The sequence below is a fragment of the Sphaeramia orbicularis genome, chromosome 7 (genome assembly GCF_902148855.1).
Source record: "Sphaeramia orbicularis chromosome 7, fSphaOr1.1, whole genome shotgun sequence".
Classification (NCBI taxonomy): Eukaryota; Metazoa; Chordata; class Actinopteri; order Kurtiformes; family Apogonidae; genus Sphaeramia; species Sphaeramia orbicularis.
In genome coordinates, this window is record NC_043963.1 from 6,543,572 (window position 1) to 6,650,943 (window position 107,372).

Here is a 107,372-nt window from a genome sequence, read left to right on the forward strand (position 1 = left end):
CCTTACAGACCCTGGAGACCACATTGGACCTTACAGACCCTGGAGACCACATTGGACCTGAGATTGTAGACTCACTGTCCTCACTAGAACTGTTACTGTCATGTAATGTGTGTAGAAATTACCAAAAATAGTCACTTGCCCAATAAAAGGTTAAGAAAACCAGGGCGATGATGCTAAAAACAACAGACGAAAAGACGGAACTGAGTGGAGAAAAGCTACAACAGGTGAAATAAATGACAACAGAAAGTGGACATCATGAAGCAGAAATGAAAAGAAGCTAAAAACCACAACGGCTAAATTCAGTCAGAACACGAGCAAAGGAAACGTTTAGACAGATTCTACGTCCGATCGACTGTACTAGATGTAGAGGAAACAGGGGCCATAAGTGAAGAAGATAAGAACAGGATATGCGTCTTTGACGTGTGGACGTACAGAAGAATACTTAAGATGTCAAACCAAGGTCGCATGACAAATGAAGAAGTCCTGAGAACCTCGAAAGAGAACCCAAGAGGGAAGAACCTACAAGAAATGACCATAAACTGTTGCATTAAATACCACCGCCTCTCAAATCCTGACGGACGCCGAACCCAGATGATGAGGATTTAAATAAATATATTTATATTTTTTTTAAATCACTTTAAACCACAGAGACCCAAACAGCCACTGGTGACACAAACCATCTACTGATCTGAACTGTGTAATAACTCCTGATCCAATAATCCACTAAAATAATTGGTGTAAAATGTAATTCTTCATCTTTTCATGGTCATCAGATATGTCCCATTTGGATGTTCAGAGGCTCTGTAGTTACCATGGAAACACCATCATCTTCTACAACCTTGGTCGACCAGTAAAACGCATGGAGTTGGATCAATGACAGTGGATGGACACACGTTTTTACACTCAGTTAGAAACATCTGTGCAGAAAAAGTAACTTTTTTTTTTATCCATTTTTCTCTCTTTTGACATAATTGAGGAGAAGAAGACAGAAGAAGAGGAGAAGAAGAAGGAGAAGAAGGAGGAGGAGAAGGAGGAGGAGAAGAAGAAGAAGAAGAAGGAGAAGAAGGAGGAAGAGAAGGAGGAGGAGAAGAAGAAGAAGAAGAAGGAGAAGAAGAAGGAGAAGAAGGAGGAGGAGAAGGAGGAGGAGAAGAAGGAGAAGAAGAAGGAGAAGGAGGAGGAGAAGAAGGAGAAGAAGAAGAAGAAGGAGAAGAAGGAGGAGGAGAAGAAGGAGAAAGAAGAAGGAGAAGAAGAGAAGAAGGAGAAGGAGGAGGAGGAGGAGGAGGAGGAGGAGGAGGAGGAGGAGGAGGAGGAGGAGAAGGAGGACAGAGATGGAGAAGAAGGAGGGAGGAGAAGGAGGAGAAGAAGGAGGAGAAGAAGGAGAAGAAGAAGGAGGACGAGAAGCACTTGTACAGGAAGTGAAGCCTGAACCTGGTTATATTAGTTCTATTAGGATGGAAAGTTCACCTGTAAACTGTTTAGTCATGAACATAAACCACTAGGACCTGTGACGTTAGTCACATAGGTCTGAACTGGGGCTGTTCTGGAAGAGTGGGGGGGTTAGAGGAGACTGAATGAGGTCTGCATGGATACACCAGCTGGAGCCTCAGCCGGAGCCTCAGCTGGGGCCGCAGTAGGCGTCGGAGCCCGAGGCGGGGCCGTAAGGGACCAGAGCTGGGGATGGAGCCTCAGCCTGGGTTGAAGCCGAACGTGGGGCTGTAGTCGGAGCCTCGGCCAGTGTAGGAGATGGAGCCGGGGCCGGGGCCGGGGCCGGGGCCGGGGCCGGGGCCGGGGCCGGGGCCGGGGCCGGGGCCGGGGCCAGGCCGGACCGTAGACGGCGTTGGAGCCCACACTGGGGCCGGAGCAGAGCCTCAGCCAGCCAATTGTTGCTGTGCAGCGCTCATGAACCCTCGGGAACAAGCACTGCACGTGCCAGTACTCTGGAGGCGTGGCTTCAGAGGGACGTGTGAAGAAAGGCGTTTGGACTTTTGAATGGAGTGTTTTAAATGTAGCTGCTCGAACCGTTTCTCTCAGATCTCGTACCCCACCTTTAACTCAAATTTCCTCACTGAAATTAAGTGAAATGCCATTAATCTGCTCCAGTCCCATCATCTTATCACAGCGTTCATTTTTATAAATACTCGCTATTTATTTTTCTTTCTTTCTTTCTTTTTTTTTTTTTTTAATTATTATTCAAATAGACAGAAGAAGAGAGAAATTACTTTAGCCAAAACCACCAGAAAATCTTACAACTGATTTCTGTGACAGTAAAAAATATTTAACGTAGCTAAAATAAAAGCCAGAGGACCTTAAGTCTGTCTGAGACAACATGACAGTTTTACATACTGAACCTTTAACTGTGTGTTTTTGCCAAACATTCCCACAGAAGGTACTTACACCTTTTAGCATACATGTAAATGGGAAATATCTCTTTAATGTGACCGACAGTGTTTTTTTTTCTTCTTTAAAACAGGAAACCCTGAGTGAGCGTTTGCTCTCAGATTTGACTAAAGCTGCTCACTTCCTATTCTAGTGATTTTACCACCATGAGGGTAAAAGGTTTACACTCACCATAGACTTACGTGTGTGTGTGTGTTACTCTCACTAACCGTACACCACCCAGTGTGTACAGTGCAGTATATTCCTACACATTTACAGGGTCCTCAGTATGTTTATAACTTACATCAGGGGGTGTCAAACTCATTTTAGTTCAGGGGCCACATTTGACATCAGGTGGGCCGGACCAGTAAAATAATAACAGAATACCCTGTAAATGACAAGTTTTTTTCTTTATTTTAGTGCAATAAAAAAAAAAAAAAACATTTACAAACTATCCTTTCACAAAAAAAGATGTGGTTAACCTGAAAAAAACTGAAATTTTGTAAGAAAAATAAGTGCAATTTTAACAATATTGTGCTTCAACTTATCATTTCTACATGTATAAATCACACAATGTTACACAAACATTTAGTAACAGGCAGAATATTGTGAAAATTGAGTAACTTTTAGAGTAAGTTTCTACAATACTATGTCTCAGTTTATTATTAAAAAAAACTTACAGATGACAGTGGATCTACAAATAGACCAAACATTCAGTAACAGGCAGAATATTGGTACAATTCTACGTAATGTTCTTTAGACATTTCAGATTATTCACATTTCATTGTTAAAAGATAGTTTCATAGTGTAATGTTATTTTTTTCACATTAAACCAAGAAGCAAATTTCTACTTGTCATTATTTATAGATAATTATGTTAGGATTTTTCTTGAGATCACACAGGTCTGTATCTTTCACAATTTTTGCACTTCACTAATTCATCCCACGGGCCACACTGGACCCTTTGGCGGGCCGGTTTTGGCCCACGGGCCGCATGTTTGACACCCCTGACTTAAATTGTCATTTAGTTGTTCAGTCATCAGACAAACTGTCATAAATGGGCAGTAAATATTAATTAGAACCAGTGGGGACATTAGAGTTTGGTTAATTTTGGAGTAAATTTCTGGTCAATGTTTCACTGTAACTCCATGTAATCAAATATAAAATGACTGTAGAAGTTAAACTATAGTTGACTATTATCTTTATTTATTTCATTTACCATTATGTTAATTTTGTATTCGTTATCTTCATTATTTGTTCATTTTTGCCCATTTCACTGTTTTTTTGTTTTTTTTTTAAAATTCAGTCCATTTTAATAATTATTTTCCTTATTTGATTTTTGTTGATTTTGGTTTATTTTATTAATTACTATGTTGATTTGCTCTTCATTATATTCATTATTTAGTTCATTTTCGTCCATTTTGCAGTTTTTTTATTCACTGTCCATTTTATATCAATTATTTTCCTATTTATCAATTATTATGTTGATTTGCTGTTCATTATATTCATTATTTTGTTCATTTTATTAATTTTGTCCATTTTATTGATTTGTAAGAGAATGTGTTGGTCATTATTGTCATTATTTTGTTCATTTTATAGATAATTTTGTTCATTTTGTTTATTGATTGTCTTATTTTAGATTAATGTTTTGATGATTTTTTTTTATTAATTAGTCCATTTTATTGATTATTTTGCAAATTCTCTCGTCATTATATTCATTACTTTTGTTCATTACATTGATTATTATGTTAATTTTCCGTTAATTATCTTTATTATTTTGTTCATTTTTGTCAATTTACCTAATTATTTTAGTCCTTTTGTCCATTTTATTGATTATTATGCTATTTTTCTGTTCATTATTTTCCTTATTTTGTTCATTTTGTAATTTTATTCATTTTTTTCCATTTATTTGATTAAGTTAATGTGCTGTAAATTAACTTCAGTATTTTTGTTCATTCCACTTTTTTTTGTTGATTAATTTACTCATTGTAGATTAAGTTTGATCTACTTTGTCCATTTTATTGAATATTTTTAAATTTACGTTGTGACTTTATGTGTCCTGTACTTTCTTCTAATTTAAAAACTTTAAATATGACTTTTTTTTTTTTTAACATTTTGATCTGCATTGTTTTTAAAGGATATTTTATACATTTTCATAGGGAAAAACCCAATCCTTATCTTCAATATATTGTTCCTTTTGTCCATTTTATTGATTTTTATGTTAATTTGCTGGTCATTATCTTCAATATATTGTTCACTTTGTCCATTTTATTGATTTTTATGTTAATTTGCTGGTCATTATCTTCAATATATTGTTCATTTTGTCCATTTTATTAATTTTTATGTTAATTTGCTGGTCATTATCTTCAATATATTGTTCATTTTGTCCATTTTATGGATTTTTACATAAATTTGCTGTTCATTTTCTTCAATATGTTGTTCATTTGGTCCATTTTATAGATTTTTCTGTTAATTTGCTGGTGATTAGCGTCAATATATCGTTCATTTTGTCCATTTTATTGATTTTTATGATCTTCATTGTTTTAACCTCTTACTTACTCATTATTTTGTGTATGAAATGCACAATGTAAATAAACATATCCTGAAAGTGTTATTAAAACTCTGAAATATGGAAAAATAAAACATGCAGGAACTTTGTTTTTGTGTAGAAACATCATCCACACAGCAGAGATTTGACACCTGAATATTGAAAATACTGGAATTATTATAGTTTTTATTTTTATTGTTATGTTCCCATTCTGATTAAAATGTAATATCTTCATAACATCTCGACAAATGTTAATTTATTTACTGAAGAAATCCTACAAATATTGACACGTCTGATTGAACCCATGAATAGTTTTATTTTTATTTTGATGAATTGACTGATTTAGTTGAGACTTTTCATAATGTTTTATGGGGAAAATGTTGATTCATAAAAGCTGGAAAAACCTCACGTGTGACGTGATTATAAAACCACTGCTTTTTAAATGGTTAAAGGATATTTTCTACATTTTCATAGGGAAAAACCCAAGGAAAAGGATTTTACCCAACGTCTGTTTCATTCTAGTTCATGTTTTGTGGTTTTCATTGTATTTGTTGGTGTTTTAGGTTGAAGGTTATAGATGTAGGTCACCGTTTAGAGTTAGCGTGCTTCAGTGAGAAGGGGTCTGGGTAAGGGGGGATCCCCTCGTTCAAGCATCTGCATCCAGGTTTCCTTCTGTTAAAATATCTTGAGCCTTGTGGTTTTGTTATGAGCGCCTGAACGCACCATTTGACCTGTTTCAAATCTACTCTTTCACCTCCTCATTATGTTAAAGTTAACCCATAAAAACCCACACAACCACCGTCGACCAGAAGCATTTACTGATCTAAACTGTTTAAGAACTGTTGATCCACTGATACTATTAATACAAGTAAATAATTGGTGTAAAATACAGTTTGTTGTCTTTTCATGGTCATCAGATATGACCCATTTGGACGTTCAGAGGCTCCGTAGTTACCATGGAAACATCAACATCTTCGACAGTATTGATTCACCAGTAAAACCCATGGAGTTGGATCAGTGATAGTGGATGGAGATACTTTTTTTTAAAGTTCTGTTAATGATATATTTGCTGAATAAGTCATTTTTTCTTTATTTTTGTCTGTTTTGATATTATTAACTTTGAATTTACTCTGAGTTTTCATAAACATTTGCATGATCTGTGAATTAAATATAGGAAAATACATGATTTACACTAAAAAAAAACCCTGCAAAAGATAGATAGATAGATAGATAGATAGATAGATAGATAGATAGATAGATAGATAGATAGATAGATAGATAGATAGATAGATAGATAGATAGATAGATAGATAGATAGATAGATAGATAGATAGATAGATAGACTGTAAAAAAAATCTGTAATTTAACCGAATTTTCACTGTTTATTTTACAGATTTTTCCTTTATTTTTAAGATACAGGAAAATATCAATGAAATGACAAAAACAGACTGTGATTTTACATGTCAAATGTAAAATAACATGAAAAAACTGTAACTGTGAATAACCATACAATTTCAGTTTTTTTTAAAAGAAATGTTTTCTTTTTTCACAGAAAAATACAGTTAAAATACATTTGTAAACGTATCGTAACTTCACAAACATTTCTTTTCTATTTATGAGATTAAACTGTTCATTTAAAGCTTAATACTGTAAAAAAAATAATAATACAATGAGATAAAATTACTGACAATTAACTGTTAAAGAAGTATTTGTTCTGTAAATTTAGCAAGACTTGTTTGTTAATTGACAAATATCTTGTGTAATTACAGGAGGTTTCACAACAAAAATGTTGAATAAATGTATTTTTGTGAATGTATAACATGTATAAGCACTGATAAACTGTCCAAATACATTTTTTTATCAGTGGATTGAACAACTGAGTCTCATTGAAAATTATTTAGATATTTATTTATAGGTAATTTGATTGTTTTAATACATGAAAATATTCTTTATTAAACATTAAAATATCTTAAAAAAAAAAAAAAATGCAAAATCTCATGTAAAGTTAGGGCAAAAAAACTGTATTTTAATTATGGAAAATTTCCGTATTTTTATGAGATGGTTATTTTCCTGTATTTTTTCGGCACCCCTGCTGCCGGAATAATACCGTTTTTTTCCCACTGTTTTTTTTTTTTTTACAGTGTAGACAGATAGATACTCTCTTCAATGACAGTGGATGGAGGTACTTTTTTGTATGTTCAGTTATTGATATCTTTGCTGAAAAAGTCACATTTTCTTCAGTTTTCTCTGTTTCTGATATTAAAACTCTCAACTTTACTCTGAGCTTTTATGAAAATCTATATGATCATAAATTAAATACGGGAAAATACATGTTTTTCATTGAAAAAACACAAAATACAGAGGATAATATTATAATAAATGATGATAAATCATTTAAGAAAGGTGAAATATAGAGAAGAATTTATTTAGGAGCTGACAAAAAATGGGTTAAAAAGGAATAAAAACACTCCGGAAAAAAACATGTTGACTAAGGTTGTCAAAGCTCATGTGTGAAAGGGTTAAAGTCATCTGTAAAATCAGATCTTCTGTATGTTTTGAGGACTTCAACAGGGTGGTCAGTGCTTCGTCTGTGCAGGTTTTCCTCAGGTTTGATAAATAACAGTGGATGGAGACACTTTTTTATGGTCAGTTCATTATATATTTTTCAGAAAAATGACTTTTTTTTCCCCCCAGTTTTCTCTGTTTTCATATAATAACCTTTGAATTTAGTCTGAGCTTTAATGAACATCTGCATGATCAGTTAATTAAATACAGGAGAATACATGATTTACACTGAAAAATGCAAAATAAAGAGGATAATATTGTTTTGAGATGATAATAAATGTTGATCACCATTTTTTTTTTATGAACAAATAAATACCCCAAATTTTTTATAATAATTTGTTGTTTATTATCTTCAATATATTGTTCTTTTTTTTTTTTTCATTTTATTGATCTTTATGTTAATTTGCTGTTCACTATCTTTAATATATTGTTTATTTTGTCCATTTTATTGATTTTTACACAAATTTGCTGTTCATTATAATAATAATAATAATAATGGATTGGATTTATATAGCGCCTTTCTAGACACCCAAAGCGCTTTACATTATTGACCCATTATTCATTCACTCTCACATTCTCCCTCTGGTGGTGGTAAACTACATCTGTAGCCACAGCTGCCCTGGGGCAGACTGACAGAAGCGTGGCTGCCATTTTGCGCCTATGGCCCCTCTGACCACCACCAAACATTCATACACCAGTGTGGGTGGCACTGGAGGCAAGGAGGGTGAAGTGTCTTGCCCAAGGACAATATGTCGATATGTCGATATGTCAATATGTTGTTCATTTTATCAGTTTTATAGATTTTTACATAAATTTGCTGTTCATTATCTTCAATATATTGTTCATTTTGTCCATTTTATTGATTTTTTTTGTCAATTTGCTGCTCATTATCTTCATTATGTTGTTCATCCTGCCCCCCTCTTTTTTTTTTTTTCTCCATATTTTGCTTATTTTGTTAATTCAATGCCATTTCTAGTCATTTTGATTTAATGTTGTGACATTGTTGTGAGGATGTTAATGCAATGCATGTTGTACAATTTTCACTTTATACATTTTATCTTTTACATTTAAAGAGGCACGTAATATATGGACTAATTTTTAATAAATATTAGTTGTTATATTACTTCATAATTTATTTTTTGACATGTCCTGTGTCCTGAAAAGAAGTCACATTTCTCTTTTTTGTGGTCTTAAGCCAAAAACATTTGGTAACCACAGTCATAAATAAACAAAAAGAACGATCAAACCACCAGGGAACTAGAAAAGAGAGTATCAGTTTGAGTCATCGGTTGTTATATTTCACCCTTTGGATTTGGATCTTGAGTGTGAACATGTTGTACAACTCACGTGTAGTTAGTTTTTTTTTTTTTTACTGAATGATGTAAGTTTTATTATTATTTTATTACTTGAGCATTTATTTTGTGTGTTTACATTATCTGACGTGGCAGTACTTGATTAAAAAATGTAAGAGAAAGTTCAGATAATAGAACCAAACTGTTCCCCATACGTTTTGGTAACAAAAGACTCTGCATCTATTATCAGTTTATCAAAAGAAAAATCAGATTTTATATTTTAGAAAACAGAATAGGGTTGATAATCTGAACGCACAAATCTTTTTAGGTCTGACGTGTCCAGACTCATGTACAAATTCTGTACATTCTCTGTACTTTAGATTTGATCAGCGCTGTGTCTCCACATGCATCTAACAACCTTTTTTTTTATAAATTTTTTAAAAAATTTTTCAGGCGTTGCTTAGTAAAAAGCTTCCTGTTCCTTGTTTCTATTAGCAGATGTTTTCACACTCTCATCTCATGTCAGGGCGAGAGTGTGAAAAAACTGTAAACATAGACATGGAGCTGTCAGGTTTCATGTGAACTGCAAACATGTTCACGTGAGAAAAATCAAATGTGTTTCGTAAAAGTGAAACACGCAGAGTCAACTACGGACAGAACATAGTACGAGTAAAGATCCAGAAAAAATATATGACGCTACATCTAATTATACTGACAGACAATTATATTTGTTTATATCTACACTTCACATTATCACACTTTACTCTATTATTATTTTCATTTTAATCAGTACCCTTATTTTCTTTTAATGTAATGATAATGGATTAGATTTCTATAGCTTTTCGAGGCACCCAGAGCGATTTACATTATTGATCCATTATTCGCTCTCTCTCACACTCACACTCTGGTGGTGGTAAACTACATATGTATCCACAGCTGTCAGAAGCAAACAGACTGACAGAAGCCAACGGTCCCTCCAACCACCACCGAATATTCATATGTAATCATACATCTAATCTAATCTAATCTAATCTAATCTAATCTAATTGTACAGTATTGTATTGTACAGATTCTCATCATATTTTATCGTTTCGCATCACATCGCATCATGTCATATCATATCATATCTTATTTTATCTTATTTTATTTTATCGTATCGTATCGTATCGTATCATATCATATCATATCATATTGTATTGTATCGTATTGTAGCATATCGTATGGTGCCGTATCATATCACATTGTATTGTATTGTATCGGATTGGGTTGAACCGTATTGTATCATACCATACAGTACCACATTGTACTGTATTGTACTGTACCATATCGTATCATATTGTATCATATTGTATCATATTGCATCATATCATACTGTAATGTATCATATGTATCATATTGTATCGTATCGTACCGTACCAAACCACACTGTACCATACCGTATTGTGTTGAATCACATCATATCGCATTGTAACGTATCGTTTAGTACCTTATTGCATCGTATTTTATTGTATCGGATCCATATTGTATTGTATCCCATCGTATTGTATTGCATTGTGTTGTGTTGTATCATAACCTAATGTATTGTATTGAATTGTATTGTATCGTACCATACCGTACGATATCGTACTGTATCGCATCGTATCGTATTGTATCGTATTGTATCATATCATAGTGTATTGTATCGCATGGTAAAAATGTATCCAAATACAATCTGGTGTTGTACTTGGGACCAGTCTACGTCTTGGGGTCACTTTTTGATTGTTGGCTTTGTCTAATTCTTGGACCAAAATGACTCAGGATTTTATTTCAACACTGAATAATATCATCATTTACCAATTTAATTGTTAACATCACTTTAACAAATCTTTCAAATGATTCTGTTTGATGTAAAACATTTCACTTACACTAGATTGCGCTCCAAATTGGAAACTAAACTGAAAAATGCACTCTGATGGAAAGACACTTAAGAATATACAATTAAAATGAACTCTCTTTTTTTTCTATAATAGTTTTACTTACTCTCTCCTAGTTTTACTTCGGAAAGATTTAAGAAAAAAGTAAATAAAATGCGTTCTTTGCCTTTTTGTTTTCACGATTTATATAATCTCACAGTGCAAACTTTTTTTTTAACATCTCTTTTATGTTTCTACAGGACTTTTTTTTTTGCACAATTCTGCAAACTGCAACCCTTTGAATAAGATACTGATAAGAAATACTGGAAATAATTACGTGTACTTATTTATGTTTTTCAGAATTTGTTTTTATCACTTCTGATTTCTTCATTGAAGTACTCATTTGTTTGTTATGATTAGCATTGATGCAGTGGAACAAACTCCTCATGTGGTGAAAGTGTCTCATCACAAAAATCATGTTTGTGATTTTATCCCAAAACCTGGTGTGATCACACATAACAAAGATGGGCTGAAGGTTTACACCATGACTAAGATCTCACATGCCTCTGTAGGACTTTTTGACACCCACATCAAATGTCATAAAATTAAAAAAAAAAAAAAAAAAAAAAAAAAAAGTTTCACAACATCAGAACCTCTGGGTTGAACTTTGCTGCCCCCTGCTGGTTCAGTGGAGCAGCTGAAAGCTGAACTCACATGACCTACATACACATGATTTATTCTCGTATACAGAGAAAATAATAGACAATGTCAATATTAGAGTGGTTTTTAGCTTAGCTGTATCCATTTTACCACTTATCAAAGGCCCAGAGCATCAGATTTAAAAGGATGTAACACCAGAATAGAAATTCATATGCACTGTTTGGTTTTTGTCAGTGTATAACCATATGAAAATAACAATCAGTGTTTTCTGTTTTTGTTTGTTTTATAATGAGGTTGCTATTTTTAAGTGTGTGGAGCTCAGAATGGACTTCATCTTCTTCTTTTTTATTATTTTAGAACAGATGATATGCAGTATTAAGGTGTATTACAATTGTCTACTATGTCTGAGACTGAACTGGAGTTTTTATCCTCCAGACTAAAAAAACACAACAGTAACAACAAACTCTGTGTCTAATGAGGGTCTTGTGTATTTTCGTCACCACCTCAGGGAGGGTGAGATTGGTTCAGCTAAAATCTGTTACTTCACCACTAGATATCACTAAATATCACACACTGAATGTTTATGTCTTCTGTTAACCTCTGGTTTAGGTTTTAAAAGTCTGGTTTCTGCTGACCTCTAGTGGTTCAACAACTTTCATCTGAAACAGACAGAAAAACCTGAGTGAGGAATGCAAAAACCTATAAATACTTCTCTTTTCAAACCATTAACTCTGTTCATTGTTTAATTCATTTTTAGATATTTTGTTAATTATTAAGTTCATTCTGCAGAATGTCTCAGTGATTTTAATAATCATTTTGTTCATATTGTTTATTATGTTATCCATGTTTAGTTCATTCTTTATTTATATTGTTAATTTTATTGATTTTGTTAGTTTGTCTTATTTTGTTCAAAATAAATTCTTAAGATCATCATTCTTCTACAACAGTCTTATTTATTTATTTATTTATTTATTTATTTATTTATTTATTTATTTACAGCAAAAGGAGAAGGAAATACCCAGTCATGTAAAATAGAACTGAGGAGACAAAATGTTCTTTCAATTCAATTCAATTCAATTCAATTCAATTCAATTCAATTCAATTCAATAGGATTTATATGGATAGCCCAATTTCACCAATTCAGATTCACCTCTAAGGCCTTCACAGTCTGTACAATATACAACACCTTCTGTCTTTAGACCTTTGGCTCGAGGAGGAGAAACTATACTATATAACTAAATCTAAGTGCATTTCTCCATATTAGTAAAGTCATGTCTTATACGAACACACTGTGTGGCTCATATTTACCATTTTTGTCTTCCTGCACTCATTAGACATCTACCTGCTGAGGTTTTTTTCCCCAACAGACAAAGGTTAACAAGTTAACACTTTTATATATATATATATATATGTGTGTTTGTGTGTGTGTGTGTGTGTGTGTGTGTGTGTGTGTGTGATAACTGACTGTTTAAAAACAAATATTGTCCAGTTAAGTTGTTTAAGTTCACTGTAGTATAAGTGTTATTCTGGAGTTATGTTTCCGTACAGACAGGAGACAAAAAAATTAAACACTGATTTACAGCTGCTCATATTCTTAAATGTAAGTACTTTTACTGTGTTTGTGTGAAATTGTACGATATTAAAACTGCTTTTCATTTCAGTTTTTGTGTCATTAATATTTAATACCTTTTATTGTAATATTATAATTTTGTTGACGAAAATAATTTAAACGTTCTGCTAGGCGACTCTTGTTTTTCTATGGAGGGTACTGGCAAAAAACCAAAACCAAAAAAAAATAAATAAACAAACAAAAAAAAACATTTTTCACAGAACTCTGGTTTACCGTGAACGTTTTGTGACCGATGAGAGTTCAGATCTCGCGGTAGTACAGCGGCCCTGCCCGTGCGCGTTGAAGTCATCTGGGGGCAGATCTCGCGGTGTTTCTGTTGGAAATGGAGTCAGAGGGGGCGGGGTGCAGGCAGGAGGGAGCTGAGATGTTTGGAGGCTTTTTTTTAATATAAAATTATTTATTTAAATAAAAATGGCCGCCGTGGAGAGCGGAGAGGAAAGACTGTAAGTGGATTTTTACATTTTATCCTCCGTCAAAGCGCCGCTGCTTCCGCCGCCTCAGCCCGCTGCGCACCTTTTTCTGTCGTGTGTTTTATTGAAGTAAAAGTGCGTTGATTTTCACCCCGGCCTGTCTCGGCGGAGCGGGGTTAGCGGGAATACGTCACCAACTTAGTGCTAAGTCCGTACTTTAGCTGCTGCTGTAGCCGAAGCGGGGACGGACGTTAGCGTTAGCTTAGCCCGCTCCCCGTGCGCCGCTGAGCCGCTCTGACTTCTACACAACTCCCGGTGAAGTCAGGCCGGCTGCTGGCGGCCGTGTATCCGCCTGTAGCGGCTCAACCCCGGTCACTGGCGCTGTGTCCACCCCCCTCCGTCATAGCCCTGACATCCAGGGAGCTAACAGGCTGCTAGCACGTTAGCCAAACACAGAGAGTGTTTTCACATAGAAGAGAGAAGTGACACACACAGACTCACACAGCTGCCTGGCTCAGCGGCACGCAGGTGTAGAGTCTGGAATCAAACCCAGACTCTGAATAAGGCGCCCACAGCCTCACAACTCAGCATCAGGAAGAAGATAAACATCTACAGAAGAGCAGCTGATGAATCCATCGATGTGTAGAACATTAATTAGTAAACAGATCAGTTTTAGATGAGTTTAATCAAACTAGTGTGAGCTGCTCCTGTCCTGTTTACTCGGGATGTTTTAACACACGTCTATAAGTGATGGAGGATAAAATCTCAAATATTTAAGATTAATCTTAATATCAGCCTATTATTTTTAGTCAGAATATTATTGTCTGTTATTGGGCTCTAATACTTCTGTGGAAATGACAGAATTGCTTAAATTCTATGGACAGTTCTGTGATGTGAGTCTTTTTGCTTTACTCTCAAGAAAACGCACAGAATAGTGATCATATCATGTTTTTCAACTCAAACATGCAAAGTAGGATAAGTATTAAAAATAGAAAAACAAAAAAATAATAGTAAAGTAGTGTTTTCCATATTGTATACCAGGGGTTGACACTCATTTGACTTCGGGCCACATACAGCCTGATTTGACCTGAAATGGGTTGGACTAGTAAAACAATAGCGTAATAACATATAAATAACAACAACTCCAAAGGTCTGGTTTTTGTCCAAAAAAAAGTAAAATTACAGTCTGAAAATGTTTACATTTACAAACTATACTTTTACAATGAATGTGACTAACCTGAAGAACAATGAACAACCTGAAATTTGTAAAGAAAAATTGTGCAATTTTAGCAATATCATTCTGTATTTTTAATTTTCACATGTGGATTACAATTTACAGATGTGTAATTTTGCACTTTGCAAATTCTTCCAGATTGAATTCTTCAGCAGGCCGGTTTTGGTCCACGGACACCCCTGTAGTTCTCTTTTTAGTGTCACTAAATCCAAACATCACAAAACACACTGAACCTTTACATCACAGCATTTTATTATTATAGAACTGCATAAGATATTGTATTGGCCTTTAAAAATCTGCAATTATTTGATATGTTCCAAAAGATGTAACATGATGAAAACATCACAAATACAATGGAAACAATGTAAAAGACATAAGATGAACATAACCTAAAAGATACAAGAAAAAATATTTAAAAGATGTAACAAAATGTAAAGAGTTATGAAAACAATGTGAAAGACGTAACAAAATTAAACAGTATAAAACATGTAATAAGATGAAAATTATACAAGACATAACAACCAAATTAAAAAAAAACAATATGAAGATGATGTAAAAGACTGAAAAGGAAAATATAAGAGATGCAACAACATGAAAACATTTTTAAATAAGTAAGAAATGAAAAATTAAACGACATAGCAAAATGAAAAAAATGTGTAAACGACGTAATGAGATAAAAACAAACATTAAAGTTTCAACAAGATAAAAAATAATTAAAATAGATAATAATAAATAATAGGGGATGTTAAAGATGTAACAAATGAAAATGAAATAGAAGAAAATGAAAAAGATGTGAAATAAAATCAAAGTAAAAAGATGAAAATAATGGAAATTATGTAACAAAGTGAAAACAAAAGTATAAGAAAAAAACAATGTGAAAGATACAATGAGATGAAAACATAAACGATGCAGTGATACAGAATAATCTAAGACATTGTAAAAGTGAAATTTTGTAATTAAAGATATAGCAAAATGAAACCAAATAAAAGGTCAAATCAATATAAAAGACAAGATGAAAACATACTTGTAGTCTTTAATTTTGTAATTTAATGCTTATTGTTTTTATTTTACCAGAGAATGAGAGGAAAATAAACTGTAAAAACAAAAGGCAAATACAATAAATATAAATATTGCAATATAAAATATGTTATAATAATGATATTGATTATTTAACCTTCTTGTATCCGGGTGAGCATATTATTCACACTTTGCATTTTATGTTATAAAAGGTAAGATAGTTTTTCACAATTTGTTTTAGGTCAGAATTCAAAAGTTGTTAATTTTTGCATGATTTTTAATAATTCTGACCCAGCCACTTAAAATCAGTACATTGCAATAAAAATGTTAAATTACTACACAAACATCCTTCACCCAAGTGACTAAAAAAAATCCACATTTTAGACACATTTTAACATTTAACATTAGACCTAGCACAAAAAATAATAATGCATATTAACCAATGTTAGTGTTTATCAGTGTCATATTTTCTATTATTCAATTTTTTTTGTCCTGTTTAGTTTTTTTCTTATGTTTTGTATTATGTTTGTGTCTGAAATAAACTAAACTAAACATATGACAGGATAAAGAAAAAAAAAGGATAATCCAATTTTTATATATAATTGTGTGGGAAAAAAAGGTCATCACACAATGATGTCAAGACTGATGCTATTATTACTCAACATTCATATAATATGCATAAATTATTAATGAGAAATCAAGTCTAAATATAAATATGAATTTTTAACTGAGGCACAAAAAATGGCTCAAACATTCTGTGTTTTATTTTTTTTTTTTTAATCCAAAAATAGGGTTTGTTTATATTACAAACATGGTATTTAAAGGGTTAAAAGAATATATAACAGTTATTGAATATATGGTATTTTTGTTGATGGCTCAAGTTGATGAAATAAAAACAAAACAAAAAAACAAAACAAAAACCCCCCCCAAAACTTACATCACACAATGATGTCAAGACTTATGCTATTATTACTCAACATTCATATAATATGCATAAATTATCAATAAGAAATCAAATCTAAATATAAATATGAATTATTAACCGAGGCACCAAAAATGGCTCAAACATTCTGTGCTTTTTTTTTTTTTTTTTTAATCCAAAAATATGGATTGTTTACATTACAAACATGGTATTTAAAGGGTAAAAAAAATAAAATAAAATCAGTTATTGAATATATGGTATTTTTGTTTATGGCTTAAGTTGATGAAATAAAAACAAAAAAAAAAACCCAAAAAACCCCAAACTTACAATCTGCTTAAAAAAAAAAAAAATTACATTACGTTGATGATTAGGAAAGGCCTCTGGGTGGGACACTGAAGGGTTAATTATATTGACGAGGACAGTATTGATCGTCAGTGAGCTTCAGTGAACTTAAGGAAACTTATGTCGTCTCAGATACTGCGTCATCTGTCGTGACACATCATTCTGTTGTTTATGTTAGATGATGACGATGATGATGATGATGTCCATGTCCATTGCTGTGCTTTATAGTGTCTTATATTAGCATATAGAGTGAATAGTAGTCGGGTGTATTGTGTGTTGTCTCCATATAAACTGTCTGACTGGGGGATGAGTAGATGCTGAACTAAAAGCTAATAAGGATGTAAACAAACCGACACAAAGGTAAATGATTTCTTGTCTCACCTGTCGGCCTTCGTCTGCCGGATCAGACTGTGACAGGGCAGAAAGTTGTTTTTAGTGATGAAACGAGCTGTAACTGGAGTAAATTATGTCATACATAGCCGTATGACTGCTGGAGCTGAAGTCAATTACAGATCTACTACTTCCTTTTCTGTGTCGTTTTTTTTTTTCTTTCTTTTTTTTTTTTTTTTTCTGTTGTGTTTTTCACTTTAACCCATAAAGACCCAAACACCCACCGGTGACCAAAATCATTTACTGATCTAAACTGTTTAATACCTGTTGATCCACTAATCCTATCAATCCATGTCAACAATTGGTGTAAAATACAGTTTGTCGTCTTTTAATGGTCATTAGATATGACCCATTTGGATGTTCAGAGGCTCCGTAGTTACCATGGAAACACTGTCATCTTCTACAACATTGATTGACCAGTAAAGCCCATGGAGTTGGATCAATGACAGTGGATGGACACACTGGGGTTATGTTCAGTTAATTATAGGCACTTTTTCTTCAATTTTCTCAGTTTTTGACATAACAGCCCTTAACTTTACTCTGAGCTTTAATGAAAATCTACACGATCGGTGAATTAAATATAGGAAATTACATGATTTACAGTGAAAAATGCAAAATACAGAGGATAATATTAGAATAAATGGTGATGAATCACTTAAGAAAGGTTAAATAGAATCACAGATTTATTTGGGAACTTCCAAAACAGTAGCTCTGGGTCTTTATGGGTTAATATCAGCTGAACCTCCAAAAGGAAAGGCAGATTTATTTGTGTAGCACAATTCATACCAGAGGTTGCGCTAGACATTTTTATTGTTTGTAATTTTGACGGACAGGGTCGTAAAAATTCCGTCATTACACATTATTATCTGTCACTTCAAATTAAAATTTTTAATGATAATGAGACATACTTAGTTGTATTAGATCTTGGCGTAAATTGACATGCGATCAAATGGCATTGAATAACACACGAAAGGTTGAAACTTCGTACGTATAGCATGCCAAATGCCATAAGAACTGGTGTAGTACTTGTTTATCCCTCCTATCAGTCCCTCGTTTTTCACTGCGTTTATCAGTGCCATCACATTTACTGAGTGGCTTTTTAAAATGACTAAGGCAGTGGTTCCCAACCTTTTTTGGCTCATGGCCCCAATTTAACATCACAAATTTCTGGCGACCCCAGACATTCAAAACAGAGACATTTTGCTAAAATTAATTTGTTTTTTATCTTGTAATAGTTTGCTCTACTATGTTGCAAATAAACGTTAATTTTTAACCGACATTTAGTCTATATAATGTATATTATTATGGATGGAGGCAGAAAAGCCAGGTGTAGATTACTGCACAAAGGGAGAATTTTATTTTCCTTGGTCAGGATATGTACAGTCAGTCCAGCTTGGATTTACAAGGCTGACAATTAATACTGAACAAACAATAACTCAATTATGAGTTCATATAACTATGAATTATGAAAGAGCTGCAGCATCTGAAACCGACCACAATGAACATTTGACAGATAAACAGAACCACAGTGTTTCAGTTTCAGACTCACAGTTTGTCATGTCTTTTATGGATATGTGTGGATTATGTGATTGTCTCTGTCAACTCACCATATATTTTTTTATTAGTAAGTTGTTTTTTTTTTGTTTTATTTTGTTTTTATCAATTACTAGAAATTTCAGATGACCCCGTTTGAATTTCAGGTGACCCCATGTGGGGTTCCGACCCCAAGGTTGAAAAATAGGACCAATAACTCTGTAGCTTACCGGCCAAATTAAAAGCTTTGGGAAATGTATCCAGATGCCATTTATTATCACCCCGTTCTGTGTATTTATTATATTACAGAAATAGCCCATGTTTTGGTCATATTCCAATCAGATCTGTAAAAAATTCAAATTCCAACTTGATATCATTGATACTGATTTATTTGATCAATCCACTTCCTACTTCTTATAATGGGAAAATGTTTCAAAGTTGCACCAAATCCAGAATCAGATCCAGATCAAAATAATTTCAATACCTTGTGTTGACATCATCATACAGAAGCTGTATACCAAGTTTGAAGTCAATCAGAACTGGAGTTTGGGAGAAAAAGACGATTGAAATGTTTTTCCCATAAGAGCCCATGTTAAATTTTCCATCAGTTCCCGGATCCAGAAGAAGATCCTGATCAGCATGTGGACATTATGTTTTGGTCATCTCCCCATCAGGGCTGGACTGTAGAAATTTCACCTTGATATCATTTATATTTACTGAGTTTTGGATCAATCCACTTCCTATCTCTTATAATGGGGAAATTTTTCAAAATTGCACCAAATCCAGAATCAGATCCGGATCCAAATAATTTCACTAACTTTTGTTGACATCATCATAAAGAAGCTGTATACCAAGTTTGAAGTCAATCGGAATTGTAGTTTTGGAGATGAAGACGATTGAAAGTTTTGTAACAGATGACGACGATGACAGACGCCGCATGACAACAATAGTTTAGGGCCTGTCAGCTGGTAAACTAAAAACACTGGACTAAAGAGACTCAACTGTCTTGACATTTTGCACTAGCAAAGTAGCATCTAATTTTGGCTAAAGTCAGCTAAACAACAAGACAGGACTTGACAATGACTGATTAATATGCACGCTCATCATCAGCTGGATGGGGGGGGGGGGGGGGGGGGGGATACTACAGGTGAACTAATGGTCAGTCATATGACAGAAGTACTGCTGTTGTATTCAGTGTAGTTGTGAACAGTGGCGCTGTAGGCTTATATATACATACATACATACATATATATATATATATATATATATATATATATATATATATATATATATATATATATATATATATGTATAGGGGGGATACTGTTATGGACTATTCGATGCTTTGTTAAAGAGACAGACAGACCAGTGATCCTGCAGCAGGTTCTGTTCACAGTGTTGTGTGAAAACGTTCTTTGGTAGATTACCCTCAGTATTTTAATTTTTCATATGGATGAAAGACTAAAACACATGAGAAAATATCAGTTTTTCAAATACTCGGCTACGTTTATACTAGGGGTATAAGAAAATATTGGTTTTGCAATGTATCGCAATATTTCATTTCACAATATTGTATCGATATTAAGAAGTACTGTATCGTTTGTGTACCGTATGTTTATTCAAATGCAGATATTGTGGGGGTCCATTTTAGTTTTTTTAGTTTATATTTTATTTATTATTATTTTAGACTCTTTTATTGAATCTCACTAGTTCCTTTATTGGGATTGCACAAAAATAATGTTATGATAATAGTTCTGAACTAATAGAATATGAACATTTGAACAGGATCTTAAACTGTAATGTCTGTAAAACATAATTTAAGTTTTAACACAGGAACATTTTCTGATATAGCATTAGGTCCTGTTTTGATCAAATAAAAATGTGTTTAGTATTTGTACATATTTCTGGTGTAATTCAATTCTTCCAGGAAATAATCTTTTAAAAACAAACAAAACCAATAAAAAATTGCCTTTTTAACAGTATCGTGATATATTGTATCGTGATACTACCATTGTGATTTGTATCGTAAGGCCAGATTCTTGCCAGTACACACCCCTAGTTCATACGTGGCATTGTGGTTAAATATCATGTGACTAGATCATGTAGTGTCTCCTTTACATGTATGAAACAGCACATGTACGTATGTTCTGCTGTTGTGCAGACGATGATACATGTGACAGAAGGACCAGTGAGTCTGATCATCTGAGGATGAGGAAGATCTGAGGGTGAGGAGGGTCTGAGGATGAGGAAGGTCTGAGGATGAGGAGGGTCTGAGTATGAGGAAGGTCTGAGTATGAGGAAGGTCTGAGTATGAGGAAGATCTGAGGATGAGGAGGGTCTGAGTATGAGGAAGGTCTGAGGATGAGGAGGGTCTGAGTATGAGGAAGGTCTGAGGATGAGGAGGGTCTGAGGATGAGGAGGGTCTGAGTATGAGGAAGGTCTGAGGATGAGGAGGGTCTGAGGATGAGGAGGGTCTGAGGATGAGGAGGGTCTGAGTATGAGGAAGGTCTGAGGATGAGGAGGGTCTGAGTATGAGGAAGGTCTGAGGATGAGGAGGGTCTGAGTATGAGGAAGGTCTGAGGATGAGGAGGGTCTGAGGATGAGGAGGGTCTGAGGATGAGGAGGGTCTGAGTATGAGGAAGGTCTGAGGATGAGGAGGGTCTGAGGATGAGGAAGATCTGAGGATGAGGAGGGTCTGATGAGGTCCATGACTGTATTTGAGACCTGTATTCTGGATAAATGCCTGATCCTTCCATATTCTGGTGTTTTCGGTCTTTGTTTCTTCTGTTCATCGTGGTGCATCTTAAAATCATCTTCAGTGTGAGCACAGAACATAATGTGACAGAACACATTTCTTATTCTTTCCTATTCATCTTCTTAAATATTTTACATATTGTTTTATTTTTACGTCTTCATCTTGTCTGACTTTATGTTAGAGGTAGACTCATATATCGGTCAGCTGACTTATTGGGCTGATGTATTGAAATTTTTCAATATCGGCCATCGGCCTTAATGTTTTTTGAAGGCCCATATTTGATCAGTAGTAAAAATGTTATGGATATTTGATCAGGCACGTGTGTGGGCAGCACTTGAAGTTCAATAAATGTTAAAAGTACTGGGTATTATTAATTTAATTTATATTGCTGCATAAAAATCGTAATTATCTGAGTGTTTCAATATTTTTATATATTTGTATATTTATTTTATGATCAATGTGCTTTAAAAAAAAAAAAAATCAGCCTTAAATATCGGCCTCAAGAATTGGCTGTTGATATTGGCCATCGGCTGACTAAATTTTTAAAAATCTGCATCGGCCTTAGTCACATTAGAAAAACCCTCATCAGTCGACCTCTACTTTACATGTTATGGTTTTTCATCTTGTTACTTATTTTACATGTTGTTACGTATTTTTATGTCTCCTTTCATCTTTTGTCTTCTATCCCTTGTTTAAGCTTTTATTTATTTATTTTTTTTACCTTATTTTACATATTGTTACATATTTTCACATGTTTTTCCACCTTTTACATATTTTGTCATCTTGTTTCATATTTAATTTTTATTTTTTTTAATTTTTTTTTACATCTTGTTTCATCTTTGTCGTTTTCATTTTGTTACTTCTTATTCATTTTTAAGTCTTGTTACATTCTCTTTTGCATTTCCTGTACTTACATACTTTATAAACTCTTCTAGAGAACACTCCTCTACTGTTCAAGAAACTTAATTTATGTATCATATTAACCTTGTTTTAGGGAATGTCAGGTTTAGAAAATTAACTTTTTGTCATTTAGTTAAATATTGGACATATTCCATGTGGGTTTCTTTAAGGTTTCCCTCCCCTCGTGGTCAGGAGGATGTTCAAACGGTGTGTTTACGGCATCGGGGCGGATGTGTTTGTGTTTCTGCAGATGTCAGCTGTTTCTGCTGCTGTTTACTTCACTTCCTGTTTACAACCTCCTGAACGTTGAGACTGTTTCATGTGATGACTCAAGTGTGAAGTTACTGCAGAAACAGGACCAACATCTGCAGTTACAGTTGAACATCACCACCGTCTGTTCAGTTTTGTGAAAATACAGTGAAACTATCACAGACTCAAGCCGCTGTTACATGGACAATATTTGACCCACCCAACAAAAACATATTAACCTTTTAGGCGCTGGTTTAAAAAAATATATATATTCAATTTTGACATGAAGATTTCAAAAAGCTGTATCTTGGAAGTGTTTAGAGATAAAGTCATACTGCAAATGAGACAAATATTGGGTATGACCCAAAGTTAATAATGGGAGTAAATGTACTCATCTAATTTGCATATAATGCAAATATAATAATATAAATAAATGCAAATATAAATAACACTGGTCAACAACAAATTTATTGTTTAAGTTTTTTGAGCTGATTTAGGATCATTTTGGTGTGCTGAATCCAAAAATCACATTAATTTTGCTCAATCAGGTCAACTTTCTGAACTATGCTGCATATTGGCTTTTTAACATTTTTGCTTACATTTATGGGCATTTTCACATATGATACAAAATTCTTTCATATTTCTTGCAATAAACGAGTTCTGAAGATTTTACTTTTGCCAATTTATGATGAATGGTTTTTTTAATATTACAGGTGAATGAAATGGCTTCAACTAGAAGATCTTGCAAAAATAAGCCTGATGTATTCTGCTGCATCTGCAGTGAATACACCATTGTACCTAACAGGAATCCTGTTAGAAAATGATTTTTTTTTTCTCTTAAAACCTATTTTGGGTGAGAACTATATAAAAAAATCAACTGATAAAGTCACAAAAATGTAATCAATTTTGTGAGAAGATCAAATTTTTCAAAATCAAATTAGCAAAAAAACCTGACCTGATTGAGAAAAACATGTCATTTTTGGATTTAGCGGTGCAAAATGGTCCTAATTCAGTTGAAAAAACCTAGACAACTTCCAAAAAACATTTTTTTGTAACCCGGTGTAATATAAGGCCATCAGGGCTCGACTTTGGAACGACCTGCCCGAGGAGATAAGGCTTGTGGAATCAGTGACGTCTGTTAAATCACTTCTTTAAACACGCTTGCGTTTATGTGATTCTGTCCCTTTTTTAATTTAAATTTGTTAAATTTGAATTTTATCCTGTTTGGTTGCTAATTTTTACTCTCATACAGGATGTTGTTTTATCTCACTCCTTCATTTTTACATTGATTTGACAGCATTTTTTGCATTTGCTGTCCATGTCTCTTTTATTGTGTTGCTTCGGTTTTAGTGTCTTTACTTATATCTTGTATCCTGCTGTTGTGCCCTTCTGCTTTGTCTGTCAAAGCACTTTGTAAACTTCGTTTTTAAAGGTGCTATATAAATAAAGCTATTATTATAATGACATCACAGGGTGGCGGCCATATTTGATTGCACAGATTTTAGTAAAATTTAACTTAGAACATATTTATATGGAAGTTTTCCTTGATGTTTTGGATTTTTTGTCATCTTATTATTAAAATAAATTAACTTAAACCTTAGTAGAAAGTAAAATGCAGTAAGTTTTACTATCTTTTTATCCAAGCAGCAGAATCCATGTATCATTCATTCTTTTCATATTCAATTGAGAATCCACAATCGGAAAACAAAAAAATGACTTGTTATTTCATTATTTATGTACAAATCAAAAATCCAAAAACTAGTTGTTTTTCATTCTTTCGATTGTACGCACAAATTAAAAATTGAAAATAATCAAATGGACCAAATGTGGGGTTTCATGTTGACATTTTTGACATCCGATTTAGTTTGACCTGGAAGTTCCTGACTTCTTCGTGTGTTACTGAAGTGTCTTCTACTTAGATTGTCTACCATGGACACACTGTATTAGACAAAACAACACCTGGAAGATCCTGACCATTTTTTCAGTTGTCATGTCGTCCTCCTTCACAGTCACGCATTTACTGCCTCTGAATAGCTTGAAATTCTCCATGATCGCAGATTGCATTAGACAGAATATTAGCAAACCCACGATTGTCCTGCTCAACACACCAAGAAGTCAGTAACTTCCGGGTCAAACCAAATTGGATACAGGGGTGTAAGAAAATATCGGTTCCGCAATATATCGCAATATTTCACTTCATGATACCGTATGGATATTAAAAACTACTGTATCAATATTTTACGATATTTATTCAAATGCAGGCATGGCGGAAATTCATTTTTGTTTTTGTTTTTCTTTTTTGTTTATCATGCTCTTTTATTTCTATATTCACATGGGTATTTTGCTCTGTTGTTCATATACTAAAAATGTAGTATTGTGATATTGCAGGTCATACATGTAGTTTTTTTTTTTTTTTTTAAATTGATGACCATTATTTCAAGCGTCCGAAAAACACTTCTGACTGTCTGAAAGAGGCAAGTGTTAGTTTTTTATATTGGAAATGCACAAAAATAATGTTCTGATGTTGGATGATTCAGGGACTGAACACTATGCTTTCTTTTCACTATAGAATACGAAGATTTAAGCAGGATCTTAAACTGTGATGTCTGCAAAACATTATTTATTTATTTATTTGTGTGATTTTTGTTCTGGTAAAGCCGCATGTTCAAACTTTATTTATGCAAATGCTGCACTATAGATTTTTCCAGGAAATGATCTTTTAAAAAAGGAACAAAACAAAAAATGTCTCCTTGTTAATAAGGGTGTAAGAAAAATATTGGTTCCGCAATACTGTATCAATATTAAAAAGTACTGTATCGATATTTTAAGGTATTTATTCAAATGCAGATATTGTGTAGATTCATTTTTGTTTTTTTGTTTTTATTTTTTGTTTATATTTTATTTATTATTATCTAACACTCTTTTATTAAATAATGTTAGTTCCTCTGTTGGGATTGAACTAAAATAATGTTTTGATGTTCGTTCTGAACTAATAGAATATGAACATTTGAACTGGATCTTAAACTGTAATGTCTGTAAAACATAATTTAAGTTTCAACACAGGAACATTTTGTGATATAGCATTAGATCCTGTTCTAATCAAATAAAAGTATGTTTAGTATTTGTGCATATTTCTGGTGTAATTCAATTCTTCCAGGAAATAATCATTTAAAAAAAAGAAACAAACAAAAAATTGCCTTTTTAACAGTATTATGATATATCGTATTGTGATCCTAGTATTGCGATTTGTATCATGTGGCCAAATTCTTGCCAATACACACCCCTAATCAGACATCAAGAATGTCAACACGAAACCCGACATTTGGTCCATTTGCTTATTTCCAATTTTTAATTTGTGCGTACAATCGAAAGAATGAAAATCAACTGTTTTTTTTTTTTTTTTGTACATAAATAATGAAATAACAAATCTTTTTTTTTTTCATTTTCCAATTGTGGATTTTCAATTGAACATGAAAATGACACAGATTCAGCAGGGTAGCCAAATCTGTTCTTATCTATCAAAACTAAATAAACTTTACACTCTAAACCACCCCAGGACCACACCTTTCAAACTGGATTTTCTTCTTCACTTTGAATAGAAACACGTCCTGAAATGGGGTTAGGATTGAAGGGGCACATGTCTGCCATCTATTGGTGGAAGGTGGTAACAAGATTTGGAACCCTATCTGGAACTATGGTCACAAATGTTTCGACTTTGGAGCTTAAAGGGTTAATCAGATTTACACGTAACTGTTAAAATGGACCTGAATATAATGATCTGATAAGATGAGTGTTTACATGAAACAAACCATTTAGTCAGATTGGTACTTGTTTGACATTTAATTTGTCAGACATTGAACTGTTTTAACCTTTAGCTTCGTGATAAGTGGTTCTGTCAAAATTATTACACCCAGAAGTCAACCCATAATTAGTTTTTAAAGGGTTGTACAATAATAATACTAATAGTAATAATGATGGCTAATTAATCTGCTGTTGTAATTTTTTCACTTTATTCTACATTTAATTGAATGCAATACACACATAAACGTATGAATATTAATCAGTAATTAGTAAGAACTAATTAATCAATAAATATGGACCTGAATCAGTCCACTTGTGAAAAATGAGATGTGATTTTTACTTCTGGTGTTCTAATTTTCCCTTTTAGCCAGTATTTTTTTCAGTTTAGAAGCCAAATATGATCCATCGGCCACTATTGCTGCCAACTTCTGCTGATACCAACAGCAAATAAAACATCTTATTGGTGGCATTTAATCAATTTGACTTTAATTACATAATTGTTTATCACAACTATTTGATCTGACTGCAGTTTTTTGGCAGAATGGTGATTATAATCTCCTTTTCACTGTATGAAAACAAGCTGGAAGAAACAGAAATCTAACGTTTGATCAGAATTTCACCTTTTTTCATCACTCCTACATCTCGAGGTGTTTTTTTTTTTATTTTTATTTTTTTATATCATTATCAGTCATGTCTTTGTATACTCAAGAATATAATTTGTGTAATAATTATTAGCCTAATAATTATTGATAACTGTTAGTAATAATTAATAATTTGTATACTTTTTGTACATACATAATTTTTGTGTGATTATTATTTCAGAAAGCCTCTGATATTTAATTCACATTTATTGATTAAGCACGTAGACCCTAAGGGGTACGTACTTTAATTTTACTTCAGTATTTTCATTTTCTGATGCTTTATATTTCTGCTTCACTACATCTCAGAGGCAAATACTGTATATTTTAGTGCTCTGCATTTATTTAACACAACTGGTTACTTGATACTTTTTACAAAAATATGATATGTGCATATGATATGATGGAGTAATTCACTCCTTTTTGACCAGTAGTACACGAGGCTTCCACAAACTATAACAAATACTCTAATATGTATTTATCAGTGATAGAGACAGAATTATATGTATCTTCTGTGATAATAGAACACTTTGTAAGGAGTCATTTTGCCTAATGAGTACTGTACTTTTGATCATTTAAAGGATACTTTGGTGATAAAACTTTGTACTTTTACTTTTTTATGTAACAGTAGGTGTCTCCATGAATGACATTTTGTTATTTTTCTTTGGAAAGTGTTAATGTAAAAAAAAAAAAAAAAAATTGAATTTTGCGTACACAAGATGGATTTGGCATTTTTTTGCCTAGGAGTAATTGCACATAGAGGAAATGGGAACACCTTCTTTGAATAAATTGCGATGAAATGGACATTTAACTCATGTGATTAATCAGCTGTTTGTGTCGTCTTCCCAGATATTTCCATAAAGTGTTAAAACGTGTCTTGCACAACAGGTTGTGTTGATGAAACTACATCACTCCTGTGTCTAAGCCACAAAAAGACATTGCAGCCAATTCAGATGAAAACAGCAATAGGAGCTCTGTGTCTTCGATGTTTATTCGATCCACGTGTAATGTAGCCTACAGCGCCACCCACTGGCAACACAACACAGCCTAAATTATTTTAAACCCGTTTATGGAAACGCACATACACTGATCAGCCATAACATTACGACCACTGACAAGTGGTATGATTGTTAATTATCTTCTATCTTACTACTACCTGTATATATCCTGTTTGTTGTACATATCTCTCATGTGTAGTATGGAGTTAGCTTTTGTATATTTTTTCTGTATATTTGGTTCATTTCAGGAGTTCTAGCATTACTTTAGTAGCACGTGTGTATTAATATTTTATTCTGAAGCCTTTGCACAGTTCACTTTTCTTAACACTGTGATATTTGTATTTTATTTTATTTTTCTTATACAGTCTCTTTTGCACCAAGTGTTTTCCTGCTAAATTGAACAGAGCTGCTAAACTGATTTTCATTGTTTCTGTGACAATGACAATAAAGATCTATTTCACAGGTGTCAAACATGCGGCCTGGGGCCCAAAACCGGCCCGCCAAAGGTTCCAATCCGGCCCGCGAGATGAATTTGCAAAGTGCAAGTTAGGGCATCAAACTCAAAAATAATATCATAACAACCTATAAATAATGACAACACCATTTTTTCTCTTTGATTTAGTGCAAAAAAAACATTAAATTATGAAAATGTATACATTAACAAACTATCCTTTTACAATAAAATGTGAATAACCTGAAGAAATGTGAACAACCTGAAATGTCTAAAGAGAATTAAGTGCAATTTTAACAATATTCTGCTTATTACTAAATGTTTTGTATCTTTGTAGATCTGATCTGTAATGCATATGTAGAAATGACAAGTTGAGGCAGAATATTGATAAAATTGGACTTATATTTCTTAACAAATTGCGTTTTTTTCAGGTTATTCACATCCTTTTTGTTTGGATAGTTTGTAAATGTAAATATTGGCATAACTGAATGTTATTTTTTGCACTAAAACAATTTGGAGTTGTCATTATTTATTGGCTATCATGCTGTTATTGTACTGGTCCGGCCCACTGCAGATTAAATTGGGCTGAATGTGGCCCCCGGGAGAAAATGAGTTTGACACCCCTGATCTATTCTATTCTATTCTATTCTATTCTATTCTATTCTATTCTATTCTATTCTATTCTATTCTATTCTATCTCATTCCAACAGGACCTGTTAGTGGGTGGATATATTAGGCAGCAAGTGAACATGTAGACCTTGAAGACGTGTTAGAAACAGTTAAATGTTTAAGGGTAGGGATCTGAACCAGGTTCTAATAGTTTTGGATTTTTCATTATAGTTTAGTTTTATTTAGTTTTTTCTCTAATTCAGTTAGTTTTAATTCATTTTTAGAGCAGGTTTGCTAGTTTTTATTAGTTTTAATTTTTTTCTAAATGCTTAGTTTTAGTTTAGTTTTAGTATTAACTTTAGTTTTGTCATATCTTTTCTCTTCTTCTCCATCGTATTTACATAAATCCCAGACAGGACTCTGCTGCTTTCTCCCAACTTTAGTCTCCATGTTTCCAGGTAGAGTGGGGATGAGAAGATGACTATAAAGGACAAGTGATGAGAAGTGACGGACCGTGAAGTACCGTATGGTGCATCTAACTAAAATTACTAGAGTGAAATAAATCGCTTTTATATCAATCCAACATTGACAAAAATGAAAACGAAGGGAATTTTATCCATAATTTTTCATCAGTTTTAGTTAGTTTTGTAAGCACACAATAGAATTTAACTTAGTTATCATTTTTTCTTTTAATTATAGTTTTTATTTATTTCAGTAACAAAAATGTTTTTTCAATTCTAGTTTTTTGTCATTTCGTTTTCGTTAACGATAATAACCTTGGATCTGAACAACCTTGACAAGGGATAAACTGTAATGAAATCACTGCATTAGATCATCTCCAGATCTTCTTGTTTATTCCCAATGTAAAGTGGGACATACTAGGGATGCCACACTACTCAGGAAAACTGTGAACTGTTCGGTCTGCCCTGTATGGGACAGTCTGCCCTCATGGACCACGGGTTCTCGGTTTTGCAATTGATTCTCTCTCTCTCTCTCTCTCTCTCTCTCTCTCTGTCTCTCTCTCTCTCTGTCTCTCTCTCTCTCTCTCTCTCTCTCTCTGTCTGTCTGTCTGTCTGTCTGCAGTGCAGGGAAGCCCCGCCCCTCAGTGACAGACAGCCGACAGAGGCCAGAGTGTCTGCCTGTAAACTCACACCCACCTGTATCCATGTACATTAGACCTGTAATCTGACCTGTAATTAAACACATTGTCTACACAGTAACTCACTTTTAAGGGCTTTATTTTTGGCTAAAACACACGCCATCAGTTCATCTCTAATATGTGCTGCTCAGTTCAGTCTGTGGGCAGATGTAAACAGAACTGAAGCTCACTTCACAATAAAACAAACCAGCTGTGGATCAACTACGGTGAAATTAGATGAACATCATTAAATGTCCTGCAAATTATTTTTAACCATGAATCTTCTTTTACTTTGTCCCTTCCTTGCCCACTACCCACCCATGTTTCGTTTCATTTTACCCATACCCGCGAAAATTATTACTATTATTATTATAATTTTTTTATTTATTTTTTTTTACCCGACCCGGTGCAGGACTCTGACACACATACAATACTGTGACACGCTATTACAAGGAATGCGTATGGCAGTAGGGGTGTTAGAAAATATCTGTTCTGCAATATATCGCGATATTTCATTTCACAATACTTTATCGATATTAAAAAAGTACTGTATCAATATTTTTAGGTATTTATTCAAAGGCACATATGGTGGAGGTTCATTTTTGTTTTTTGTTTTTCTTCATTGTTTCTATATTCTTTATTAATATTTAACACTGTTTTATTAAATAACACTGGGTTACAAAAAATGTTTTTACAAGTTGTCTAGGTTTTTTCAACTGAATTAGGACCGTTTTGCACCGCTAAATCCAAAAATGACATGTTTTTCTCAATCAGGTCAGGTTTTTTTGCTAATTTGATTTTGAAAAATTTGATCTTCTCACAAAATATAATAATTAATACCAAAATAAGATTGGTAAGCACACTTTATGAAACTTGTGACTTGATTCCTGTTAGGTACAATGGTGTATTCACCGCAGATGTAGCAGAATACGTCAGGCTTATTTTTGCAAGATCTTCTAGTCGAAGCCATTTCATTCACCTGTAATATTAAAAAAAACATTAATCATAAATTGGCAAAAGTAAAATCTTCAGAACTCGTTTATTGCAAGAAATATGAAAGAATTTTCTATCATATGATGTGAAAATGCCCATAAATGTAAGCAAAAATGTTAAAAAGCCAATATGTAGCATAGTTCAGAAAGGAGTCCCGATTGAGCAAAATTAATATGATTTTTGGATTCAGCACACCAAAATTATCCTAAATCAGCTCAAAAAACTTAAACAATAAATTTGTTGTTGACCAGTGTAATGGTTATTTGAATCATCCCAAAAGCACTTTTTACTGTCTGAGAGGCAGATGGTACTTCCGTTGTTGGGATTGCACAAAAATATGTTATGATGTTAGTTATGAACTAATAGAATATGAACAAACAAAAATAAACAAAAAAATGGCCTTTTTAACAATATCATGATATATCGTGATATATCGTATTGTGATCCTAGTATTGTGATTTGTATTGTATCGCCAGATTTTTGCCCCTATACGGCAGATAACCCTGGCATTTTTATACCACTGTTTTCCTTTACATCCCTATGCAGAACAGGAATTTATTTATTTATTTTTTAAAAAAGCTCCCTTTGGGCTGTAGGTGTGCATGTGCCTGTTTCATACGACTGTATGCAAGTAGTCAAGGAATAAGAAAGGGTTCTATTGTTCAGGACAGAATGTGTTATTTTATTCAGTTCAGTGATATAATTTGTTCCTACTGTGAAATTCAGGCAAAATAAAAATATAATTTGGGGAGAAAAAAAATAAAAAATTTTCTTTACGCACAAAACATATACCGAAACCGAACCAAAACCGTGGCCCAAGAACCGAGGTACGGACCAAACCGTGGGCTACCTGTACCATGGCAAAGCAAGGCAAGGCAGGTGTATTTCTGTAGCACATTTCATGTACAAGACGATTCAAAGTGCTTTACATAAAACATTAAAAGCCTTACAGCAGAAACAATGAAAAGTACAGGCACGAGAAAAACAAACAAAAAAAACAAAATCAATAAATAGATAAAACAAATAAACAGATAAAAACTTTAAGCTTAAAAGAATAAAACCTCTATTCAAATGCAGCTGAGAACAGGTGGGTCTTAAATTGGATTTAAATCAGCTGAGTGTTTCAGCTGATCTGAGGTTTTCTGGGAGTTTGTTCCAGACATGTGGAGCGTAGAAGCTGAACGCAGCTTCTCCATGTCTGGTTCTGACTCTGAGAACTGACAACAGACCGGATCCAGATGACCTGAGGGGTCTGGGGGGTTCGTACTGGGTCAGGAGGTCACTGATGTATTTTGGTCCTAAACCATTCAGAACTTTATAGACCAGCAACAGAACTGTAAAGTCTATCCTCTGACGGACAGGCAGCCAGTGGAAGGACCTCAGAGTTGGACTAATGTGGTCTTAGTGAGGACCAGAAAAGCGGACCACTCCCAGTTTGTACCGACCAAAAGTATCTAAAGAACAACTGGATCTAAACCAGTCAGCATCTATAGGAGCAGAGCATTACTACCATCTGTCTAATATTGTGTAGGTTTTACTTTTTCCACAAAAACAGCTCTGACCTGAGGCCTAAACACCACCAGACCTCTGAAGGTGTGTGCGGTATCTGGACCCAGACTTTAGCAGCAGATCCCTGTAGTCCTGGGAGCTGTGAAATGGGAGGGACTGGACTTGTTTATCCAGTACATTCCACTGATGCTCAATTGTCATGAGATTGGGTTGTCCTCCCTTAGTCCATTTTTGGTGGGTACTAACCACTGCAGACCAGGAACACCCAACAAGACCTGCAGTTGTGGAGATGCTCCGACCCAGTCATCACCGCTACAGTATGGACCAAAGTAGGGATGTAACGATATTAAAATTTCATATCACAGTTATTGTGACCAAAATTATCACAATTATCATTATTATCGTGATATTGTTGAAATTGTGCTCAAAATGTTCAAAAAGTACTTATACACACACTGAAATAATTTAACCAAGTTGTATTTTGAAAAAATAAAACAACAAAAAAAAAAACCAAATAAAATAATTGGCACAATGCACTTTCTCTTGGCAGAAACATTCAAGTATTAACCCTTAGTGGTCTGAGCCTATTTTGGCCATTTTTCAGTGCTTTTGATTTTGCCTTTATATACTATATAAACAAATGTTTACTATACCCATGTTTGGGATCTGTTTTTTCAGCACAACTTCATTTATATCATCAGTTTATTATTTTTTTCACTTTAACCTACTACATCAACATGAAAAGCCAGAAAACACACACACACACACAAAAAAAAATACGATTTGAAAAATGTATAGAATTTATTGCATAAATAACACAAAGATGCTAAACAAACCTTTTCAAAGACTGTAAAAGTGAATATTGGTTCTAAATATTAGGTATATAAAATCAAAATTGTAATAAATTAAAACTACACTCAAATATTTGACATAAAAACATATCTTTACATAGGCGTTTTCTCCGGAAAAGTGCGGTAATCAAACCCGGTTATCATGATAATTAGAATTTAAACGGTAATACTAACCGTTGGCAATTTCACCGCGGTTAATTGTTATACTGGTAATCGTTACATTCCTAGACCAAAGTCACTCAGATCCTTATGTTGATCATTTTGCTGCTTCCACCACATCAGCTTTGACAATTAAATGTTCAGCCTACTTTCTGCCTAATGTATCCAACCAGTGAAAGGTCCTATTGGAATTGGATAATCAGTATAATTGTCACTTCTCTTATCTGTGGTCACGATGTTATGGCGGATCAGTATATTTTGTGTTTTGGTTCACTTTTTGACTTTTGCTTCCACTTCGTTTGTCATTTTATGCAAACACAGCCATTTCTACTTTTACTGAAGGGAAGGATGTAAATCACAGAACAGCCATTTTCATTCTGACTAATCTCTGAATTATTTTCTTGAGTCACTGGTTAATGCTTTAATCATTCCAGTAAATCTCTGGCAGCAGTGACTTCATCCTATGTGTAATCTAATTCATCTTATTTGTCTTTACTGTAGAGATACACTGTTGCCTGTAAATAATTAAAAACACATCACCGTCCCCTGTTGTTGCTCTGGGTGACATGTTTCTTCTTAAGGAAACAGGGTAACACTAGTTTTTACACTTTTCCAGTCGAGGCGAGTTCTTGGGTCTCCAGAGACAGGACAAGCATTTCTAAACCTTGACCGCAGATCAACTCAATGTGCAGCTTTGACCTGTGAAGTCTTCACCGATGAATGTTTAACAGTGTGATGTTTGTGTTTTCTACAGGGGGGAGGGTCAAGAAGGCGAGGAGGGCGCCGTCAACCCCCAGCCCCCCGCCAGAGAGAAACACAGGTCCCACAGTAAGACCAAGAAGGCCCGTAAGGAGCGCCAACATGCCGAGCAGGAGGCATCTGCATCAACAACGACACAGGAAGCCGAGCCACCATCAGAGGCAGAGACCCAGGTGAGGTCAGAGGTCACCATCTAAGTCCTCCAGAGGGGCCTTTCTGACAGATATATACGGCCTACATCATCAAATCAGCTGAACCGACATTTGTATTTACTATTATCTATATCAGCTAAAATTTACTTAGGGGGTCAAATGAGTGGCCATTTTTGTCAAAAAAAAAAAAGTTGTCATAAATGCATAGAACTGTGTTGAAATAATGCTAATCCATTTGTGCACAGACTACTGATATTATTTGACAGTGGAAGCTCTATTTTCAGAAATATTGGATTTAGAATAGCACGTGTATGTGAAAACTTTTGCTGGTGGACGGACGTGACATTACCCATAATGCTCTGGTCAGTACCAGTACTTTATTAGTAAGAAACTTATAGACTTAATATTGCTAATTCTCCTCTTATTCATAAATGTTAGTATTGTGGATCTAAAACAATACCAGCTGACACAAAAACACAAACTGTGGCAGTGGACGGATGTGACATGGTTGTTACGGATCCCATCATACCGATGCTCTGCAGCCGTGTCACCGTTTACACTAATGATCCCAGTGCAAAAACTAGGATCAGAATTATTTATTGTGTAGTTTATCATCAGACTAAAGAGTAAATAACAATATAGAATTGTTATTTCTTTATAAAAATACTTATTATTAGAAAACTGTTGATTTAAAAAGTGACGTGTGACATTCTTCATGTATGTATTGGTGTAACATAAGCAGGATGGATCAGCACCATACTCCAGACTGAACCTGTAAAAATAAAACATGTGATATGTAGGAGAGAATCTGGTAAGAAAAACTGGGGAATCTAAAAGAATAGAATATTTGTTTTTCAGATAAATTCAGTTCAAATAGAACTTGGCCATTTGTGACATGAAAATATAGCATTAATTGTGATGAAATTGGACATTTTTGAGCTGAAAACATAGTTCATATGAGCATCAACATGTTGAACAGAACTGAAATCCTGTACATTTGCAGAACTTGTATTTACCAACACAAAGTTCCTTTGGGGATTCACTTAGATTGATTTCTTATGCACAAAGACATAAATAAGACCTCTAAGCAAATTTTAGCCGTTGAGCAACCTGTGCCAATAGCATCACCACCATTAATCCTACCCCTCTATGCATTAGTTATAAGTAATAGGTCAGCATATTAACACAATATTACATCTGTTTTTAAAGTGACCTATAGGATGACAGCATGAAGGACATCCCATTTCAGTTGAGGGAGGGAAAACCAAGATGTTGGCATCTGTTAACTAGAAAGTTCATGTGATTTTTGTGTTGACAATGAGAGGAGATATGGCAAACTCAGTCTCAAAAACTCTAACAATACAGCAGCAAGTCATATTTGAAGCAGATGGAAGAAATGGAACAAAAAACAAACAAAAGGCAACATGCTTCACTCCCTATGTCTAAGTCCTCCTCTTTATTGTTTATTGGTGGTTGCATTACTTTTGGTTGTTGGTGGTTGCATTCCATACATTGGATTTCACTGTCCTGCAAAAAGCACATTTCAGCCACTGTGAACTCACAAAATAGAAATACAAAAACAAAAAATTCACAATAAATGAAGAATCAAGTGAGCCCTCTCTATTCAATTACAAAACCAATGCGTGATCCTGAAATAAATATTACAAATGTGTTCATTTTTACTGTACTTTAATGTCACAGCATTGGCAACAAACTGAGTACTGCTGACATAGTACTGGTACTACTGATAACGGCAGTCATTAGTTTAGGTCAGATGTTAATTATTCTACACATAAGGTACTTTTCCACTGGCTTCATCTTATTCATTAGAGTTGCCTCAGTAATTCGTTCTGTCTGATGTGGAATATTTTAGAAAATCCATGTACCGTCAAAAGAAAGAACTTCAGCCAACATATAGAGGAGCGGGTTTTTACACTGGTCTGTCCCTGCAGGAATCAGAGCCTGTGGCGGGTCCTTCAGAGGTGGGCTCGGAGTCGGCGGGCGAGTCTGCAGGATCGCCCAAGCAAAGACGCTCTATCATCCGGGACCGAGGCCCACTGTACGACGACCCATCACTGCCCGAAGGCTGGACACGTAAACTCAAACAGAGGAAGTCTGGACGCTCTGCGGGAAAATTCGACGTCTACCTGATCAAGTAAGCTCTGCACCCTTCAAGGTTATATCCCATTTAACTAAGATTAATGGTAATATTTATTGCTAACATATTTTTACAATTAGGTGACATAATGTGGATATGTGTCAGCAAATTTTTAAGGATTCTGTGGTTTTGTTTTTTAGCTCGGAGGGAAAGGCGTTTCGCTCAAAGGTGGAACTTATCGCATACTTTCAAAAGGTTGGTGACACAACAACTGACCCCAATGACTTCGATTTCACTGTCACTGGACGTGGAAGCCCCTCACGTCGTGAGAAACGACCTCCGAAGAAACCGAAGGTGGTCAAACCATCGGGGCGAGGCCGAGGAAGGCCTAAAGGTACTCAGTCGCTGACAAGAAGTGAGACCCATAAACTGATCCTCAAAAGAAGTTGAAGTTACTTTGTGTCTGTAAATGAAATGTTTTAAGTTTACCATTTAATTTGTGTAGGCAGTGGGAAGGTGCGTCAGGCTACAGAGGGTGTGGCCATGAAGCGTGTGGTTGAGAAAACTCCGGGCAAACTGCTGGTCAAAATGCCCTTTAGCAAGGCAGAACCCTCCAGTGGCACCACCTCTGCTGCCTCAAAGGTATGATCACCCCTGGAGTAAAGATAAGCTTCTTAGCCAATGCACAGTATTCTTTTATGCAGCATTTTCCTAAGAAGTTTTTTAGCCAACATATCTAAGGGAACTATGCCAAGCAGTGAGCAGCATCACCAAACATGACAAAAACTTTGCCAGAGCAGTAATATTAGTCACTTTAAATCAATCCCTAATCCTGTAATATCAACAAATCAATTGGCTCCACTTAATGTGGAGGAGCGGCAGAATTACTCTGAGCACCTTGTCTGGAAGTCCTCCAACCACCACACCCAGTCTCAGAGTGTAAGCTGTTACTCCCCGGTCTAGGGGTTTACCAGGGCGAACATAATATTGCTCTGCTTTGTCCCCTCCCAGCTCCCAAGCACACACGTCAGTCAAAAAAAAAGTAAGGTTCACAAGATTTATTTTAATCGACTAAAGGAGGGTTAGGGGAGGATGCAGCTAAAACAACAAAATATCTTCTTCTGAGTTCAAACTAAATTATCTACTCAAAATAAATGCAAGAAATAAAATACAGAAAACTAACCTGAACTCCCTAACCAAAAAAAACAGGAGAAAAGGTGAAAATAAAAAAGCCGACCTCCCCTACCAAAAAAGGATCGAATTTACAAAAAGATTCTATTTACAACTATATACAGATACAAAAGTCACACTCAAACACACGACTGACGATCACACACAGGAACACACGGTTGGGAGCTGGCAGGAGGCAAGAGAGAGAGCGAACTGAAGATCCAGGGCCATTTTTAAAGGGGCTGGGCAATCATGCGCCACCAATCAGCTTCCTGCAACACAAACAGACAGAAAGGGCACAGCACACCTACAGGACGGGGGGAGAACACACACACACACTAAACAGAAAACATATATACATATACACAAAAATAGGCAAATTATGACTCAGGGTCATAACAAAGCCCAGCCACAGTGTGGAAGAAACCTATTTTGGTTGCTTGTATTAGCATCCTGTTTTTCTATCATTACTAAGAATTCACAACCATAGGCAAAGGCAGGGGCGTAGACTGACTGGTAAAATGAGAAATGGGCCTCATAATTCGCCACCAAAGTCTGGTAGAGCTACCATAACATGATAACCAGGTTAAGCTCCTGGTCTCCCAGTTGAAGTCAGACATATGTTTTAAGTAGTCCCTTGTCCGTAGACGTCTTTGTAGATCTACTAATACTAATGGCACCTATTGATGTGGTTGTCCCTCTGCAGGCAGCGTCTCCTGCCCTGGTGTCCACAAAGTCCCATCCCGGAAGAAAGAGGAAATCAGAGCAAGAACTTCCAGCCCCTCCACAGACTGCCCCCAAAAAACGGGGCAGGAAACCAGCTTCTGCCTCAGCAACATCGTCCGTTGCCACAGCATCCTCCTCATCTGCATCAGCTTCTGGTAGCTCATCTGCAGGGAGTTACGCTGCAGCTGCCATTTTAGCTGCCGAGGCCAAGCGGCGAGCAGCAAAGGAGTCTTCCACCAAACCTGTCATCCAGGAAACAGCCCTGCCAATAAAAAAACGCAAAACCAGAGAGACAGTGGAGGAGAAGGAAAGTGCTCAAACCCCAGAAGCTTCAACTGCTCAGACTGGAAGGAGGGCTACTTCAGAGGGGGAGGGGAGCACCGGTGAAAGATCTACAGAGTCTCACCCTCCACCCTCTGAGCAGAGCCAGTCGACTGGGTCTGAAGAAAGCCAGTCGTCACACGGACACAAAGCGCATAAAGGGAGGAAGCACAAGGAAAAATCTGGATCAGCAGCAGGAGATGAAGGTAGCAAGAAAGATGAAGGAGGTGAAGGTGCAGGTGATAAGGGAGGAGATGAAGGAGCTGGGAGGAGTAGCAGCAGCAGTAGCAGTAGCATTAGCCCGTCAAAAAGCCACAAAAGGAAGGACCGGCTGCCTCACAAGCACCATCACCATCACCATCACCACCACCACCACCACCATCACCATCGCCACCAACAGTCCTCTGCCTCCACATTAGATCAACCTCCTCCTCCTCCTCCTCCCCCTCCTCCTCCACCCCCTCCCCCTCCACCACCTCCTCCAGCCTCTGGACACTCAGCACCTCCTGAAGTCGACCCCCAGACTGTGCCCCAGCTCACCACTCAACAAGCTCCTTCCAAACCCCAGTCCAAATCTGTGCCTCAGTCCTCGCCTGAGCCTCGTCCTCCTCCACCGTCACCACGGCACCAACCCCAACCCCACCCCCAGCAGCAGCAGCTTCAACCTCCCAGTCAGCCCCAAGTCCAGCCTAGATATCCAGGATCGCAGTCACCTCCTACCAGGCACGTTCTACCCCAACAACCCCAGTCCCAACCCCAGAGCCAACCACAAAAAGCCCAGTCACAAACTGTAAACCCCCAGGCCCAGCATCGAACCCAGCTTCAGCCTCAGTCTCAATCGCATTCGCAAACCCCTTCAGTCCTTCACATTCATACTTCTCAGACAAGGCAACCACATCCACACACCCAGTCCTCAACAGTTCCCCAGCCTCAAACCCAGTCCAGGGTCTTGTCCCAATCCCAGTCACAGATTAAACAACAGCCACAGCCCCGGCAGTCAGTCCAGCCTCAACTCCAGACCCAGACCAGAGCCCCGAGTCAGCCTCAGCCTCAGCCTCAGCCTCTCACCCAGCCAAGAACCCCTTCCCAAACCCAGCCTCAGTCCCAGTCCAGGACCACAACCCATCCTCAAATGCAACCCAGAATCCACACCCAATCACAGCTTCAACCTCAGTCCAGAACCCCAACCCAATCACAACCTCAATCCAGAACCCCAACCCAGTCTCTGCCTCAACCACAGTCCAGGACCCCAACCCAGTCTCACCCTCAACCTCAGTCTAGAACCCAATCCCAGCCTCAACCCCAGACCAGGACCCCTATCCAGTCTATTCCTCAACCCCAGACCAGGACCCCTGTCCAGTCTATTCCTCAACCCCAGACCAGGACCCCTGTCCAGTCTGTTCCTCAACCCCAGTCAAGGACCCCTGCCCAGTTCCAGCCTCAGCCTCAATCCAGGACCCCATCCCAATCACAGCCTCAACCTCAGTCCCGGACCCCAACCCAATCTCCGCCTCAACCCCAGTCTAGGGCCCCATCCCAAATGCAGCCTCAACTTCAGCCTAGGCCCCCAACCCAATCTCTTCCTCAGCCTCAGTCTAGAACCCCAATCCACTCCCAGCCTCAGCACCAGACAAGGACCCCAGCTCAATCTCAGCCTCAACCTCAGTCTAGGACCCCTACCCAGTCCCAACCTCAAACTCAACCAAGGCCCCCACCCCAATCCTTTCCTCAGCCCCAGCCCAGGACCCTTGCCCAACCTCAACCTCAACCACAGCCTCAAGTCCAATCCAGAACCCTTCCCCAGTCTCAGCCTCCACCTCAACCCCGGCATCAAAGTCAGCCCCAGCCGCAAGCAAGGCACACATCACCACACCAATCCCAGTCTCAGTATAGACTTCAACACAGGCAGTCCCTCCCCCATCCTAGACCATCCCAGTCACAATCTCAGCCCCAAGCACAAGCGCACCTTCAACGAGCTCAACCACAGCCACGTCCCCACCCACAGCCCACTAGGGCCCATGTGCAGCCACTTTCGCAGCATCGACCATCCCTCAGTTTGAGCAGACCCAACCTGGTCCAGGTTCAGCAGAACCAGAGTGAACAACCCCAAGATCTGAGCACCACACGGCCTAGCCGAGGGAGCCTGCTGCCAAGTCGTGAAATCGGCATGGAGGGTGTCCGTGTGGAGGTGAGAAGGGACCCGGTGATGGTATCTGAGAGCAGAGAGGGTTCTAACAGCACCTCCAGGCCTCACGGCTCCATACAGATGGCCCCAGGTCCTCCAGGAGGAGCCGGGGCTGGGGTGGGTCTGGTCCCTGGCGCAGAGGGCCGGGCCAGGCTTCGGGCCGAGCCAGAGGCAGCAGGTGAAGGAAGGGAGCTCAGAGACATTGTTCCCCAGTCTGCTGTGCCCTGCCCGAGCCGAGAAGAAACTGTAGAGTCACGGACTGCCGTGAGTGAAAGAGTCAGCTGATTGGTTGGACGGTGAACAGGCCGACTGATCGGACTGAGTCTGGACCAGGAGGAAGTGACTGGGCTGTTCGTGAAGGTTTACTGTTTTTACACTGTTTTCAGGCAGATGGATAGCATTGCACAGAGCTGGTTGCAGCTTCTCATCCGTTTGAATCTGGATTCGTGAGACGCTGTAAGGGTTTGGATTCGAGAACTAACCTGGCGCCGAAGGACAGCTCGACACGTGAAGGAAAGTGTCTTTTTCTAGGAAAAACTAAACGAAAAGGAAAAACCGATAAAAAGTGTGTGTGTATATATAATCATAAGGCAGCTGTTGTGTCCCGCTAGTCTCCGTGGGGAGGGGGGGAGTAGTTTGGAACTAAAAACCAACGCTTAACAACACATTACTCTGAAATGTTGCTTCCGGAATATAACCTGTTTTTTTTTTAATTTCGTATTTTGATAGTTTATTGTTTTGTCTCTGTTATACAGCTTTAAACTCTGATATTATTGACTGACGGTCCCTTACTCATTGCTGTGCTGCTGACTGACAGTCCCTTATTTAAAGTCCTGCTCCTGACCGATGGCCTCTTACGACACATCCTCCTACTGACTGACCGTCCCATATCGACGGTCCTCACACTGACTGGTCCCACACCGAAAGCTTCAGAGGTGATGTGGGGTGGCGGTTTGCACGTAAAACTGGTTTCTTATGACTCCCATCATTCATTTTCTTTTTAATTTTTCCATCAAAACAACAATAAACGGGAGGCCAGTCATGTTTTCCATCCACTTCCAGACTGCCCCCTTCTTGTAGCCAATCCAATGTTTCGAAGTCATCGTTTGAAGTATCTGAACAACATGAGGGGCTCTTGATTTTCTTACCAAACGCCTCAAAAGCAGATGAGTCGACAGTTTGATAAGACAAACTGGAGCCCTCGTCGGTTGCTTTTCAAGTACTTCAAATACAGGGAGTTGTTCTTCCCGTTGTGAAGCAGCAGGTTAGAAATTCTTCCAAACTGCTCTTCATTAAATCTGTTTGTTTTGGTCTTTTTGTTTTCAAAGGAAGCACTTTGAATATCAAACCAAACCCACTTTTACAGTAGCTTTATTTTAGTTCCAGTCTTAATGAAAGAGTGGGAAATGAACTTCTTTTTATTGTGTCTTCATGTTGAATGTCTGGAACAGTTTGCACTCCTCTAGTTTGTACAATCGATCGCCTGCATGTCGCTCAGAGACCCTGCAGGCCTTCAATCGGAGCCGCACATACGCAGAGGAGGGGGTTTGAGCCCCCCAGAGCTCTGGTCCAGCTTCATGTGGGCTCAGTGAGCAGAAAAGTCATGAGTCCAGAACTCCAGATCTCAAACAGAAACTACATAGCACCCAACTGTGCTTCACTGTTGTGTAAAAAAGAAACAAGGTCCAGTCAGTTGGCCACAGAATCATTACTTACATACTGACGCTGCTTATAAAGTTACGTTTCATTTCAGTTATTTCATGTCTTAAGTGCCATTTTGATTTTCCAAGTGCTTTTAGTCCCAGTCCAGTGATTTGCTGGAGACTTTTCTGTCACTTTTATAAACAAAATAACTTGGAGTTGTGGTCGAATAGTCCGAAAAATTCCATCCTATGCCTTTTCCTGAACACCTTTTCTTGACTTCTCCAGGCCAAGAAAAGATATGAAGGAGAAGTCATTAGGAAGGAAAAGACAACTGTGGTGCTGGGAGAAACTGACTGCTTCCAAACTAGGTCACATCATTATGTGAAATATGGTGGATATAATTGACGTGGGTCTGCCGTGGTGAAATTAAAATGTTGAGAAAATGGAAAAAGCGTCTCAAATAGAAACGCTGAGAAATTTGACTTTATTACCAAGGTTCAGTGTTACAGGATTCACGACACTGATCATATATGTACAAAAATGTTGCCGTCCGTGCCATTGGTAATGATGATAATTAATTTGATTATTTTGTGACACTTAATATCTCATTTTAAGTAATTTTCGGAACCAGTCCGTTTTTTTTAACACATTATAACATAATTCTTTGGGTAAATCACACGTAAATCCTTTTTACTAATCAGATATTTAACTTTTTTATACTAAATAAAATAAGTTAAAAGACCTGTATTATATTTAATCAGTGAAAATTGTATAGTTATGACTTAATTACGACCATTTTCATCCAAATCTAGTTTGATGCTTTCCCATCAGGCAATGCTACCAAGGTTGGAAAATTAAGGGAAACAAAATGCTTTTTCCAATGAGACAACACTTTTATCCATTTGCATTTATTGACACGATTCCTAATTTGTATGACAAAAGATACTCAATTTATGCGAGATATGCATATGTGATTGGATGAACAGTGGAACAGAGCAATTTGCAACAACACCTGGAAGACTCTTGATCTTAACACCTAAGATCTGAATAACCTGGATCATGAATATAAAAGTTTATTAATTCAATATTTAACTAGTAAATCTGCAGCTGAACATCAAATTGAATTAAATTGAGCCCCTAGGTGATTCTTGGCGCAATTCTAGTTTTTTGAGATCAAAATTTCCCTCAGTTTCGTACGTATCTGTTTTCTTAAGTGCCGATATTAAAGTAAAAACCTCTGGCTTGTGTTCATGACTAGTTGGATGTTGCTTTAGTAAAGGATGCCTCAGTGCCTCATTTTAAAGTAAACAGTAAAAAAAAAACAACAAAAAAACTAAAGCTCCTTTCCTCAACATGTAGGTCAGTGGTTCTCAACTGGTCTGGATTCAGGACCCACTATCACCCTTCAATTTTAATTTATTTATTTATTTATTTTACCTTTGTTTAACGAGGAAGTCCCATTGAGATTAGGAATCTCTTTTACAAGGGAGACCTGGCTAAGGTAGCAGCCAGAGTCCAAAAAACAAAAACACATACATGATACACAATGAACAACACAATAACAACTATTCAACCATAATGGCAAGTCAATGACAAGACAAGACCCAAATTAATAACATAATTGTTAAACTTCTCAGATTTATTTAATGAAAAGATGGTGTATTTTGAACCTGAGATAATACAGAATATCACAGTATGAAAAGACAGAAGACAAATTTAATGATAAACCAGAATGACTGACAGGTGGTGATGCTAAATATAGAAACTTTACCTTTAACGCTAATGTAGGTTCATTTTAACCAAAACCAAAATTGTGCACTCTGTTAAAAATTAAAAGTGCATTCAGTCACCTATTCAATAATTAAACACACTAAGGTTTTTATTCAGTGTAGGTAAAACCATATCTGATGTAGCTGTTGTCATATCTGAGTTTCTCCATGATTTGTGTAGAAGCTTTTGGGTCTTCTTTTTTGCTGTAAATTGTTTAGTGTTAATTACAATTATAGAGCATTACCACCACCTACTGTTGGGGAGTGTGAATGGCCAACACTCAGCTCCATAAAAAATAAAACAGGATTGGTTTCTTAAAGGGCTCATATTTGTCTAAACCCACTTTTATTAGTCTGTGGTTCATTTATTTGTGTATTTGGACCCTAATAGTTCACACAGTTTGAATTTGAACCCTCCAGCTGCTGCAGAACTACCTTTATATTCATTTTGGCAACAAGCAAGTGGATTTCTGCAACCTGTTTCAATTCCTGCTTAATTTGTCACGTTTTATAACTAGTTACGTCACGACATTTGCACATATAAGGTCAAGATTTCGGACGAACTTTTCTCCGAGTACGACATAATTGTTTGTCAGCAGCAGCAGTTGTAGTCCAAACTGAAAATATGTCCAAACTTGGAGCTCATTCCCTAAAATGTTCAGTTGTTGGTTGAACAGGACAGAGCAGCACAGCCAATAACCTGGAGGGGGTGGGGCCTGAAGTGGCTCATGTGCATTTAAAGGGCCAATGCTCCAAACCACCTTTCTGGTGTCATTACTCAGAAATGGGGTTGAAGATGGACCTGTGGAGTTGAATGAGTGAAGAATTCAGACCCAAGCAGAGCATTTACAGTTTATGGAGACCATAGGGAAATGTTGGAAAATGTATAAACCATTTAAGAAAAAGCAAAGCATCACTCCTTTAATATTATTTGGGCGACACGGTGGTGCAGTGGTTAGCACTGGAGCCTCACAGTAAGAAGGTCCTGGGTTCGATTCCAGCACCAGTCAACGGGGGGTGGGACCTTTCTGTGTGGAGTTTGCATGTTCTCCCTGTGTTTGCATGGGTTCTCTCCAGGTACTCTGGCTCCTGCCACCATCCAAACACATGCACTGATAGGTTAATTGGTTAATCTAAATTGCCCATAGGTGTGAATGTGAGAGTGATTGTTTGTCTCTCAGCCCTGCGATGAACTGGCGACTTGTCCAGGGTGTACCCCGCCTTCGCCCCTATGTAGCTGGGATAGGCTCCAAGCGACCCCCGTGACCCTAGTGAGGATAAAGCGGGTTCAGAAAATGAATGAAGAATATTATTTGCTCAGACAAGGGCCCACGACCCACTGAAATCAGATTTGCAACCCACTTTTAGGTCGCGACCCACCAATTGAGAATCACTGATGTTGAGGTTTCACCCAGCTCTCATCATGGTTGCCTCTTCAGACCCGACTATTCGACCAAAACCTGGGATTTTCCTGAATGTAAAGCGTGAACTGTTAGGCCCCGTTCTCTAAACGACGCCATTGTGTCTTCTCAGACGCTTATTGGACTGAAACTTTTTCTTAGTACTGACAAGTCTGACAGTCAGATATGGACCAGGGATGTGTTGAAAGAACAATGTTTGATGTCTGTTTTATAATATAGGAAATTATTTAAGCTTCTTTACGCAAGTGAAGACAGATCATGACATGTTTTATTCCGAATTTGAAGAAAAACAGGATCTAATTTTAAAAAAGCCCACTGTGCCCTGATTGGTCAACCATAGACATTTGTACGTAGACGCTGGTGTTGGACTAAGACTCTGGATGTTATCTGAAGACCACCACCGCAGAGATATCACTAAATGGCTTGTGCATTGTCTGATTTATTTGTGAGAAATTTCACTGTGAAGAAAATCTTTTAGTCGTTTCTTTTAGATCAACAATGTTCATTCTACTCTTCATTTGACTTGCACCTTGTAAACATCAAGAAAATATACACATCTACCCCCTTTAGACTTGTAACCACCGTACAGATGACTGTTATTGTGTTGTAAATAATAATAATATAATGGTCTTGTTGTGCATCTAGTCTGGTCTTGGTCCTGCCTTGGTCTTGGTATCAGCCTGTCAGAGTCTTGGTCTTGTGTCGGTCTTGATACACTTTGGTCTCAGTCATGATGTGGTTTTGATTTAGGTGGTCTGGACACATCTGTCAGTCGATCATAAGGTCAGTGAGTTCGCCGCACAGGTCCTGTCAAAAGTAACCAGGGAGTTGTGGTTTGTCTGTGGCTCAGATCCTCATTAGATACTAATGAGGTGGACTTGAAAAAAGGGAAGACAGCCCCCTCTTTACAGACTAGTTTTGATTGAATCTGTATGGCAAATGCATTTACGTATCGCATCATTGGACTTAAGTAACCAATACAGCATCTACGTATGTACAGTATGTCTATGGAAACGACCTTATACGAGCTCACAGGTTGTCTGCACTGATGTATAACTGACAATGAATGTAAAATTAGTGCAAAACTTCAAGTACAGAATGGGTCTTCAAACATAAATCCTGTTAAAGTACCATTATAGACACCCACAGGACTTTTTTTTGTTTGTTTGTTTTTTTACCACAGTTTGAACAGATAATTATGTGTATGTGACATGTAGCACAAATCACATCATGTAAAACACTTCATGAAGAAGCATAGAACTAATTTCACTACAAGAAATAAATTGACATACAGCGTAAATATTACACACTTTACATTAAAACTAACAAAAACTGATCACAAACTGCATAAAAACACATTTATTTAGTAGTTTTCTACCTGAAGTCTCCATCTAGTGGTTGAGTTTGTGCACTGCATCCACATATTACACATTCTTTACCCAATTATAGCACAGATAGTCTGATCCATCAATCCATCCATCCATAAACCACTTAATTCTTGTGAGGGTTGAGGAAAAAATACAGGAAAATTGTGTTAATCATAAATTTAGGTTGAAATCAGATGTTTGGAAGTTATACAGTAATGATTCTCAAATGTATTTAGAGCAAAATAGATGTAAAAATACACCTATTTTAATGTTGGATGAAAATTAGTGATTTTTTTTTCCTTTTAAAAGTCAAATTTCACTGATTCCAGGTCCTTGGATACGAATATTTTCTGGTTTCTTTCCTTTCATAACATTAAATTTAATAGCTTTAAGTTGTGGAATGAACGAGGCATCTGGAAACATCAGGTTTTCACCATTTTCTCACATTTTACAGCCCAAACATTAATCATTTAAAAGTGCAGGGCTTGACACTGTTTGGCATCACTGAGCAAAAATTGCAAGAACAAGAAAAACAATAATTACCCTGTCCTCCAGTTGGGAATACTGTTTTTTTGTTTGTTTGTTTTTTGGGCCTTATGCAGCACTGATTATGTCTGCGCCTTGACTAAATATTTAAATTTAAGTTGTCGAATCATGAATGTAGATTTATTTCCATCCTGAAAACAGAATCAATAGAAGTGGGAGGATGTCTTGTTTCCTGTCAGGCCATTTGATTTACAGATTTCCTCCATAAACTATAAAGAAAAAAATTAATAGATTAATCAATAATGGCGATAACTGGTTGTTGGAGCTTTAAATGCATTTAAACTATAATGAGCCTGTTTTGAAAATGTAAGATATTAGATTTGAAATGCAGGAAGTAAAAAGGAAAAAGCAAATACTCAAAGTACAGATACTTGAAAACTCTCATTTAAAGTGGTTCTATGTAGTATTAATATTCCAAACTCTCACCAGTAGGGGTCAGTCTGGTACCAGAACACACTTAGAACCAAAACCACCAATAAATCAACCCTATGGATCCACAGACTGAATAAATTATAAAGCTCATTGTTTACTTACATCTGTATTATGGAATCATCAAATTTTCTTCAAAAACTAAAACTCATGGATGCTTATTTTAACAGTCGCTCAAATTAACACTGTCTTATAATGTTGACATGCTGCATTAGCTGATAGTTTACATTATAGCTCTGTTAGCTTAGCTCTGTTAGCTTAGCTCTGTTTTTAGACTGAAAACAGCCACAGTAAAAGCACTAATCACCTCTGTTTTCTGTTTGGTTTGTGTCATTAGTAGCTGAACTATAGATGTTTGGAATCCAACAAACAAGGCAAGGCAAATTTATTAGTATAACACAGTTCATACACAGGGCAATTCACAGTGCTTTACAAAAATGAAAAAGAGACAAGTTAAAAACACACAATTACAATTTAAACATAAAACATAAATAATAATCAATTAAAAAAAAGGTCAGAAATGTCACAGTTTAGTCTGAACTGTGGCTCAACCAACGACAACTTAGCAAAGATAACAACATCCCATAATAACTTTATACCTACGTAAGCCTCAGAATCAAACTCACCTGTGTAGAAGAAAACTGACATTTAACCATTAAACTCCATTCTTTACATTTACAGCTGGAGAAAACAACAGCTTCTATTTTCATCACTTCTTTTCTTTGACTCCAAAAGTTGTTTCTTTCTGGTTCTCATCCTCCACTTGGCCTTGTTAGTTTTCCTCATCATGTTAGACCTGCAGAGGGACTCACTACTCCCTCTAGTGGTCACATACAGTGGTGTGCAAAAATATTAGAACACTTGTCAAATCTTCAGAAACTGGTGGTTGATTTGTTCCCAGAGCCTGAATTTCACTTTTTTTGCCTTTGCAAAAGATAAAGACAAAGGTACTGAGAATATTTCACGTACAAATTGATCAGTCCAGTCCTGTTTTTTTTTTTTTTTTACATTTTACTCTAATATTTAGGGTGCCCCCCCCCCCCCCCCCCCCCCCCGGCAACAATCTAAGAAAACTCAAAGGCAGGGTAGGCAACCTGTGGCTCTGGGCCAAATGTGGCTCTTTAGCATCTGTCTATGGCTCTTTTGGTCAAAAAATATACAGAACATTTTGAAATGAACTGAATGAGTCATTACTTTTTAACATTGTTAAGGGCCTAAATCTATTCTAACTTTGTCCATTTGCAAAAATGCACAGGCTTTACATGGAATAAACGAATTTTTTGACAGCATAAAAACCAAAATGGATTATTTTCTTGCCAAATTCAATACAAGATGCTAAATTTGCATTTGTTCGTAGTTTGTAAGTAAGTCACTATACATGATATACATGAAAGTTGCGCTTTTTCTCCATTACACAACGTAAATATGTTTTGGAAATAGTGTCCATCATTAAAAAAATTGTAAAAATCTTGAATGTTTTCTTTCTTGTAGTTGTATCATTTCATAAATGCACCAGACATTGCATCATTGCAGTGGAAATACAAAGTTAAATAGCAAACTAATCACAAATACGCCACAGCAGAGCAGCCACCTCATGGTAAAATGTAGTTGGGTTTAAATATTTTTTTCATGGCTCCAGTCAGATTTCTTTCTTTTTTTTCCAAGACAAAATGGCTCTGTAGGTTGTAAAGGTTGCCGACTCCTGCTCTAAGGAAACTCTGGAATGAGCTCTGAGAGTGTGGAGTGACACTGGGAACTGGACTGATCAATTTGTAGGTGAAATATTCTCAGTACCTTTGCCTTTACCTTTTGCAGTGGCAAAAAAGGGAAATTCAGGCTCTGGGAACAAATCAACCACCAGTTTCTTAAGATTTCACAAGTGTTGTAATATTTTTGCACACCACTGTAAATCCACCGGCCCATCACTGGAAATAAATTCACTTCATATCTTTACAATCTAATACATCGGCACCTTTGTCAGAACTTCACAGCTCTTTATTCTAAACATCTAATAATCAGTTTAGTTCATTTTAAAAGTATTTTAAAGTAGTAAACTGACATATAGACCCTTTAAGTACAATAACATGAAATAATTGTACTTGATGATTTCCCACATTTGCACACAGAGGAAAATAAACCCTAAATAAACCCGACAAATCCAACTGTTCAACACTTTTAACAGTGAAACATCAGTGTCCGTCACCGTAATAAAACATGTCTGGTCTGTCTGTTTTCTCTGATATGATCTCTCCGACTGTTCCTGAATGTTGAGTCGTTCTGATTTTCTTTGTTCACGTCACTTTTTTTTTAAAACAAATCTGCAGCACTTTAGCTCTGATGTGGTCAAACTCCTGCCCTCAAACAGAAAATAAAAGCTGAATGTCTTCATCCTGACTGACTCTGTGCCTGCAGTGACCTGCCGGGTTGCTCCGTTCCACACCTGTGGAGGTGTTTGGCCGTTACCTGACGCTCCACCTGAACCTGCAACAGCGTCACCTCTGCGTATGTTTGGCTCCGCCCACCGCCCAGTCTGCTCTGTGCATGCTGCGGCAGAATCCTGGTCTGAAAATTCAAACGTCCCTCTGTGAACGGACTCCCACCACAGGACTCGACCCGGCACAAACTACAGTAACCAGCCACCATATTGCATGTTCCAGAGTTTAGTGCCTATAATATTGTGCGTCTTGCCAGAAGCCACCATGTCAGCCAAGCCATGTTGTGTTTCTAGACTTAGTAGTGATGTGTGTGGTGACTTCATAGTTGCTAATATTGAGGATGAATATTCTGCTTTTACTCTGGTTGGAATTCAGTGGAAACTCCAATACACTGTCGCTGTAGACAAAACTAGTTTTTACCTGTTTTCTTATTTTTTTCTTTCTAACTAAAAGCGTTTGTTGTCCCCTGATGTCGTCTGACTGTTTGACTGATTCACCTTCTAATGCACAGACCGGGCCTGACGATGAAGAGCAACATCACATCACCACATGAATATAAAACACAGAAATGATTAAATAAGGCAACAGAGTTCACTGGAGTCTGACAATGAAAGAAACAACACACGATAAGAAACAGATGGAACAGGATGGAAAAGGCAAAGGATTTATTTCACGTTTTGTCGTCTTATAATAATAATAATAATGATAATAATAATAATAATACATTTTTATTTTGAATATAAGGACAAATAGAATATAAAGGTGAACAAAAGTAGAGCTGCAACTGATTAATCGACTAGGTGTTTGAAGCCAATGCAAAAATTCCCAGTTCGATTAATCGACTCGAATTGATTGAAGGGAGATAGCCTATTGCAGTTTTCCTGAATTGAAGCTTCTTTGTGCGTCACAGTAAGCGTCCGTGTGAAACACAACAGTGGAACCAATGTTTAAGAGCAGAGAAATGAAGGAAACAAAACTTTGATTCAGGAGAATTGTGGTTGAGTGAGTTTTTTGGATCACTTTGAGTCGATTAATCGGTTGCAGCTCTAAACAAAAGGCAAAGAGAAGCAACAAATTTAAACAGAACACTCCAGAATATCGAAGGCAACCAAAAAAAAAAAAGGTCATACAACATACAGTTACCTCATTGTGGCTCGTCAATAACACTTTATGTCCGAAATGGAGTAGGAAGAAGTCGAGCTTATATTGTCATCCCCCAATTTTACATAGCTAACATATTCAGTCCGTAATAAAGAACCGATCAAACAAATGTTCAGAGAACGCAAACCTCCGCCAAGCACCCTGAACGGTGTGCATGTGTGGATCGACTGTTTCTGTTTAAATTCAACAGTTTCCAGGTTGTTCCATACAGCAGAAAAAGTTGAAGCTTGGTACCAGTCATGTGTCTGTCAAATTAGATTCAATTCCAATCAATATTTGTTGAGTTCTAATTTTAAATGTGTCATAAATGGGATTTTCAGTGTTAAATGTAAATGTCCACAGAGTCCACATTCCACAGTGGATGTGGACAATTTTGTGCCAGATACAAGATACTGTTATAAGCTACAAGTGGATCAAATTGGAGGCTAATCAGAGTCGTTTGAATTTTTTATGAATTTTCGACAATTGCTCAATGATGACAGATAGGAAAATTGCAGATTTTGTGACCTTGCTGTGACCTTGAACTTTGGCCTACTAGGCCCAAAATTTCGTGGGTTCATCCCAGGGCCTAGGCCTATCTGTGGGGAAGATTTGGTAAAGATGGTTGGAATAGTTTTCCCATAAAGTTGCTAACAAACAAACACACAAAGCAAAGTGATCACAATACGTCCTGGTGGAGGTAATAATACATTTTTATTTAGAATATAAGTACAAATAGAATATAAAGGTGAAGAAAACTCAAAGAGAAGCCACAAATTTAAACAGAACACTTTAGAATATCGAAGGCAACAGGCAACCAAAAAAATAATAAAGTCACACAACGTACAGTTACCTCATTGTGGCTCCTCAACAACATTTAAGACCGAAATGGAGTAGAAAGAAGATGAGCTTATATTGTCCTCCCCCAGTTTTACATAACTAACATATTCAGTCCATAAAAAAGAACAGATCAAATTATAACATACCATAGAAAACAGAACGGCACAAAACAATACAGGTGTATTTCCTTCTTTCAACACTTTCGTTACCGTCCTGGGTTAAACTGTTGTTCCATATTTGTATTTTTTTTTAAATTTTATTAGTTTATTATATCGTGGACAATCCCAGTTAATGAACTGTATCAATAACAGTAAAAAGGGGCAACTTTAGCCAACATGGCCAGTATCCCGCTGTTGTCCCCGGCCTGATGACAATAGGCTCCCTAGAAAAAACAATGTATTACAGCACATTAATTAAAAGAGAGAGTTAAGCCAGATAAGAGACAAGATAAAGCAATAAAGATAAAAGAGAACATTAGCATCAGAACAATCAGCACATACAATATAATCACATATGATACATCAGCACAGAATCACAGACAATCCTCATCCTTATATTTATTTAAAAATGGCATTTTATGTATTCCTTTAAACTGATTTATGTTTTTACTTTAATTCATCTGTTAGACTGTTCTATAATTTAACCCCTGCAACTGAAACACACATCCTTTTACAGTTCTGACACAATTCATCTTCCCTTTCATCTCTGAGAACAATGTGTGTATTTTATTTGGAAGTAATTTATGTCTTGCTTTAAATATTAGCTGAGCTGTTTTAAACTGAATCAAATCAGGAAATTTTAGAGTTTGTAATCTTAAAAAAAAGTTCATTTGTATGGTCTCTATATGCTGCATTATTTATCCATCTAATGACCTTTTTCTGCAAATATTTTTTTGTACATTGGTTTTATATGTTTCCCCACATCTCAGCAGCACAGTAACAGTAAAACTAATGCACAGTAAAACGTATATCACAGGTGTCAAACATGCGGCCCGGGGGCCAAATCTGGCCCGCCAAAGGGTCCAGTCCGGCCCTTGGGATGAATTTGTGAAATGCAAAAAATACACTAAAATATTAACAATCCTTTTAGTTCAAGTTCCACATTCAGAGCAATTCAATCTCAAGTGGGTGAAACCAGTAAAATACTATTACAATAACATATAAATAATGACAACTTCAAATGTTTCTCTTTGTAAATATAAATATGTTCATGTATTTACACTACAACAAAGTATAATTTTGCAAAAAATGTGAATAACCTGAAATGTCTTAAGGGCAATAAGTACAATTTTAACAATATTCTGTCTGCTATTATAATGTTTTGTGTATTTGTAGATCCACTGTGATCTGTAAGTTATAATGAACGTGTAAATGATAAACTGAGGCAGAATATTGTTAAAATTATACTTATTTTTTCATTTTGTTCATGTCATTCACATCTTTTGAAAGGACAGTTTGTAGATGTAAACCTTTTCATAATGGAAATTAACTTTTTTTGCTCTAAAACATATAGAAAAGTTTGGAGTTGGCATTATTTATATATTATTATGTTATTATTTCAGTATTATTTCAACCCACTTCAGATCAAATTTAGCTGAATGTGGCCCGTCAACTAAAATGAGTGTGACGCCCCTGACGTATATAGTTCTTTCTGATTGAGGATATGCCTTGGTTTTCCCAGGACAGTTAAGCTCCATGACAACTTCCCCCAAAACATATTTAATATGAGGTTTTGTTGGCTTCGTTTCATTTATAAAATTACATCCGTTCCTCACATTCAAGAAAAAGTTGGAACAGCACCAGTTTCCAGTTCGTAATGAGGTCAGTAATTATGGCGTGAGCAGGTTATTGTATCATGAGTTTGTCCAAAAGCAGCATCTGGGAAAGGTCCAGTCCTTCAGCAGCACAAATATGAGAAAGAATTATTAAAATATTTAGTACAATGTTCCTCTAAGACGGATATGAGTAGTTCTGACCCATGTGGTTCTATCAGGTCTACAGATGAATGATGGTTCTGGATGCGGTGTCATCTGAGGGACCAGATATCATGGTGTTCTCTAACAGACTCCATCCATCTGATCTGACCTGTAGAGGGTTAAACGTCCAAATCCATTCATATGTTTTTGCAGGATCGTCACCTCTAAACATTTCAACAATTCTGTCTCATATTTGATGTTAAACTGGTGGTTCTCGGCCCACTTTTGCTTCTCAACAACTGGACCTTTCCTGGATTCTGCTTTTACATCCAATCATGATCACATTTATCTGATCACATCATCATTATTAAACCTATTAATCTTAACCTGCCTCTGTTTTTAGCTCATTCTTCAATGTGTTTCAGCCTGAATATGAAAATAGATGTTTTCATAGATAAACAGAAGTGAAATCTGTTGTATTCATGTTAAAGTACATTTCAATACAACTCCATTGATTTTTTAAAAATTATTTATCTCTTATTCTTGGTTGTATATTTATTGCAGCCTAAATCACAAACCAAGTTATTCAAAACAACTGTAAAAGTCTATGAGACATTTCTTTTTATGTCATTTTCTATTTTACCCATTACATGAAGTGGCTGAATTTATCCAAAGTTTAGTATTTATAATTTTATCAGCTTTCTGTCCTGGTTATTCATTATCTAATTGCTTTAAGATAATTACATATAAAATATTCCAAATGGCCATAAAGTACAGTTCATTCGGATACAAACAAACTACATTTAAGAATTCACCTTAAAAGAGCCTGGTTTTAATGGGTTTTGAGCAGAATTTATATATATATATATATATATATATATATATATATATATATATATATATATATATATATGTAACGAAAGCTTGTCACCTTATCTTTTTTTTTTTTTTTTTTTAGATTTTCTTGGTGAAATAATAACTTTCTGTGAACATATTTTCCTTTGGTTCTGAAATCACAGCCGAAACAGAACAATTTTTAAATAATTTTATATATAAAAAAATAATACAGTGACAACATCTGGGTTTATTACTTATATTGGTAAATTTGCTATGTATTTTCATTTTTATTTTCACTAAAACTTTATTTAAGACAAATTAAAAACATTCACGTGACATCTATGACCTCTGACCCGGTTCAAATACGGCGCCCTGATTGGCTGAACCCGCGCACCTGCAGACATGGTGAAGGTCCCGCTGACGCAGACTCTGCTTCTGCTGTTGTTCCTGCCGGTCTCCGCCGGTACCGGACCGGACCCTGACCGCGGCAGAACCGAGCTGCGGCGCGTGCAGAGCCTCGCCGCTCAGCCCCGGTATGGAGACTGCTGGGCGCGTGCTCTGGAGCACCTGGACACGCGCTGCCGGGACATGACGTCAGAGAGCCAGAGCCGCATCGCGCTGAGGTTCACGCACTGTCACCTGAGCAGGTAGGTAACGCACGAGACTAAAGAGTTTATCTTAGTGATGGGAATTTGGAGCGCGTGCAGTGGCTCGCATCCCGGCCGATGGTACCACGAGACTGGTTCAGAGAGTGGTGATGAGAGATGAAATAAACAGCAGCGAAACATAACTGAGGTCCCCAGACTTTTTCTTTTTTGTTTTTTTTTTTGAGATAAACAATGCTTTTATTAATGTTGTTACTTTTAGCTAATGCTTTTACATATTTATAGTGTACACAATATACAAATAATAATAATAATACAAAATAAATATGACAAAAAACACTGTAGCAGATGAATTAAACCCTGCATTGGTTAATTTTTTTTTTTTTTTTTTTTTTTTTAATTGGCACAAAGCAAATTTACAGAACAAGAATGGGATAAACATTACAAAAGAGAAATATAGAAATACATTTGAGACATGGTGGAATGATTAAACACAACTATCTGAAACAAACAAACAAACAAACAAACAAAATAAATAAAATTTTTAGACATTTGAAATGTAATGAAAATATTGAAGCAGAAAGAAAAATAAATAACTAAATCAGACTGGACAACAGAGCACAAAGGACTAGACAAGATATAATTAAAACAGCAAGGACTTAGATAAACTAAAATAAAGTTTTCTGGCTTTTTTTGACATATTTTCAATATACTTAAGAGATTTGTAATACTTGATAAAATCATATAAAAACAAGTTAAAGGAGGGGTTTGGAGGTCCCCAGACTGTTTAAAAGTTATAAGATCTGTGCCGTTTGTTCCCAGTTGGTATCATTACACAAAACAATAGATTAGCAACAGTAGAAGCTTCATTCATATAAAACCAAGTTATGGTCTGAAAACAGCAAAGGTGAGACAAAACTCATTATTATCTCTTCGTAATGTGACTTATTTTTGCTCTTTGTCTTGTTCAGTGACTTTTAATGACAGAGGAATTCTGCTTGTATTGTTAGATCTGCTCAGTGTTAGCTTAGCGCTGCAAAGTTTGTCTCATTGGTGTGTTGTTTTATTAAAGGAGTGATATTTTGCTTTTTTAAACGGAATTATGCATTTTCAAACATTTCCCTGTGGTCTACATAAACTGTAAATGCTCTGTTTGGGTCAGAGTTCTTCATTAATTCAACTCCAGAGATCCATCTTCAATCCTATTTCTGAGTAATGACACTAGAAAGGTAGTTTTGAGCGCTGGCCCTTTAAATGCACATGAGCCACTTCAGGCCCCGCCCCCTCCAGGTTGTTGACCATTTTTTTCTGTCCCATTCAGCCACTTCTTTTCGTTAATACAACCAACAATTGAACGTTTTAGGTAATCGGCTCAAAGTTTGGACATATTTTCAGTTTTTACTACAACCGCTGCTGCTGACAAACAATTATGTTGTAGTCGGAGAAATGTTTGTCAGAAGTCTTGACCTTATATGTGCAAATGTTGTGATGTAACTATAAAATGTAACAAATTAAGAAAGAATTGAAGTGGAGGGACTTCAACAGATTTATTCTCAACCATGTTTTCAGAGACTTTTTCATATTGGGGAAAAATGTACTATTTTGTTTTAACAGATACCCCAAAAAGGAAAAAAAAATGCTTCTTTATAATTAATTTATTTCTCTTACTTGCAAAATTTTTCATTCACAAATGTAAGTTCTGTGACACAAAACCAAATATTATTTATTTTTTGAAAGATGTTGAACTTAATTTAATGCTTTTAGATCAATCTGGAAACAAAAAGACTACAAAAACCATCAATATTTGTTCTGATGCAGACATTATATTATAATAATTGTATAACCCTTCCCCCTGGAAAACTTATTTTTTTCTTGTTGTATACATTGTTTATATACTCTTCTTCATTGAATAAAGATTTAATAAAAAAATTTTTTTTAAGAAAATTAAAAAAAGAAAGAAGGAAATGAAATGGGTTGTAGAAATCCACTCGGTTTTTGCTGGCCTGAATGTAAAGATAGCTTTGCAGCACCTGGAGGGTTCAAATTCAATCTTTTTGAACTATTAGGGTCCAAATACAAAAATAAATGAACCACAGACTAATAAAAGTGGGTTTAGACAAATATGAGTCCTTTAAATTATTCATGACATACGCTGGGCTCACACTGTTAGCCCATTTAAGTGCTTGTTGTTTGTATGGTGTTCTGTTGTCAAGGCAGTTGGTTTTGTTGATTGCATAGCTGATGTATAGAATGTATATATAGGTACAAGAATCGTGTATGGTTACCATGACAACACAGATAGAACTATGGCTGACCCCTGGCCTTAAGGGGCCATTTTAAAATGGTTAAAATGCTTTAACCAAGTAACACACACACATAGGGCTGTGCAATTAATCAAAATTCAATTACGATTTCGATTATTACACGCAACGATTACAAAAATTATGTAATCGAGAAAAAACGATTATTAATTTTGAGTTGTTTAATTCACGCGCACTCAAGCTCCCATGAGCTGCTCTGCCCCGCCCCCCCCTAAGCTACAGCTGCCAGCTAGCCGGCAGGTCCACCCCAAAAGGAAAGTTGTACCTAGCGGTCTGGAAAAATAGCAGGAGAATCGCAGCAGAGGTGCTTGGTAAACAAAAAAGGCAAGTCAAATTCAATTGTATGGAATCACTTTGGGTTTGATGAAGAGCAAAAACCCATCACGTGCAAAAAGTGTTTCGTAGTTGTGTCCGCACCGACCGGTAACACAGCAAACCTGTTTAACCACCGCGACCTTTATCATAATCTTATGAAAAACTAAAACACAAAAACAACTTCGTCCACAATGCAATCTTCAGTCTCCGAATCTCTTTACGCTGCAACTCCCGTATTAACCTAACTGAAACCTCACGGCACGTCACTGAATTTACTGTTTCATACTACACTGAACATACTTGAATTTATAATTTGCACTTTACGTGAGTTTTTTTTTTTATTGTTCCAGTTCTATGGCAAGTCTAGAGCAGTTTAATTCCAGTGCACTATTTGTTTACAAAAGGAAACATACTTGAATTTACAGTATACTTATTTGCATTCAAAGATTTTTTTGTTTCGTACAAAAGTGAACATACTTTGTTTTAATGGTTAAAAGCTTTATTTATATTTAAAGATTATATCTTACATTGTTTTGCAGGAAAAAAATAAACAACTTTAAGGTTAACAAATAATCGTTTTTAATAATCGTGATTTCAATTATTGCTAAAATAATCGTGATTTTTTTTTTTTCTATAATCGAGCAGCCCTACAAACACATTCAGTGTAATCTCTCCAGTTTTAATATTTCCATGTTATCTTATTTCTTAAAGGACAGTACATTTATTGAAATGGAAAAATATACATCAAACCAATAATAACCAAACCAGCTTCTTCCCTCTGCTGTCAAACTCTTGAACTCTAAGTAACACCAACACCAAATACACTGCATTATCACTGCATCCACCTGCTGATTAGACTGTTAATCACTTGCACTATCTGCACAGAACCGTAACCGGTACGATTATAGTCTTATTCCACCCACTGGTTTTGTCCACACTGTATATTTTATATTTTGAACTTCATCTTACTTGTTTATTCTCTTACTTCTTTATTTATTTTATTTTGTTTTTTACTTTATGCTTCTTGCTTACTCCATGTCCTATGTACGCACCAAAGCACTGAAGCAATTTCCTAGTAATATGAACCCTGTTTACTTACACGGCAATAAACACGATTTTGATTCTGATTCTAATGGCCTTGTAAAAAGTTTGCATGTTGTGTACTTTTTGTCCAGTAGATGGCTTAGTAGAGCAAATGAAGCTTTGCCCATGGTGAACCAATTCAATGAAAAGCTTCCCTTAAGGTTCTTGAAAGTACGGAAGAGGATTAGGGCCACTGGAAAAAAGAAATTTAGATTAAGATCCAATATATATATTTTTATTATTATTATTCTGAGGAAAAAAGTCAGAATTCTGAGACAACAAGCAGAATTCTGAGATTAAAATCAGAATTTTGAGAAAAAGGTCAGAATTCAGACTTTTTTTCTCAGAATTCTGACCTTAATCTCAGAACAAAAAAAATGAAAACAGTCAGAATTTTGCCTTTTTTTTTTTTTTTTTTTTTTCAGAATTCTGACTTTTTTCGCAGAATAATAATTTAAAAAATATATTGGGCCTTAATTTTTATTTTTCCCAGTGGCCCTAATCCTCTTCTCTCTACAAGGTTAGTTGATGAAACCTTTAAAGAAACTCAGCCTTTATAGAGTCTAACAAGACAACATTTCAATTTTATGTTTGTTTATTCTGTTGTTTCTAGAATGAAGTTTTTATCATCATTATTTTACATGTTCTCTTGTTTATATCCCAAATAAGGCCTTCAGTTCAATATATTCCAAGATTAAATAAAAATAAATATTATGGTCCTGTAGGGTCCACATGACCTTATTCTTTAGAATCTTTATAGATCCTTTAGGGCCTGAGTTAGATTCTTCAGGTTGTGACCCAAAACAGATGTTATGCAAACAGGAAAAAAAGCATCTGACATGAAAATAGTTACCTGTCATGGGTATTTCAGCTCTGGCAGAGATTTCCCATCATGTCCTGAGGGGTCCGACGTCCGCAGGTGTACAGCCAGCATGGACGCTGTGGCGTTTAACACCTACACAGAGTTCTTCACCCACACTCACTCCATCTGTCACTTCCTGCAGTCTGAGGCCTGGCAGAGCCGAGCAGAGAACACCATGCACAGGTGAGTACTCCATGCACAGGTCGATACAGGTAAAAGTATGGACAGGTAATAGCATAGATGGGTAATGAGAGGTTCCACAGGTGTGTGTTTGTGTCTCAGGCTGACAGAGAGTTCAGCGGGTGTAGCAGAGCAGCTGCAGTCCACCAGGCAGATGGCAGAGGACCTGATAGAAGCCCAAAGTGCGGCCTTACAGGCACAACAGGAGATCCTGGACAACGGAGAGGAGCTGAGAGTCACCCTGAGAGACTCAACCCAGGGTAAACAAAACAGCACAGCCTGAGAGATGAAACTCTGGGTAATATAATAAAAAAAAACATACCACCTGAAAGGCTGTACCTGTGTAAAGGATTATTAGAGCCTGGGGATGGGAATCATTAAGAATTTAATGATTCTGATTTCATTATCGATTTTGCTTATCGATCCAATTCCTTATCGATTCTCACTGGGTGAGGGAATAAAAGAGTACAAACGGGCGTGTTTTCTTTAACTGTCTTCTATATTTCCATCTGCACAGGAAATATACCATAGACAGTATGTACAAATAATAACAGTTGATGCTGGGCCCGGTTCGGGGGCGGGTCGGCGTGCAGTGAAAGTGAAACTAAAGACACTTTACTAATTCCTCTATTGCCGCATGTTCACTATGTTGAACCAGTTCGACTCGGCTCGGCTTGTCTCCCGTTGTTGTGCACCTCATTTCCTTTCCCCTACCTTCGGAAACTTGTATTTGGGTACGACGTTTGTTGCCCACACTGGAACTGGGCCCGGCGTTCACTCTGCCGGTACATTCACAAGCGTCGCTAAGTAGCGTTTCAAATACGTTACATTCCTGTAAATGAATCACATGCTGTGGACGAATGTTTGAGCAGATTGGAGGGATTCCACCCTTTAGAAGACATGGAAGCTTTGACAGTGTTCCAGTGGACCTGGTGTGGTCTGTTTAGACCGTTTCTGCCTCAGTGCCATGTTGGCTACATTCTGACCAAAACAATGCAGCGTACGTGTGATGTCATCGCGCATGTAGGTGGAATCAATAAGCAGAATTGTTAAGCAGGCAAACGATTCCAAGGAATCGAGCTACTGGGATCCGGTTCTCAAAAAGATCCGGTTCTCGATTCCCATCCCTACTAGAGCCTGAGAGACATGACCCAGGGGAAATGAAAGCGATAATTTTTGAAGACTGTATTCATACAAGTTTTATTTTAAAGGTAGGGTAGGAGATCCTGGAAAAAATGGTTTGAGCAAGCTACATTTTGAAAATACACAATTTAAAAGTCCAAACCCCTTTCTTCAGGACCCCCCCCCCCCCAGAGTACCGGATTGTACTCACAGAGGGGTGAGGGACAAATGACAGTTGAGTTTGACAGACATATCACAATTTAATCATTTTGATGCACTGGTTAAAATGATTGGATGGTGGTTTTTCAGTCCTGTCCATTCCACAGGTGACTAATTTTTTTTTAATTTTTGTGTTAGAGCATTAAATAAGTTGGTGCAACCTGGGTGTGAAGGGGATTTTAAGCAATATAGTAAAAAAAAATGCCCTAGGAAAACATCTCCTACCCTACCTTTAATTCTGTAGATTCAGATTCTGTTCATCCGTTCCAGTTCTTTATCAGTTCCCTACATAGAATCTACTTGAAGTTCCTGATGTGACCCCTGTTATCTTTGTTTTATTTGAACATTTAACAGTTTCACCCTATCTCTCCATGCCTTTCTGTAGGCCTTAGGTCTATTTTCTTGGAGCTCAGCAGTGTCTCCAGGGAGCAGCAGGTGGCGCTGTCTGAGCTCTTCAACAGAGTGTCCTTCCTGCAGAGCTTCCTGATGGTGGAGGCTCACAGTATGAGCTCCTGTCTGTACAACGCAGCTGCACTCTGCGCCTCCTTCCTCCTCACCTCCACACAGCGCTCCTCTAGAGCCAGGTATCTGCTCCTCCTCCTCACCTTCATGAACATCCTTTTGGGTCGCTCAGGATAAACGCAATACATGGTAAAGCTGTTTTATCTGGACTAAAGGTGCCGTAACCTTTGACCTTTCCAATATGGCTGCAGCAGTGACTTTTTTTAACTTTTAACCTTTAACTCCTCCTCTCTGGTGGTGGCGCTGTAGCTGATTGGATGACTGTTCTGTCGGTCTGTCTGTGTGCAGGTTGATGCTGTTGGGTCTGGTCTGCTTAAACTTCTACTTAGAGAGGAAGATCTACCAGTTTGTGTTGAGCTCTGATCATCCTGAACACCAACACATGGTGAGGGTTTTTACCTGGAAACACCGTCTTTTTTCTTCAGCTTTATTGAAAATATATATTAGTATATATTTTATTATATATAGGTGTACAAAACAGGGAAATTTTGAACAAACATCAAGATGTCACAAGGAAAAAACATCCAAACAAATAGATTAAAATAATGCAAAGACTTAGAGACACAAAGGAGAACAGACAAATAATAATAATAAAAACTTAAAATATAAAGATCTAACAAATAAATAAATACATCAGAGTAGGTTCAGTCTGTTTTAAAGAATTCTTTATGAATTGTCAGTGTTTGTGCTTTTCTTGTTTAAGATAAATTCCATTGATTTAATATATTTTTCAAATTCAATCAGAAAGACTTTAAAATGTGGGCGTGTTTTGGCATATTTACCTGGAAACACCTTCATCACACATCGTCATCAGAACCAGCTGATGATGAATAAATCACCTGCCCTTTGAAGGATATTGTACAGGATAAAAACACACAATACTCACATTTAGTCACAGGTCATCCACATACCTGACCCCTAACACAGTAATGTAAACGGTCACTCCTGAACCACTTGCGTCATTCACAAAATTCAAATGGCATCAGAAAGCAGACATTCTGAGGTTTCCAACGCTGTATAAGGATTTATGGTAGAGGCATTGACTGTGGGGGAGAGGTGGAAGTGAGCAGAGCATAAAGTAGCAGACCGGAGCAGGGCAGACAATAACGGGTTAATGGGAGACACTTTTAGCTGCATTTTCAGTTCATTTCACATATTTATTTCCAACCTGCTACCACAGTATAACACTTAACAGATGACGACTTGACAGACTGCTAAACACATGGTTTTGAAAAGGGAATGGAAGAAGCATTGCTTTTAGAATTCCAACCTCTCATACCATGCAACCCATCTCACTACACCATTACAGAACAATACAGAACATTACAAAACAGTACAGTTATGAAAAAAGGTAAACGACACGCACATCCAAAAAATAGGAGGTGTGCAGGATCCCAAAAATTAACCATGAAAAAATAAAGGAAGGTCCGCACAACCTGTGAGCTACACATTCTCACAGGACAGGAACACAAAGACAGCTGTGTGTTAACGACCTAGTGTGTTTTGGCGTGTTTTTATGATTAAAAAACACATTTTGTTCTATAACACACTGTTTGTTTGTTTTTTAATACAAGTTTTTATTTGGTTTACAATGCAAGATTTACATATTTACCTCCGCCAAGGAGGTTATGTTTTTGCCAGGGTTTGTTTGTTTGTTTGTTTGTTTGTCTGTCCGTTAGTGTGCAACATAACTCAAAAAGTTATGGACAGATTTGGATGAAATTTTCAGGGTTTGTTGGAAATGGGATAAGGAAGAAATGATTAAATTTTGGTGGTGATCGGGGGTGGGGGGGCCCACGGGGGGGGCCACTGATCAGCCTTGGCGGAGGTCTGCGCTCTCCGAGTGCTTCTAGTTTATAAATTGATAGTTTTGTTTTTTATAAAACAATATAAAAAACAAACAAACAAACAAAGAGAACAATCGAGTAGCAATTGAACAATGGGCGTCAAGTATGTTCTTTTTAAGTATTTATAAAGTCTATCCACGGTCTCCAGCATTCCTTGAATTTGTCATGGTCCAGTCTTAGTGTAAAGGTGAGTTCTTCCATTTGAGCGATTTCTTTAACAAGGTCCAATATAACACACTGTTTTAAGCATTTACTGCATATAATAATGATAATTAATGGCCAGATATTAAAAATGAAGTTCTTCCTGAAAAAATATGCAAAAGAATTGGCAAAAAAGAGAGATTTTCTGACACTTTTATTGCAAAAACAACATAAAGAAATCAATAATGGTGGTCTTAAAAGGGTTATATTGAAGAAAACAACATTTGTCTTTGTTGTGTGTGTGTGTGTGTGTGTGTGTGTGTGTGTATGTGCAGGAGCTGGTCAGTGTGTATGTGAGTGTGTTGCGACAAGTCATGGTGTTTATAGGAGTGTGTGTTCTGCTACGAGCGTGTGTTCGGTACCAAGACCCGGTCCAGGAGGTTCTACAGCAGCTCAGAGAAACCCAGAACAGCCTGCAGGAGGCGCTGCAGCACGCAGGTGAGTTCTGCCTGATCCACATGGACCAGTACCTGACCCACGTGGACCGGTACCTGATTCAGATGGACCAGTGCCTGACTCAGATGGACCAGTGCCTGACTCAGATGGACCAGTACCTGATCCACATGGACCAGTACCTGATTCAGATAGACCAGTACCCATCTCACATCTCTGATTAGATCATCTGAACTGTAATATTTTAACATCTCTGGACACTATTTAATTCAGTTCATTTCTGCTGTATCCGTGGAAACACTCCTCATGATCTCATCCTGTGGCTGTGATGGTTTTATATATAAAAAATATATATCCATAAGTCTGTAGTTATTTAAAGATCATGCACAAATGGTTTCCAGAAAAATATGTTAAAATAGTTAATTTTTGAGGTTTTTCTGCATTTTGATGTGGATAAAAAAAAAGATAATACATCGATCAAACAATCTCGTCACTAATGTGGTAAAATGTAAAAATTGTGTACAAATAGAACAGATTTGTTGAAATGCAGCATCTAGTGGATGATGGAGGAACTGCAGCGTCTGATTGGTTCATTCTTTGTCTGTAGAGAATTTAGGAGAGACACAGAAGAACATGGAAGGACATCAGCGGAACATGAAGGTGAGCAGATACAGAAGATCTACTCAGCAGTCTGTCATTAAACCTTTTATTGTAAAATCTGCATTTCTTGTGTTTTTGAAGATGATGTTTCTGAGGTTCTGAGTTTCACGATTTTTGAGTCTTCCGATGAAGTTCTTGAGGAGGATTTAGAGGATTCTTATGAGGGTTTTGAGGATTCTTGAATCTCATGAAGAGGTTTTACAGCATTATGATGATGTTCTTTAGCATCCTGAGGTGGTTTTGGGGGGACTCAGGTGAGGTTTAGGAGTCTTGATGAGGTTTATGGGTCTTGTGCCAATGTTCTGGAAGATATGGACTGATTGGGCTCTGTAGGATACTGACAGTCATTGGGGAGATTTTAAAACCTGCTAAGATTGTGGGGGATTTTGATGAGGTTCCTCTTGTGGTTTTAGACCTTTCTGATGAGGTTCTTGAGCCTTCTAGTGAGGTTGTAGAAGATTCTACTGAGGTTTTGAAAAATGGTGAGGTTCTAAAGGAGGTTTTGGAGGATTCTTATGAGGGTTTTGAGAATTCTTGAATCTCATGAAGAGGTTTTACAGCTTCGTGATGCGGTTCTTTAGCCTCCTGAGGTGGTTTTGGGGGGATTCAGATGAGGTTTAGGAGTCTTTTAATGAGGTTTACAAGGTCTTCTGCTAAGGTTCTGGAAGATTTGAACCAGGCTCCTGACTGGGTTCTGTAGGATTCTGACAAAGTTATTGGGAAGGTTTTAAATCCTTCTAAGTTTGTGGAGGATTTAGATGAGGTTCCTCTTGAGGTTTTAGACCTTTCTGATAAGGTTCTTGAGCCTTCTGGTGAGGTTGTAGAAGATTATACCGAGGTTTAGAAGAATGATGAGGTTCAAGGAGGAGGTTTTGGAGGATTCAGATGAGATTCTTCATGAAGTTTTAGAGCCTTCCACTCATGTTTTAGAGGATTCAGATGAGACTCTGAAGGTCTTGAGGGCATTTCAGGGGGTTTTAATATGGTCCTTGTTCATGTTTGTATGTTTACCTGTTCAGGAGTCAAGGAGGAGGAGACGAGTGGAGGAGGATTCAACCATTGACTGTTCTGACGTGTTGGACCTCTCACACATCGGTTAGTACCTCTATGGAGAGATTATGAAGATACTTGTTTCTTTATTCATCAATCAAAAAGAATGGCTTTACAATTAAAAAGAGATTTGAGAGCAAAAGACAGTAAGTGGCAATAAAAAAAAAGATCATTTTGCTCATACATCAGTCCTCTTTGCTTGTGAGCTAAAAACTTTTGCTTGCGACTTCAAAGGTTTTGCTTGCGAATTAAAACTGAACTTAATGGGCGGGGCCTACGCTGCTGGATGAGAGAAGAGTTTCTATTGGTGGGTTTGACCTGGCTCCAGTGCCGGTGTTCTGTCGAGTTGAGCTGCTCCGTCGAAGTAAGCTACCAGTAGCTTATATCGACAGCGACGTCTATCGATTGACGCTACCCCGTCAAAACATGCTACCTTACATTTCGACACGCCTATTTGAAAATGAAATAATGCTTTGATTGTCGAAAAACACCATTATTTACTTATTCATCTGAATATGGGTAGAGGAAGCTCATTTCGACAGGCTTATAACTTCTATTAAATAAAGCTCCTACTATAGAAACACCATTATTTATGTTATTATCATCTCACTTTCTACATCTATCCTTCGTGCACATGTAATTGTTTACAGGAATTGTTAACATAGATTTAGTCAGTTAAATGATAGGCTACCATTATTGGCGTCCGTTGAACTAACTTAAACAATAATCTAAACGCCACTAACACCCACCTGACCCACATACTTAATGCTATATCATACAATGAGAACTTCCTTACGCTATTATCATCTCGTGTCAATATTCTACGTCTATCTTTCGTGCACATAATTGCTTCCATGCTTACTGCTCAAAAGGCACTATTAAAGAAATATACATACAAAATATGACTCACTTCTGCCTGGGGGAGCACAAATCGATGGGCATTTAAACTGTGAAAACGCTTAGGGGCATGCGCATGCTCAGTAGCACTAGGTAGCTGAACTCGACAGGTAGGGTGTTTCGACAGGATACCGGCTCTAGCTTCCGTGTTAAACTCACTTCTCCCTCGTGTTTGTCTTGCAGGTTGGAGCACCGACAGCCTCCTCAGCAGTACAGTGAACGCCTCATCAGCCGATACCACCCTGGTGCCCGACACTACCCACAATGCCACTGTGCAGAGTCCCAGTCCTCAGAAACCCCCCGCCAGTCCAGGTAGACGTCCTCGGCGATCGTCTTCCTCCCGCTGCGTCTCCTCCTCATCCTCGTCTCCGCTGGTCTACAGTATCCTGGTGGAGGACAAACAGGTATGAGTGGAAACCAGCTGATGTGTTCACGGGTTCACATGATGAGATCTGACACGGAATGAAATGATCTGTACCCAAACCTCTGAATACATTTTTACTGTATTTTCTATATTTTGATCAGTCTCTTAAAGTCAGTTATAAGTCATCGGACCAGGTTTAAAAAGCTGTTTAGGAAGTGGAGGCATTTTTTTACCCATTGTCCAACATGTCCAACATATGAAGACAATGTCCTACGTTTAGGTTTGAAAACAGTTCAGGCAAATTATACTTAAGTTTACATCCAAATGTTAGAAAAAAACATTGAAGAAAATTGTGTTGACCTGTGTTTTCTATTTGTTTTTTGTTTCTCTTTTTTCATTTTGTTGGTTTGTTCATTTCGCTGCTCAGTTTGTTTACTTTTCGTCATTATTGGCTTAATTTTTTTCATTTTTTTTCATTGTCTTCCTTGGTTTGGTGATTTTGTTGGTACTTTGGTAAATTTTTTCTTAATTTTGTTTGCGTCTGGTTAATTTTTCTTCATTTGGTTGCTACTTCGGTCCATTTTTCTTCATTTTGTCTCAACTTTGCTTCATTTTTGTTTCTTTGTTTATTCATCTTTCTTAATTTTGTTGCATCTTTGGTTAATTTTTCTTCATTTTGTTACTTCTGTTGTTTTTTTCTTCATTTTGTTGCTTAGTTTTTCATTTTTCTTCAATTTGTTGCCCCGGTCCATTTTTCTTCATTTTGTCTCATCTTTGGTTCATTATTGTTTCTTAGTTTATTCATCTCTCTTAATTTTGTTGTGTCTTTGGTAAATTTTTCTTCATTTTGTTGCTTAGTTTTTAAATTTTTCTTGAGTTTGTTGCCTCTTTGGTCCATTTTTCTTCATTTTGTCTCATCGTTGGTTCATTTTTGTTTCTTAGTTTATTCAGCTTTCTTAATTTTGTTCCATCTTTGGTTCATTTTTTTTTTCATTTTATTGCTTCTTTGGTTAATTTTTGTTCATTTTATTGCTTCTTTGGTTCATTTTTCTTCAATTTTTTTACTTATTTTATTCATCATCTTGCTTATTTTGTTCACTTTGTTGCTCATATTGTCAATTTTCTTGCCCATTTTATTGCTTGTGTTTATTCATTTAGTTTATTTTGCTGCTTAATCAATTCTGTTTGGTCGTTTTTACTTGTTTTCATTTTGTTGCTGTATTATTCTTTTTTTTTTTTTTTTTCATTTTGTTTGTTTTTTCCCTGAATTTTGTTGCATTGTTTTTTTGTTGTGCTATCTTTCACAACATCGAATCTTATCCTGTACATGTTTTTTTTATATTTTAACGTGTATATAACATCTGATATGAACAACATCAATAATTAGACCCTGTGACTGTCTTGAGATTGCAAGATTACAACCATCTTCTTCAGAGACCAGATGCTGACAGGTTTCGGACCAGTAGACATGACCTCTGACCTCTGCTTTCTCCTCCCTGCATCTTCATCATTGCCTTCATCATCAGCCTCGTTACAGCCTGAGGAGCCGACGATCAGAGACTCCACGAAAAACCAACTCTCACTGAAGGAAACAGAGCTTTTGACACCGAAACCCTTTTATTCATATTTTCTAAATGTCAATAAAGATTAATTTTACATTTTAAGAAACAGAAACTTGTCACATAAGAAACCAGTGTTCTGCTGCCTCCTGCTGGACACAGGCAGCATTCCAGCCTGAATCCAATATTTTCACAGGAGACAGGATTTTTAATGAAAAAAATACCATTGGAAACTACACAGAAGCCGATATTTGACTCTTTAATCTCACTCTTATTTTTGTTTGATTATATTGACACATCACTTTCAGTAAGAATCAGTTCAAGTCACTTAGAATAATCCAAATTTTAATCAATTAGATTTTTAGTCAGTGTCCATTGGCTGTTAAAATTTAGAATAGAACAGGTCTTTATTGTTATTGTTACAGGAACAATGAAAATCCATTTAGCAGCTCTGTCACTGTTTAGCAGCAAACATTGAAACTACAAAAAGACTGAAAAATATCACACAAAACACTGAGAAATATTGGCAATATACAAAACAACAGAGCTAAAATATTAGATATGCAAATACTACTAAAATATACAAAAGCTAACTCTGTACTACAGATTAGAAATATGTACAAATTCTATCCAGATAAGCAAGCATGACAACAGAAAATTAAATTATTCAGCTATTATTTATACAGATGGATTTTCTAACTAGACAAACAAGTAACATTAAGAGAAATATTTCTAGATCCACCTCCATTAATATGGTTTTGAGATAAAATTCACTGATACTTGTCATATACGTGTACAAATAACCCATTAAATTATGGAAATATTTACATTTACAAACTATCCAAACAAAAAAGATTTGAATCAACCTAGAAAAAAAAGGAAATTTCTTAAGAAAAATAAGTGCAATTTTAGATATTGTGCCTCAACTTATCATTTATACATGTATATTACATATCAGATCTACAAAGGCACAAAACATTTAGTAACAGGCAGAATATTGTTAAAAATGCACTTTATTTTCTTTAGACATTTCAGGTTGGTATTTGTTCAGGTTACTCACATTCTATTGTTCAAGGATAGTTTATGTCAGTATTTTAATAATTTAGTATAAAATAAGTTATTTTTTTGCTTTAAAACAAATAGAAAAATTTTGGAGTTGTCATTATTTATAGGCATAATGTAGTATTTTTTTCCACATTAAACCAATTAGTAAATTAGGAGTAATTATTTCTAGCTTATACCATTATTTTACTTTAGGTCCCATTGGTCAGTATGTGGAACCTGAACTAAAACTAGTTCAACACCTTTGATTGTTAATAACTTCCAGTGTAATTTTTGCACTTTGCTAAGTCACCTGTGGGCCGGATTGGACCCTTTGGCGGACTGATTTTGGCCCACTGGCCACATGTTTGACAACCATTTTCTAAAACATTTATAGAGAATCAGAATCAGTTTTATTCTTTGTCCCAAACAATACAGACCGACAGGCAGATCTGCACAAAAAAACAAACAAAAACCCCAATAATTAGGTCAGTTGTAATAAATTCACATATTTGCAGTGCCCTAAAAAACTAAAAACTGACTGATTGATTGACTGTTTTCATAGTAAAACCAGAGCATAGTGGAGCCCCCTGGTGGAGGAGAAAAGTTTAGAAAGTTTAATTTTACACTGTTGGTTTTAACTAAGAAAATCCAGGAGGAGGAGCTTGTGTCTGAGGAGGGGAAAAAGTGCTGGAATTTCTCTCAGCAGTTTTCCTTTTGCTTCAAATTTCAGCCTCAGAAAACCAAAAAAGCAGAGAAAATGAGAAACAGACCGCAGAGAGAGAGAGAGAGAGGGAGGGAGGAAGAGGAGGTGGGTGTGGGGGGGGTTGTGGGGGGGCTGGTCTGGGATCAGATGTCTGGACGGAGGAGGAGTTGTGCTGTTGGTCTGCAGCTCAGATCAGATTTTCACACAAAAGCCTGGAGCTGCCGAGCAGAGAGCGACCACCCCGCCGTCCGTCTGGAAGTCTGGACGTCTGTCTGGAGGTCTTCAGACAATCCCACCCTGGAGTAGAGGACGGAGGTGGAGGAGCAGCAGGACGGCGGCGAGCTGGAGGAGCGCTGAGTCTGCACTTTGTGGATTTAAGAAAGAGAAGGAGCTGGGACCCCGGTTCTGTGATCAGGGGTCAGTTTGAGCCGCCTGGAAACCTGAGACCAAACAGGTTTTTATTCTGAAACCTTTCCCAGCCGTTGGAATAGACATGGAGAGGAGACGCTTCAAAGTTTTCTTAAAGTGACACAAGGAGGAGGAGGAGAGGATGGGAGAGAGAGGGGGAGGATGAAGGAGGTCCGTCCTCACCTCCACATGGCTTCAACCGGAGACAAAAGCAGCAGATTCACATTCAGATACAAACGCGGCATCTGCTGGTTTTAACGTCTTTAATGTGAAGGATCTGAACTGAAAGAAACTAAGTCAACAAACTCAGCGAGTCGCCTCCTTTTCCAACGTTTCCTTCACTGTCATTTTTCACTTTCACTCTTGAGGGTTTTCTCACATTCCTCGGCTGTGGGAGAAAGTTTCCCACCAAAAAATCTGAATTTACGGGGTTGATGTACGAGCTGGATTTGTGACGAGACCAAAACACTGGAGCAGATTGTAATCTAGAGTGAAAAATGAAGCCTTCAGTGACCAAAGACTGAACCTTTTAGGAGGCAGGAAACGTCCAAAACCTGGGAGATAAACTGAAAAACTCAGAACCCGGAGAAGAAAATGTCAGAGTAACACATTTCTTTGTCAAAACCTTCACATTTTTTTCCACTCTGGGTGTTTTTATGAACTCTTCTAACATGACTGAAGGAGATTTGTAAACAGTCAGACAAACGTCAGCTCCTTGCTGACCTCTGACCCCTGTACAGGAAGCCCCGCCCCCTCCTGTTACCTACCCAGGTGTCCGTCATGCAGTTGAACCGGCCTCGTAGCGCCCTGCTGGGGTTCAGCCTTCCTCCTCCCCCTCCTCCTCCTCTTCCCCCTCCCTCCTTCTCCAGCCAGTTCAGCACCATGAGGTTCTCCTACCACCTGGTTACCACGGCAACGCCTCGCAGCAGCATCTGCCGGACAGGTGAGTGAAGATAACACATACACACATCTGTTATGAGGGAGTCTACGGGTCTTATCTTTATAGTATCTTTACATCTTTTACCGTTGTGACTGGAAATACATCTGTTCAGACTTGGTTCCAGATTGATCCGATCACAAGTGGATGTTCTAAACCCAGGTACAGACACATCCAGTCTGGGTCGAATACGTCCTCATACTGTCAGGAGCAGAAATCAAACATAGAGGTTTGTAAGTCAAATGAGCATATGCTTCATGTTCAGCAGTAACTTCCTCATTTTCTGTTTTTCACGAACACATAAAATCTCCAGAAGTCCCAGTGGTGAAAAACCTTGTACAAAAATGATCATACATATTTATTTCTCATTCTTTTTTCTTCACATACAACAAGAAAATACAGTAAATATGTGCTCAGCCTTAAAAAGACACGCAAAAAGCGTGTTGTAAAGGTTAAAGTCACTATTTGGTGTGACCTCTGACAAGAAGCATCACAAACAATTAGAAATACCTGACGTGTTGAATGAAACGTGGTATAAAACCTCAGAAAATTAAAGCCATAAATCTCATATTGTCTGAACAAAAGGGTTTAAGATGCTAATTACAAAAGGAGGTCACACTAAATACAACCACTTTGGTTTATAGAAGCTGTTTTTATCCTGAAATTTTAGTATTTCCTGCTGTTCATACTTCGCTTGTATCAGATTGGATCTAAATACAGACAAATGTATATGTGTGGACTAAGACTTTTACACAGAACTGTAGATCGCAAAGAATTAATATTAAATTTATGTAATAGTAGTTAGAAATTTCATCAAATTTCAGTATGTATTTAGAGCAACTGTAATAATCTGGACCTTAATGAACATTGATAAAAACTCCATTTGTTTTTAGGTCTGACATTAGCTAACATTAGCTAGCTTCGGACACCATTGTCAGCAAACTCATAAAAAATGTCCCTTAATTAGTTTTAGTTGTTTCCTTTACAGTATTTATTCAGCCTTGAATTATACACAACCTATTTTAAAGGAAACACGAATAAATTAACTCCTATCCCAAAAAATATGTTGAATTTTCCTTGTTTGCTAACATCTGCAGCACTAAAGGAGCTAACTTAGCTTAGCTTAGTGATAACATTTAAAGACAACATTGTACCACTTTGGTTTATAGAAGCTGTTTTTACCCTGAAACTGTAGTTTTTCCTGCTGTTCATACTTCACGTATATCAGATTGGATCTAAATACAGACAAATACTATGTGTGGAGATTAGAACTTTAATAAACCAACAAACAGAATGTTGGACTAAGACTTTTACACAGAACCATAGACCAGGTTTTCACAAAGAATTAATGTTAAATGTATGTAATAATAATTTAAAAATATCATCAAAGTAAGGATCACAGTGTGTATTTAGAGCTACTTTAATAATCTTACCTCAGTGAACATTCATTAAAAACTTCATTTGTTCTAAGGTCTGACATTAGCTAACATTAGCTAGCTTAGGACACTGTTGTCAGCAAACTCATAAAAAATGTCCCTTAATTAGTTTTAGTTGTGTTTCCTTTACAGTATTTATTCAGCCTTGAATTATACACAAACTAGTTTAAAGGAAACATGAATAAATTAATTCCTATCCCTAAATATATGTTGAATTTTCTTTGTTTGCTAACATCTGTGCGCTAAAGGAGCTAACTTAGCTTAGCTTAGTGATAACATTTAAAAACAACATTATACCACTTTGGTTTATAGAAGCAGTTTTTACCCTGAAACTGTGGTTTTCCCAGCTGTTCATACTTCACATATGTCATATTGGATCTAAATACAGACAAATACTATGTGTGGAGATTAGAACTTTAATAAACCAATAAACAGAATGTTGGACTAAGACTTTTACACAGAACTGTATGTTAACAAATATTACATTGGTTGATGTATGACTCTTATTGTTCTTTTTTGTATTGTTTTAGTGTTGGTTTTGTTTGTGTTTCCCAAAAAACTAATGGAACAACAGTGTTTACAGTGACTTTAGATTCCGTATCCCTCAAATTTGACATAATATTGCTGTTATTTTAGAGAATTTTATTTTCATGTTTGAATTTCTCCATACTTTATAATTCATTATCATGCCCAAAAATATATTTAAAATGCACATTTCACCGGTGAATCAATTATGGGCTTTATATTCATCTTTGGGGTTTATTTGCAGTCAGATCCATATATTTAATGGTGTTGTAGGTGCTTAAACAGCCGCACACAAGACACATCCTTGAAAATGGTCCAAATGACATCCAGGTTCTGCTGAAATCTGATGACTTTTATGTAAATGAGGCCTTGAAGGATCTTTCCTTGACTTTGAGAAACACCTGATATTTGAAGCGACTGTCGTGGCTACAGATTTGTGTTCCGGCACAGACAGATAAAACACATTTTCATTGTCATTGAGATATGAACCTGCAAGATAAACAGAAGACTAAAGTGAACTGCAGCGAGTACAGGAAGTAGTTTTACTCATTCGACCAATCAGGATGAAGTCAGATTGTATTTAAATTAGATTAGGTTGGATAGAACTTTATGGATCCTTTGGGCATAATCCTCAGGAAATTAATGTTCCAGTAGCAGCACAACACTAAATGTACGTATATAAGAAATTTAATAAGAAAATAGTAATAATAACAATAACTATAAAACAGTAATGAAAAAACAGGGAATTGCACATTAGAATAGAATAGAATATCTTTATTATTCATTGTAACGTACAACGAAATTAAAAGTGCCATCCAGTCTGTACATCATATTTAAAATTTACCATAAAAATACAAATAAAAACAACTAAATACAAGGCTCAGGTAAAATAATTGGGTATAAAAAAAAGCAACAAATAAAACCACAACTAAAAATAAAAAACCCTAAAACTTAAAAAAACACAACTAAAACAAAAAACAACTAAAACAAAAAAAAAACACCTAAAACTGAAAAAACACAACTAAAACAAAAAAACACAACTGAAACTAAAAAAAAATGCAACTAGAAGAAAGAAAACACAACTAAAACTGAAAAGGACTAACATAAAAGTATTACAAGAAATAATAAAGTAGCAATAATAATAAATAACAATAAATAAGTAATTCTGTTATAATATTATAATATGCACAATATATATTTGTCGTTTAATAATCACAGGATAAAAATGTTAGTTATAATAGGGATAGTAGTCGTAACAATGATATATAAGTAATATAAATATGTAAGTAATAGTAATAATAAGAATAAAAGTAATAAGAAGCAATAAAAAAAATAAATTGACAACAAACAAACATTGCACACTGGAATTATTCCAACTGGTCTCACAGTATTGGATCATGTCATTGCACGTTGCAGATTTTCCTCATTCTACTCCATCAGATCTGCTTTATTTGCCAAACACGTGAGCCCGTTTAAGGAATCTGTGTGGGTCTGGATGTAAACCCCGGCTGGCAGAGGCCAACACCCAACCGCGAGGTGGTAATTCTAGTTTTCTTTGACACTGGAAAGTTTTCCCCTGACCCAATAAATCGCTTTTCTCCCCCTCTTTGGAAAAAGCCAAACATGAAATTCACATTAGCGAAGCATCACGGCGGCCTCACCAGCCTGGAAGTCCGAGCGTTGAGCGTCTGCATGTGGTTGTTTCTGAAGGTCACAGAGACGGTTCATTACATTAAACTGAATCTAATTACATGTGCAGCTCCTCGCTCTGCGCTGTGAAGGCGGGTCAGACGGGTCACACTGTGTTTCCGGGTTTAGCATCAGTGACGGTGAAAAAAAAAGTGCGTGTCTTGTGATGCTGTTTGTGGAATAATCCAATGATGCAAACTGTAAGACAACAAAGTGCATGTGTGTGCTGTTTAAAGGGTCAGTACAAGGACAGTTTGGTTGAAAAGGTGGTTTGTGGTTTTGAAGGTTTGGATTTGGGCTTTTTTTTAGATGTTTCTATGCATAAATCCAGGCTCTAATACACCTCTACTGGTGTTATTGTCATCAGCTGCTCTGCACAAACAAACAGCACTAATGAATTCACCCTAAACTGCATCATCTGTGTGACCATAACCTGATTTATCTGAACTCATCTGAACTATAAATATGAATAATTGTGTTTAAATGTGTCATATGTTAGCTAGTGTAAGTGTGTATAGACATGTCTCACATATGATCTATATATGACTAGAAAAGCACTCAGAGAGCGCAGACCTCCGCCAAGGCAGATCAGCCCCCCCCCACACACACACACACTTTTTGAGTTATCTTGCTAACAAACAGACAAAAAAAAAAATCCCCCCGATCACTACCAAAATGTAATCATTTGTTCCTTGTGCCAGTATCAACATTTCCTGAAAATTTCATCAAAATCTGTCCATGACTTTTTGAGTTATCTTGCTAACAGACAAACAGACAGACAGACAAACCCAGATGAAAACATAACCTAACTAGAAGCACTCGGAGAGCGCAGACCTCCGCCAAGGCCAATCAGTGGGCCCCCATGGCCCCCCTACCCTCGATCACCACCAAAATTTAATCATTTGTTTCTTGTGCCAGTTTCGACATTTCCTGAAATTTTCATCCAAATCCGTCCATAACTTTTTGAGTTCTCTTGCACACAGACAAACAAACAGACAAACAAACCAACACCGACAAAAACATAACTTCCTTGGTGGAGTAATAATAATAATAAGAATAATAACAGCAGTTATTTATTTATTTATTTTATTTTTATTTGCACAAAATAAAAACAGCAATAGAAAAAAAACAACACCATTCAAACAAGTAACAAAATTGTGCAGGAGAGGTTAGAAGCCAAAAAGAAGGCTTATATGAATACCTGCCCCGAAAAGAACAATACACAAAAAAAGAATTAAAAAATACAATATAACTGAAATAATAAACTAAAGTAAAACAATAAAAATGTAATCCACATTACAAATCATCAAATACAAATCAAGTGATACACAGCCTTACATTTTTTCATGAATTAAAGTCCTTTTCAGATGCTTTTTAAACAATGATAAAGTAGATGTTGATTGAAGTTCAGGTCGTAGATTATTCCACAGATTTGGTCCACGATATTTCAGAGAATACTGACAGACTGAAGTTCGACAGTACAGAAGATAAAATTTGCTTGAAAATCGTGTCGGAAAGTTGTGAATGACAGAAGACAACATAAAGAAATTGTGAAAAACTTTAGGAAGAATATGAGTGAAGTGAACATATTTGTACATGAAGACACAGGTCTGGTAAATGTTCACATCAAAAACTGAGAGAAGATTGAATTTTTGGAAAAGAGGAGTTAAGAGTTACCTTTGAGTTATTTTGCAAACAGACAAACAAACAAACAAACAAACAGACGAACCCCGATGAAAACATAACCTCCATGGTGGCAGAGATAAATATGCAACAAGTGGTTCCAGGCACAACAAGCCCCGCCCCTCATACATATGGTAGCTTATTTTGGCATCGATCCAGCTGATGTCATCATGTCTATGCATGTGCTGATGTCATCATATCAATTGCCTCTATATATGTGCCAAGTTTGAAGTAAATTTAAACAAAATTGATGTTTTTATAAACGTGAAATTTCACCCATTTTAAGTAAATGGGAGAAAAAAAAAGATTTTAAAAATTCATAAAAATTTGAACTTTGACCTACTTTTCCCAAAATGTAATCTCATCTAGAGCTCCAACCCATTAATTGACTAGGTGCTTGAAGTCGATGCAAAAAGTCCCGATTCGATTAATCGACTCGAATTGATTGAAGGGAGATATTCTATTGCAGTTTTCCTGAATTGAAGCTTCTTTGTGCGTCACAATAAGCGTCCGTGTGAAACACAACAGTGGAACCAATGTTTACCAGCAGAGAAATGAAGGAAACAAAGCTTTGATTCAGGAGAATTGTGGTTGAATGATTTTTTTGGATCACTTTGAGTTGATTAATTGGTTGCAGCACTAATCACATCTATTCTGGGTCACTGGCAATCTATAAACCCAATTTTATCTTAGTTTTGCTGCTACAGACGTGGAAATTTTGCCCATTATAAGTAAATGGGGAAAAGAAAATTTTCAAAAAATGTATAAAAAGCTGAAACTTTGACCTATTTTTGTCATCTGAGCAGTAAAGAGACATTGTCGTGTGAAAGTGGGTAAAAGGAAATCAGTGAGTCTTGGCGTTAAACAGGGCAACATGTCTGCACTTTGGGAAACAGAGGAGAACATTATTTTTTAGCAAAATAGCTCTAAAGTCTAAAAATCTGTGTGAAAAAATCACTTTTTACAGTGGAGATGATTCATTCTGCAGCCTCCAGAGTGATGGCATTTTCCTGCTGATTATGGGGGGTTTTTGCATTCGAGTTCATTTAACCTTTTATGTTATCAGTGACCTGTGATCTCCAGCTGTATTTAGGTTTTACTGTTCGTACATTAACAGACATATTGTCTCTGGACTGGGGAAGCCTGATTTTCCTGATCTCACGAGTTGATGAATTGAATGAGTTGAAACAAAGTCTAAATTTGAGCCAATATCTATATTTAAAAGACAGTTTGGACAAAACCAGTGATTATTTTCTATTTGTTTGTTTTATTTTTGTTATTTATCCCATTTTGTGTCCCAATGATCAATCTTAGAATGTGCGTAATTCTAACACAAACTATAGTTAGATACATAAGTATTTGGACGGTGACATATATGGAGGGACTACATTTGTAATGGTTGTAATTATTAACTGATTCATGCAATATTTTTATTGAAGTCCTTGAATAAAAGCTGATCATCCACATACGATCACGTCTTCATTGTGTCAAATCCATTTTACTGGTGTACAGAAAATCCAACGTGATATCATGACACATGTAACTATACACACCACTTTTAATTGGCTTATCTGTACACATTATAAGCTTTCTGCGTGTATGTTCAGACCGTGTCAAATACCACACACTGAGGGTTAGTTGTGTAAACCGGAGATCTTGGCCTAACTTGATACTCAATCAAATGGCGTTGAATAGCACGCAAAAGGTCAAAAATGTGTATGTATAGCACGCCAAATGTCACAAGAACTGGCATGACATATAACGCGATTTCATGATATCAGTCTCAGAAAACCGCAAAATTTATGTCACTGTCCAAATACTCATGTACTGACACTGATATTTTCTTGCCTTTATTGTCTGATATTATCAATATCTCTTTGGATCTGTAGAATATATTGATAAAAAGTAAAATAAATTATTCTTGAAGTGGTTTTGTGTATTGTTAATATTCCAAACTCTCACCAGTAGGGGTCAGTCTGGTACCAGAACACACTTAAGTTCCAAACCACCGACAAATCAACCTTATGTATCCACAGACTGAAACAGTCACTGAATAAAGTATAAAGCTCGTTGTTTACACACAACCGCATTATGGAATCATCAAGTTTCCTTCAAAAACTAAAACTCATAGATGTTTATTTTAACAGTTAATAAAATAACACTGTTTCTTATAATCTACACAACAGCTGATAGTTTACATTATAGCTCTGTTAGCTTAGCTCTGTTAGCTTAGCTCTGTTTTTAGACTGAAAACAGCCACAGCAAAACCACTAATCACCTGTTTTCTGTTTGGTTTGTGTTGTCAGTAGCTGCACTAAAGATCTGTTTGAATCCAACAAATAAGGTCAGAACTGTCACAGTTTAGTCTGAACCGATGATCAACAAACAGCAACTTAACAAAGATAAGAACATCCCATAATAACTTTACACCCTCATAAGCCTCATAATCAAACTCACTCGTGTAGAAGAAACACTGACATTTAACCATTAAACTCCATTCTTTACATTTACAGCTGAGTCCAGTGGCGAAAACAACAGCTTCTATTTTTATCACTTCTTTTCTTTGACTGAAAGTTGTTTCTTTCTGGTTCTCATCATCACCTTGTCCTCTGCATTAGTTTTCCTCACCGTAGGAGACCGGTATTATGACTCATTACTCCCTCTAGTGGTCACATAAATCCCTCGACCCGTCACTAGAAGTAGATTGAGTTCATATCTGTACAGTCTAATAAAAAAACAGAAAAAAAATCTACTTTTATCACTTCTTTTCTTTGAATGTGAAAGCTGTTTCTTATGGCTCTCATCCTTAATTAGGCCTTGGTTTCTTGGGTTTCCTCACCGAAGACCAGCAGAGTGACTCACCCATCCAATGGCTTGTAACCCCATTTTAACATCACAAATTAATGCTAAAATTAATTAGTTTTTGATCATGTAATAGTTTGCTATACTATGTTGCAAATAAACGTTCATATTAGATAATATTTAGACTGTATAATAATCCTACTATAATGGATGTTCTGTGTCCGACGCGTGTCCTGATGTTGCAACACGGGAGGGCGTACGGGTGCAATGCCGCTGTTGCACCACAGGAGGGCGCTATCCTACAATGGCACCACGGGTACAATGCCGCTAATGTATGTAATGCATCTTTTTGGTGTCTGCTTCTTAGTTTCTTTTGGAGATGTTTTAGCGGGGCCAGGCGGGAAAAGAAATCTATTCATTCTTTGTTCGGTCCAGTTGTCTGATTGCGACTGTGTCCGGGCAGGTTGAAGCGTAGTAACGTACGTGGTCACATGATCGGGTCAATCAACATTATGCCCTCTCAGATATTATATCCTGCATTTTATTCGAACTGGATTTTTTTTTATTAGGAAAAGTTTGTGGCGCTTTAGTTATAATGAAATATATCTTGAATCATTAAAAAATGTTTTATTTGTAATTTTAAAAAAAAATCAATTACTAGAAATTTCAGGCGACCCCACGTTTGACCCCAAGGTTGAAAAACATTGGACTACTCCCTCTAGTGGTCATTTATGTTATATTCATAGTGAAGAATTTACTTTTCATGCATTAACATTAATCATAGCTTCAAAGCTGCAAACATGTTTTTTCTAACAGCAGTAAATTCTTCAAATTCTTTCAACTCTGAAAAGTTCAACCTTATATGGTCGTTTTATGGGCGAGGCTAATGCTAACGACTAAAGGGTACAGATGTTCACCTCCTCATGAACTGTGAGTATTTATATAAGTCAGAGATATTTAGGAGAATAATCTGACAGTATTTCACAGTAGAGGCCTGATGACTTTCTAATTCTAATTAATCTGACATTTAGGAATAAATCTATATTTACAGATTCATATTATCATAAATTAAACAGTTAATGGCTCTATTAACACTCTGCCACTCATCCTGTATTCTAGTGGGATAATGTAACCTGCAGATGAAACACCGAGGCTGGTTCAGAGTCTGAAGACGGTGACTCAGTCAGTGTTTCCCCCCACGCTGCTTCTCGAAATAAAGTGAGGCGTTAGTCATTCACCGCCCGCTGCAGGATGAATCCGGAACAGGGTTTATGGAGCCACAGCAGATGTTTGGAACAAATAAACACCTTCGCATTAACCTTTTAACCTCATGTTCTTTTATTCATCTGATATCAAAATGAAGCCCCGCCCGCTCACTTGGATGGTCCTTCAGCCAATCAGATGCAAGGGTTTAACTTTCAGCTTTCCCACTGTTTATTATCTCAAAATATTAATCTGTATTCAACTCAAACATGATTATGCGTTAAAAAAATAAGTTCACTTCTATGAAGAAACGTGGTCGTAAACAGACTATTGTAAAGGTGCAGTAGATAAGGGTTAATTAATAATGTTGTTGGCATGAATAATTTTTTAAAGAAAATGTAAGAATAGTTAACATATTTTAATTAATTCATATATTATACATTATCTACATACAAACATGCAATATCTGGTTAATAACACTTCATTATGCAGTTGTAGCAGATATAATCATTAGTTCATGTATCCATAGTGACTAATGTGATTATAAATATATTATTATTCATTAATATCACATTATTATGCAGAGGCTACAGATATAATTATCAACTCATTCATTTATCATGCATATGCTGTTTAGAAATATATAAGAACAATACTATACAGTCATAATAAATATAATCATTTCATATATTTTCCAGGACAGTCTACTTGTAAACACGTAATAACTGGTTAGTAACACATTATTAAGGAGCTGTAGCAGATATTATAATTAATGCACCCATTTATCATTAATAATCAGTTAATTAGCATGTAGTAACTTATGAATAGTGTTATTATGCAGAGGTAGTAAATATAACCACTATTACTGCATGAATGTATCTATAATCTTTGAATAAAAATGTAAGATTGATTAGTGACAATGACACACAGCTGTAGTAGAAACAGTCATTAATAATAACTGATTACTAATAGCATGTTATGCAGCTGCAGCAGTTTTTGATGGCTTAACCCTTTGATCGCCAACATCACAATATTGCGAGAAGCAGCATAAGTGAATGAAACAAACAGCTTTTTAAAATCTTTATCAAGATTGAATATTAACCCATAAAGACCCAATGTTACTTTTCCGGCAGTTCCCAAATGAATTTTTCTCTCCATTTAACCTTTCTTAACCAATTGATCACAATTTTTTGTAATATTATCATCTGTAGTTTGTGCTTCTTCAACAAAAATCTAAAATTTTCCCATATTTAATTCACTGTTTGTTGTAGATTTTCATAAAAGCTCAGATTAAAGTTAATTGTCCTAATATCAGAAACGGAGAAAAACTAAGAAAATGTGACTGTTTTTAACAAAGTTCATCAGTAACTGAACGTAAACCCAGTGTGTCCATCCACTCTCATTAATCCAACTCCATGGGTTTTACTGGTGAATCAATGTTGAAGAAGATAACAGTGTTTCCATGGTAACTATGGAGCCTCTGAACATCCAAATGGGTCATATCTGATGACCATGAAAAGACGACAAACTGCAAGTTTGTTATTAAACATTTTATACTGGTAGATGATTTTGGTTGCCAGTGGTTGTTTGAGTCTTTATGGGTTTAAAAAAACAAAAATCCTGCACCATAAAAGGTTAATCATGAATAATTGTCTATAAATGTGTCATATGTTAGCTATTACCTAGTGTAAGTGTGTACGGGCATGTATCATGTATGATCTCTATATAAATATGCAATAACTGGTTGAAGCTTTAAGCAAATAACCAGCAGAGTGACTCACTACTCCCTCTAGTGGTCACATAAATCCCCTGGCCTGTCGCTGTACATCAATAGTCGCTTTTCCATTGACCCTTAAATTGTGCAAATATAACTTGCGTATAAAAATTTACCTAATGGAAAAAAACATGATCACTTCGCCTAAGCTCTTATTTTTCGGTTAAAAGTTTTGCACTGGCAAGAGGTGGTTTTTCAAGTGTAGCGCAAATAGTATATCAAAACTGCAATGGAAAGACCTTTTTTCGCAACAAGAGTCACGTGAGTAAAAAAAAAAAACTGATGTTGACGGACGTTACATCAAGTGAAGAAGAAGAGTTTTAAAAGAAATGTGGCGGTATGTGTGGACGCACCAGGGAACCCAATCATTTTTTAATTTAGTACGTGATAGAGGGGTAATATGTAATAATAATGAATATATCTGTAAATTAACACCATATTTACATTTGTAGACATGTTTATGGAATGACTTCTCGTGTCATCTTGCGATGATAAATAAACAAATCATTGCATTTGTGATTTATTGGAGAAAACGACTTTACGCACTTCTGTTTTTTCGACATTTAGTAAATATCGTCAAGTTTTGCGCAGATGTCCAATGGAAAAGCGACTATTGGCATCTTTGACAGAACTTTGCAGCTCTGATGTTGCTTTCAGGTCATTGCTTTAATATTTCAAAGTAGAAATACTGCATATAGGCCCTTGTAGGTTATTTTTGTATAATTAAAAATCTGTAGTTTCTGCTGTTTCTGCATCTGTTCACGCTGTAAATATTTATATATATGTGAATATGATAGTAAAGTAAACAGGCACAACATGATTAAAATGCAGAAAAGTCCTGCATTGCTTTCAGATACCGTTGCATGTATGAGTAATGTCCTGGTGGTTTTTCCCTCTGGCTCTTTCATGTTTTTATTTGGGGTCGAATCCCCTGCATCAGCCCTGAATCCTACGCCTGTGACCGAGCTGCGTAAACCCAGTGTGTGCGTATTAGTTTTCAGTTTAATATCGAGTTGTGGTGCGACAGACAGAAGCAGTAAAACCACAGACAACGTGGCAGAGGGAAACACAGGGTCAGATTTTCTGTTAAAGTTGGACGGAACGAGGAGAGAGAAAATAAAAGAACGACGACTGAGTTTGGTTTTATTGTTCAGCGACTGATGGAAGTGTAGATTGTGTTTATTTAGTTGTAGAGGTTTTTATTCTGGAAGTCTGAACCTTTACAGTTCATATTAATAGATTTTTCTTTTTTTCTTCGTCGTGGTGTATTTCCCATAAATGCTTCCACTGTGGCTTCTGAGTGGAATGACAAAGGAGGAAGGGACAGCTCAGCCCAAATGTTCGACGTTAGTCCTTGTTTCTTCATATCTCTACAGGGCAACAAAGTTAGCGTGACCGCAGAGACACAACAGTAAAAGGAAAACAACCCAGGGATGTGTGTTCTAGTACCCACTCCAAGGTCAATCGCAGTCTGAGGTTGTTTTTCTGCACAGTTTTATCAAACCACAAACTATGACCCAGGATCAGTCCAGTTCATCCAATCAGATCTAAGGGTTTAACTTTGACTGATGCCACTGTTTATTACCTCAAAACATCAGTAATCTACTCAAACATAATTATTACTTGAACCCTTTCATGCATGAATTAAGAGAACCTTAGTCAAGATTTTTTTTCTTGAGTGTTTTTATTCCTCCTTAGGCATGAAAAAACAATGCGATCAAGTTTTTTTTTTTTCATGGAGTTTCAAAAATGTCCACGCATTTCATTTTTGAAGTAAAGAAACATGTTTACAACCCAATATCAGAAAGTGATGTAAAAACAATGAAATAAAAACCTTTTTAATGCTGCTAATCTGATGTTTTCTCACATTTTAACATTTTCTAATGCTAGTTATTACTCACTTCATGGAGATAATATGCAAAAAAAAAAAAAAACTTGTGTCCAACAAATGACAATTGATTTACACTCAAACATGTTACTGCAGATGAGGTTTATCAAAAACAGCAAAGTTACAGTAATGGCATGAATGTCAGTGTATTATGAGATGATGCATAAATGTCCACTGTGTCGGCTGATATGAAACTAAAACTACAAAACCCATGAATATACAAGAGAACAGCTATAGAATAACTGTCCACTGTAGTGACCACCATGCATGAAAGCATTAAAAAAAAGTTCCATAACTTTAGCCTTTAGGGGTCTGAGCCTATTTTGGCTGTTTTTGAGTAGTTTTGATTTTGCCTTAATATAGAGCAGGGCTGTCAAGATCATTTTAGTTCAGGGGCCACATTCAGCTAAATTTGATCTGCAGTGGGCTGAACCAGTAAAATAATAACATAATAATATATAAATAATGTCAACTTCAAACTTTTCTTTATATTTTACAGTGGAAAAAGTAAAATTAAACAATGAAAATGTTTACATCTACAAACTGTCCTTTCAAACAAAGTGAATTACTTGAAAAAACACTGAAAGAATAAGTGTAATTTTAACAATATTCTGTCTCAGTTTATCATTTCCACATGTTCATTATAACTTGCAGATCACAGTGGATCTACAAACACACACATTTAGTATCAGGCAGAATATTATTAAAATTGCACCTATTTTTCTTTTTCTTTTTCAGGTTCTTCACATTTGTTCAGATTATTCACATTTTTTGTGAAATTATACTTTGTTTTAGTGTAAATACATGAAAATATTTACATTTACAAAGAGAAAAATGTGGAGTTGTGAGTATTTATAGATTATTATGATAGAATTTTACTGGTCTGACCCACTGGAGAATGAATTGGTCTTAATGTGGAACCATAACTAAAATGATTGTTAATTTCTTAAGATCTATTTTTGCATTTCACAAATTCATCCCAAGGGCCAGACTGGACCCTTTGGTGGGCCAGATTTGGCCCCCGGGCTACATGTTTGACACCTGTGATATAGAGGGTATGCACATACGTCACTTCCCCCCCGGGCCACGTCCCTCTAAGTCAGACTGAGTGGCAGAAACCAACCTGCTCAACATGACGGAGTATAGCAGTAAACACAGCCAGGCTGGGAAAATGTGAAATATGAAATTAAATGAAGGACAACTGGACTGGACATGGATCTGTACGAGCTACCAAAGAACAAGTGGTCCATGAACACTGGCATGTGGACAAGAAATGGAGTATCCTGACCTGATCCAGGGGGGAGGGGATCATCACTACTTTTACCTGAAATAAATATATATGGTTTCATCACCACTGACAACCAGGGTCCAAAACTAGGGCCCAGAACCAGCTGATCCAAAGTGCATTTACAGTAGAGCGTGGACTGACCCCAGTGAATATATGCATGATCTACTGGGACTGAGGAGATTTACTGAGTCTAGTTCAGATCCAGTACCGTATACAACACAGATACTACTGCTGTGGACCAGCAGGGCACCACTTTATTCTTGTAATATTATGGCTTTATTGTTGGAATATGACGACTTTAATCTCATAAGCGAACATAAACATTATTCTTCAAATCAGGCTCGTTTCAGGTCACTGAATAAAAGTCCTGCGGAATTTCATTTGAGTGTATTCAGTAAATACATTCAATGATGTCCAGGCTTTTTATCTAAACTGTGGTCAGATGGACAGGCAGACAGGTGGACAGACAGGTAGATGGACAGATTATTGTAATGCACTTTTATGAGCGACACAGATACACTGTACGAAAATGTTTGTCAATTTTTTTTTATCACAGACAGGTGGACAGAGATAGACAAACAAGTGGACAGACAGATAGACAGACAGGTGGACAGAGACAGGTGGACAGACAGATATACGGAGAAACAGACAGACAGATAGATGGACAGACAGACAGACAGGTGGACAGGATGTCTTTGTCAGTGAATCTAAATACAGTGTGTTACTGATGTGTGACTTATAGAAGTGATGTAATGTTACTGTGTGTGTATGTAGAGTGTAAATGTAGTGTGTGTTGTGTGTATGTATGTAGTGTGTATTGTGTGCAAATGTAGTGTGTGTTGTGTGTATATTTGTAGTGTGTATTGTGTGTAAATGTAGTGTGTGGTGTTGTGGATCTGTGTCAGTGTAGACAAACTGTGACCCCCCACCCCCACCCCTCCCTGCCGTTTCCCAGCATGCACCGCTGCAGCCGGTCGGTACAGATATGAGCAGATATGAATGAAGAGCTGGACGTTAAAAATAGACGCCACATTCAGCTGCTGAGTGTGAAACCATACGACACACTTTCTACTCACTTTGTTCTGCAGTCACTTTGAAATGGACAGATTTGATTTATTTTCTGAATCAAACATACTTTTACATAAAACCGACTCATATTCAACTGTTTTTGCTCATAATTAAAATATTTCTATTATTTCCACTGTTTTCTTCTTTGTTTTCTTCTTTATTTAATCATTACAGTTATCTATTATTATTATTATTATTTATTTATTTTTAAGTAGTCCAGAAAAACGCCCTGTTTTCGAAACAGTGACATATAAGACTACTGTTTAGTTCACCCAAAAATCTGTTAGTAGTATTTGTTCTCTGTTATAAAGTTATCATGACTTGATCAGGAGCAGTTTGTAGGTTTTACTGGACACACAAACAGCTGCATGAATGAAAATGTGTTCAACATGAGGATAATGTTAGCCTTTCATAACGTTAGCCTTTCATAATGTTAGCCTACTCACGGTTTAACTATTGGGACAAAATCTCTCCTCTAAATGTGCATTTGTCCAATAGTTTAAAACAGTGACTCGTTCTGAAACCACCTTCAAACTTACCTCAGAATTCTGTATTCCATGAAAGTAGGTTCTCTCCATATGTGTCACTCACTTGAAATGCGTTCAATCCTTCTTTATTGTTCATATTTCCAATAATCGTGCATCTTTCAACGAGACGTGCAGTGACCTGTCAATCAACTGGGGTGGAACTGGCACCTGAGGAGGCCAATCAGGTTCCAGAGGTGGACAGTAGTCCTCATGCCAAAAGTTAACCAATCTAATCAGTGAAGGTACTGAGCACTAGCCAGTTAGAGGCAGAGCAGGGCGGGTCATGGCTTCACCATCTGAGGGGAAAAAATGGACAATTTAGTTCAGATACGACTGAACGGTGCACATTAGAGGGATTTAGAAGAGGGTATACACAATGATGACTGAAAAATAAGTAGGTATACACCATATACCCTGGACTAAACCACTGCCTTACTTCCTTGTGTTTCTCATACTTAGACCCGAGGTGTCAAACATGCGGCCCAGGGGTCAAATCCGGCTCACCAAAGGGTCCAGTCTGGCCCCTGGGATGAATTTATGAAATGCAAAAATTACACTGAAGATATGAATCATTTTAGTTCTGGTTCCACATACAGACCGGTTTAATCTCAAGTGGTCGGATCGGTAAAATACTTAGGAAAAAAAATCCCACATTAAACTTTAAGGAAATATTGATGTTTTTATCTGAAATCCTCATAAACAGGACATCTTACAGCTGTAGACATGATGTGTCCCAATATTTATGTCCATATAGTTTATAAACATCAGTATTCAACAAAACAAAACAGTGAGGGGCTATGACGTAACTTACCTGATAGTATTAGACGTGATCTTATGAAATAGCAATGAAAATTCACTACAGCAGAGGTGTCAAACATGCGGCTCGGGGGCCAAATCGGGCCCACCAAAGGGTCCAGTCCGGCCCCTGGGATGAATTTATGAATGCAAAAATTACACTGAAGATATGAATCGTTTTAGTTCAGGTTCCACATACAGACCAGTTTAATGTCCAGTGGGTCAGATCAGTAAAATACTATCATATTAACCTGTAAATACTCACAACTCCAGATTTTTGTCTTTGTAAATGTAAACATTTTCATGTAATTTTACTGTATTTACACTAAAACAAACGATCATTTCACAAAAAAAGCAAATAATCTGAACAAATATGAACATTTTGAAATGTCTGAAGTGTAATTTTACAAATATTCTGCCTGTTATTAAATGTTTTGTGTATTTGTAGATCCACTGTGATCTGTAACATGTGTAAATGATAAACTGAGACATAATATTGTTAAAATTGCACTTAGATTTCTTAATAAATTTCAGTTTGTTCATGTTTTTCACATTGTTTTAAAGCACAGGTATCAAACATGCGGCCCGGGGGCTAAACCGGCCCACCAAAGGTTCCAATCTGGCCTGTGAGATGAATTTACAAAGTGCAAAATGCAAAAAATTACCCTGAAGATATTAACAGTCAAGGGCATCAAACTCAAAAATAACAGCATAATAACCAAGAAATAATGACTCCAAATGTTCTTCTTGGTTTAATGTGAAAAAAATCATATGGCATTATGCCTCTAAATAATGACACCAATTTTTTCTCTTTGATTTATTGTAAAGAACATTAAATTCTGATATCCTTTAACACGAAAATGTCAATAACCTGAACAAATATGAACAACCTGGAATATCTAAAGAAAAATAAATGTAATTTTAACAATATTCTGCCTGTTTTGTGTCTTGGTAGATCTGATCTGTAATGCACATGTAGAAATCGTAAGTTGAGGCAGAATATTGATCAAATTGTACTTATTTTTCTTCAGAAATTTCAGTTTTTTTCCAGTTATTCACATCTCACATTCACTTTTTTGTTTTGGATAGAAATAGTTTCATCATTTAATGTTATTTTTTGCACTGAAAAATTTGGAGTTATCATTATTTATAGGTTATTATGCCATTATTTTACTGCTCCAGCCCACTGGAGATCAAATTGGGCTGAATGTGGAACCTGAAAGAAAACGAGTTTGACACCCCTGTTTTAAAGGATAGTTGGTAGATGTAAACATTTTCATCGCATAATTTGACTTTTTTCGCCCTAAAACATTGAGGAAAATTTGGAGTTGACATTATCTCTATATTATTATGTTCTTATTTCACTTCAGGTCAAATTTGGCTGAATGTGGAACTGAACTAAAATGAGTGTGACAGCCCCCTAGACCAGGGCTGTCAAACTCATTTTAGTTCAGGGGCCATATTCAGCTAAATTTGATCTGAAGTGGGCCAGATCAGAAAAATAACATAATAACGTATAAATAATGACAACTCCAAATTTTTGTCTCTGTTTTAGTGTAAAAAAAAACCAAAAAAAACCCAAAAAAACATTAAATTATGAAAATACTTACTTTTATAAACTATCCACAAAAAAAAAAAACTGAAAAAACTTAAATATAAATTTAAAAAATGTAAGAAAATTTAGTGCAGTTTTAACAATATTATTCCTCAACTTATCATTTCTCCATGTGCATTATGGATCAGATCTACAAAGACACTAAACACTGAGGAACAGGCAGAAAAATTGTTAAAATTGTGCTTAATTTTCTTTAGACATTTCAGGTTGTTTATATTTGTTTAGGTTATTCACATTTTATTGTTACAGGATGTTTTGTAAATGTAAATATTTTCATAATTTAATGATCTGTTTTACACTAAAACAAAGGGGAAAAAAATTAAGTTGTTAATTCTAGATTTTTTTTTTTTTTTTTTTTTTTTTTTTGCTTAATTCAAGATTTTTTTACTTAATTGAAGTTTTTTTTTTTTTGCTTAATTCAAGATTTTTTTTGGCTTAATTCAAGATTTTTTGCTAAATTTGAGATTTTTTTTTTGGCTTAATTCAAGATTTTTTTATACTTAAATGAAGACTTTTCTTTTTTTTTTTGGCTTGATTCAAGATTTTTTCCTTAATTCAAGCTAATTGTTTTTTTTGTTTTTTTTTTAATTTTTGTTTTTTTATTGCTTAATTCAGTTCAAAAGTGTGGAATTTTTGCACTTTGTAAATTCATCCCAGGGGAACCCTTGGCATTTGGCCCCCGGGCTGCATGTTTGACACCCCTGCCCTAGACTGTTTATTTCATCTGTTATTTCCAGTCTAGTTCTGTTGTTTTTACTGTTTCTTCTTTGTTTTTATGACATCTTTAATGTTTCTCTTGTTTTATTCCTGCTTTTCTTCTATTTCTCTTCACATTAAACTTGTCTTCCTTGTGTTTCTCATTCTCAGACACATATTTCTTTACTTATTCATAGATTTTTTTTTTTTTTTTTTACTCTTGCTTCTACATTCATTTAAGTGATTTCATTGATGTGTTTTTTTTAGTCTGTCACTGATTTTCATCCTCTTTCTCTTTTTTTCCATCCTTATTTTGGATATTTCTGGTATTTCTTCTTTCATTTCTGTTGCAGTTTTTGCGTCAGGACAGTGTTTTGTCAGTAAAAAGAATAAAAAAAAAACTAAAGCAGCAAAGTTCGAATAAACCAGATCTGAGTCTCTGCCAAAACCTTTGGCTTTGTCCACATTTCTGATCCTCTGACTCTTATTTATAGTCTTTCTATTTATTTACTGTTGTGATTTGTTTGAGTTTTCCTGGTGTTTCTGTTCTTTCTTTTCGTCGCTGATGTTTATACCGTTTCTCTATTACTTTACACTTGTATTTTAAGTCATTTTAATAATTCTACAGCTTTTTCGACTCTTTCTTTTGTCATTTCACCTTGTTTTCCTGGTGTTTCTGCTCCTCAGACTCTCACTTCTTGTCTTATTTGTAGTTTTTCTGTCTACTTTGGCTTTTCTTATTGTTGTTTGGTCTATGTCTATATCTGGTTTTTATTAAGTCTGTGATGCTTTTACTGTTTTGGTTCTTTTATTTCAGATTTTTCTACTATTTAAGCTTTTATTTAACCTTGTTTTCCCTCATGTTTTCTGTCCTTAGACTCTTATTTTGTCTCGTATTTATTAATTTTCTGTCTATTTTTGCTTTTTCTAATGTTGTTTGTGCTGATTTTGGGGGTTTTTCTCTTCTTTTTATGATTCTTGTGCTCTCTCTGTTGGTTTATTCCATCTTTTTACAGTATATTGTCATTTCACCTTGTTTTCCTTGTTTTCTCGATCTTTCGACTCTTATTTCGTCTCCTATTTCTCATTTTTCTATCTATTTTTGCTTTTTCCAATTTTATTTGTGCGGATTTTGGGATTTTTTGCTTTGCTCTTTATTATATCTAAGATGCTCGTACTCTTTCTGTTGTTTTATTCTATCTTTATCTTGTCATTTCACCTTGTTTTCCTTGTTCTCCTGATGTTTAAGCTCTTATTTCATTCATCTCTTATTTCTAGTTTTTTCATCTACTTTGGCTTTTTTACTGTTTTTCTCACTGTTTTTCTTCTGTTTTCTACTGTTAATATTCTCTTTTCACCTTTGTCTTTTTTTTACTGTTTTTCTCACTGTTTTTCTTCTGTTTTCTACTGTTAATATTCTCTTTTCACCTTTGTCTTTTTTTTTACTGTTTTTCTCACTGTTTTTCTTCTGTTTTCTACTGTTAATATTCTCTTTTCACCTTTGTCTTTTTTTTTACTGTTTTTCTCACTGTTTTTCTTCTGTTTTCTACTGTTAATATTCTCTTTTCACCTTTGTCTTTTTTTTTACTGTTTTTCTCACTGTTTTTCTTCTGTTTTCTACTGTTAATATTCTCTTTTCACCTTTGTCTTTTTTTTTTTTTACTGTCGTTTCCACTGTTTTTCCTTTCATTTCTTCTATTTATTTTCTCATTTCACTGTTTTTTTTCTTGTGATTCTTACTCTTATTTCTTTTTTATCTACTCTAGCTTTTTTACTGTTTCCACTGTTTTTCTTGTTTTCTACTATTTATATTCTCATTTCACCTTTGTGTGTTTCTGATTCTTAGGCTCTCATTTTTTTCTCTTATTTCTTATTTTTTAACCTCTTATGTTATTTGTGCTGTTATTGGCGTTTTTCTTCTTTTTTTTTTTTTTTTGTAGATTTAGGATGTTTGTACTATTTCTTTTTCTATTATTATTTTCTCATTTCACCCTGTTTTTTGTGTTTCTTATCCTTAGACTCTTATTTCCGTTTTTATTTCTCGTTTTTCTATCTACTTTGGCTGGTTTACTGTCATTTCCTCTGTTTTACCTTTCATTTCTTCTATTTATTTTCTCATTTCACCCTGTTTTTTTTTTCTTTTTGTGATTCTTAGACTCATTTCTTTTTTTATCTACTCTAACTTTTTTACTGTTGTTTCCACTGTTTTCCTTCTGTTTTCTACTGTTTATATTCTCATTTCATCTTTGTGTGTTTCTGAATCTTAGACTCTTGTTTTTTTCTCTTATTTCTTACTTTTTAATCTCCTTTTATGTTATTTGTGCTGTTATTGGCGTTTTTCTTTTTTTTATTTTTTTCGTAGATTTATGATGTTTGTACTATTTCTTTTTCTATCATTATTTTCTCATTTCACCCTGTTTTTTTTTGTGTGTTCCTTATCCTTAGACTCTTATTTCTGTTTTTATTTCTAGTTTTTCTATCTACTTTGGCTGGTTTACTGTCATTTCCTGTTTTACCTTTCATTTCTTCTATTTTTTTCTCATTTCACCCTGTTTTTTGTGTTCCCTATCCTTAGACTCTTATTTCCATTCTTATTTCTAGTTTTTCTGCATCTACTCTAGCTTTTTTTATTTTCATTTCCACTGTTTTTCCTTTCATTTCTTCTATTTATTTTCTCATTTCACCCTGTTTTTTTCTTTCTTTGATTCTTAGACCTTTATTTCTTCTCTTTTTCTATCTACTCTATCTGTTTTACTGTTGTTGTTTTTTTTACTGTTTTCCGTCTGTTTTCTACTATTTATATTCTCATTTCACCTTTGTGTATTTCTGATTCTTAGGCTCTTTTTTTTTTATTTTTTTTATCATATTTCTTATTTTTTAATCTCCTTGTATGTTATTTGTGCTGTTATTGGCGTTTTTCTTCTTTTTTTTCTTTTTTTAGTAAGTCTGATGTTTGTGCTATTTCTTCTTCTATTATTATCTTCTTATTTAACCCTGTTTTTTGTGTTCCTTATCCTTTATAGTTTTTCTACCTACCTTGGCTGGTTTTCTGTCATGTCCATTGTTTTCCTTTCACTTCTTCTATTTATCTTCTCATTTCACCCTGTTTTTTTTTCTTTTTATGATTCTTAGACTCATTTCTTCTCTTTTTCTATATACTCTAGCTTTTTACTGTCATTTCCACTGTTTTTCCTTTCATTTCTTCTTTTTATTTTCTCACTTCACCCTGTTTTTTTTTCTTTTTGTGATTCTTAGACTCTTATTTCTTCTTTTTCTATCTACTCTAGCTTTTTTCTTTTTTTACTGCTGTTTCCACTGTTTTCTTTTTCTACTATTTGTCTTTTCATTTCACCGTTTTTTTCTTCTTCTCTTTCTTTTCGACTTACGCAAAGGATTTCTCATGTTTAAACTTCTATTTTCGCTCATATTTTGAGTTCTTTTACTTACTTTTTCTTCTTTTTTCTACTTTTACTGTTGGTGTTTGTCATCTTTCTGACATTTCCTGTATCTGTTTATTTCTGTTGTCGTTTTTCTATAGTAATGAATCCGATTTTGCCTTTGCGTTCATGCTTCTGTTTCTTCTTCTGTTCGTCTTTCCTGTTGTTCCTTCATCGTCCTTGGTTTCTCCTCTTTTTAGATCCTGCTGTTTGTTTTCGGTCTCAGTCAAATAACAGTGGATTTTTGGACTATATAAAGCTGACAGTGGTTTCCAGTGTCCGTCAGCTGCTCGGTCTCTGTCCCCGGGGGGTTGGACGGGGGGAGTCTGTTTCTCTTTAGGTCACTGGGTCGCTTGCTCATTTCTCTGGGGGAGGGGCATTCTGTAAATGCCGGGAGGCTGGAGGTCAAAGGTCAGGATGTTGGTATTATCTCCACCCCTGTCAGACGATAACACAGTGTTTGTGTTTCCTTTACTCTGATGTGTTGAATGGGTTGGGTGCGTTTGTTTTGTCCTTCACAGACGGGTGGAGCTGATGTGTGTTCAGTGAATCGTATCATTTATAGTTGTCACCGTCCACATCCACAGTAACAGAGGTGCGTTAGTTTTATACACATCCACAGTAACAGAGGTGTGTTAGTTTTATTCACATCCACAGTAACAGAGGTGTGTTAGTTTTATTCACATCCACAGTAACAGAGGTGTGTTAGTTTTATCCACATCCACAGTAACAGAGGTGTGTTAGTTTTATTCACATCCACAGTAACAGAGGTGTGTTAGTTTTATTCACATCCACAGTAACAGAGGTGTGTTAGTTTTATCCACATCCACAGTGACAGAGGTGTGTTAGTTTTATTCACATCCACAGTAACAGAGGTGTGTTAGTTTTATCCACATCCACAGTAACAGAGGTGTGTTAGTTTTATTCACATCCACAGTAACAGAGGTGTGTTAGTTTTATTCACATCCACAGTAACAGAGGTGCGTTAGTTTTATCCACATCCACAGTAACAGAGGTGCGTTAGTTTTATCCACAGTAACAGAGGTGCGTTAGTTTTATCCACAGTAACAGAGGTGCATTAGTTTTATCCACATCTACAGTAAAAGAGGTGCGTTAGTTTTATCCACATCCACAGTAACAGAGGTGCGTTAGTTTTATCCACATCCACAGTAACAGAGGTGCGTTAGTTTTATCCACATCCACAGTAACAGAGGTGCGTTAGTTTTATCCACATCCACAGTAACAGAGGTGCGTTAGTTTTATCCACATCCACAGTAACAGAGGTACGTTCGTTTTATCCACAGTAACAGAGGTGCATTCGTTTTATCCACATCCACAGTGACAGAGGTGCGTTAGTTTTATTCACATCCACAGTAATAGAGGTGCGTTAGTTTTATTCACATCCACATTAACAGAGGTGCGTTAGTTTTATCCACATCCACAGTGACAGAGGTGCGTTAGTTTTATTCACATCCACAGTGACAGAGGTGCGTTAGTTTTATTCACATCCACAGTAATAGAGGTGCGTTAGTTTTTATTCACATCCACATTAACAGAGGTGCGTTAGTTTTATCCACATCCACAGTGACAGAGGTGCGTTAGTTTTATTCACATCCACAGTGACAGAGGTGCGTTAGTTTTATTCACATCCACAGTAATAGAGGTGCGTTAGTTTTATCCACATCCACAGTAACAGAGGTGCGTTAGTTTTATCCACATCCACAGTAACAGAGGTGCGTTAGTTTTATCCACATCCACAGTAACAGAGGTGCGTTAGTTTTATTCACATCCACATTAACAGAGGTGCGTTAGTTTTATCCACATCCACAGTAATAGAGGTGTGTTTTATTCACAGCCACAGTAACAGAGGTGCGTTAAATTTTTTTCCTGCTCTTTCCACTGTTTTCTTCTTTTTAATTTTTCTCTGGTGTTGATACTGTTTCTTTATGAGTCATTTTAATATTTCCCATTCTTTGCCTCGTGTTTCTGATCTTTAGACTCTTATTTCTTGTTATTTCTAGCGTTATACAAATAAAAATATTATCTAAAGGCTGTGGTGAGGGACGCTTGGTTTTCACAAGTGTGCAGCCCTGATAGTGATGCCCTTTCCTTCAGTCAGGGTCAAACTACTGAATAATTTTTATGGATTTTCTTTTTTACTGAGATTTTTGATTCTAACAGAAATCCAAACTGTATCGTGTGTTTTTTTGTCAGTAGGTGAAGGTTTCATCACTTTGTGTTTGGAGACATGACAGTAGAAATAACAGAATATGATGAGGATGCTCGCTGCTGAAATGCACCCTGGGAGTCGTAGTGTGGTTCATGTGGTTTTGAATGTGTTGATGCTCAGCACATTCCCTCAGTAAGGTAACGTCCAACCCTGGAGTTTCACTGGAATTTACTAGAGATGTGGAGTTTTCATCTAGAACCAGAACCTGAACCAGAACTAGAACCAGAACCTGAACCAGAACTAGAACCAGAACTAGAACCAGAACCTGAACCAGAACTAGAACCAGAACCTGAACCAGAACTAGAACCAGAACCTGGTTTAGAGTTAAAACCTGAGGCTACATGGGTCTAATGTCTTTGCTTTGTTTCATTTTTTGTTTGTCTTTTTCTTTCTTTCTTTCTTTCTTTCTTTCTTTCTTTCTTTCTTTCTTTCTTTCTTTTTTTCTTTCTTTCTTTCTTTCTTTCTTTCTTTCTTCTTGCCTTCCTTTCTTCCTTCCTATCTTTCTTTCTTTCTTTCTTTCTTTCTGTCTGTCTTTCTTCTGTCTTTATTCCTTCCTTTCTTCTCTTTCTGTCTTTTTTCTTTCTTTTTTCTTGTCTGTCTGTCCTTCCTTCCTTCCTTCGTCCGTCCTTTCTTTCTTTCATCCTTCCTTCCTTTCTTTTTTCTTTCTTTATTCCTTCCTTCCTTCCTACCTTTCTTTCTTTCTTCCTGTCTTTCTTTCTTTCTTTCTTTCTTTCTTTCTTTCTTCCTTCCCTCAGGCTGGTGTGTAAAACTTTGCTGAACCTCAGATTTTTCATTTCAGGGAAACAAGCCTTTTGTTTAGGGGAAAAAACACTGCTCCATAAGATCAGATCAGATAAGTTAGATGAATGTTTAAAGTCATTTCACATTCATACCATTTACACAGTACAGTGAAATTGGAGCACTGCCCCACACGGTGCAGGAGAGAGGGCACAAAACAATAAAAAGAACACAACCATAAAAACAGAACAAAATATACACAGAATAAAACTATGATAAAATGTTTTATATGTGCAAAAATATGCATATAAAAGTTTATTGCTGATTCATTATTTATTATTGATATGATTTAAATCATAGGAAGAAAGAATAGGTTAAGTCAAGGATAATATAGTAACTACAGGATTAAATTGTAATTAAATAAATAATTTAAAAATGAGAGCAAGATATTTTTTTCCTACATATTTAAAAAATGTTCCCCCAGTGTACTACTATGAAAACATTCTGTTACTACTACTATGAATACTAATGATACTAATAATAATAATATAACTAACCAGGATCCATCATCTGGAGTAATAATTAACCAGTGTAATCAAAACTAAATATAACCTATTTCTCTTATTCTGGATTCTTCACATTCAGAGACTTTTATTTTGAAATTATGTGTTTTCCTTCTGCTTCTGCCTCTGTTCAGTCACATTATTCAGGTTCAAACAGGACATTAACTCAATCATCTGTGTATTTTCTGATGTTATATCATACATCAGTCACAGATTTCTGTCTCTATAGTTATTGTACTTTATTAAACCATTATCTCTGCTTTGATTGTTTTAATGTTATAATAGTGGGATATGTGCGGATTTTTTTTTTTTTTCTGGTACTGGTTTGTCTCCATCCTTGGTTTTCAGGTTAGAGTTGATGAGGTTTTGAATGTAAACCAGTGTAACGTCCCGACAGCGAAGGAAAAGCTCATGTGTGTTGTATTTTATTGAGTGTCATTGTTCGGCCACATGTTGTGTGAGTTAAAGCTCGGGGCTTAGTGTGGTGTCATTACCTCACTATTGTTCCGACACATGTCACGTTTTTGTGTGTGTGTGTGTGTGTGTGTGTTGGCGGCAGCAGATGGTCAGCGGCCTCTCAGGGGAATCTGGGGTTAAATCTCTCCTTTTAGCTTCGAGGCAGATTAAATGTCATGCTGCTGGTCTGAGGGGGGCGGGGCTTATCTCAGGTGTTCCTGCAGGATCACACCTGTCCTTTTGCATCCCCGCTCTATGTCTGACATTTGTACTGGGTAAAAGGCCAATACCAGTACCTGCCAAGGGTTTGAGCCAATAACGTCATAATATTTGCAAACAAGTGTTCAGAGAACGCAAACCTCCGCCAAACACCCCGAACAGTTCGCATGTGTGGATGGACTATTTCTTTTTACCCTTTCATGCATAAATTATGAGAACCTTAATCAAGATTTTTTTTCCTGAGTGTTTTTATTCCTATTTAGGCATGAAAAAAACAATGTGATTGAAATTTTTTTTATGAATCTATTTTTCACAGAGTTACAAAAATGTCCACTCAGCTGGACAGCATGCATTTGATTTTTGAAGCAAAGAAACATATTGAAAACCCATCACCATAAAGTGATATACTGTGTGAAAACTATGAAATATATATATTTTAATGCAGCTAATCTCATGTTTTCACACATTTTATCATATTCTAATGTTAGTTATGGAGATAATACACACACACACAAAAAAAAACTGTTTGAGAAAGTTAGCAGTTGATTTACATTCAAACATGTTAGTGCAGATCAGGTTTATCAAGAACAGCAAAGTTACAGTAATGGTCTGAATTACAGTGTAGATGATGCATGAGCATCCACTGTGTTGGCTGATATCCTCCTGAGACCCAGGAGAGTGAACATTTTTAGCTTTTTTTTTTTTTTTTTTACATTAAACAGTCATCTTGATTGGAAACTGCATAGCGCAACAGTTTTTTTCAGATACATTTCTAAAATTATTTTCATTTATTTATTCTTTAATGGAATGTCCATCACAATGAGCAGCATTTATTTTATTTATTTATTTATTTTTTTTGTGAAACTGTCAAACTTTTGCCCCCTACAGAGGACAAAAATGCATTGCTGGGTCTCAGGAGGACATGGAACTAAAACAACTAAACCCATGAATATACAAGAGAACAGCTGGAGAAGAGGTGTCCACTGGAGTGACCACTATGCATGAAAGGGTTAAACAGTTTCCAGGTTGTTCCATACAGCAGAAAAAGTTAAAGCTTGGTACCAGTCATGTGTATGTCAAATTATATTAAATTGCAATCAATATTTGTTGAGTAATAATGAAAAATGTGTCATAAATGGGATTTTCAGTGTTAAATGTAAATGTCCACAGAGTCCACATTCCACAGTGGATGTGGACAATTTTGTGCCAGATACAAGATACTGTTCTAAGCTACAGGTGGATCAAATTGGAGGCTAATCTGAGTTGTTTTGAATTTTTTTATGAGTTTTGGAAATTTGCTCAATGATGACAGATAGGAAAATTGTAGATTTTGTGACCTTGCTGTGACCTTGACCTTTGGCCTACTAGGCCCAAAATTTAGTGGATTCATGCCAGGGCCTAGGCCTATCTGTGGGGACAATTTGGTAAAGATGGTTGGAATAGTTTTCCCGTAAAGTTGCTAACAAACAAACATGCAAACAAACACACACACACAAAGCAAAGTGATCACAATACCTCCTGGCAGAGATAACAGTAAGAACTTATTGGCTGTTTATTACATTACTGTCCCAGCATTAAAACAAATCCTTTGAAAATGTAATAACTGCTGACAATAATGTACTAATACATAAATGGGAATGCATTTCTTGGAAATTAAAGATTTTTTTTGCAGTTTTTGTGTTCATCAAAAACAGCTGTAGTGCAGGGATGTCAAACATGCGACCCATGGGCCAAACCTGCTAAAGCTTCCAATAAATAATGACTCCAAATGTTCTTCTTGGTTTAATGTGGGAAAAAATACAGTATGCCTATAAATAATGACATCTCCAATTTTTTCTCATTGTTTTAATACAAAAAATAACATTAAATTATGAAAAACAAAACAACAGCAAGTGAATAACCTGAACGAATATGAACAGCCTGAAATTTCTAAACAAAATTAAGTGCAATTTAACAATATTCTGCCTGTAACTAAATGTTTTGTGCCTTTGTAGATATAAATGATAAGTTGAGATATAATATTGTTAAAATTCCACTTTTTTTTTCTTCACAAATTAACATTTTTTCAGGTTATTCACATCTTTTCTGTTTAGATAGTTTGTAATTATAAATATTTTCATAATTTGATGTTATTTTTTGCACTAAAACGAAGAGAAAAATCTGGAGTTGTCATTATTTTAAGGTTATTGTTTTACTGGTCTGGCTGAATGTGGAACCTGAACTAAGATGAGTTTGACACTTGGTATAGTGAATTACATAGTCGTTATATTCATTCATCAAGGATTTGTAATGTCCAGTTCTCTCTCCTTAATTATGTCTCAAACATTTTATTACTTTATTTGCAAGTCATTGCAATTTAAATAGCCTAAAATTATTATTCCTTAAATAGGCCAAACTTACTCTGTTACTGACAGGTATTACATTATTGATGCTACAGTTATAAAATATTAATAACTGCACTATAATTTTTCTCACTATTATTCTAACAAATTCTTGATAAATGTATGATCTGTTTTCAGTGTTTAGATTTATTGAAGCTCCATCTGTGTATGAGTATGGCTGCATTCAGTGTCAAAAGTTAACCAGGGTTAATGGCTCATATCTAGTTTTTCTATGTTTTAATTAGTGTTTTCATATTATTGTACAATGTGGCCAATTTGAGAATCCACTATGACCTGACGTGCATTCGCATCAGTGTATTTGCAGTTTCTGTTATGAGTTAATGAGCAGTGGAAGAAGAGACATTTATTATTTATTAACATCAGTATGAAGAGAAACTGAGCTAAACTTTTTCACCTAAATTTGTGATAAATATTGATTTGGAGCGGTGGTTCCTGAACTTTCTCAGCTTGAGACACAAAGATGAAAATGAATTTTAAAAAGGTAAAAATAAATATGTCTTCTCTGGACCCTAATTTGCAAAACTACAGAATGAATCCCATCTTAATACTTTGTTTTTGTCTTTTATATCATTTTCCTCTTGTTGTGTCTTATACGACTGATGCCTTCCCTCTACATTTCACTAAAAGGTCAACAGTTATAAACACTTACTTTATCTTAAGACATGAGAACAGTGTATGATGTTTGTGTCACATATCTTATTCTCCGTGACCCATTTAAGGTCCTGACGCTAAGTTTGGAAAAATCAGATTTAGAGTCCTGTGAAGGCTGCATGAATTCCAAACTGAAGTTGTATTATTTAAAACAGGCAAATAACATGGAAATGGTTACAGATATCAGTTTATTTACTATTAAGCACTGATAGGAAGTCATATATGGACTTTGATTTGGGTCCTTGACCTTTGACCTTGAGTGACCTTGAGGGTCAAACTTGCGGTCACCAAAGTCTAGATCTCAACAATCTTCTTCTCTGAAACTCCTGGTTAGATTAATTTCAAATATTATACGTATCTTCCTGGGGGCAGTGTCTACAAAGTGTATTCATAGTTTTGAGAAATTTTCATTTTTTAAAGTTTGATGAATTTTTTAAATGTAAAAAACGTGCCTTTACTTATAATGGCCCGCATTTGATGGTTTGTAACATGTAAATGGTTACAGATATCAATATAGTTACTATGGAGCACTGATAGTATGGAAGGGCATTGCATTCACACAAAAAAATAAATTTGGCTCTGTTTTTCCAAATTAACGAGATAATTATCTTGTAATTACGAGAAAAAATAAGTAAAAAAAAAAATTCGGCCCTGTTTTTCTGAATTAACGGGATAATTATCTTGTAATTACGAGAAAAAATGAGTAAAAAAAAAAATCGGCTCTGTTTTTCTGAATTAACTAGATAATTATCTCATTAATTCAGAAAAACAGAGCCGAATTTAACTTTTTTCAGAAAATGGTATCTTGTTAATTTGGAAAAACAGAGCCAATTTTTAAAAAACTTATTTTATACTGTTTTATGAAAAAATTTAAATTCGGCTCTGATTTTCTGAATTAACGAGATACTGTTTTCTGCTAAATTTTTAATTCGGCTCTGTTTTTCTGAATTAACTAGGTAGTTATCTCATTAATTCAGGAAAACAGAGCCAAATTTAAATTTATTCAGAAAACAGTATCTCGTTAATTTGGAAAAACAGATCCAATTTTTTTTTTAGATTTATTTTATACTGTTTTATGAAAAAATTTAAATTCGGCTCTAATTTTCTGAATTAACGAGATACTGTTTTTTGCAAAATTTTTAATTTGGCTCTGTTTTTCTAAATTAACTAGATAATTATCTCATTAATTCAGAAAAATAGAGCCAAATTTAAATTTATTCAGAAAACAGTATCTTGTTAATTCGGAAAAACAGAGCCAATTTTTTTTTTTGGTAAGTATTTTATACTGTTTAATGAAAAAATACAAATTGGGCTCTGATTTTGTCAGTCGATGGGCCAGTGGTGGCGTATATGGACTTTGATTGGATTAGTTGAGTTCTCCTCCAGTGAAAGTCCCGCCCACTTCTATTGGCAGATTGATCTGCTTCATCCAGACCACAGAACTGGAACACAGAACAGAACCTGAGAACCTCACACATTCAACTGGGGACTGATTCTTGATTGAACATGACACTGACATACAGGGATATTAGTCCCATGTTTGTTTTTTCTAAACTGTAAAGCTACAGAACCAGCAGTGTCTAGTTATTACTAAACTGTGATGTGTAAAAAAAACCATCATCATCCTCTTCTGAACTCGTCTCGTGGCACAAAAACAAAAACCCAGAATCAAAACTAAACCTAAAAGTGCTTAAAATGATCATTATCACTGTTGACATGACTGATCCATGAGGTTTAAGGGCTACACTGAGGTGGTTCTGTGTCCGATGGGGATGCTCTGCGGATGTATTCCGGACCAGTTCACCTCGGCTGTCACCACGGCAACCAGAGTCCAGACGAGCAGGAGAACTGGATGGATCCTAGGCGGCTGTCGGTGAATTGATAAACGCTCTTTTATTTTACCTTTGCATCGGTTTGATCTCAGTTGGTCAATAATCAGCCGAGTCATCGCTCATTTTTCTCCATCGACGGGCAGACTGACAGATTTCCTTCCTGTAAAAATGATTCTGCCACGACCAGCAGACTGAATAAAATGACCTGATAGAATGTGTGTTTAAGTCCCAACACATTTAGGCAGAATGAAGTTTATAGAAGGAAATATAACATTTTAAACCTTTACAATTAATGAAAATATTTTCAAAACTGTAATATGGTGTTACAAAGAAGCCCTGGAAGACCAATCATAATGTTCAGATGTAAAAGGATGTTTGACCGGTAGATTTGAATCAGTGTTAAAATTAATATTCCATGGATCAATCTCATCAAATCAATCTCATCAGATTTTGAATTTTAAAAACCATTGAATTTGTAGCACTGACTTTTTTTGCACTGAAATTAAGTATCTGAATTTTTTTGCACTGAAATTAAGTATCTGAATTTTTGTCTCTTAATATAACTATGTTCATAAAGTTAGAATGAAAAAAATGCAAAAAAAAATCAGATGCAAAAAATTCTGAGGCAAAAAAATCAGATGCAAAAAATTCAGATGCAAAAAAAATCAGATGCAAAAAATTCAAAAGCAAAATATTCAGATGCAAAAAAATCTGATGCAAAAAATTCAGATGCAAATAATTCAAAAGCAAAAAAAAATCAGATGCAAAAAATTCAAGAGCAAAAAATTCAGTCAAAAAATCAGATGTAAAAAATACAAAAGCAAAAAATTCAGATGCAAAAAAATCTGAAGCAAAAAATTCAAAAGCAAAAAAATCTGATGCAAAAAATTCAAAAGCAAAAAATTCAGATGCAAAAAATTCAAAAGCAAAAAATTCAGATGCAAAAAATTCAAAAGCAAAAAATTCAGATGCAAATAAATCAGATGCAAAAAATTCAAAAGCAAAAAATTCTGAGGCAAAATATTCAGATGCAAAAAATTCAGATGCAAAAAAATCAGATGCGAAAAATTCAAAAGCAAAAAATTCAGAGGCAAAAAAATCAGATGCAAAAAATACAAAAGCAAAAAATTCAGTGGCAAAAAAAATCAGATGCAAAAAATTCAAAACCAAAAAACTGAGATGTAAAAAAATTCAGATGCAAAAAACTCAAAAGCAAAAAATTCAGATGCAAAAAATTCAGATCACACATCCGCGCTGACTGTCTTCCGGCATTGGTGTCACTTGACTAACCTAACGTAACTTGACTGACTGGCTGTCGGTTCGACTTGAGATAGAAGCGATCGCTTATCCTTGGTGTCCCGGATGTGTGATCTGAATTTTTTGCTTCAGAATTTTTTGCATCTGAATTTTTGCATGCGAATTTTTTGCATCTGAATTTTTATATTCAAAATATATGAACATAGTTAAATTGAGAGACAAAAAAAAATCAGATACTTAATTTCAGTGCAAAAAAATTCAGTGGCTTTTATAATTCAAAATCTGATGAGACAGATTTACATCCATAATATTCCCACTAAAATTGTCTTTTATTTATTTATTTATTCATTCATTCATTCATTCATTCATTCATTCCAATCTAAATGATTGGAAAGGAGCAGGATGAAGAACACTTATAATACCTGCCCCTTTCTTGAATCATCTGCTTACATCAGATACGTTGCCGTTACAGTTATTACAGTAAACACTTTACCTGACAGTCAATGCAAATAAAATAAATAAATCCAACATCCATAAGTTGAATTATGTCATTACATGCTTTTATATAGCTTCTCTATTCTTTCCCTATACAACCTCTTAATCTGAAAAATATTTGTACAGCTCTTCTCTTCCACTGCCAAACAATTCCACATCCTGACAGCCACAACACAAATACACATTTCCTTCACATTAGTCCGAACCCTTTGCTGTTTAAAATTAAACCTCCTTCTATGTTCTTCATCCTGTGATACTAAAACAAATAATCTCTGAAAGTTTGCAGCAAAAGTCTGTTTCTCGCTCTAAACACAATCAGCAATGTCCTTAATTCAACCAACTCTTTTATTGCTCAGTATGGTCCAAATTCAAACTTTTGAACCTTTACGGTCCCCAAATACACAAATAAATGAACCAAAGACTAATAAAAGTGGGTTTAGAGAAATATGAGCCCTTTAAGATATTTATGAAGAAAATATGTACTTTTGTGTTTTTCTTTCATCACTCTGCTGCACTTTTTAGCTGTGTTTACCTCCTACCTTCGAACTGAATTATGGGAAATTTCTCATACCCCGCCTTTCCTCTGACTCATCGAGAACCGGGACACCCCTAACCCTTCATGTGAACGCACAAAATGGAGGGGTAGGGCTAAGGGGGAGGGGCCAAGGGGTGAATTAGGATTAGATCTGAATGTTTGCCCTGATATCCATCATATTTTGGTGTCTCCTGTTGACCTGGTCGCTGGTTATCTGGTCTGGTCTTCTGGTCTTGGTCATGACTTAGTCCTGGTTTAATTGGTCTTGACTTATTTGTCGTTCCTATTTTTATTGGAATATCAGATTCCATGTAAACACAGTGATGGAGTGTTTTCCAGAGGGACAGAGCCTCATCGATAAGTTGAGAAACAGATGAGATCCATTATTAATAAGGACGCTGAGGGCTGTCAAACATATGGCTCGTGGGCCAAAACCGGCCCACTAAAGGGTCCGATCTGGCCCAGGATGAATGTGGAGATCCAGAAATTACATTGAAGGAATGAGCGCCAAGGATGAACTCATTTTAGTCCTGGGGCCACATTTACATTTACATTTATGCATTTGGCAGACGCTTTTTTCCAAAGCAGTTTACAGCAGAAAAACCAAAAATGAAAGAAAAAAACAAGAATAGCTTAAAAACATAAAACAGCTGTACAATTA

The 107,372-nt window shown here is 36.0% G+C and overlaps 2 protein-coding genes and 1 long non-coding RNA gene across 3 annotated transcripts; all 3 read left to right on the top strand.

Moving 5' to 3' along the window:
- The first annotated feature begins 13,302 nt into the window (after window positions 1-13,302).
- On the top strand, window positions 13,303-43,149 carry LOC115422901 (serine/arginine repetitive matrix protein 1-like). The gene is made up of 6 exons (XM_030139522.1): window positions 13,303-13,405; window positions 34,616-34,793; window positions 36,725-36,927; window positions 37,071-37,264; window positions 37,376-37,512; window positions 38,747-43,149. The coding sequence occupies exons 1-6, from the start codon at window positions 13,374-13,376 to the stop codon at window positions 41,555-41,557; spliced, it is 3,555 nt and encodes a 1,184-aa protein (XP_029995382.1). The 5' UTR covers window positions 13,303-13,373; the 3' UTR covers window positions 41,558-43,149.
- A 12,868-nt stretch (window positions 43,150-56,017) lies between these two features.
- LOC115422032 (uncharacterized) lies at window positions 56,018-65,509 on the top strand. The gene is made up of 6 exons (XM_030138075.1): window positions 56,018-56,262; window positions 60,811-60,984; window positions 61,084-61,241; window positions 62,708-62,906; window positions 63,133-63,229; window positions 65,168-65,509. The coding sequence occupies exons 1-6, from the start codon at window positions 56,018-56,020 to the stop codon at window positions 65,507-65,509; spliced, it is 1,215 nt and encodes a 404-aa protein (XP_029993935.1).
- A 1,453-nt stretch (window positions 65,510-66,962) lies between these two features.
- LOC115421926 (uncharacterized) lies at window positions 66,963-69,822 on the top strand. Its single transcript, XR_003935762.1, has 3 exons — window positions 66,963-67,040; window positions 68,076-68,296; window positions 69,783-69,822. It is a non-coding gene; the product is annotated as an uncharacterized LOC115421926 (long non-coding RNA).
- The last annotated feature ends 37,550 nt before the right edge of the window (window positions 69,823-107,372 follow it).

Bases quoted from the DNA above. Each gene is read 5' to 3' on its own strand.
- LOC115422901 (XM_030139522.1), top strand. From the start codon at position 13,374: ATGGCCGCCGTGGAGAGCGGAGAGGAAAGACT. The intron at 34,794-36,724 runs GTGAGGTCAGAG...CTGTCCCTGCAG, and splicing joins CATCAGAGGCAGAGACCCAG to GAATCAGAGCCTGTGGCGGG. The intron at 36,928-37,070 runs GTAAGCTCTGCA...TTTGTTTTTTAG, and splicing joins TTCGACGTCTACCTGATCAA to CTCGGAGGGAAAGGCGTTTC.
- LOC115422032 (XM_030138075.1), top strand. From the start codon at position 56,018: ATGGTGAAGGTCCCGCTGACGCAGACTCTGCTTCTGCTGTTGTTCCTG. The intron at 56,263-60,810 runs GTAGGTAACGCA...TGGGTATTTCAG, and splicing joins ACGCACTGTCACCTGAGCAG to CTCTGGCAGAGATTTCCCAT. The intron at 62,907-63,132 runs GTATCTGCTCCT...GTCTGTGTGCAG, and splicing joins CAGCGCTCCTCTAGAGCCAG to GTTGATGCTGTTGGGTCTGG.